The 129,815-nt window shown below is 48.6% G+C and overlaps 2 protein-coding genes and 1 non-coding gene across 10 annotated transcripts; all 3 read right to left on the reverse strand.

The window, feature by feature from the left end:
* Positions 1-18,059: 18,059 nt before the first annotated feature.
* Arhgap27 (Rho GTPase activating protein 27) lies at positions 18,060-47,785 on the reverse strand. Of its 5 annotated transcripts, XM_036196337.1 has the most exons (19): positions 47,058-47,785; positions 46,536-46,711; positions 45,986-46,116; positions 44,046-45,027; positions 26,127-26,546; positions 25,595-25,777; positions 25,327-25,407; positions 25,171-25,254; positions 24,834-24,901; positions 24,430-24,520; positions 23,935-24,039; positions 21,768-21,866; positions 20,801-20,903; positions 20,557-20,679; positions 20,386-20,484; positions 20,142-20,219; positions 19,900-20,034; positions 19,703-19,808; positions 18,060-19,592 (listed from the first exon to the last, which is right to left on the reverse strand). In XM_036196337.1, the coding sequence occupies exons 4-19, from the start codon at positions 44,697-44,699 to the stop codon at positions 19,415-19,417; spliced, it is 2,607 nt and encodes an 868-aa protein (XP_036052230.1). In that variant the 5' UTR covers positions 44,700-45,027; positions 45,986-46,116; positions 46,536-46,711; positions 47,058-47,785; the 3' UTR covers positions 18,060-19,414. The 5 variants fall into 5 exon arrangements, with proteins under 5 accessions (XP_036052230.1, XP_036052228.1, XP_036052231.1 ...); XM_036196335.1 differs by lacking the exon at positions 46,536-46,711; XM_036196338.1 differs by lacking the exons at positions 45,986-46,116; positions 46,536-46,711.
* A 279-nt stretch (positions 47,786-48,064) lies between these two features.
* Positions 48,065-94,717, reverse strand: Plekhm1 (pleckstrin homology and RUN domain containing M1). 4 transcript variants are annotated; one of them, XR_004945652.1, is made up of 13 exons: positions 94,611-94,717; positions 87,741-87,826; positions 82,318-82,565; positions 80,069-80,695; positions 72,716-73,088; positions 65,323-65,605; positions 61,449-62,369; positions 58,701-58,846; positions 55,715-55,908; positions 52,116-52,179; positions 51,549-51,706; positions 48,774-50,816; positions 48,065-48,187 (listed from the first exon to the last, which is right to left on the reverse strand). XR_004945652.1 is itself a non-coding variant. In XM_036196333.1 (12 exons), exons 2-12 carry the CDS (start codon positions 87,783-87,785, stop codon positions 50,705-50,707), a joined length of 3,066 nt encoding a protein of 1,021 aa, XP_036052226.1. In that variant the 5' UTR covers positions 87,786-87,826; positions 94,611-94,717; the 3' UTR covers positions 48,065-50,704. The 4 variants fall into 4 exon arrangements, 3 of the variants coding, with proteins under 3 accessions (XP_036052226.1, XP_036052225.1, XP_036052227.1); XM_036196333.1 differs by having other exon boundaries at positions 48,065-50,816; positions 72,716-72,983; XM_036196332.1 differs by having other exon boundaries at positions 48,065-50,816.
* A 6,098-nt stretch (positions 94,718-100,815) lies between these two features.
* Positions 100,816-100,918, reverse strand: LOC118590492. Its single transcript, XR_004945788.1, has one exon. It is a non-coding gene; the product is annotated as a U6 spliceosomal RNA (small nuclear RNA).
* Positions 100,919-129,815: the final 28,897 nt, after the last annotated feature.

The following is a 129,815-nucleotide window of genomic DNA, read 5'->3' on the forward strand; positions in this document are numbered from 1 at the left end:
TTTCTGGTCATGCACATGTAGCTCAAGAACCAGCACATTTTCTTTGAGGTGAGAGATGTATTTTGTGTTGCTGGTTGTAAGTTCATAGCTGGCCTGGGTGACTTAGTGAGACTCTTGTCTTAAAGCAATAGTAAACAGTGGAGAGATGGCTCAGTGGTTAAGAGCATTGACTGCTCTTCCAGAGGACCCGGGTTCAATTCCCAGCATCCACATGGCCGCTCACAACTGTCTGTAACTCCAGTTTCAGAGGATCCGATACCCATGGCAAAACACCAGTGCATATGAAATAAAAATAAATAAATTAAAAAAACAACAAACCAAAAAAGCAAAGGGCCGGAGCTCTGTGTTTTGGAGTACACCTGTTTCGGAGTACTTCCAATTGGGAAGGCTGAGGCAAGAGGATTAGGAGTTCAAGGTCATGCTCTGTCACACAGTGACTTTGAGGCCAGCCTGGGACACATGAGACCCTAAGTGAAACCAGACAAAACGTTTGAGAAAGCAGCTTGATGGCAGAACTCTTGCTAACCTAGCATTCACACGCCAATTCAGTTCAATTCCCAGTACACAGAAGGGACAAATAAAGTACACTTTTCACTGCCCAGGGCCTAGCCTTGGTTTAGGGACCTTTTAGCTATGTGACTTTGGGCAGGTTACTTTTCCCTTCTGTGCCCCTGAACCCTCATTTGTGAAGGGGAGGATAGTGATAAATTGTAATTCCTCTGTCCTAGGGTTGGTGTGAGTTAGAGATTGTGATTTGGACCAGGACTGCCAAATATAGCACCGGATTCCTAGTGCATGGTACATGGTTATATTAAAAACAAAACAAGGATTCTATGAGCAAGGGAATCAAGACCATGATGGGGAAACCTACAGAAACAATCAAACCAAGCTAGTGGGAACTCACGAAATTTAGACCGACAGCTGTGGAGCCTGCACAGGACTGGACTGGGCCCTCTGCATAGAGAGACTGTTGTGTAGCTTGATCTGCTTAAGGGGCCCCCTGGCAGTAGGATCAGGATCCATACCCTGGTGCATGAGCAGGCTTTTTGGAGCCCAGTGCCTATGATGGGACATCTTACACAGCCTTGAGGCAGGGAGAGGGGCTTGGACCTGCCTCTACTGATTGTACCAGGCTCCATGACTACCCATGGGAGGCCTTACCTTCTTGTAGGAGGGAATGAGGGGGGGTTGGGAGGGGGAGGCTGGAGGGGCAGGAGGAGAGAAGAGGGGGATCTTTTTTTTTTTTTTTTTTGGTTTTTCAAGACAGGGTTTCTTTGTAGTTTTGGAGCCTGTCCTGGACTAGCTCTGTAGACTAGGCTGGCCTCGAACTCACAGAGATCTACCTGCCTCTGCCTCCCTAGTGCTGGGATTACAGATGTGTGCCACCACCACCCGGTGAGGGGGATCTTTGATTGGCATGTAAAATTAATAAAAAAAATTTTCTAAAAAAAAAAAAAAAGCCAGGCACTAGTGGTACACACCTTTAATCCCAGCACTCAGGAGGCAGAGCCAGGTGGATCTCTGTGAGTTCGAGGCCAGCCTGGTCTACAGAGTGAGATCCATGCACCAAAACTACATAGATAAACCCTGTCTCGAAAAACCAAACCAAAACCAAAACAACAAAAAAACCCAAAACAACAACAACAGCAAACTAGTTCATTATTTAACTGAAATTCAAAATATTCTTGGTCAATAATCAGTGTTACCATATCAAGCTAAAAATGTCTATACTGTCTTAATAGTTGGGAATGTTTAATTGAGAATAGGATTTTTCTTTTTCTTTGATCTACACTAGTAGGTCAATAATAAATATGTGGAATCTTCTGGAAAAAAATAAAACAGCCGGGAGGTGGTGGTGCACACTTTTAATCCCAGCACTCGGGAGGCAGAGCCAGGTGGATCTCTATGAGTTTGAAGCCAGCCTGGGCTACAGAGTGAGTTCCAGGAAAGGCACAAAGCTACACAGAGAAACCCTGTCTTGAAAAAACCTAAATCAATCAATCAATCAATCAATCAATCAATCAAAACCAAATTTAACTGGGCATTCTGAATTTTTCTTTTGCTAAGCTTGGCAAATTTATCCTGCCATGGAATTAATCCCCAGTATGTATTAGCTGGTGTGCAAATAATAAATGTTGAGGGGCTGGGGGTCTAGCTCAGTAGGAGAGCCTGTACCTAATTAGCATTCAGGAAGCCCTGGCTCAGTCCTCAGCACTACTGATAATAATTATGTTGACTTCAAATGGTACTGGAAAGCTTCTTATCACAGCATTTGTATGTCTCTAGTCCGCCTCTCTGGTGCTTCAGGGTGTTTTCATTTATTCCTTTAACAGTTACGTATTGGCAAGTCACAGTTGCAAGCCTTGGGGACACAGCAGGGAACCATCCCTGATGCCCGTCTTCAGTGGTATTTCCAGCCTGGCAAGGAAGCAGAATATTAAATTCCCACAATGATTAGTAACTATTGTGACAAGCTCCGAGAAGTCCCAGCTGCAACGACAGTCTCTTGTGGGCCCCACACTGGTCTGGGGGCAGCGGCTCACTCTTTCCCATTTCCTCCCTCCCATGCAGTGGTACTGAGGGAGAGAGATATTGGGAAGGATGTTCACTGGCCCAGGGAAGGAGGGCGGGTGCCGGGGGGCGGGGCTCAGCAGTGGTACCGCCCACTCTCTGCCAGTCTCAGCAAGCTGGAAGTGACAGGTGGAGGTGAGGAGAGGTGACATGGAGGGGGTCTGTGGAACAGCAGGGCAAGGTGCGCCTCCAGCCTGCAGGCGCTGGCTGGGGGGCTGGGGGAAGGGGTTCTGAGTGACTGGTCTCTGGTGATGTCAGGGCAGGAGAGGACCATAAAGACCAACCAACCTGACATTTGACGGATGAGGAAACAGCACTGAAGAGGAAGTAACTTCTGTAGGTCACACTTTCCTGGTGGTGTTACCACCAAAACCCAGGCTGACGCTGTGCTCCGGCTCCCTCCGGTGCCAAGTCCCCAGAGGCGGGGCTAAAGGAGAAGGGCTTGTGAGTGCCTGGCCCTTTCTCTCTCCCTGGGAATCCCCCACGCAGGGTCACCAGAAAGCTCACGGCCCCCTCTCTCCCACATCCCCCAGGCCAGTTTCACCAGACCTTCCCTGCATCACAGTAGGGGAGTTACTGACAGCCAGCCTCAAATATCAAGCAAGGCCCTGGAGGAGTTTCATTTCCTTGGGGCTGAAGTGGCCGCTAGCCTGACATTCCTGATGCTCTCTAGCCAGCTCCTGGCAAAAAGCCCATCTGCCCAGGAGTGCTTCTCCCTTCTTGCTAACCCCTCCAACTGGGAGTTGGGACTCCCTGAGTATGTGGCCTTCACATCTCCAGAGTCTTTCATTCAACCCATCCCTCTGTATGCCCGTGATATATGTGTACTTAGCCTGGTGACCCCTGCCCTCCCCGGTGACTGCATCCACACCTCAGAGGAGACCTCTCCTTCCCTTTCTGGCTGCTGAGATCATGTGTGGTCTCAGGGCCCATGGTGTGGACTCTGTTGTGAGACATCCTGAGTCTATCTTCCAATGTAACCTCTCTTTGCTGCATTTGATAGCTCTGAGGCTCTCACCCCTGGGGACTGGGGGAGATGGCTCAGTCCATAAAGAGCTTGCTTGTGGCAAGCACGAGGACCTGAGTGTGAGCCTTGGAGTCCATGTAATATGCCTGGTCTGGTGCCATGTGCTTGTAATCCTAATTCTGAGGAGGCAACACCAGGTAGATTCCTTGTGCTTCCAGACAACTTAGCCACAGTGGTGAGCTCCAGGATGAGAGCCCCCTGTCTCAAAGGGGTGGACAGTGTTCCTGAAGAACACACCTATGGCCTCTACATGCACATGTGCACCCACATACATACACCCATACATGCATGCACACCAAGAAATAATAAAAAAGTTAATCTGGCCCACAAACACTTTGGGCCTTCTTCCAGGGAGATGTTATGACCATGTTTTCTCTCCTCAAAGCCAAGTGGACCATGTGGAAGACCCCAGGCCCCACATCCTTCTCAGCCCACTAGGGCCCTGACTGTTTTCCCACCTTAGCCAGGTGGGGGTAGTCTGTCTCAGCTTGGGTCTCTGCAGAAACAAGGCTAGGAGGGTGGGTCCTAAGGACAGTGTGGCTCCCTTCGGCTTCTTCAGGGACATCCACTGCTGGAGTCTGAGCTGCCTTGTGAACACAGTGAAGGCAGTTTACTTCAAGGAAAGCCCCTGCTTTGATTAACAGTCTGGCTAACAGTCAGAGCTAAGGGCCCTGCTGACAGCCACCATCAAATGCCAGGAGCCTGAGAAGGAGCTGGGCTTCTGGAGAAAGTGTGAGCAGCTGCTAGGGATGCTGGGAGTTCCCTGGTTCAAGCTCAAATCACTTTTAGAAAAATTGATTAGTTTATACCAAAGGCTTGTGACTTCTGACCCCCCTTGGTAGCCTCCATCCTCCACTGTGTCCCTGGACATCTTCAACCAGGACCTCTGTATCTTTTTCTGCCATCAGGGTCCCTGACTGGTCCTCTGTCTCAACCAGGGGCAGAATCTGCCAAGAACAGCCTCATCTTGGCCCAGCTTTATCTCTAGGGGTCCTTCTGGACTCCTCTGTGGTCCTTTCTGGGGGGGCCTTGTGTTTTTCGGGGTGCCTTTCCACCCACTGGCCCTGTAGAGGCTTCTCAGCAGGCCTCCTTCAGCAAACACCTCAGGGTTGGGACGCGGGGCGGGAGTCCTGCTCCTCTCTGCAGCTTCCAAGCCATCCCCCTTCCAAGCCATCTCCTAGCCTGTATTTATTTATTTTGTAGTGCTGGGACGGGAACCAGGGTGTGGCTTACACTAGGTGAGCGCTCTACACTAGCTGTACCTCAGTTAAAAATTCATTTTGAGACAGAGTTTCACCCCTGTGTCATTCAGCCTGGCCTCTAACTCATAATCCTCCTGTCTCAGCCTCCCAAGGGCTGGTTGGTGTTAGAGGTGTTTGCCACATCCGCCAGTCTCTAAACATACCCTTAGCTACTCATGCCCTGTGATGGTCTCCACTGCATCCTAGCTATTCGCACTCAGGATGGGGGCTGGGGCTTTGGCTGCCAGCTCACTGCCTGGCATTCACCCCAGCCTCATTCCAGATGATTCTGGCACACACGTTTCTGACCTTCTCACGTCTCCCGAGTGCTTTTCCCACGCTCACACCCTGGTCCTTGACGGAGCTGCCAGTAGTTCTGCCCTGGATTTCCAGTCTCACTTCCTTTGGAGCAGACTTCGAGGCCCCACTTGCCCACGGGACATCACCTCCACTCTCCTTTGTTCATTTCCCATGTGGGTTAGCTATGGTCTAGCGTTCTTAATCACCCTCTTGCTGAAACCCTGGCCATTGGTACCCACTTTACGGCCTCTTCGCTCACCTAAGCCAGCTGCCCATGGTCTCTCTACTTGTGCTGGGGAAATGGGTGGGACTGAGGCCGTGACAGCTAGTCTAGATACCTGGCCTCAAATGTGCAACGAGTCTCTCTCTGTCCTGCCGGCCAGCTCCCAAATAACGACACGGTGACTTCTTCATGAATTATGAAAGCTCAGCCTTAGCTTAGGCTTGTCCTCAACTAGCTCTTATAACTTAAATTGACCCATTTCTATTAACCTATGCTTTGCCTCATGGCTTTTTACCTCTCTTCCATCTTGCACCTCCTGTTCCTCTCCATGTCTCCTGGTGTCTCTGTCTCTCCTCTTCCCAGAGCTCTCTCTGTTCGGAAGTCCCGCCTATACCTCCTGTCCAGCTAGTGGCCCTTCGGCTTTTAATTAAACCAGCCACAGTGTCGGATCTTTACACAGTGTCATCATATGTGTCACAACACAAGTGAGCACTCCACACTGCGTGGGAGCTCTCTGGTTTCCTGGTGTGGATACCCACAGAGCAAGTCTCAGGGGAGCGAGACGAGAGGAAAGGATGCAGGTGGAGCACAGAAGTGCCAGGCTGGGGGTGTGCAGGTGCATCTTCCTGGACCAACGGAGAGTAGCCAAGGCTCCAGCCGGCAGTTGTTCCTCACACTTCTATCTCTGCATAGACTGAGGCTAGAGATGCTTGAGATGTTCGCTGTATCTTGCTCAGCCCTGTAGTCTTGCTGAGTATCAACCAGAGACAGCTGGATGTGTAGGCAGAGCACTCGCCCAGCATGCAAGAGGTCCTGGGTCCTGTCGACAGTTTCACAAAAACAAACCCACAAAGACCCAGAGTCAATCAGTAGGCATCAGCTCACTTCCACGTAACCGTTCAATGGGTTTACATCCCACCATACAATGAATCCAAAAAATCCACAAGCCTTTCCCCTTCTAGAGGCTTCCTCTTTCACCGACCACTTCTTACTTGGTCCCCACAGAACATTCCAGTTCTCCAGAGGTATCCAGTCACCTTCCTTCTGTTCCTCACGGGCCAGGACACTGTCCAGCTCCAGTTCGCACTTGCTGAGAGCTTTGCGCATAGGACTCCTTCTGGAGAGTCCGCTCTGCCGATTGCCCTCGTCACTCCCTACCATAGAACCAACGGTTCTTAGCTTGCCTCGATGGTTCATGTGGTTATCCTTCCCTCCCCACAGGGGGCTCTCTACCATTACACACATAGCTCCTGACATATGTTGAATACTCAGTATATATTGTTTTAAATAAATGAACACATGGCTTAGTAGACGGATGTAGGGAGAGGGTATGGCGCCTATCTGTTGCTATACTGGATAGATAGGAAGTCCTTCTGCAAGCAGGCAGTGTGCCTTCAGAGGTGTTTCTGCATCAACACCACACTTGGCCTGCCGTAGGTGTTCAGTGGGTGCTGGAAGCAGGATTTTTAGGGGTGAGGTACCAGGTGAGGTAGGTGGGATTTCCTAAGAGGAAGAGGGAGGGTGAGGCCTCCAATTGTGCTGCCTGCTTTTTGGCTAGCCTCGTGTCTCCAGGCTCTGCCTCTCCCCAGTGGTTGCCTGGCACACAAAAGCCCCGAGTTTGATCCTCAGCACCAAGCACATAAAAACACCCTTGAACGCTGGTCTCCAGGAAGTATTCCCTTGCACTGCTCCAATCGCCTCTGTCTCCGACAGACTGTTGACCCCTTGAACGCACACGTCACCTTGTGGGTGAGTTTCTGTCCATGTCTGCCTCTGTGTGGGAGGCTGGGATCCCTGCCTCTCCCATCTTACTGTCAGCGCCATGGCGGCTGATGCTCGCCACACCTGTGACTTACACTCCACAGTTCAAAGGTTGTGGCTGGGGACAATGTAGGAGGCAAAGACAATGAACAGCGACAGTGCTTGTGTATTTGGGGAGGACATCTCGGGGTACAGGGAGAAGGATGAAGGGATGCAGAGTGCCATGCTGATCTTGGAGGGCAGTGTGGGTTTTCTCTCTTCCTTCCTTCCTTCCTTCCTTCCTTCCTTCCTTCCTTCCTTTCTTCCCTCCCTCCCTCCTCCCTCCCCCCCCCCTCCTCCTCTCCCTCCCTCCCTCCCTCTCTCTCTTTCTTTCTTTCTTTCTTTCTTTCTTTCTTTCTTTCTTTCTTTCTTTCTTTCTTTCTTTCTTTCTGGTGTTTTTCCAGTCAGGGTTTCTCTTTGGCCCTGGCTGTCCTAGAACTCGCTTCGTGGACCAGGCTGACCTCTAACTCACAGCAATCCACCTGCCTCTGCTTCCTGAGTGCTGGGATTAAAGACACATACCAACATGCCCATTGAAAAAATAATTTTATGCCGGGCAGTGGTGGCACACGCCTTTAATCCCAGCACTCAGGAGGCAGAGGCAGGCGGATCTCTGTGAGTTTGAGGCCAGCCTGCTCTACAGAGCGAGATCCAGGACAGGCACCAAAACTATACAGAGAAAACAAACAAAAAATAATAATTTCACATTTCTTTATCCACTCATTCATAGTGTGCGTGCATAGGCATGCCACAATGTGTATACGGAGGACACCCTTGTGAGAGTTGGCTCTCGGTTCTCTCTTTCCACCTGTAGGGCCCAGGGACCAAACTCAAATCCTCAGGCAGTGGCATGCACCTATCTACTGAGCCCACAATACTTTTCTTGTTAAAAGAGCCTGACTCAATTTACCAAAGCAATCACTGGCTCAGCCACATATGAAATTACATGTGAACCAGTCCTTCCCTCCCCTCCTCCAGAGCCTGAAGCAAAGTGTCTGCTTTTCAGCAGTGAGCACCTGGCTTAGAGGGAAGCTGCTGGGCTACCAGGAGGTGAAGTAGAAGTTGGAGGCGCTCTTCTGGGTGACCTATCCATATAGGGCACTAAAGGGAACTGGGATGACTTGGGGGCATCCCTAACCTTTGAAGATGATGTCATCGAGACAGCTGCTCACCCACAGCACATCTCATGGTCCAGTTCTCCGTAGAGAGGCGAGGGCCCAACACAGGGCTACATGTCTCGTGGTCTCAGGAGCACGCAAGAGGAACCATGCCCAACCCCCCTCAAACAACAACAACAACAACAACAACAACAAAAACCTGCACAGATTTGCATCATTTGAAGACGAGCTCATTCTTTTCTTCTGTAATAGACGGGTCTCAAGGTTCTGCTCTTAGCTGAGTGTGAGAACACACGTCTGTAATCCCAGTGCTATGAGGTAGAAGAAGGAAGGTCATCTCAAGTTTGGGGCTAACCTGGTCTCTATATATAACCAGTGCCAGTCCAGCCAGGGCTATATGGTGAGACCCTGTCTTAAACAAAGCAAAACACACTCCCCAATACAAAAACAAATCTGAACTCAAACCACCAACCAAGTTGGACTTTCTCCACAGCATGAGGCAGGGTCCAGAAAGCCAGACAACTTGGATTTGATCCCAGGGAGCCAGGCTCCCCAAATGTCTGCCATGGACATTCTGCCAACAAGGCACTTAAGTGTCTCAAACCTTAATTTTCTTAATGTTTTCTTTAGTGATTTACTTTTTTTGGGGGGGAGGGGGGACAGGGTTTCTGTGTGTAGTTTTGGTGCCTATCTTGGATCTTGCTGTGTAGACCAGGCTGGCCTTGAACTCACAGAGATCTGTCTGGCTCTGCCTCTCAAGTGCTGGGATTAAAGGCATATGCCACTGCTACCTGGCTTAGTGATTTACTTTTTTAAAAACAAATGTAAGTGAATTTTTTCCTTTTAATTAAATGGTATCTCTCTCTCTCTCTCTCTCTCTCTCTCTCTCTCTCTCTCTCTCTCTGTGTGTGTGTGTGTGTGTGTGTGTGTGTGTGTGTGTGTGTGTGTGAAGGCTAGCCAACAGCCTCAGGCATCCCTCCTAGGGATGTCTTGCTGATTTAGGCTGGGCTGAGTGGTCTGGGAACCCCACAGACCCTCCTGTCCCTGACTCCTTGGTGCCCCCACACGTCATGTCTGTGCAGCAAGCAGTTTACTGACTTCTGTCTCCCAGCGCCCTAAGGTTTTCCCTTCTGAAGTTCACATAAATGGAAGCATGGAGACTGCTCCTCTCTGTTCATCTTGGTCCTGGCCTCTTTTGCTGGGTCACACTTTTGCACAGTCCTCCATCCTGTGAACATGCCACGTTGCACACTGCCATGCTGTCACTGATGGGTGCACAGACTGCTTTTGGCTTGCAGCTCTTACGAACCAAGACATCGTGAAAATTCTTGTTGGTGGCTTTTGGTGAGTGCTCTACACTCATTTCAGGAATTCCTGGCTTCCTCTGAGTGCTCAGCTTCAGTAAATGCAGCCAGTTTCTTTTTTTTTTTTTTAATTGAATGTTTATTTATTAAAATTTTTTCCATTTTACATACCAACCCCAGCTCCCCCTCCTTCCCCTTCTCCCGCCTCCTCACCTCCCTCCCACTCTGCCCCCATCCACTCCTCAGAGTGGGTAAGGCCTCCCATGGTAGTCAACAAAGTCTGGCCTACCAAGTTGAAGGAGAGCCTAGCTCCTCCCCATTGTATCAAGGCTGAGCAAGGTATCCCACCACAGGGGGATAAGTCCTGTTCCTGCTGCCAGGGACCCCACAAACAGATCAAGTCACACAACTGTCACCCACATTCAGCGGGTCTAGTTCGGTCCCATGCAGGTTCCAGAGCTGTCAGTCCAGAGTCAGTGAGCTCCAACTAGCACTGGTCAGCTGTCTCTGTGGGTTTCCCCATCATGATCTTGACCCCTCTTCTTCTTTTTTTTTTTTTTTTGAATGTCAAAAGTCGTTTATTGAAGGAGGGAGGAGGTCTTAAATACAGGCTTACAGCACAATGGGGGAACCCCGGATGGCAGAAGTTCGCTTCTGATTTTTTTTTTTTTTTTTTGAGTTGAGGATCGAACCCTGGGCCTTGCGCTTGCTAGGCAAGCGCTCTATCATTGAGCTAAATCCCCACCCCTGCTCCTGATGTTTTACAATCTGATGTAGCCAGTTTCTTGAAGTCGGTGTACATACACACACACACACACACACACACACACACACACACACACACACGCTCCTTGCTTCCAGCCTGTGGAATTCTAACTGACCGACATCCTTGCCAACACGTGACATCAAGTCTTTGATCCCAGCTCTGGTGGGCATACAATGAGACCATATGGTGCTTTTAATTTGCCTTTCTCCAATGCCTAAGGAAATGAACACGTTTATTAGCCTCTTACACATCCTCTTTTGTGAAGCATCGAGTTGTTCTCAGTGAACTCTACTTTATGGGACAATATTACTATAACTAGAACCCCTGTGGCATATGTCACAGGTTCTATAAAATAAATAGAATAAAACCAGAATATGTTATTTTTACATTCTAGTTTGCTAGCTTGCTAGTGGGCAGCTATGGAGACCATCCTGGTCCACACTAACAAGTGTTGCAAGTGAAGAGGGGGCTGAGGAGATGGCTCAGTGTCCTTGTCCTGAAAGTGTGAAGGCAGAGTGAGTCCCCAGGACCCATGCAAAAGCCAAGCAGGTGTGGTGGCCGCTATAATTCTAGCACTCGGAAGGCAGGGGCAAGCTGGCTAACCAGGCTAACTAAATCAGAAGATGCTGGGTTCACTTGCAAGACCCTGTCTCAGCAAGTCAAGTGGAGAAGTATGGAGGAAGACAGCCAACATGAAGTTCATTAACTTCAGGTCTTCACATATGCACACACACAGATACACACACACAAACATAAATACATACATGCACATATATACACATCAAAAAAGTAGTAAAAATAAATCTCAGAATAAAAAGAGGATGCGAAGGACCTCTGGGAACTTTCTCCTTGATGTAATGGGAAAGTTTCACAGAGTTAGAAAAGAAACAATTTCCCAGTCTTGCCACCCATGCTCATTGTCATCCTCCTGTGTCCTTGTCATGCTGAACTGGAAGTCCTGGCACCCCCTGTAGTCTCTCACACCGCCAAACCAGCACGTGAGCCATGGATGCAAAGAGGGTCTTCAGGAGAGGTTGGCAGAGCGAGATGGACAATTGAGAAAAAGTTGTTTGGTTGATATCAGGCAGGAAGGCACAGTGGTGATGTGGTATTGAGGTAGTGTGGTGGGCCGGGGCTCCTGAGCTAGGAGGGAGCTGAGGTTGGAATGGGGGCTGAACACACAGGAGGGTCTGTGAGATGTGCTGATTGGTTGATTCGAAGGAGGGCAGAGAACCAGTTGAGCTGGCTCCAGGGTTTCTAAGCTAGAAAGAAGACAGGAGTAGCATGCTGAGGTGAGGAAGATGGTGGAATGGACCTCAGAGGGAGTCATCATTCATTCATTCATGTGTAGGTGGCAGGGCGCAGCATCACACCAGACAAGCAAAGATTCTTGTTCTGATGGACTTTCAGGTTTATGGAGGAGACAGACTGGAAAAGGCAAAGACTTTTCCATCAAAGAGGAATCGGTGGGACCATTGTGTGATTTTTCCTGGGGAGATGTGAACATGTGTCTACTTACCTTGGACAGGGCACCAACAACGGACCAAAGAGATTGTACCGCCCAAGTCTAAGTCTTGTTTGTGGAGACAATGATTATTGGGGTTACTTTTCAGGTGCCTCAGGCGGCTGCATCATGAAAAAGCCCACTTCAGTCTGGGTCAGATGACTCATGCAAGGGACATTTTGAGTTCCCTGTGTTACTTGCAACTTTCTTGTGTGTGGTTATACTGCTCTTAAGAATTTCTGGAGCCTCCTTCTCTCCCTCTCCCCACGATCTGCAGCTGGCAGAGCCCACTGGGGACTAGTTGTACATGGATGCAGGGATCTGGGTTGCAGGGTTGGTTGAGACCCAGCAACTGAAGGGCTTCAGTTACAGTTCTGTGGGTGGTGAGCCTGCCCGGGGTTGGGCTGAGTGAGCCTAGGAGTGAGGGGCCTAGTGGCCAGCACTCAGGGAAGGAAGGGAGGAGACCCTAAAAGACAGCCACCTTCGGAGCTATGGGCTGTGGTGGACTCAGATGACTAGAGGGGAGTTTCTAAGATTTGATGACTGATATGTTCAATCAAACTTTAGCCCCTTGTGTTGACCAGGCTCCGGGCAACCAGAGATGCAAGGGACGTCTCTTAGGGAGACAGGTGTGTGGATTATAGTTAAGCAAAGTACATCAGCAAGATTCTATTACTATGATCTATGACTGACATACACACTGCACCCACTGTGAGGTTACAGAGGACAGGGACTCACATTTGTGTATGATATATGTGTGTGCATGTGTTTGTGTGCACCCTTGTATGTGTGCATAGGTGGGTGCTCTTGTGTGTGCCTATGGAGGCCAGGGGTTGATATTAGGTGCTTGTCACTCAGCACCACGCTGCTAGATGGATGGGGACCAGAGGCTCTGCATTCCAGGGCCCCGGGGATGTTGTGGACCGGGTTTTATCCTAGGGCTTCAGTGTCATCGGGTGCCAGCACACAGCAAAGCTCATTGAGATCCTTCGTCCAGGCCAGATGCACGCTTTGAGAGCATGTTAGAGAAAGCTTGGAGTGATGCGGCCTCTGGAGAAGAAGGCACTGGGGTGGTGTGAGAAGGAGAGATTTAGTACCAGGACAAAAAGAGGAGGACACAGCCGGGTGGTGGTGGCACACGCCTTTAATCCCAGCACTCGGGGAGGCAGAGGCAGGCGGATCTCTGTGAGTTCCAGGACAAGCACCAAACCTACAAAGAGAAACCCTCTCTCCAAAAAAAAGGGGGGGGAGGGACACAGGCCACTGGGGATTTGGGAGATCTGGGGTATGAGATTGAGTGGATAAGAAGAGGTGCTTAGGCAGCCTGAGCGGCACCCACCCTCTGCCTGAGGGACCCCTCCTCCCTTCTCCCTTTCCAAGCTTTGTCTCTTCTTGGGGCTAGTCCACAGTGGGCAAGACACTTGGGTTCTCTTGGCTCACACAAGTCCCAAAGCTCCCCTTCTAGTTCCGGATGTGTCTACATAATTACCTCGGTTAAAAGGCCTCATGCGCCCCCTGCTGGCAGGCATCTCTGCTCTGAGCCTCCCAGTCACTGGAGACAAGCTGGTGAACAGCTAGGCTAGTTTCAGGCTGTGGGATGGAGGTGGGAGAGCTGAGGGTGGGGGTGTGGAGTTGGTGCAGTGGCGGGGAGCATCGGCCTGCCAGGGTGGAGGTTTGTAGTATCCATCTGGACCCTGGAAGCTTCTCAACTGATTCACCTCTTTTTATCCTTTACTCCCTGCTGGGAGTGGCTCTTCGAAAACCTAACAGAGGCAGATCTGGGCGCCATAAACCTCTACATGGTTCTTTCGGGTCTGAAGGGCTTGTGCCTAGTGCAGAGCCAGTCTCCAAAGGTTACGTGCTGTGTGAGTCCCTTAACACAACAGTTAAGGGAAGAAATGAGAAACAGAAAAGGACCAGGTTAGAGGAGAGGCCTGGTGGGAAAGGAGGCAGAGAGGTGGGGATAAAGGGACAATGGGAAGAGTTGGCTCAGTGGTTAAGAGTACTTATTGTCCTTGCATAGGACCCTGGTTTGAGTCCCATGCAGCTCACAGCTGTCTGTAACTCTAGATCCAGATGCCCTCTTCTGGTATTGATGGGCACCAGTCGGGCAGATACATACACACAGGCAAAAATATTGATACACATGAAATGATAAAACTAAAATAAAAAGGAATTCCTTTCCTGCTTCCCCAGTTTTGATGCTGGAGATCCATCAAATGATTCTAAACAAATGTTCTTCTGGGAACTGTCTCCAAGAATAGGGCTTTAGTTTTGTTTTGTTTTTTGAGACAGGGTTTCTCTATGTAGCTTTGTGCCTTTCCTGGAACTCACTCTGTAGCCCAGGCTGGCCTCAAACTCACAGAGATCTGCCTGGTACTGCCTCCCGAGTGCTGGGGCTTTTTTTTTTTTTTTTTTTTTTTGACAGGGTCTCACCCTGGAGCTCTGGCTGGCCTAGAACTCACTATGTACCCAGGCTTGCCTCAAACTGAGGGAGATCCACCTGCCTCTGCCTCCCAAGTGCTGGGGTTAAAGGTGTGCGCCATCATGTCTGGTAGAAATGGGGTTTTGAAGTGATGGAACCATTCTGTTTTGATTATGATGGTGGCTGTGAGAATCTGTACCTGTGACAAATACAGAATTCTACATGAAGACACACAACAAAGAATATGCAAAGGCCAGTGGAGTAGGCAAGCCCCATAGCACAGCAGGGTGTAAGGAGCCATGCCTACCAGGATGGACGTGCCCAACAGTCCATGTAAGATGTAAGATGTCACGGTGGGGGCTGGGTGCTAACAATGACCTGAAACTTCAGCACCAAGAGATTCAGTGCTCTCTTCCAGTCTCAGCACATACCTGCACACACATGGAAAACACACACACACACACACACACACACACACACACACACACACACAGAAGCACGTAAATAAAAATAAATACATCTTGGAGGAAGAGGAGGGGGAGAAAGGAAAAGAAAGGTTCTTGGTGTGCTGTGATCCCAGCACTTGGAGTGTAGAAGCAGGAGGATCAGAAGTTCAAGGTTATCTTTGGCTATGCCAATCTGACTACATCTGACTCTGTCTCAACATAGACTTGGCTGCACAATCCTCCTGACCATCTCCACCTAGTGGTTGTATGTGAGTAGTGCAGGATGAAGTGTGTTCTGTTAGCTGGTCCCCACCTCCTCTCCTTCTTAGTAGTAGTAGAAACAATAATTAATAATAATCTACAGGCTTACTCGCCCCTCCAAGCACTCCTTGAAGGTCTGCTATTGAGGAACACCCAGGCTTGAAAGGCCCAGGAAAGCTGGCTCCCTCCCAGACCTCTTTCCAATCCCCTCCTCCTTAGGTCTGACGGCACTCTGCTACCTTGAATGCTCTTGTCTCAAAGCATAAAAAAGTCCCTTTCCTGAGTGAGGCATTGCTGGGCTGAGGTCTTGGGAAAAGACTGTTCCACAGCCTTGGGATCAAAAGACTTATGGGCCCAACAAGATAGTCTCGTGGCTGTTGCTCTCCAGGACACAGGCTAGCCTAGAAGCTGGGGAATAAGACAAATGTGACTTCACAAATGGCCCTGCACTAGGCTCAGGGCTGGGCAAGCCACACACATCTCACTGTGTATCCATGCATGCGGAGGTCAAAGGGCAAGTGTAGCACGGATCTCAAAAGGTCTTATTAATAAAATCAAACCTGGAGCCAGGTATTGGAGTGAACGCTGGAAGATCAGAGAAACAGAACAAGCCACAGCTTCCTCACCTCGCAATCCTCAGCTGATCCTGTTTTCTCAGACTGGACACTCCTCTGTGTCCTTATCCAAATGGATCTCAGCTGAACTGCTTCTTGAAAGCCTGAAAGCTTAACCAGCTCTAGTTCCTGGTTTCCATGCCTTAGGCAACTTTTGGGACTCAATTTCCTCCTCAAGTGGTCAGCCTGGGCAGTAGATGCCTTTACCTGCTAAGCCATCTCACTGGACTCAAGTCTGAGGTTTTAAATTGAGACAATTACCAGGACTGGAGGGGCAAAGTGGTAGTCCAGGCGGACGTTAGCTCCCAAGACCAGGTTGGTGGGGAGAGGAGAAGAGCTGGCAAGGTAGAGGCCAAGGATGCAGAGATGGGCTGGGGGGAGCCTGCCACCTTCCCGAGCTTGTCCAGCTAGGGGATGACAGAGACATTTTCTGGGATACAGAAACCCTAGAAGAGGACTCAGTTTGGCGAAAATAATGAATCCAGTCTTAAGCTAAGGTCTGTCACAGGGCAGACATCACTGATGCTGTGGGTGTCATTCTGGGAATGAGGACAGGGAGGAGGGTCTGGCCTGAGAATTCCTTCTTCATGTGCTTGGCCAGAGGTGGGAGGAATGTGAGGAGACCAAGCAAGAGATGTTTCCAGGAAGGCCTGCATGTCACGGGAAGCCAGTGACCCTGGAGACTCAAAGTGTCTATCAACATGGGTGTGTTGCTGAATGCACAGGCATTTCTGTGGTCTGTGCCATGTGGGGGTTGAGGGCAGTGGATGGGACAGCAAACACGGGCAACTTTGGAAGTCGAGCTGTACACAGAGGCACTTGACAGCAATCCTGACAACCCAGGTGTCCAAGTGGTGAAGGCAAGGACCATCTTTTGCAGGTTGTCCTTTGACCTCCACACACACATCATAGCATGCATGCAGCTTCAACACACATACACAGTATGTAAACAAATACATGCAATAATTAAAGAGGTCTGGCTGTGAGAGGGGGGAGAATGGCTGTGGTCACAGAGAAGTGTATGGTGTGGGGTTTCCTTGGGTGACAGTGACTGGAGCATGCTCCCATGGGGTCAGGTGGGGTGGTAGATACTGTGGGTACCACAACCTCCTCTCTTCTATGATGGAAGCACCAACTTCCCCTGGGGGTGGAGGCCCAGCTTGTTAGGAATGGTGACCAACAGCTCTCATCTGAGCCCCTCTGGGGTATGCCCAGGCCTAAAAGGAGATATTCTGCCCTGATCTGTGCAACTTGGGTGGCTAACAGGGCAGCCAGCAGGCCTGGCTTTTTTGCCACAGGAGGGACAATTCGTAAGCTCACCCAGAGCTTCTGGAAGCTTGGCTGAGTCTGGACATGGGCCCAGTCTTGTGGCCTTCATCCCTTCGCTGGTGCCGGTCCTGGGTACACCAAGCGGACCTCCTGCTTCTATGGTCCTGGTGATGTCAACCCAGCACAGCAGCTCGGTATGGGAGGAGCATGGAGAACCACCGTGGGTATGTTTAGGAAGGAAAGGCAAACTCATCACCCCTGGGGATGTGGAGAGCTAGGGAGAGGAGGGTCTGTTCTGGGGCTCACTGCATGGTTGCTGTGTTTCATCATTGCTGGGGCAGAGGCCAGCCATCTGTGAGAGAGAGGGAGGCAGACTGGGGCTGTGAGGAGAGCTAGTGAAAGCCAGCGGTGGGGCAAAGATCAGCACCCCTCCCCCTACAGTGGCTGCTGATGAAGATGGTAGGGGAGGTCCCCCAACAAGTAAAATGCAGGGACCACTGTGGGATCCAGCAACAGTCACATACCCAAGAGTATGGAAGCAGACAGGCTATGGAATGGAAGCTCGCAGCCTCCCCCAATTCACACTGAAGCGCGAGCCCTGGTGTGATGTGCTTGGAAACAGGGCCTTTGGGGGTGATTGATGTTGGGATCGGAGTCCTTGTGTGGAAGGACCTGGCCGTTAGCCTCACTGCCACTTGAGAACACAGCGAGGAAGTACCGACCAAAAGCTAAAGATGCTCTCACTCTCCCCACCCCACCCTGCTGTAGCCTCATCTTGAACATCCAGCCTCTAGCCTTGTGAGAAATACATTTCCATTGACTAAGCCACCAGTCTGCGGTGTTATGGTAGCACCAGCTCACTAAGCCAGTGTGCCACAGACACACATGTACAGTAGTGTCTGTCACAACAGCCTCAAGAGGATCTAACCCAAAGATCCCTCAGTTTGCAAATAATTAAGAAAAGGTGGCAGCTGGGCCTGGTAAGACATTGTCAGCACTTGGGAGGTGGAGCAGGATGGTCAGGAGTTCAAGGTCAGTGCTAGATGCACAGTAGGGTGGGGATGCAGACAGACTGAAGACCAGTGCAGCTCTTCACATACCACAGTGCTCAACTATGGACTTGGAAGGGTCCAACATGCTTAAGCTAGAAGCTAGCCTTCCAGGCCACTACCAAAGTACAGTCACCCAAATAGGAGAATAAACATATTTTATTTAACAGTTGTTAGGTTGCCTTAAGACTTTAAATATGTAGGTGTACGGCAAGAGGCCTCCATTTGTTCTCTTCTTGGCCCTGCGACCATCAGGGCTGGGCTTGTGTCAGCCTTAGTCACTGGGCCCTAAGCTCCAGAGAGCATGCGTAGACCCCTGCCCCAGAGCACAGTGCCTGGCACATGAGGGCCCACAATAAATACTGACTGCAAGAAACCAAGGGGGCAGTCGGAGTAAAAGGCTGGCATAGTATGAATGCTCAATAAATATTAGCTATTATTGTTTGTTGCGTTGGTGAGGGTGGGTGGAGCTAGGGGCTCAGATCCATGAACCGAGGTGGTCTGTACATAAGGAAGGAAGCAGACACACATCCAACTCTCTTTGCCTGAGGCTGTGACCTCTCCAACGGGCCTCTCCCAGCTCTGTACGGCAAGTGGGTACCAGGTAGGCCCCCAGCCAGGGTTCAGGTTCGGGCCGGGGGCTCCTCTTTATGCTGTTTTTCTTCCACCAGAACAGCTGTGACAAGTTCCCTGCTTCCTGAAGGGAACCCCACCTCTAGCCCATGCAGGGTACTCCAGCGTATTTACTCTGCTCTGTCCATAGGCTGTGCTGCCGTGGGGTTGGGGAGTCATCTCCTCCTCTAGAAGTGCAGAGTCTTTGCAGGGATTCAGATCACCCTTGGAACCTGAAGTCACTTGACTTCTGCAAGCCCCAGTTCCCTGGAATCATGGTAGTCGATGCAGGGTAAGCATGTGGTGGGCATGGATAAGCCTTGTAGAGAACAGGTGTGGCCCAGGGAGAGGGGAAAGCCTAGGAAAAACCCTCAGGTGGCCTGCAACCTGGTGGGACAGGAGCATCAGGCTGAAGAAAGCAGTCAGCGGCCTGGGCCGGCAGCCAGGGACAGTCCTCCCCTGGCAGCTGGGACAGTGTCGGTAGCTGCTTCATGATCAGAGCAGGACCTCCTGCATAGCACGGGTCCTACACGGTCTCCACCAAGGCCTGGCCAGGTGCAGGCCTGAGGAAGCCAGAATGCCTTCATCCAATCCCTCCTCCCAGCTGCGGCTAGAAAGCACTCACCCCCGCCCCCCCCCGCCCCCAGGCACATTCTCGCATTCACACAATAGGCGGCGCTGTAATCAAGAAAGGGCCCTAATGAACCCCTAATGGGGATACAACAGGGAGAAATCACATTTCATGAACTGGGGTCATGAAGGGGGGTGGTGGTCACCGTACCCTCTGAATCGAGGGGTGCAGAAGTCACAGTGCAGCGGGGTGGGAGGCGGAGAGCCCCAGAGGAGGTCCAGCCTCATGGCCTCAGCCACCCAAGGGTCCGCAGTCAGTGCGGTGGGAAGATGTCCGCACACTGCTGTAGGATGAGCTCCACCACCTGGTTCTGGAACACCATGGTCATGGGCATGCTGGCCTCCTCTATCTCAGGCCGCAGCAGTGTGGGCCCGAACACTATGGCCACATTCTGGACAGACATACGGTTCTGCTCGCCGTGCTGGATCACCCTGCAGTGGGAACCCGTGGGACCAAGAGCTCAGAGGGTGGGGGAGTCTCTCAACAGGGGCTCCAGCCACGACCAGCCCTTCCTTTCTGCCCTGGGGAGTGGCTTGCTCACCGGCACAGGTGCTGGATGAGCAGTCGGAGCGTGTCGTGGTTGGGGGTGGGCAGCGTGCGCACCAGGTCACGCACACAGCGGCTGCGCTGGGCCGGGTCCTGCAACTCTGGGTGAAGGAAGAAGGGACCAGAGACGGTCTGCTGGCTGTGGCCAAAGTGGCCCAACCTCCCCACCCGTCCTCTCCCTAAGCTGCTCACTGATGGCCGCTATGAACTGGTGGAAATGCGAGAAGGGAAAGAGGGGTTCTGGCAGCTCTCGGAAGAAGAGCTTCAGGGCACCCGTAATCACGTGGACGTCCTCCCAGCGCGCGTCGTCCAGGTCCAGGCGCTCATCTGCGGCGAGGAGAGGGCGGTATGGTGGTGGTGGGGGAGGGTTGAGAGGCAGTCAGCACCCGCTTGTGCTTTCAGCCCCCAGGGTAAGGCCTGGGGAAGAACCTCACCATGATCCACCTTATAGCGCAGCTTCTGGATGGTGGCCAGGTTCCCACTGATGCGGTAGAGCCCGTCCATGTCCAGCCCTGAGGGAAAGGGAATGGCTGACCCTGGAAGGGCTTGGGACCCTAGCAATTTCGACTCAGGATCTCCGCATCTCCTTCTCCTTGACCCTGTGCTCCCCCAGGGGTCTCCACCCTTTGCTCCTAGAAGCCGGCTAAGGAGCTCTGCCCTGTCTGCATGCTTGCATACCCCGGGCCTCGACGGTGCGGATGCATTGCTGCACGAAGCGTGGCACGGGGCTCCTCTCGCGCTCACACAGTTGGGCCAGCGCACATCCAAACACCTGGTCTGGGGGAGAGATTGGTCAGCGGCGGCCAGACCCGTGCCACCTGAACCCGGATCCCGGCGAGCTGCAGGTACCTTTGATGTAGCCCTTGTCCCGCAAAGACTGCAGAGTGGGTCGTCTCTGTAGGAATTTGCGGAGCTTGTGCCGGACCCTGCTCAAGTCGCTCTCCTGGCCTCCGGGGCTCAGTGAGGGTGAGGCTGCCGCAGACGGAACTCAGTCAGTAGGTGGCAGTGATAGCACCGGACCCTAGACCCCAGCCAGAGCATCCCCCCCCCCTCCCGGGGGGGGGGGCTCTTTGGTCCTGCCCCCATTGCACACCTGCATGCACGTCCTCCTCCCGCCAGCTTCCAAGGCGCTCACTGGACCCGAAATCAGCACTGCTGGGCTCGCCTTCCTCTCCCTGGAGCAGCAGGCCTGCTGACTGGAATCAGACAGCCTCAGAGAAGCAAGGCCTGGAGCCAGCTGGGGCCTCTCCCCAGCAGCTCTGGCCTGGAGACATCCCAGGAAGAGCCTGCTTTCTCTTGTGGCAGGTTACTGTCTAGGAATCAGCTTCCACTTTCCCTGGCTGCGGAGTCCTCCAGAAGCTACAGGATCACTCTACCCTCTCCCTTTCTTTCTTATCCAGGCCATCTTCAGCAGCCTCCCAGCTCCTGACCTCCTCACATAGCACTCAGCTCTCTACATCCCACTAGACTGGCTCCCGCTCCTGAACTTGCAGTTGAACTGATCACACCAACATTACCTTCTGCATCTGGATTCCTGCTTCTCTTAAAACAGTCAAAATCTGTACCCAGTGCTAACTCATATGGAATTCAGAATCAAATACTATCAGGCCGTTGCCATATAAATAGCTGTGGACTCTGCATGCTGGGCAAGTCTGTCCCTGAGCTGTGTATCCACAAGGCATGATTGACACTACCAGGGCTATGGGCTCTTGCCTAGCAGACCCAAGGCGCTTGGATTCAATCCGTTGACCTTTATCTCCTAGTTTTAGCTGTCACTCCTGCTGAGTCCCATTCCCACGGTCTTTATGTTCCCACCCGCCAGCCTTATAACGAGAAGCTTCTTCAGGTTGTGCTGTGCTCTCCCGTGTCACCCTGAGAGAGCAGCCCCAGAGCGGGAGTCACACGCTTCTGGAAAGCCCTTCTTAGCAGCAGATAGGCTGCTCTTGCAGGGTACGACACCATTCCATTGCTGTCCTGGGTTCTCTGTGTGTAGCTGAGGGTCCTACATAAAAGGCCCGCGTCCTTCTCTGCCAGCCCCAGAGGTCCCAGGCTCTGCCTACCAGCTCCTCGATGCCTTCGGCAATGGCCTTGTGCCAGGTGCTGATGATGGCTTCTGAGTCATGCTGGATCAGATACTCTGAGCCATCTCGACTTCGCAGCTGAAGGGACACAAGTCAGCCAGTTATCCCTGCTCCCTGGGTCTATCTTGGGAGTAGGCTTGGAGTGTGTATGTGTACTGAGAGGGAGGTGACATGTCCCCCCACCCCAAGAGACTCAGAGCCTGCAAGAGCAAAGGCCTCAAACCAGATCCAAGTCTTCCTCTTTGTTTAATGCTGTGGGTGACAGTGTTTGTGACAGGTAGACTAAGTGGGGTCCAGTACATTTGAGTCACTTTCCTCATGGGCACACAGCCAGTGGTGACAGATCAGAGCTCTGCTGGCCGGGCTCATAGCTACCCGACATAGAACACAGCAGGCCTCCCCCAGGGCATTGGCAAAGTGATAGAAAATTCCTGTGGGAGCCTGGCTGCTAGAACAGCAATGATTTAAAAAAAAAAATACAGAGAAGGGTAGAACTAGATCATGGCTGGCCTATGGCTGACTCTAGACACACAGAGTTGTTCCAGCTGTGATGTCTAGCTTTGGAAAGACATATCAGTCCAGCCCTTCGGTCCAGAGAGGGGCAGACAGCAGAACCTGGCTCAGACAGTGGGGAACAGCTTCTAGGGTCAGAGAAAACTGTCTTTTGGTTGTTCTTCTTTTAAAATTGTAACCAAGAGGCCAGAGAGATGGTTCAGTCAGATTTTAAGAGCCCTTGTTGCTCTTGCAGGGGACCTGGGTTCAGTTCTCAGCACCCACTGGTGGCTCACAAGCATCCAGTTCCAAGGAATCCAATGCTCTTTTCTGACTTCTGTGGGGTACTAGGCACACATGTGGTACACACACACACACACACACACACACACACACACACACACACAGATATATGGAGGCAGAACACATATAAAATAAATAAATCTAGAATTGAATAAAGCCTGGAGAATCATCAAAAAATGCAATATCCAAGCTCCCTGCAGAGTGTCTAGACTGTGTGTGTCTCTGACTTTCTTCATAATATGCTATCTAAAGCAGACCTAAGGTCCTGGCTCAGCTTCCATGGAGCTCTTTGGAAGGGCATATATCCCTCTAGACCTCAGGGTCATAGGACTACACATCAGAAAGTTCTTTAAGAACCAAGGGTTAGGAAACAGTTTAGATTCCCTGGAACCCAGAAAGGATCCCCTCCCTAGCAGTAAAGATCTTTGTAACTGACCACAGTCCTCCTTCTCTTTTGCTGCCTGAAGGAATAGATCTAAGTTTCTCTGGGTGACCACCAGAGCGCACCTCCTAGTCACTGTCTCCCCCTAGCCCCTCCCCATCCCGGAACATCCCGAATTTGCTTTCTCAGCTACTGGCTACTTTTTTTTTTTGGTGGTGGTTTTTACCAATTCATTGCCTGTGGGGTGTGTGCATGCGTGCATGGGTGTGTGCATGCAGGTGTGTGCAGAGTTCAACCTCAGGTGTTATTCCTTAAGTGCTGTCTACTTTGTTCCTGTTTTGGACTGGGTCTTTTGCTGACCCAACATTTAGGTCGGATTGGCTGACCAGCAAGCCCAGAGAATCCATGTCTGTTTTCCTGCCTTGGGACTGCAAGCATGTGCCACCATCAGACTTTTCCACTGACTAAACCAATTATTTCCTCAGCCCCTCACTGCCTGTGTTGTTCTAGTGTTCTGCCTCACAGCTCTTAGGGACTGTTAAAACCCCGAACAGTGAAGGGTGTGGTACTCTGAGGCCCTTGTGTGGCGAGCCACAAGAGTCTTCTTGCTCTACCTGCTGGGGGAACCTGACCAGCTTGTCACTGTTCTATTCACTGGGGACCCAATAAAAGCTGGAATCCGCTCTGGCCAGTGAAAGCAGGTCCCTGGCTCAGCCCATCACAGTGAGTCAGAGTCTCTGGACTTAGGCTGGTGGCTGAGAGAAGAAGGCCACTCAGGGGCTGGCAGTTTCATCTCCCAGAGACCTGCTTTTTACCCTTGGTGGCAAGGGGCATTAACTCTGTACCCAGAGTGGATACTTTGGACAGTATGACAGAAACACAGGACCCAAGATGGGGCAGCCTTGATTTTGGTTTCGAGAATTCTGGCCCTACTTTCTGTAGGTCCCCATTCCCGGGCCCATCACTCACCTCTAACACATTCTTCTTGCTGGATTTGTCTTTGGGGGCCCAAGAGAGAGAGGCTCCCTTCAGTTCGACCGTGTACTCAGGGGTGGAGAGCTTGGAAGGCTGCCTCTGTGAAGGGAGGAATGGAGGAAACAAGATTATAAGGGGCATCCACCCAGATTGGGCTCTAACATACCAGGCTCCTGGTGTATCTTTGACCTAGAACCTGCTGGACAGCAGGAAGGAAGAAAAGGAAGGAGCCCAACCCCATGTTGTGAGCAGGTATGCCAGGCCCTAGCCTCCCTCTCTCCAGACTGGAGCTGTCCACCCCCAAGGACTGTTCTCCAGGCCCCAAGTGACTGGAGCGGCTTGTACTGTAGCTAATCTGCCATCATTGCCCCTCTTTGCCAATATACAGCTCCTTGGTACTTGGGCACCCATCTTTCAGACCAGCCTTCCCCAAATCAGACCAGAAGAAAAAAGAGCAGAAAGTGTCCCTTGCTCAGGGACAGGTCTCACCAGGCCGCCTGCAGCTGAGGTCTTGGAGTCCTTGAAGAAGGTCAGGACACCGCCCTCCAGCACTGTCCAGGAGGCACTCCAGTGTTTCTTCCTGAGTATGGGGGGAAGTGGAGGTGGGCGGGGCTTAGATGTGCCCCTAATCTGGAGGACTCACCCCCACCACACTCCCCACAGGACACAGAGTTTTAAGAACACAGTTTGGGGCCCTGGCCTGAAAGAGCTGGATTCCCACCCTAAGAGCTGGTAGCCAAGGAACCTTAGGTGCCTCAGTCTCCTGACAGGACCCCAGATGAAGTTGCTAGGAGGATTAGTAAGAGTGTGGCTGGCATGTGGGAGCTTAGCATTTGGTGAACTCTGTCATCAAGGCCCACTCCGCCATGGCTGGCATCGGCACAGGCCCTCACCGAAGTCTCTTCCCCTTGTCCACTGTCTTGGTACGATGGAGCACTCCTGCCTTGTCCAATGTCTTGATCTAAGAGAATCGGGGGAATAGGGAATGGTTATGAGGGGGCATTCAGTAATCAACAAAGCTAGCATCTCCTCATCTGGACGTCCCCCCACAGGCTAGGCCTGAGGCTCACTGAACCCTGCCACCCTCCCACTGCTGTGAGGGAGGGTGATGTCCTTATAGAAGTAGGCACAGGGAGATTTCTCCAGGACTCCCCCTGCTCTGGGGCTTATAGGAAAGGGAGGAATATAGTCCACCAATCCCTGACCCCAGACTCCATGGTCTTTTCCCACCTTCTCCTCTGGGGGGCTAGCCTGGGCTGCAGTGTCACTGTCCTGGCTGGATTTGCGAACGCTTCGAGGGGCAGGGATCGGGACCTGGGGAGAGAGACACTGTGACCTATCATCCTCTCCACCCTCCTTGGCTCTCTCCCTTCTCCAGCTGTTTACCTGGGGCAGCTCCCACCGGACAGAGGAGTCCTCTGGGTTGTAGAAATATGGTTTCCCATGCTGGTCCTCCAACTTCACCCACTGTGGACACAGGGATGGTAAGGGCCCTCAGCCCAGAGTCCAGGACGGTACTAGGGGCTGGAGTACCCGACTTAGTAATGAATGGCGTGGGGTCTGCACTTTAGTCTTGAGGGAGGTCCTAGTTGAGGAAGTCTGGGGAGGGAGTAACTCCGAGACTGTCTAGGTCCCACAGCTAGTGAGGTCCTACCTGCTCTTGAGTAAACTGGTTGGTGTAGAGCATCTGCTTGTCTGGGGTAATGTGACAGGACCAGCCAGGGGGTACAGCCAAGGGAGATGCGGGGCCAGCGTCACTGAAGGAGCCCACAGGAGAATAGTCCTCCTCCGGGTAACTGGCCAGCAATTCCGGGTAGTCTGTTTCAGGAGTCGGGGGCTGCAGGGACCAGAAGATGGCGTCAGAGGTTCTCGTCTCCTGCCTCCTCCACTTAGTACCAGACTCACCTATCACCCTCTAGCCCTTGGGGCCAAGAAGCCAGAAAAGGAGTCAGAGGCCCTCAGGGACAGCTCTGTTCTTGCTCTCTGGTCCTTGAGATGCAAGAGGTGGGGTCAGAAACGCTCAGAGGGGGCCCCGCCCCCATTCTCTGGTTTCTGTTTGAGGGATCAAAGATGCTCAGAAATGCGTCCCCCCCTCCCCAGCCCCGCGTCCCCTGCCCCCCCCATCCTCTGATCCCTGAGAAGGAGGAGGTGGGATCAGATGCCCTTGGAATGGCCCCGCCCCTCACCCTCTGATGGCCCGGGCTTCGCGGGCTCAGGCTGGGTTGCATCTCCAGCTGCTCCTGGAGCTCCTCATCCAGGTCCTCAGTCTCGTCCTCCCAGGCCGTCTCACCCGTCAAGGGGTTGTAGAAGAACACCCTGCGACTCTCCTCATCCCAGTACTGGCCCCACACTGTCTCCAGGCTCTCCCCGCTGCCCACGGAGGCCCGGGAGGTGGCCGGGCTGGTGGCGCCTTCAGAGGCCTCAAAGGGTGACTCCCAGGTGGTCACGCCCGTGTCGGGGTTGTAGTAGTAGGGGCGCCCAGTGTCCGTGTCTGTGTGTGTCTCCCACACTGGGCTGAGCCGAGGAGGAGCTGGTGCAGAGCGCGGCGAAGTGGCCCGAGCTTGCCTCTCTACGTTTGCATACACTGGCTCCGGGGGGTCATCCACCTGGGGGAGCAGTAGGAGACGACTTTTGGGGCAACTCTAGAGTAGTCACACGGTGTGGCCTTGGACATTTGCAACCTGGGCAACCTTCAACAAGTTGCCCTGAGTGGAAAATGTGTACGTTTACCATCCCAGAAATTATGGTAAAAGTAAGGGAACGCTTTTGAAAGTGCTGCCCGAAGCAATGCGAGCCACCGATGGGGAGGTCAGTTTGTTAATCTTACAACAACAACTCAGCTCTCTGGGAGTCTGCACTCAGAGGAAGGGGACGCTCAGCAACAGACCAATGGCCTGGGGCCTGTTTCTTTGTGGGTATCATTTGGGGTCCTTTTGCAATCCACAGCCCCACTGAAGGCTCCCACCACCCTTGAAAGCTCCTGTGATGTAGTTTGTACCGCTAGGGGCAGGTTTAGGAATGAGAGAGAGAGAGAGAGAGAGAGAGAGAGAGAGAGAGAGAGAGAGAGAGAGAGAGAGAGAAGAAGAAGGAGGAGGAGGAGGAGGAGGAGGAAGGAGGAGGAGGAGGAAGGAGAAGGAGAAGAAGAAGAAGAAGAAGAAGAAGAAGAAGGAGAAGGAGAAGGAGAAGGAGAAGGAGAAGGAGAAGGAGAAGGAGAAGGAGAAGTAGTCTGATGGGTTGGAGAATAAAGGGTCAAAGAAAGGAGAGGTGCCTTCCCCCTACAAAGGAGTGGGACATCTGGCTAGTCACAGAGAAGAAGCTGGTGTGAGTCACACTTTCTGCCTCCCCGTGGGCAGAGGGGCAAAGTCTGAGGCCTGCAGAGGCCATCCATCACCTGCCTGGGCTTGGGTTCTATTTCCTGCCACTCCTTGCTTGCTCTTGGCCTTGAACTTCAAGCTCTGGTTACACGGCAGCCACAGGTCCCCACCCCCCTGCTGGAACTTCTGGGCCGAGTGCATTCAGCTCCTCTGCAGCCTGTCTGTGTCCAACTCCACCTGCTCACCCAGCTGATAGTGTGTTCTCCCGCCCGGTCTCAGCTCCAGAGAGTGTCAGGGTTCTGATCTCCCCCCACATCTCCCCAGATCCCACCAACATGCACCCAGCAACGCCAACCCCAGGAGAGACAGATGGCCTCGCCATCAAACCCGAGGCAGCAGGAAAGCACGGGGTTAATAGTTTTCTAAGAATAGACAATGCTTCCAGCCAGCAGCACACCCCAAAAGGCTGGGGAGAGTGCTCACATGGCATGCTCACATAGAACCCTGGATTCGATGCCTAGCACTGGACACAACCAGGCATGGTAGTACATGCCTGTAATTCTAGCACTCAGAGAGGCAGAACTTCAAAAGTTCAAGGTTATCCTTGTCTACATGTGGAGTTTGAAGCCAGGTTGGGGTACATGAGACCCTGCCCCCAAAAGACCAAAGTCAAACAAAATGCTGACAAATGGTCTCTCTGGGCAGTGTGGTTATAGGGGTTACATTTTTGGCGGTGGTGGTGGTGCTGCTGGGTAACTGAACCCTGGGCCTCAATTACAGAAGGCAAATAAGTACTCATCCACTGAGCTCCAGCTCTGAGCTCTTTTTTCTTTAAAATTTTTGGAGATTCCACTTTTTGTAACAGTATTTATTTATTTATTATTTATTTATAAGAAAACACAAAATGGGCTGACAAGATGGCTCAGTGGGTAAAGATGCTTGCTACCAAGAGTGGTGACCTGAGCTTGGTCCCTGGGACCCCCATGGTGAAGGGTGAGAACTAACTAGCACAGGGTGTTGTCTGTCCCCCACATGTGTGCTGTGACACACTCACACAAGACACAATCATCACAAACGTTCCTCCTCTGTTGGCTGAGACACCCATGTAAGGGGAAGCGTGTTGTACTCAACGTGGCTTCTCCCTGGGTTTTAGGAAGGAACATAAAAAGCACCCATTCAGGGCTGGAGAGATGGCTCAGGGGGTTAAGAACATTTGCTGCTCTTGCAGAGGACCTGAGTTCAGTTCCCAGCACCCACGTGGCAGCTCACGACTCTCTAACTCCAGTTCCAGGGGTTCTGATGACCTCTTCTGACCTCTTGGGCACCAGGCACACACATGATGCATGTACATACATGAGTGTTCACACACACGTGATGCATGTACATACAGCCAGGTGCTGGGGATGCAGCAGAGAACAAATGGAGGCAAGTCCCCGCTTGCTTGGCAGAACCGGCCTCAAGTGCACACACAGCAGGTGCGGGTGTGGTAAGTGCACCTTGTCAATGACAGTCTCTGCTGAGAAAGGGGCCAGCCAGAGGGCTCAGAGGTTAAAGGCACTTGCCGCCAGGCCTGACAACCTGAGTTGGAACGCCAAGACCCATAGGGTGGAGAGAGGGAGAGAGCTGAGTCTGCCCAACTGTCCTCTGACTTCCACATGTGTGCTGGGGCACACATGATTGTGTGTGCAAGAAACAAACAAATAAAATAGAATAAAAAGAAATTTAAAGGCACGCTGAGACACGGGAGGTGACAGTTTCCGACCAGGTGGCTAGCCCCAGGGTGCAGGTGCTGGGCTGGGCCCAATAGTTCTTCCTTTTACCTCTCCAGGCTCGTGTGGTGGAGACAGGACCTTCTGCACACTTCTCCTTCTCCCTGGCCCCAAACCTCATGTGGATTCCTGTATTTCAGCTGCACCAGGCTATCCCGCTGCAGTAGAAGAAGCATCTATCTGCTTCCTTGATGACCACTTCCTTGGACTTTCCCCGTGGCCCAACTGCCCTTCTCTCCTGTCCTCTCCACACTGACTTTGCTTCTTCTTCTTTTTTTTTTTTAATATATATATATATATATATATATGTATTAAGATTTATTTATTTATTATGTATGCAATGTTCTGCCTGCATGTATACCTGTAGACCAGAAGAGGGCGTCAGATCTCATTACAGATGATTGTGAGCCACCGTGTGGGTGCTGGGAATTGAACTCAGGACCTCTGGAAGAACAGTCAGTGCTCTTAACCGCTGAGCCATCTCTCCAACCCTGACTTTGCTTCTTAGGGAGCCTCGAGTCACAGCCTCTCAGGGCAGAGATCTAAGCTCTCACCACTTTGTTAGGGTCCAGCGGCATTCTGCCTTGGAGGCTGGGTAGCTGCCCACCTCCCTCCCTCCCTCCCTCCTCCCTCCCTCCCTTCCTTCCTTCCTTCCTTCCTTCCTTCCCTCCCTCCTCTCTTCCTTCCTTCCCTCCCTCCCTCCTCTCTTCCTTCCTTCCTTCCCTCCCTCCCTCCTCTCTTCCTTCCTTCCTTCCTTCCTTCCCTCCCTCCTCTCTTCCTTCCTTCCTTCCTTCCTTCCTTCCTTCCTTCCCTCCCTTCCTCCCTCCTTCCCTCCTTCCTTCCTTTCTTTTTCTCTCTTTCCTTGTGTATGGATGTGATGTGTGTGCATGAATGTGGGTGCACATGTGTGTACATATGTGTGGTCTCAGGTTGACAGTGGCTGTCTTTCTTGATCACTCTCCACCTTATATATTGAGGCGGGATCTCTCACTTGAAGCCAGAGAGCACTGATTTGACCTAGCCAGCTTGCTTTAGTGATCCCCGTCTCTGCCTCCCCAGCACTGGGATTACAGGCAGACTACTATGTCCACCTGGCTTCTACATGGGTGCCAGGGATTCAAACTCTGGGCCTCATGCTTACAAAAGTGCTCTACCCACTGAGCCATCTCTCCTTTCCCAAGGCATGCATCTCTTCTTGTGAGTGTGACATAGCATGATACCACTGCCCCCATCAGGTGAGACAATGCCCTGAAGCATATACCAGATCTATTCAAACGCTGCTCTGATATGCAAGTCAGTCCCGTGGCAAATGTCAGAAACACACAAACTCATACCCACTGAGCAGAATGTGAGAAAGGATTTGCTGGGGATGAAGGTCTGAGACACAGAGCCCAGGAGATTCACTGGGACAGGACAGACACCATAATGAGAGGGGGCAGAGAGGGCAGATAGGTCTCCTGCCCCACACCTAGATGCGCTGGGGCGGAGGCCTTGCCTATTCCAGGTCTGGGATGGGGCGCAGGGTGGTGGTGGTTGTAAGGGTCCATGGGTGGTAGGGAGATGCTGTGATGCTGCTGAGCTCCTTGGAGCAGGGATGATGCTTGACAGGTTACTGGAGCTAAGGGAGCTCCAATAGGGACACACCAGCAGGGATGGGGGACACTGAGGAGAGAGAGATTTAGGGCTATTGAAAGAAGAGACAACGCAGAACCATGTGGTGAGGGCAGGAAGCATTAGGAAGATGTGCTGCCTCAGAGATGCCAAATGCATGAGGTGGGAGAGAGCGACCCCCATAAAGGCAAGCAGGCACAGCCCACTCCTCTTTGAAGCTACAGCCATGGAACTGTAGCTCTCACTGGTCCCTCAAATTCTGTATCTCTCCATGGACTCCCCCCCCCCACTCCCTGCTCCGCCCCCAGGGATGAGCTGAAGGGGTTTTCCTTGGCTGGTAGGGTCCAGCTGGGCTCTCGTTGCTCTGGGGTCTGTGTGGACCCTTCACTGTGCTTTTTTTTTTGAGGTGGGGAGGGAATAGTGGGGCTTGCCGTGCTGGCTCCCACTCTGGAGACCCACATGCAGCCATAGCCTAAAAATAGCATCAAGGGCTCCTAAGCTGTCCCGTATAGACGGGCTGAGTGGGGAAGAGGAAGAGGCCTCTTCACCTCAGGTTAGAGGACGGAGCCAAGAGAGACCTTTCCTCTCACCACAGCCCCCCTTCACTTCCTTATGGTAATGTACCCCTCGCCTTCAGTCCCCCCTCTTGTCCACAGTGGTGGAAGCCCTGGCTCTCTTGCCCCAAGTTGGGGATCTCCGATCGCTCTGTGCACCCTTCCTTGGACAGGAAAGGCCTCTAAGTAGAAAAGTGCCTAGACCACCCGATGCATACTGTTCTGAGCTCTGCAGAGTGGAGTGCAGGCCCACTGCAGCTCCAAACCCAGAAGCCACCCCCCCAAGCCCCCACCCCGCCAGAGGCCGAGCCTACCCTTGAGTCCTTCTGTCCTTACCTGTGCCCTCAGGGCCCGGCTCTGCCTCTTGGCCAGTTTTGCAATCATGTCCACCATCCCGGCCCCTCTGAGTTGCTGGGATGGAGCCTGGGAAGATTTTTAGGGGGTGGAGCCCAGGACCACAACTCTGGGCTGGCACAGGGTAACTGGGAAACAAGAAGTTGCCTTGAGATGGCGGGAGGCTGAGGTTGTGACTGGTTTCCTGTCAGGGCTGCGGAAGTGCCGGAGACAGAGTGGCCTGATGGGTGAGGGGTGGCGAGGTTGGGGTGTTTTCATGTTTCCGGGACTCCTCTGTTAGTTGTTCCCCTGTCCTCAGTGCTCTGGTGACAGAGGAGATTTAAATCCCAGCCCCGGATGCAGCTCAGAGCAGCCTGTACCGACCGAGCGAGATGCTCATACCTAAGTCACAGGTGGGATGGAAGGTGAGGCTGGGGGGACAGGTGAAGGAAAGGCTGAGGAGAAGGCTTCAGCCTGGGCTAGCCTAGGGTACTTAGTAGCTCCCGTGGCAGACACAAGACAGTGAGTGGCTGTGAATCCCCCCGAGGCCCGGGAGAATGTGAAGAGAAAGGGGAAGGTGGAAGAATTTCAGATGAGGAAGGGGTTTGGACACATGTGGTATGGGGAAGCTGGTGTCTAGACTCTACCAGCCATGAGAACAGAAGGGACAGTGACCACACCACCGTCTTCCCACTGACCACTTGGCGCTGCCTCCTCCAGACTTGGTCACCAAGCCGCACCTGTCCTCTTCCGCCTGGCTGGCCGCACGCACCCATCCCCATAGGTGCCTCTACATCTGTGTGTGAACCTGTCCACCCTCCACAGAGCACTGAGAGAATGGAGGACACCAGCCAGCTGCTCCTCCTCCTGAGTTCCTTCCACAGCCTCCAACCCAGCCACACACAGTGACCCAGCACCCCCAGGTGAGCTGTTGTGCTCCACCAAGTCCCTGGCGACCACCTTGTCTATCCTGCCCTCCCCAAGGTGCCCTTCCTTCATGAGCCCTGTTCCCGTGAGTCCCCAGCTTGTTTCCAGGCCTGGTGTCACACCATGTCACAGAATGGAGATGTGATATAGAATCGAAACACTTGGTGAGAGCCCGGAAGATGGGGACTCTTCGGTCTCTGCCCTTTCGGCACCCTGCCATGGCTCCATCAGAAGCCCCCAGGACACTTACTCCACTGTACTGGGAAGCCAGTACTGCTCTGGATGCACAGGCTAGCTCTCAGGCTAAAGTGGCTTCCCTTGCCCCAGCAGGCGGGAAGTGATGACCACAGCTGGTGTCCACCGAGCACACCATGCCCATCGAGAGTGGGCCGGAGGGGCTGGAGCCACCAGCACAGACAGGGCTGCCTATATGCTTCTCCCAGCTGGGCCTCACCTTCAAAACCCTCCTAGGAAGGGCGGGCTGGTAGCAGACAGGACAAGAGGAAAACCTTCCCTCTGGGTTGAGAGGTAAAATAAATGTCCCCAAACAGGGCATGTAATGGCACATGCATGCCTGTAATTCCAGCACTCAGAAGACTGAGACAGTGCTGTAAATTCAAAGACAGCCTGGAATTGTCCATTGTAGCCTCTTGACTATTTAGTGAGAATCTGCATCTAAAGAGGAACACAAGAGAAAGAGATGGGAAGGAGGGAGAGGGAGGGAGAGAGGGAGAGGGAGAGGGAGAGAGAGAGGGAGAGAGGGGGAGAGGGAGAGGGGAGAGAGGGAGAGGGAGAGAGAGAGGGAGAGAGGGGGAGAGGGAGAGGGAGAGAGGGAGAGGGAGAGAGAGAGAGAGAGAGAGAGAGAGAGAGAGAGAGAGAGAGAGAGAGAGAGAGAGAGAGAGAGAGAGAGAGAGAGAGAGAGAGAGAGGACTCAGTTGGACTGGCAGGGACTGGCCTCCATCCACTCACTGAGCCTGCCACTCTTTGCCACCCCATTGGGTGGAGGGACAGTAGGAAGGAACTGTGCCTCTTGACTCAATGCTGTCACTCAGTGGGTCCCCCCTCACTACACCTCCCATGGCCAGAGACTTGAGTTTCCCTCTGTACCCACCCAGGCCCGGCTGAAGCTGCATGCTCACTACTGTACAGGGCCAATGGGGGGCATACAGGGGGTCTCACTGCAGAGTCCTAGACAAGCATTTCACTGCTACCTGGAGTGATTGTGCAGCCCAGGCCAGGGGCCCAGCCTCAACCGAATCCTAAACACAAGGGGTTTAGGGCTGAATTAGCTTGATAAACACAGACTGACCAGACATCCAGAGGTGTGGGGGCTGGAATTTCTGAAGCCCAGTCTCTTTAGCTGTAGCATGGGGCCCCCATCTTCCTCCCTGCCCCCAGGGCTGCTTTCTGTGAAGGCCCAGCTGGCCGCTGAGTTCCCACACCCACAGGGCCCTGGTGAGAAAGCAGGGTGTGCTTCTGTTTTTCTGGTTCTGGGTTTCAGATTGGGCACCCTCAGCACCGGACTCTGCCCCAGCCTCTGTATGACCTCATGGAGCTGCCTGCTGGGCCTGCTCCTCCTGGGTGGGCAAGATCTGGGTGAGGTCTCCCTGGTACATAACTAGAAGTAACGCTGGCAGAGAGCCTGCAGAGTCCATCAAGGAACTTCTGGGCTGGCCAGTAGGGCTGTGGCTTTGAGCCAAGCTGCAGAGGCAGGAAAGTGTGACCGGGCTGCTTTACCCCACCCACTCCTCAGGCTTCTCCCTCCTCTCCCTCGCTTCAGTGCAGGGCACAGGGCCTCCTGTTCCAGTGGGCTTCTCTAACCCAGATCCCTAATGCCTCACCTGGCTGTGGAGGCTTCACCTCCAACCTCTATCCACCCTTGTTTTTGATTACCCTGGTTCTGCTGGTGTTTTATAAACTTAGCACTCCCCTCCACCCTGTGTGTGTGTGTGTGTGTGTGTGTGTGTGTGTGTGTGTGTGTGTGAGAGAGAGAGAGAGAGAGAGAGAGAGAGACAGAGACAGAGACAGAGAGACAGAGAGACAGAGACAGAGAGACAGAGAGAGAGAGAGACAGAGAGAGAAAGACAGAGAGAGAGAGAGAGAGACAGAGAGACAGAGAGAGAGAGAGAGAGAGACAGACAGACAGACAGAGTCTCATACACCACCCCTTCCATGATGGTTTACATTCTTATGTCTTGTAATCTTGGCACTGAAGAGGCCGAGGCAAAATTTGATGCAAAATAAAAAGAAAAGTTCACAGTTTTTTTTTTTTTTTTGGTTGTTTTCAAGACAGAGTTCCTCTGTGTAGTTTTGGTGCCTGTCCTGGATTGGCCTCGAACTCACAGAGATCCTCCTGGATCTGCCTCCCAAGTGCTGGGATTAAAGGCATGTGCCACCACCACCTGGCTAGTTCACAAAGGTTTTTGTTTTTGTTTTTGTTTTTTTTCAAGACAGGGTTTTTCTGTGTAGCTTTGCCTGGAACTCACTCTGTAGACCAGGCTGGCCTCGAACTCACAGAGATCCGCCTGCCTCTGCCTCCCGAGTGCTGGGATTAAAGACGTGCAACACCACTGCCTCGTCTAGTTCACAAAGTTTTAATGCACACACACAGTTGTACATATGAACGCCTTGATTAACAACCACCAATGATAATAATCTGATGAGATTTTTCTGTGGAGCTGAGATTCATTTCTTGTTCTTTTCTTTCATTTTTCTTTTCTTTTTTTCTTCTTTTTTAAACTGAAACATCCTTATTTATTCCCTGAGTACCACTGGCACCTTTAGTAGGTGATAGCACAATGCATTAGTCACAGCTCCTGGTGATGCTAGGGTAAACAAATCTACGACATTGGCACTCTATAAACCCATACACAGCACATGCAGCTAGGGAGACGGTGCTCAGTGCCTGACAAACGAATGCATTTACTGGCCTAACCTTTCTATCATAAGTGCTGTCTCCCCTTCTACTTAGGACAGGAATTTTACTGTGGAGTGGCCAGGAGCCTCGCACATTTGGTTACTATGTCTCTTGATCACATCAGAAAGTCATGCCGAGTGACACACTTGTTTGCCATCTAGGTTTGGTCAACTACACCCTATGACACCCACAAGACAATGAAATTACCTAACAATGCATTTCCCGTGTCCTCACGGTGCATGACTGTGTGAACATAAAATCTTAGTACATTTGTAACAGTTTAACTAAGTCTATAGTAAAGCATCAACATTTAAAAGTTACAGAATAAGTGAAAGTACATCTGATATTTTATTTTATTTTTGCGGCACCTGGGATTGAACCCAAGGCTTCCTAGAAGCTAAGCAGGGGCTCTGCTGCTCAGCCACATTCTAGATTTTTCTGTTTTTTATTTTTATTTATTTATTTTTTGAGACGAGTCTTGATAAGTTGTCCCAGTTACCTTCCAATTTTCAATCCTCCTGCCTCAGTCCTCCAAAGTACCGAGACTATAAGTTCCAACCTGCTGGACTTATATAAATGTGATTTAAAAAAATATTTTTTTTCTTTTTAAATTGAGAAGCCAAGGCAGGGTCTTTTGTTTTGTTTTAGGACAGGGTCTTACTATGTAGCCTTAGCTCTGTAGACCAGGCTGGCCTTGAACTCACAGAGATCTACCTGCCTCTGCCTCCCGAGTGCTGGGATCAAAGGCGTACGCCACACCTGCCCAAGTCTTACTAAGGTTCAAATGACCTTCCTGCCTTAGTCTCCAGAGTGTAGCAGATACAAGCATATGGTACTGTGGCTGGTTTTTTTTTTTTTTTAAATCTTATAAGATGGGATTTGATCTCCAGCACTGAAAAAAAATTAAAGTTGAAAATTTATGAAACTAAAGGTAACAAGTGGCGCCTGGAGAGATGGCTCAGCAGTGAAGAGCTGTGTCGTTCTTCCAAGGATCCAGGTTTGGTTCCCAGCACCCATACGGAGCAACTCACACCTGCCTCTGATGCCCTCTTCTGGCCTCTGCTGGTATCTGCATGCACATGGTGCACATAAACACACAGGCACACACACATATACATACATTTTTAAATCTAGGTGAAAAAAGTAACAAATGCTAGTGAGATATGGGGAAAGCAGAATTCGCCTGCAGCATGGGTGAGATGTAACAGTACGTACAGTCAGTATGCAAATCAGTGTGAGTGTTTCCCCAAAAGCTATAAATAGAACTACATATGCTGCAGCCATCTCACCATGGACACGTATTCAAAGAAATTGAAGTCAGTATGTTAAGACATCTGCATTACCATGATCATTGTAGCTCTGTTCACAAGAGCCAACATACAGAAGCAACCTAGTTGTCCATCAATGGATGAATAAAGAAGACTAAACACAATGGAATGCTATGTGGCCATAATAGAGTGAAATTCTATACAAGTGCATGAATGTAACTGGAGGCCACTATGTTAAGTGAAATAAACCAGGCATGGGACAACTAATAGTGTGTGTTCCTACTTCAAGGTGGAACCTGAAGAGTTGGCTTTGAAGAAATAGAACACAAAATAGTGGTTACCAGAGCTTGGGAAGGGTGTATATGTGTGAGGGGTGACAGAGAGAAAATGGTTAGTGGGTCTAGAGGCTCAGTTAGATGGAGGAATAACTTTCTGCACTCTAGAATACCAAAGAGCACCTATGCTTGACATCGAGTAGTTATACATTTAAAAATAGATAGTAGAGAGGGTTTTGAATGTTCCCATCACAAAGAAATAATGAATGTCTGAATATCAATATGATTACACTAATTATAGTTTTTATACTTGTATGGGAATCTCACTGTGTGTGTGCTACAAATGTGTATGACTGCTATGCCAATTAAAAAAATAAAATTATAGGGGCTGGAGAGATGGCTTGGCTGTTAAGAGCATTGGCTGCTCTTCCAGAGGACCTGGGTTCAATTTCCAGCATCTACAAGGTGGCTCACAACTGTTTGTAACTCCAGTTCCAGGTGATCCAATGCCCTCACACAGACAAATATGTACATAAAATAAAATAAATATTATTTTAAAGTTGGTGGTAGTGGCACATGCCTTCAATACCAGCACTAGGGAAGCAGAGGCAGGGGGTTCTCAGGTTTGAGGCCAGCCTGACCTACATAGTAAGTTCCAGGACAATCAGGAGTACACAGAGAAACTGTGTTTTGGGGAAAATTATTTTTAAAAAAACAACCCTGCATACATATTTCCATTAAAAATTCAAGACTATTAACAGAAGGAAGGGCTGGTCAATGCAATTATAGCTTAAACAAAAATTGAGAACTCTTAAGGAGAGTCAGATCAAGTAAGGAGTTGTTAAAAGGACTTGAAAATATATTGCTGTACTCACCACCAGATTCAAACTTGTGGGCTCAAGTTCAAGCAGAAGAGATTCTGTCTAGTGTCATAGCAGGAGTACAGAGGGGTAGGAGCAGAGAGGGGAAGATAAACCAGTGGACCCACTCAGGAGAGCTAACTCTCATGTGAGAGGAAACAAGGGGGACGGAATGCACACACCAAGAGTGTCCTGTGCTGGTGGGGTCCAGTCTGCTGACCAGCAGGTTCAATAAGCGTCAAGACAGGATGTAGAGCTCTCATTTGCTTAGGGATACAAGGATGGAGGCAGAAGCCATTGATGAAATGGAAAATATGACAGAAAAAAGGGAAGCCAATTACAACCCCCTCAGAGGGGGAAGACACAGGCTAACCGGGAAGTACAGACCAGGGCAATAGAATCCAGACTCAGCAAAATCCAGCAGAGGGAATCAGAGGCTAAACAAAATCTGAGCAGAGTGACTGTCCCTGCTAAGAGCTGGCCTGGGTTTGTTTCTGTTTCTGAGATGAGTTCTTGGTCAGTTGTCCCGCCACCTTCACCTCATGATTCCCCATTTTAGCTCCCCAAATGCTGGCACGACAGGTGTGTGCCATCTCCCCCAGTTCACACTAAGTTTCAGAAGTGGAAATTTTACAAATCCAGGGCAAATGAATACTTTCCTAATAAAACGTCAAATAGCCAAAATTAACTAGGGAACTAGCAAAGAAACAAAAACCAAAAACTGAAATAGACTGATTACTGATAATGATGGGGGATGCTGCTATAGGAAAGTGCCCTGATCTGGAAGGTTCTATGGGAAGAAATTATAGAATCCTTTAGGACTACCTGCGACATCACTTTCTTCCTTTAGGGAGCATTCTGAGATGTTTCCTGCCAACCCCATCACTGGAGAGAGCCAGCTTCCATGGTGCCTTCTGTGGCACCTTGGGGACATGTTTGCCACCCATCTCCCAATGGTACAGCAAGCTACCTGCAACCAGGGCTTTACTTTCATTTCCCTCCTGATGTGCATGCAAAACAGTGCCCGCCATTTCTGACCGACAGAGTCACAGGAGCTGCCTTTCCCCAGTCAGCTACCGAACTGCCTTGCAGCAAACTCCCAACAGGGAAGCCAGGGGAAGCAGATGCAGGAAGAGGACCCCGAAGCTGGCAGAAATAGACTACAATTTCCCTGTTACCCTAACATTTAAAAGGAGGTCAAATAGTTTTACAGGGGAGGGCATAGTAATTCGTACATTCAAACAGGCCGGGGAATGTTCCTGCCTTGGGATGAGGAAGAGGGAGGCTGGGGTCCAAGATTAGACAGAGACCTATCTGTCTCATAGGAGACACCTCCAGCCAGGAACAAAAGATGCAGGATAGGGACCCCCAAGAGCCTGTAGATGAGCTGAGTGGAAGGGCGGCAGATCTGGGGATCCCCTCAACACACAGTCCTTCCTCAATTTAGAAACAGAGCTCCCCCAATTTAACTAAGCATTCTTATGCTCCAGAGCCACAGGCCTAGCTGTCCCAGCTCCCTCAGACACCAACCAATGGCCATTGTCCTCTTGCTCACCAGACTAGCCCCTCTTCTGGCATGGAGCCCGGCGCACATTCCCAACTACCAGCTACTATGACCATGGGCCTTCCCGTACCTCAAGATCTGGCACTGATCACCTGTCTAGCTGCCATTCAGCATCGAGGACTGTGACCTCCCACTCCTGAACAGAGGGTGTGGGGAAAAAAAGTCCAGGGTTCAGATGGGAGGGGGCAGGAATGGGCTGCTCCTGGAATCCAGTTTGAAGGCTAAGGGCTGAAGGGAACCAGAGACCAAGAGTGAGCAAGAATTCAGCCCCCTAGGATCTAGAGGACACAGGATAGCCACCCAGCTTGCAGGGGTGAGGGCAGTAAGGAGGAGCATTCCGAGCAGCCAGGTAGGTAAGGTAAGTAAGGCTGGGAGTGGGGAAGGAGGACCTGGTCTCTCTGTTCTCCCCCCAAGCCAGGGCCTAGGTCCTGGGACTCCTGGGTCAGCAGGGAGGGAAAGACCAGGGCAGGTATAAAGAAACCAGCTGAGGCACCCCGGGCAGTCTTCCAAGCTAGGGATCTGGAGAGCTGTTGGGAGAATGGGGTTGGGGGTGTGTGGGGGGATTTCTCACTGATCTCCTTAATTTGGCCTCCACTCCCTGCTTGTACTGATCACAAGCTTTTCAGAGCACATGGTTGGCTGGGTCTGTCCCTGAGACATTTGTCCCAGGAAGTGTACAGGACAGGGAAGGAAGGATCAGGTGGGGAATCCAGGAGGGAGGCGAGCGAGAAAACTGTCTGGTCCCTTTCTCCCTCACGACTCCCCATACCCAGGAGGGATCACTCACAGTTCCTGATGGCTGAGGTGGGGGAACGAGGGCCCAGGGGGCTCCTTTCAGTTCAGGCTGGGTCCGAGCTCAGGAGCAGTGCCTCCAGGGCTGTTTGCATAAGTTCCCAGCAAGGTCTGTAACCTGTCCTGCCAGTGGCCAATGCCCAGGCAACAGGGGCGGGCCCTAGTCCATCTGCACCCTGGGCCTTCCCATCTCCAAGGCTAGGGCAGGCATTTTGACCACACCCCGAAATCTATTAGCTAGGGAGGCCAGAGGCCACAGGGGGAGGGCAGTACTGGGGACTGAACACTGTGTCTTAAACATTCTAGGCATGAACTGTACACCCCAGCTCTCACTTTACCCTTATTTTGAGAGAGTTCAACTAAGTGCACCAGACTGGCTTTGTGTTCACTCTGTAGGCCAAGGACCCTTGAAAATGGGATTCTACTCTCTCAGCCTCCTGAGTAGCTGGGATTACAGACATGGCCCCAGAGGCCACTTTGTCCCTTGGCTTCCTGTGTGGCACTAACCCTGTTAGCAGCGCTGGCTGTGGCCTCCTGACTAACCCCCTGCTGTAACCCGGATGTCAGCAGTGACAGTTGGGAGGACTGCAGGGCTGTGGAATTATGCTCAGAACAAAGTGGATTTGCTTGTCTTCTGTTCCCACTGTTCTGGCCCAGAGGAACAAGGCTAGCCACCTCTGAAGGCCACCTCCCTGAGGCTAAACTTGGTGGGGTTTGGAGTCAGGAGACCTGGGTCTGATTTGAACACACTTCCTCTACGATCCTGTTTGTTTTGGAGGGCAAAAGCGTGTCCCATACTGCCTTCTGAGTTGCTAGGCACTGAGCTGTGTGTGCAGGCCCCTGAGTGAGAGGACATAGGCCTGTTAGCCGCTGGGGGCTGTGTCTTCCTACACCTTGGGTCCACGGTGTCCAGCTCTGTGATCAGCACACACCAAGTGTAGCATGTTGTACTTGCGTGAGCTTTGAACAGAAAACGCTGAGTGTGGTACAAGCTCCCCTCTTCTCTGGGTATGCCTGCTGAGTGGCCCGCCCTAAGGACGGAGCTGATAGATGACAGGCCCATCTGATGCCCTTTCACCTGCGACACCTCGACACCTCATGGTCCACACCTTTGCTCCTGTTTCTAGTCACTCCCTCCTTCCAGGGATCCCAACTAACCTCCCCCCTCCTGCTCCTCCCCCATCCCTCCTCCCAGCTCTGGCCTCATCCACTGACTCAGATTTTGGGATGACTTGATTTCACCCTCTCACTCTGACCACAGCATATCTCTCTCTTCTCTACCAAACTGTCACCAGCTGCCTACCCTCTCCATCTGCACCCTTCAGCCCCCGCCTTCTGGTGGCCATGTCGGATAATGTCCTATGGCCTCTGTCTAACTTGAACTTCTGCACATTCGCCTTGACTTCTAGGCTTCTTCTGCGTTTCCTCTTTGGTCCCTTTGTTTCCTCCTGAGTTCCTCTTTCCCCCTTTCGTCAGCTATATTCAGGTGCACCCCATGTTTTTCTCTACCCCATGCCTCTTCCAAGGCCTCGGTAAACAGTGCCGCTGTCTGCCCACCAGTGTGAATGGGAAGCTGGGACTGAGCCGCCCAGCCGCTCTTCCCTGGCCCCAGACTCCCTTATCACCATGTATTATAGCCCTGAGCACAGGGGTCCTTCTCAAATGCGTTCCCTTCCAAGAGCTGCAGGATAAAGTCCAAATCCCCACAAAGCCCTGCCTGATGGTGGATACCATAGCCACACAAGCTGTGGGTTAGGGCAGAACCACGAAACCTCCATGCAGGTCTGTCCACACCTCCCCTCTACCCTTGCTCCACAGCACCCTCAGCCCCGCTCTGTACAGCCTGAACAATGTGGGGCGCTCCCTGTTGTCTGCTAGCCGAGTCACATCCCAGACAGGTCATCTCCCAGGGCTGTTTTTGTTCTAGCGCCATCATCCCTAGGTTTGAAGGCTCCCTGGGGGCACTTGGGAGGCATCTAATCAATTCACGCTTAATGAACAAGCTAGAGTAGGCAAATGGACGTGGGGGATCATGGCTGAGGGCTCTGAGGAGGGCTCTGAGGAGGTATGAGTGAGGATGGAGAGTATGAGTGAGTTGGAGTCTGAGTAGGGTGTGTGTGTGTGTGTGTGTGTGTGTGTGTGTGTGTGTGTGTGTGTATCTATGTCCTCTGGAAAACTGCCAGGCTCACCTTTCAGGAAACTCTTTCCCATGCTGTTTGGGACAAGGAAGGGCAGGGGTGGGGTTTCCTTCCCAAGGGAGAACAAACTTGCCACCCCTGCAGTTTGCTGGGGACAGTGTGTCAGGGAGGGCCACAGCAGGGAATGTGCTATTGCTATACTTAGCACATAGGAGCAGACAGGGCCAGGGATGCTGTGTACTCTGTTGGAGTCACAGGGTTAATTAGAGCCCGCAGCAGCCGCTCTGACCAGCATCCAGGTCTTTGGCAGACTTCCTGGTTCCTTCTGTGTCAGTATCAGACCACCTTCAACTGTGTCCCCAAACTACTACTCACAATCAGGAACCTGCTGGGAGCTGGAGGAAGGATGGGGGAAAGGTCAGGGATCCTGGTAGCTGGGGAGATTCCTCAGGAGATTCTGGCATCTGGGAGATTCTCTTTCTCCTTGGTCCCAGAGAGCCTGGACAGCCACTCTTCCACAAACTTGCATAGTCCTGGTTCATGGGTGAAGAGGGATGAGCAATCCCAGGGCCAGAATTCAGCACACTGGGCCATTTCCCACAGCCAGGAACTCATGGAGGCAGTAGACATATTTCCAACATTAGTAGGACACATAATCTGGAAAGACCCGGGGAGTTTCCTAGAGGAAGGGAGCCTGCTAAAGGGCGCCAGAGAACCAACCACAGGCGTCTGGGTTGTCGGATAAGCAGGACGACCATTGATCTGCTGCAGACACTTAGTCGACTGAGTGTTGTTCTCCTCAGTGGCCACAAGGCGGAGGGAAGATCTGCGGAAACCTGAGCTCAGAGACTCAGAGCTGCGGCCAACGCCAAGCCCGCAGGACCCTAGCTGCTCTCCCTGCACCGGCTCGTGCCAAGCGCTTCCACGCCTCACTGCGTTTAAGGTTCACAACAACTTTATTCCTTGGGTATTGTTTACATTCGAGGACACTGAGCTCGTCAGCAGCTGGCAAGTGACCCAGCAGAGTCAAATTCGGGTTTCAGTAGCCTCAAAATTTGAACTCTGCTTCAAGGACAAGCTGCAAGGCCAGGTAGTTGGCCTATGGGGTCGCACCTCCTGGGTGAGGGCACCCGGGACTCAGTGCCGGAGAGAGGAAGTGAGTTGTGGATAATGCCACAGCGAATGGCAGATATCAACCCGTTGGGCGCATCCCTTCCTCCTCCCGCAGGCCATCCCTCCCAAAAGGGTTCTAACGTTTAAGATTACAGGGCCGAGCAAGAATTCTGAAGCTGTGTTTAAAAACGCGCTCTGTTTCCGCTGTTTGAGATCAACACAGTCGGATTCCGAAAGAGAGGAGACCTCACTGCAATTGAACTTGAAAAAAAAAAAAAAAAAGCCCATTAAGAGTTTTTGTTTTGTTTTAAAGGAACCGAAATATTGGAAGCGGTCCCCAAGAGAAGCAGATGCTCGACTTTCACATCCACCAACTAAAATCTCATCTGACCCGAAAGAAGAGTGAGAGTTCACAGCTCCAAACCGCTCTTTACAGAGCAGGTGGCAGTTTAGGAACGTTATTCGGTGCATGGACCTGTCACAGGTTAGTTAATGTCCCAGCAGGGTTTGGGGCAGCACTCTATAACCAAGTTCATTTGCATTTTTGCATGAAAACATGAATATTCACGATGAGTGAGAGGAAGGGACACACAACGACCTCAGTTAAGAAATCATTTGGGCTCTGCGCGACTGTGACCTCCCTCCCGGCCCCTCGCTCGCGGCGCCCTACCTGTTTGGGTCTCTCCTCCCGCGGAGGGCAGCGCACATCCGGAATGGCCTCGTAGACGTTCTCCGAGTCGCTGCGCGCCAGGGGCCGCGGGCAAACCCAGGAGCCCGCCACGCTGGAGGCCTTGAAGTGGCCGGTGCTGCCCAGGAGGCCGGCAGGGGGCGCGGTGCCGCCGCGCGCCAAGTCGTCCAGGGACTGCGCGGGTCGCACCGGCGCTGCGGGCCGCACGTACAGGCAGGCGGGCCCTCCCGGCGCCAGGCTGCTGCGCTGGCCTCCGGCGCGCTGTCGCGCGGGGCCACACAGGGAGCTGGCGCGGCCCCGGGGCTCGGTGGAGGAGCCATTGGCACCCACCGGGGTGCTCACGAAGCGGTAGTCGTAGGCCAGAGGTTCCGGGACTGCGGGGCGCGGCTGCGGCGCGGAGGGCTGCGGGGCCGGGGCCGGGTCGCCGAGTGCGGGCAGCTCGCGCACGTACTGCGCGGGGAGGTAGAAGGGGCGACCCGCAGGCTCGCGCCGCACGTGCCACCAGTGCTCGGTGCTGCGGCGCAGCAGTCGGTAACGCTCGTTGGGCTGGATGGCGATCCGGCGCCCGTCTTTGCCGGTGTACTCGAAGGGGTGCTCCACCAGCACGTACACATCCCCTTCGACGTCCGCCGCCATCGCGGCCACCGCGTTTTCCTGCGGGCAACAAGAAGAGGAGCCGCCGAACTGAGGGCCGCGCAGCCTGGAAGAGCACCGCGCCAGGAGCTTAAAGACAAGGGTTCGAGTCCCTCTCCTGCCCTTGCCCAGTGCATTCGGGCTTCAGTTTTTCCATCTCTGAAGTGGGGACTTGGATAAAATCATCTCTTAGGCTCCTATTCTTAAGTCTCCATTCTGTGCCGTTGATTGTGAGGTATGTGTCTCCTGCGATCCCGCGGTGAGGAAATTGAGGATGATTAGGAACTCGGCTTTACTCTCCGGGAAACCTTGGCTCAAAGACCTGCGGGGACTGCAAGGTAGATAGCACATTTGACTGAAGGTTGGCTGAGCCTCACTTTCCGGGTCGGCGAATTGGGAATTAAGGCCCCAGTCCCGCCGCTCCTCCGCCCCCGTCCCGCCCCACCCTGACGCCTCCAGCCTTCAGGGAATCCGTGGAAAGCCCTCACGTGCCCCCTCCTTTTAGGAGTATGCGCTCCGGGCAGGCGAGGTTAGCTTTGGGGCGCAGGCTCTGGGGCAGCCCCCAAGTTGTTCCTCCTTAGGGGTGTCCCTGCCTTTCTTAGTCCAGGGACTTTGACGTAGGGGCTTGGACAGCTAAGGCTGGAGAACCGGTTCTCTGGGTTTCTCTTTCCTTTCCCAGTGGCTTCGTCGCACACGTGAACTAGGAGTCCGGCCCGCCCAGCCCGGCCAGCCCCGCCCCCTGCACTCCAGCTCCCAAGGCGGCCTCCAGCAGAAGAGGCTGCTTCCTGTGTGCGCACCTGCGTAGGGATCCCCTACACTGCCTGCCTGCCCGCCCGGGAGAGTAGCTCCTAGAGAATGCATTGCGATAGTGTCACCAGGGTCCCCTAAAGTTCTTTGGAGTGATCATTATAACGCCCGGGGCCCAGGTGCCTGTTCAGTCTGGTGCATGGTGTAGTGGGGAGAGGGACGATCCCAACTGTGTGCCTTCAACAAAGTGAGGCCGAAGGCCTACTCCGGAAGTACTGGTCACTCCAAAACCCTACAGTGACCACTCCGTTTATTGCCCTACAAGGGGGTCTGGGGACCAGCAGTGGGGAGTCCACCCTCTTGCTGAGGCTGACTTCTTGTTTTCAAGAATTCCTTGATGGGGGAAGGGGTGTAAACTGAGTCACTCAGTACCCTGAGCTTGGGAGGCGGTATCACCGCAGATTAGAGCTGGGCGAGCAAATTCTGGGATTGTGGACACTCGGGTTACGCCCCCTTCCCCAGGATCCCAACTAAGCACTCACGTTAGCTGGGAGGGTCTCAGGCTGCCCATGGGCTGGATGGGCGGGGCTGGCGGAGGGTTGCAGGTGAGGACTCTACCATCTCTGAGGGCGGGACTTCCAAGGACTGAGACTCAAGGAACCACGCAGAACAGCTGACACAGAGAGGAGAGGCGGAGACCCACACTCAGTAGGGCTGTCCCCAGTCCCCAATAACAGCTTGTCTAGGAAGGTGAGGAGGAGCCATAATGCCTGTGCCAGGGGCCCTTGGGACATGTGAGAGACTGGGTTTTCGGGGGTGGGGGGAGGTATGAAGGAGGACTGCGTGGAAGGGGTGCTGACGGGTAGGTAGCGAGCGGAACTTAAGGGTCAATTGGTCCTGCTTCTCCCTCTCCATCCTGGAGGGATTTGCTCGAGGCCCTGCATTTCGCGGGCGTGATGCTCTGGGAATGCCCGGCGGGAGATGGTTGTCTCGTCTCGGCGTGCACATTCTGAGCGAGGCCATTTGTACCCTGAATCACGAACTGCGAGCCCTTTGCAGCCAGATTGAAAACACTACCCATTCCTGGCGCACCTCCGCCCTCTCAGGGCGCAGCCCGTCCGGGCCTGGAAAAACTAGAGTCCCCTTGCAGGGACGCTCACAGGAGCGCAGTGTCTCTGGTTGTGTGGCAAGGGGACCCGTGCCTCAGATCCTTCCTTTTTCCGGGGAGAGCGAAGAGGAGGGGAGGGATGCGAGAGCGGGGAGGATCCCTGGAAGCAAGAATGCACCCTTAACCGGTAGGTCTCCTACATCTTTTGCCCCGGTCGCCCCTCGCCATGGCGTCGCCAATGCCTAAATCAGCACTGGGAGACTTGGGCTGATTCCCATCTCGCCCCTAGACAGAAGGCAGCCCCACGCCTAACGCTCCTCCCCGGGGATCGGGGATCGGGCCTCCAGGTCCTCCTCCAGGCTCGCGCCGCTCTTGCCCTAGAGCAGCAAGAAGGGCAAGCGGTGCGCAGGGCTCCAGGGTGGGGACGGCCACCTGGGGCACCTTTCCCGCCCTCCCACCATCCTCCCCAACACCACCCCTCCCTCAGTCCAGCTGGACCCGGGCACCTCAGAACTTTCGCCTGCTGGCCTAGCTTCCACTTGTCCCGGCAGACGCGCGTGGGGTCCGCGTCCGGTGCTGTCTGCTCCACGGCCCTGCTCCCGCGGTGCCCTGTTTCCTGTTCAACAATATAACCGGCGGAGAGCGCTCGGCAGAACTTCCTCCCAGGCTGGGGCTGGGCTGTGCTTGCAAGAGACAATCCCCGGTGTCCTGGCTTCCTGTCCCCTCTGGGCCGGGCCAGCGCTCCAGGAGCAGAGACGCCACCCTTCCCCCTCCTTCCCCGGGATCCTGGGCCACACCTGGCTGTCTCCGGGGAGGAGGCAGTGGCAGGGCCTGGATGGAGATCTGCGGGGGAGGCAGTTTCTCTCAACTTCTGACCAGATTACACTCCCACTGACCCTCATCGTCGTAGAGGGGAAGAGTCATTGTCCAGTACTCTGCAGGCAGCTGGAGTATACTTCCAGGGTCCTTGCGTCTTGAGAACCACCTGCCTCTTGGGAAAGCAGCCTTACCAACTCAGCTGTGCCTGTGAACATTTCTGACAGGGGCAAGCCCCAGCACTTTAATTCTTATTCTCTGTGGTCTCCTGGAAAGTGTGGGGTCCAATTAGGACTCCACCCAGGAGCTGCTTAAGGCTCCTGAGCAAAGACACGGACACAGGAATCCTCACACCAGGCCTATGCCCCACCAAGGCTGAAGGTTTGGCTGGACACACCCACCCCCATATTTTCTTGAATTCCCATTCCGTATCTTTGACTTTGTTAGTCTTGTCCACTAATGAGCCCACGTCGTGCTGGGTATCTTAGGATTCACCAGAGAAGGCACATGGTACAAGAGGCTGAATGAGCTCTCTCCTTCCACCTACTAACTGCCCTAGTCACCCGGCCAGCCAGTGAGGACCTGATGCCCAACTCTGCCACAGGCTGGCCTCTAGATATGGAGTTCTGCTTTATTAGGTCTCAGTTCCTCCCCAAATCTCACAGGGAACGTTAAATGAGGTACACTAACACAATGATGGTGAGCACATGGACTTTACTGTTACTTTCATTATAGAAGGCACTTTCTGGGGATGAGAACTTCCTTCCCATCTCCCTCCAGTCAGAGGAGAGGAAGGGGAGATGGCCCCAGAGGCACTGTCCTGGAGGAGGAAAGACCGAGACAAAGATGGGGAGCATCAGCTCAAGTGTCAGGCTCCTCTCCTGGGCCTGCCTCCCCGACCCTCCAAATCCAGTTCCTCTTCTCTCTCTAGGTCCCTTGAGAAGCTGGCTTATAGACGGCCAAGGAGCACCCCGCTCACTGGCTGAAGGTCCTCAAGGTCAGGAAATACAGCCCTGGATGTTGTCTTTTTCTGTCCCATCTTCCTGCAACCTGGTTTCCCTAGGAATTAGTCTGTTTCCTTCTTTTGTTCTTATGGGCAGTGGGGGGCTTCTCCTGGAACCTCTGGGGAAAGGCAGCAGCAGACAGGTCTCTTGAGCCCTTACTCCATGAGTCCAGGAGCCAGGGCTTGCCCTTCTTGCCTGCCCTCTCTGAGCTCCTCTCCACACCCAGATTCCTGAGCTTTCACAGGTTGTGTGTGTGTGTGTGTGTGTGTGTGTGTGTGTGTGTGTGGTGTGATCTGTGTTCAGGCATTTAAGGGGGAAGAGAGCTTCAGCAGTTAGAGCCGAGCGGTGTCAATCTGAAAGGCTCCCCCCTCCACCCAAGGCAACCTAAATTCTGTAACTTACCTCTTTCCTCTGCTGCTTTGGCTGGCAAGTGTGCTCCATGGACCCTGAAATTCCCAGTGCCCAGGATTAAGGGGAGTGGGTCGGATGGCTGGTGTGTCCCCAGCAGCCGCAGGATGGAGATTCAGAAGCCAGACTTTGGTTAGAAAGACCAGCTCTTTACTGCAAAACCAGCCAAATATCACAGAAGCAGTTCCTTCTCTACACTGCCAAGGCCCACTTGTCAGAATATTGCATAAAATGACATCTCTTAAATAGTGTGGGCACCGCTGAGGTTCACGTGAGCTCTTCTGGTGGCGGGGTAAGTGACTCATTTGAGCACATCAGCAGCTTAGGAAAGGGCGAGGACCAGCTCTAACGTGTGCAGTCCAGGCAGTGGAAGGGATCCAGCTGCCTCAGGCAGGTTCTGGAATACTCTCATGTAACAAGCCCAAGGGGACAGACTCCTGCCCATTCAGGATCCAAAGCAAAGAGGCTCTGTCGTTTGGGGGAACTGTTAATGCTGGCGGTGGAGTGCAGATATGGACACACTGTGTGGTTCTGGAAGCTCTGGTTTCCCAACCTCTGGAGAGCGCCGTCTTCCATGATAGGGACTTAAGAACTGCGTGGCGGCCTCTGCTACCTGCCTACTGCCTCCTCTGTTCTATTGCACAATTCTTCAAGCTTCAGGAGGTGACTCAGCTCATTCACCTCAGGGAGGGTGGGGAAACCTCTGCTCTAGACATGACAGGCACATTTCCAGGGAGGCCCTCCATTCCACCTGCAGCCTCTGGCTTTAAGTCGAGTACTCTGAGATAGCCAGAAGGGCTGTGGGGTCCAGGAGAGGTGGGGATAGCACAGTACATACCTATTCCCCTAAATGCCTTAAGGCTATGAACATCACCTCGAGAACAATCCAGGATGCTATAGCAGCCCCAAGAGCCTCTTCGGGGCAGCCCTGCTCCTAGGAAACTCACTAGTGTCCTGCTGGGTGAAACTGAAGCTTTATGATCTCATGGCTTTCTGAGACTAGAGCTGATGAAGTCTCTACAGGGCAGCTTCTGGGCACATCCCTCTATCTCTCTGTAGCCAATACTGAGGCACCTATTCTCCACAGTTGGACCTCGGAGCCTCTCTGGTGTCTAGCCTAGTCTACCCTGGCAGGGATTAGCCCTACCACATTCAGGACTAAGGAGGGCATGGGGATGGGGTGGGCAAGATCATGGTCTTCCTGAACAAGGAAGGCTCAAAGTGCTGACAGTGCTGGTGTTGGTCATCCCCCTGCTCCTGCTGTGCTGTGCTCCCAGGCCAGAAAGGAGCCAGGGGCTCTGCCAGAGGACGGGATACTTTCCAGGTGAGAGCACGAAGAGGGGAGGGAAGTCGGTCACTGGAACTGACCAGCCCTGCAACAGTGGGCCATTGGCACATAACACTTGCACTCTCGGTAGTAAGTACCAGAAAGGGCAAAGGAAAGGCACAGAGGCCTGTCCACCCAGTCCAGAGGCCTGTCTCTGGGCTGAGGCTGCTATTGCCCATCTGCTTGGGTTGCATTTCTTAGGTGACTTGGGTAGGGTCAAGAATAAAAAAATATTTCTTGTTTAAATATGAAGGGGGGGGGACCCACCTTAAAAAACTAGACCTTTTAAACAGGAATGTGAGTTGGAAGTGCTCACCAAGCCTCATTTCCACAGTGTATGGACAACCCTAATGGAGGTGCCATGGCAGCTAGGTAAGCCAGGCCTGGTGACAGACCCTGTGCAGAGGCACCTAGTGGGTCCCCACCTCCTGGAGCAGAAGGGTACTGAGGGGCCATGGGGCATCACTGGGACTTCCTGGGCCTTCTCTGGAGGTGAGAGCTCTGGGCACACCTGAGAGTCTTCCTTCCAGGGAGACAGAGAAGCCTAGGTTGACAACAAAGCCAGGTGGGATGGCCTTGGGAGGTCCGGACAGCAGGGTTAGCTGACCATGTTCTGTTCCTGGTATCTGCGCCGGCGGGCACAGCGGGGACAGCCCTTCCTCACCACAGCCTGGCAGCTCTGATGGAAGACAGTTCTGCATTCAGCACACCTGAGAAGAGAGCATCAGATGCTGATACTGCAGTCATCTAGATGTGCCTGGGCCCAGAGAAGCTGTGTTTTGTCTGCAGCCCACACTCACCTGTGCTGCCCTCCAGTTCTCTTGGAAAGCACTCAGACACCGGACCCATAAGTGACCCCATGACCACTGATACTCTGTGACCTACTTCACTCTTTGCAAGTGCTGCTTGAGGGTTATGTGACTTCCTGGCTATCTTTGAAGCAGTTTAAACAGCCCAGGCCCATTCAGAGTTGACACTGGCTGCTTTATCCACTGAAGGTGAGTGGATGATCCCCTAGCTCAGCCTTCCACTCCTACCTGGGGTAAGGGAAGACTGGGGAATATACCCCCGTTCAGGGGCCTCTAATGATGTGCAGTAATGAATGGCAAGAATCACCACTGCAGCTGGGGCTATGGTAGGCCACAGCTACCAGGTGCCCACTTGGCTAAGCCTCATGCTAGTGCTCAAGGGCCAGGGATATACTGTCAATCCCTTGACCCTGAGCTCAAAGACATCCCACTTCATGGGGCAGCAGCCATCTATTCTCTAAGGTAATAGAGGGGGGTGGCTGTGAGCCCAGGTAGCTCTGGGCAGTCATAGTTTCCTGGCACTGGCAGAGCAGAGTGGATGTTCGGCACGTCCCTGTCTAAGAGGATGAAGGTTACCAGGGATGCCGGGTCAGACTGTGGTTGTAGGGGTAGCTGGCCGTGTAGTCCTCGTACCTGACTGTGGTGTCAAACTCAAAGGGAAAGATGATGTCGTGGTGGTGGCAGATCTGGCAGATGAAGCCTCGCTGGGTGCACAGGTCACAGTGGTAGACATGCTGGGAGGCGAACTCAATCAGGGCTCTGAGGAATCCTTCATACACCCCCTCTGCAATCTGCAGGAGCAAGTGGAGGCCAGTCTTAGGTGGTTCCACTGCCATAGCACCTGCCTCAGAACTTCCCGTTTCCACACGGGCAAGGAGAACTCCCTGCATCAGGGTGTTCGATGCAGGCATCAGCCTGCACCTGAGGCCACAGGGGTATGGGACCTAGAGATGGATCCCAGGTTACTCTGTCAACCTTGGAGGAAAGGCCTCCACTCACCCTTGGTTAGTCCAGGAGGAGGCCCAATGACTGCTCAGGAGGAGAGGACAAAGGGAGGCCCTTCTGAGGGTGACTGTTGAAGATTGCTGCCTGGCCTGAGTTAACTACAGGTGCCATTCTGCTGTTTCTCTGAGATTGCCTCAGGATCAAGAACCTTCTAGTGAGTCCAGGATTTAGGGGTGGGGAGCACGGCATGCTCACCTGCTGGAGGTCAGCAACACTGAATTTGTGAGGAGACTCCAAGAGATAATTCCTGTGGCTTAGCCTGCAAAGACAATACAAGCACTTCCTCAGAAGGGCGAGCTTCCAAGGTTAGGCCTTCACTTCCTTGTTTTCTTTCCCTTAGTCTTGCCTACAGCCAGCAACACAGGTCTGGGTTACCAGGCAGGCCAAGAGCACAAATCGGTCTGCCTGACTCCCACCTGTACGCATTAGTTAGTCCCCGGTACCTGGGGTAAGTTAAGTGACCTCTGAACCTCAGGCATCCTCTGGGAGACATGGGATTGTTTGGAGGATTAACTAGTTTACTGAACATATCTGGTACACTGTAAGCACGCGACTACCAAGCGATGAGGATGATGTATGCTGACACTCGGTACCCGGAACTGGGCTAAGCACCTAGTCTTTGTAGTAATCCTGGGAAGCCGGTCTGATTTTAACTCCCATTTTGAGAAGACAGGAAACCCAGGTTGAATGACTTGCCTGAGGTCACAGAGTTAAGAATCAGAGCCTGAGCTTGAACACAGGAGTCTGCCTGTATCTACCCCTTCCTTGAGTCTATGCCACCACTGAAACAGTTTTGAGGATCCCCTCGCCCCAGGTCATCACGTTCAAGTATCTTGTTTCCCTGTCTCTGAGAGGAACTGATTCATACTCCAGGCAAAGCCGATCCTCCTTCAGGCTGAGGTGCAAAAGATGAAGGCAGGGCAGCAGGTTCCTAACAGTGGTGGGGACCCCAGGTCACATCCCGAGGGAGGGAACATCTGCTGAAAAGCCTCTGGCCTCGAACCCGACTGACCATGTGTGTGGATACTGGAGTGGAAGGTATGCCAAGCTGGGGAAGCGCAGGGTCCTATCTGGATACTCCAGACATCTAGGACAGGACAGTGCCAGGCCCCTGGGAGATTGGCCACGCCCTAGCCAATGGCCTCAGTTCTGATCCACAGGGAGTCCAATCTGGGGCTAGGATGGTGAATCCTACACAGCCGAGCAGGCTACACTGAACCCTTGGGCTGAGGACTCCAATCTGCCCCCAGTGAGCCTCCAGCTCTGTGTGAACAGGAAGCTGTCATTTACAGCCAGGAAAACACAGAGGGGTACAAAGACTGGCCCTGAGCTGGCAGGAAGGGTGGGGCTGAGCTGATGGTGATTTATCCTGTCGTCTTCCCTTTGTCCAGTCCTAGGAGCCAGTAGGCCCAGGCCTTCCTTGGGAGTCACTGTACCCTTTGTCCGTCATTCCCAGTGTAGCCTTGCAACTGATTTTCCTGTAAGGTTTGGTCAAGGGCAGATACAGAGATGGACACAGCTGGTCCTGGGCCTCAGTTTCCCTCCCTAGGCCAGGTGATGGGGAGACTCACATGGGTGGCCAGGGATTTTGCCTGTTTCATGTAGGTCCCACTCTTCCTCCGGCCACTAACTTCCTGGGAGCTTCCTAGGCTCCTGGCCCTTCTAGCTCCCGCTCAGGCTGGCTTGGGTACCCTTCCTCAGGGCACATATAGTGCTGACCCAGCCATCTGCCTACCTGTCTATGGCTGGTTACGGCCCAGACACTGAGCCTCTCATGTAGTCCTACCCACAACTCAGGAAGGCCATGTAAGCAAGACCAATGTCCATCTTACGGATTGGTAAACAGGCTCAGAGCACCAAAGATACTTCCTGGAGCTACACAGTGGCTCCTAAATACTTCCTTGCTCTTTGCTTGCTCTAAAAGGGAACTTTCAGGGGGAAAGAATGCTTGCTGCACAGAAATGCGGACCTGAGTTAGGACTCCCCAGCACCTATGCAAAATTCTGGGGTGTGGCTGCAACCCCAGTGTTGTTGGGGGCAAAGAGAGGAGGACCACTGAGACTCATTGGCCAGCCAGTCTAACCAAAAAATGGCAAGCTCCAGGTTCAGTGAAGGACTGTCCCCAGTGAACAAGACAAAGAGCCACTGAGCAGGACAGTCCTTTGGCCTCTGAACTCACGTACACATATACCATATGTACACACATACAAATACATTTTTAAAATAAGACAGGACTTTCACAAGTGTGGCCTGCCCTCTAACAGCAGGGCTGAGCCAGGTGGGGACAGGGAGTCAAGAAGATGGAGACAGAGACAGGCTGCCTGAGCACCCGGCAGAGGCTGTTGGGAACAAGTCAGCAGGTAAGGTGAGTGCGCTGTGCCGCAGTCACCCATCCACCCAGCCCTTCAGAGAGGGCAGTGAGACTCTTCTCCTACCCAGAGATTTTGCCCCTGGGCAGGTGCACACATTCTTTGGAGCCCTAGTCCCTGAAATCCCTGAAAGCAGAAAATGGGTCAACTTCATGGGAAAAGGGAGACCCAGGTACTGGGCTGATATTAGGTGGCAGAGCCCCCAAAAGGCTGTCTGTTCTTCTAGGCCCTGTGGAAGGAGGTAAAGCTCTGGGGAGGCTCACTAGCTGTTCTGGCCAGAAAAGGGCCAGTGTTCCCCTCTACCCTACCCAATAGTCAGGAGATTATCACTGGACACACCTATCCCCAAGGCACAGTGCAGGTAGGCCTCTGGGAGAACTGAAGTATGCGTGGGCCTGAGGAGACATGCTCAGATAGTGCTCTCTGGCCGGCCCCTAGGGAAGCAAGGCTAGGGAAGGTCAACCTTTGGTCTCCAGACATCCAGCAAAGCAGACACACAGTCCATACTGGGCAGTGCACCTCGCTCTTCTCCAAGGCCTGTCCTCCTGAGGCCCAAAGAGAGTACAGCCCCTCAAAAGCCACATCTTCGGCCATGAGTTGGGGCCTGAGGTTTATAAGGCAGTCACAGAGAGACCTCAGAAGACTATCCTGAAGTCCTAGGGCACCTCCCACTCCTTGAGCACTAGAAGATCTAGCTCTGAGTAACAAGGGGCTTCTAGGGGGGGGTCTCCTGGGAGTGCTGCCAACTATGCATGCTGTGGATGATCCAGAGGAAAGCTGCCAAAGACAACAGCAAGCAGCCAGGGATGAGCCGGGCTAGCATCCTTCTCCATTCTGCCCTTTACTGCTCTGCCCACTTCCTGTCCTCCTTCAGCCAAAGCTCTCCCTGAGCTTTCCATGCATGGTGCTGTCCTCATGGCCCATGTGTGTCTCTCCTCAGCCAACCCTCTTCTTCTCCTCCTTCCCTCTGTAACTTCTATTTGCTTTTTAGGTCTATTTCAGAAGTCACTCCCTCCAGGAAGTCTTTCTGATGTATCTTCCTGACCTTCAGGTCAGATGTGTCTCCTCTGTACATCTGGAGCATCCTTCCTCTCTCCCTCCCTTTGGCCCTGGTTGGAGGTGCTGCTGGCTCACCTGCTTCCCGCCAGAGCAGTGGCTTCCTGAAGGGAGGCCCCGGGTCTGCTTTACTCAGCATAGTATTCACCTATTTCTCCAGGCACTTGGAACAGTTGTTCTCAATAAACATTTGTTAAACAAATGAATGAATGAACGTATGAACAAAACCACATACCACTCTCAAAGGATACAGTGATTTAGTCCAGTGGGAAGTTGCCAGCTCAGCTCTGGCATCTCCCAGGGACACTCTGCCCAGGCTTTGGCGGGTGTGTGTGCACACAGGTGCATGTGCACACGAAGAATGCTCACCTTTTGCTCAACTCCTTCAGGGCACCACTTCTGCACAGGCCCAGGTAGTCCCCCAGGAGCTTCAGCTGTTCCCGGCTCCTGCCAATGAGGTGCATGCGCTCCACGTGCTCATACAAAGAGGCGTTCACCAGCTGCAGGTTGATAAGGGGCTGGGCCCGGATCTGTGCCAGGAACTTCAGGGCCTGCCGGCAGACCTGGAAAAATCCAGGGGAGACCTTGCCTGCTTAGCCAAGGCTTCTGGCTGGATGCTGTGGTACCTAGTTCAAACATGCCTGTAGCCTGTCCCCACTGAATGGTACTTTCTTCAAGTTACAGACCAGGAAAGAAGGTCAGAGAATTGAGGCCACTTAACCAAGGTCACACGGCTCAGAAAACAGTCTAGTCAATATCTGAAACCAGTCTGATCTGACCATGCTGAGACAAGGGAGAGGTCCCCTCCCCACAGGCCTCACAGACTCTCCACACTTTCCTGTCCTCCCAGCCCCCCTTTCCTGCCTACAGGAAACATGCTGTCCTCTGGGCCCTAACTCAGGAACCAGGTGACTCCGCCGCCATCAAGCTCCAGCTACAGGAAGCTACAGAGCATACAGAGTTCCATGACATTCCTAAGTGCCTCAGCTCTTGCCAGTACTTCAGGATAGCCTCACTGGGTCTCAACTGCCTGTGCTCCACACTTGGAGATGAGTGACCCTTTATATTCTCATCTTCAGACCCATCCCTGGGGAGGGAGAGGTAGCAGTGCCTGCTTCACAGATGGTAAAGCAGCCTGGAGAAGCTAAGGTGGCTCATCCAACTTGCCGGTGGATGGCAGAGGCCAGCAGGCATGGTCTCTCAACGTGGGGCTGCCATAAACTGTTTTCTGTGGCCAAGAGCTAAGGTTTGCTAGAGGAAAATCAAAGCACACTTCATGACATTTTTTTGAATTTAGACTAAAAGACATAAGCTTTGGCACAGGGTCTGACATGCTGCATGCGTATCCTCAGTAGATGAAAGCTGCTGCCACTACAGTGCAGGAGCCTACCCTGGTCCCACTGGCCCCTGAGGGGCAGGGAATGCATAATGGGATCTTCAGGAGAGCTCCCACATACTTGGGGCTGGAGGGACCCCTGATCAGTAGCTATCATCTCCCCCCAAAATAGATAACTGTACTTCCCATGTGCCAGAGCTCCGCCTGAGGTAACAGCCCCTAGTCTAGGCAAAGCCCAATGGCAAACCCTGGTGACTGGGGTCAAATTGCTACCTTCCAGACTGAGCCCAGCTCTTCCCACAACTCAGTCTCTGGCTCTAGGCAAGGTTCAGCTGAAACAACATCCAGCAATATGTGCTAAACACTGCCCAGCCTGCACACGGGGCTTCATGCTCCCCATAGGCTTTTTGTATCCCATGGGCATGGAAGAGACAGGCCACAACAGAACCCTGGTTCTGGGCTGATGTTCCGCTAGATGCCAGCTGGATCTCAGCACAAGTGGGTCAGCCAGCGCAGCAGCAGCAGCAAACAATGAAGTCCCCAGTCCTTGGGCCAACTACTCTCTGTTTTGAATTGTCCTGTCTTCCCCAAGCCAGTGATTGCTGATGGAGAGCTGGCTGCTTCCTGGTGCCAGAAGCATCTGGAATAGGACTTCAATGTCCCAGTGAGGGAAAAGATGAGGTGTAGAGACTCCGGCAGTGAATGGGGTGCTCCACAGAAGTACCAGGCTGAGTGCTGGTTGACTGCTGAAGGGCTCCTGTGCATCTTTGAATTTTGAGGTTTACGTTCCTCTTTGTAGTTGAATAGTCAATACTGAGGGAAGGGTGGAGACAAGGTAAACAACAGAAGGCCAAAACAAAGCCAGTGTTGGGGTTTCCCCTCACCACAGGGGCGAAACTGACTCAGCGTCACCATCCCTGTATGGTGGGACACATCCAAAACCAAGACTGTGCAGCCCACAGGCTCTGACAGAAGCAAATAGCTCCTTCCTTGTGTTTCTAGGTCCATGGCCTTGGGAGAAAGCCAAGTCTGTTCTCCCGGAGAAAGACCCTGGATAAGTGTAATAGGTTGTGAGGAAAGAAAGGCACTGTTGACAGGCACTATGAGACTCTCACAAGCAAGCAATCTCCTCCAGAAGTATACATGATAAAGGTACCTAAGGGCCATCCAAGAGAGCTCAGTAGGTAAAGGGGTCTGTGGCCAAGCCTGATGAGCCAGTTCAATTCCTAGGACACACGTGGTGGAAAGAGAGAACAGACTAGTATTTGCACACACACACATAGTAATAAAAAAAAAAGTACCCAAGATATAATATTAAATAAACAAAATGTGGTAAAGCAAGGTGAGTCCAGATACTTATGTAAACAAATACACAGAAAAGGAGATCTCTCAAAATACTCTAAAAATCAGGATGGCCATTTTACGGCTGAAAACACTGGTGCTCAGAGGTTAAAAACTCTGAATAGTGGTTATCCTCAGCAATAACAGCTAATTTTGACTTGTCTTTTTGGGCTTCTCTAAGTTGTAGGTGTGAAGCTATAACCATCCTGCATGACCTACAAAAATGCTTTCTCTTCTCCGCAGTGACGTGCAGTGTGGCCTGGCCCCAGGGGAGCAGCATAAGCAGAGCTGGCTAAGGGGTGCAGCCTGCTGGCTAGCCCCTTAAGCTACTACCCACCCATCTGCATGTCAGTCCATCCATCCACCAGTGTAGGAAATCTACTCTTCTAACTTTCCCACTGACCAACTTTACTAGCAGTGTTTTAAACAACTCTGTTGCTAGCTTAGCTTCAGGGAACTGTCCTGAGGTGGCCACTGGGGACCAAGGCAGAGTTTTACAAAGCCCTGTTCATGGGCTGCAGACCGACACCAAGCTTTTAGTCCCGCATCTCAGGGCCTGAACCCGTGATTCTGGCTTTCCTATAACCACAGTCCTCCAAACAGGCAGCCTAGGGGAGAATGTTTCTCAGTCACAGAGCAGCTCTGTGTGACCAATGACAGCCTGGCCTGGGGACTTACCGGGCGCTTGGTGAGGTCCCAGTTGTGGATGATCCTAGCTGGAATCACTGAGGCATCGTCTTGGTGGCAGAAGTCACAGTAATACAGGCCAGAGAAGGCACAGAGCTTGGGTCGTACAAAGGAGAAGCCAATCTGACGTGAGCAGCCTAAGGGGAATGGACGGTGGGTGAGTGAGTAGTGGGCTCAGAGGCAGCTTCATGTAACATGGAATCTGCTATAGTGGGAAAGGCCTGCTAGTATAAAGATAAGAACAATCACAAAGCGCTGGCCAGATGGTTCAGTGGGAAAAGGCACTTGCCACCAAGCCTGATGACGACAAGACAAGGAACCCACATGGTAGAAGAAGAGAACGGAGTCCTTTGACTTCCTCTTTCTCCTAATAAATATACAATTTTTCTAAAAGCACTCATATTTCTACCACTTAAAATCAATTTTTTTTTTTTTTTGAGACAGGGTCTTACTATTTATGCAGAACAGGCTGGTCTTGAACTCAGAGAGACTTGCCTGCTCTCTGCCTCCCAAGTGCTGGGATTAAAGGCCTGCACCATGTGCACCATCACACCTGGCCGAACTGCTGATTATGACAGCATGCTATTAAAAATGATTGCTGGGTCTGGGAGGGAGGCTGAGGGAGGAGGACTCTGAGTTTGAGGTCAGCTTAGGGTTACACCATAAGAACCTGTCTCAAAACAAACTCACAGGAAGGCATCTGTCAGGTCATGCCAAGACAAGTGATAGGTGGCACTGACTTTGGGCTTGGTTGGCCACAAAGCCAGCATTCTCTGTAGCCACCTCTGTTCACGGGCTCCACTGCCTGCTCTCCAAGGCCAACCTGTACTCCTACCTCTCCACAGGGGCTCAGAAACAAGATCAACAAGGGAGAAGACTGACCAGCAGTGATGGATCTGTGGAGCGAGGTCCGGCCACAGAAGCAGCTGGGGAAGCCAGTAGGAACAGCATGACCCAGACATAACATGGAGTCCATTTGAGCCTCCAGTAGCATATCTCAGGACAGTGGGCAACGACAGCCTTAGCCACTTGGTCAGTAATCTCTCCATACCCCTTCACCTACCTTTCCTGAGATTCTGTTTCACTGTATAACTTAGCTAACGCCAGCTATTTTGTGAGGTCATGACAAAGTGTAAATAATGCAAGTGCCCTGTAAACTGTGAGTTCTAACACAAATACCACTGGCTGGCATCTTCCTGGCCACAGACAGTGCAGCAGTACAGAAAGCTCCCTAGGTTTACAGGTCTCAGATGGGAGGCTGGCAGGTGACAGTCACAGGGAAGAGTTCTCCTCCTAGTACTCACACCCAGACAGGAGCCTCCCCCGTAAGAGTGAGTGCTGGGGCAGGCAGAGGTTTGCAGGTGTTTTCTGCAGGAAGCTCTGCTCAGCCCCTTCACCCACCCTCCAGGGGCTTGCCACAGGCCACTTCCTTCCAGGCACTTGAAGCTGGCTTTCCTCTATGGTCCCATGGGCCCCACCCCAACAGGACAGCTCAGTTTTCTGCTCCATTCTTCTGCAACAGGGCAGCTGACATCTCCCCTGGACAGCAAGTCCAGGGGGTGGGTGGGAAGAGGTACCAATGGAAGGCAGACAGTGGAACATCTTGAAACTGGGGCCCTCTGGTGTCATGCCCATGAGCACAGGTTCTGGAACACAATCATCAAAGTCCAGTTCTGCCTCTTGCATATACTAAGAGCCTGAGACAAGATACTAGCTTTGGGCTCCAGTTTCCTCACCAATACTATAAGCAGAGAAAACAGTAGCCCTTAATTCTACAAGGATATACTGAGGAAAAAAAAAAAAAAAAAGAATGAGATAATCCAATCCAAACAAAGCATCTGGCTTTGTGCCCTGCACAGGATCAGATCCCTCCCATGATACTGACACAGCAGAATCCTTCACATAGAACAGTATGTATATGAGAAAAGGACAGAAAAGCCAACTAGGTATGATGACAGATGCCTGTAATCTCACTACTCAGGAGGCTGAGGCAGCAAGAATTCAAGACCAGCTTGGGCTACACAGTGAGACTGAATCTCAAAAAGAAAGACAGAAATTCATGTGTGTGTGTAGCACATGTCTATAATCCCAGCACTTAGGAAGGCAGGAGGACAAAGAGTTCAAGGTTCTCTTCAGTTATATAATAAGTTCAAGGCCAGCCTAGGCTATCTATATAAGACATGAGGGAAGGATGAGTGCCCAAACTGTGGAGCAATATACTGCCCAACACAGTGGTTCAAAGCCAGAGGTCATCTTTATAGTTAAGTAAATGGAAAACTCGGTTCTTAGTCACACTTTAAGCATGCAGTGACCACATGTAACCTGTAACTATGATTGGAAAGCACAGACCCAGACGCTTTCATCATTACAGAAGCCCTACTGGACAGCACTGAGTAGCATGTCTTACAAAAGAATGCAAGCGTACATGCTTTGGAAGAATCCTATACCCCTTGCAACAAAAGTATATTTAGTGTAGCAATAATATAAAGCAGGAAGGACAGAAGGGCTCAGGAAGCAGAACTGCCACCCCACAGGTCCACCCATCATTAGGAGGCGTCAAGTGACATAGCAGGGGACTGTCCACAGAGGGCGCTGTGGAGAGAAGCAGAGGCTGAGGGCAGGCGCTACCTGCTGTATCATATATGGGAAGGATGAAGGCCCTGGTGAGAAGCCCAAACTGAGGACCCCACAGGAAGAAGAGCATAGCCAGCTGGGGTTGGTGGGAGAGTCAGTCAGCACCTGCGCAGAAGCAGCCCTGGGAGTCAAGGCCCTTCTCAGTGGGGATGGCCACGAGGTACTGTAGCAGGAAGCCATTCTCCCTGGTGGCAAACTTCAGCACCTCCTGACAATTTTCATCCAGACTTCCCCCGAGTGTCACAGCCTCCTCAGCTGACTCCAAGTAAGATGCCAGCACCTTTCGGACCAGGTCTCTCCACAGGGCGGCCTCCTCAGTGTTCTTGGCCTGCAGTTTCAGGACGGCTTTGGCCGTGATGATTTTGAAGAAGGCTGGGCCCCCAAGGCTGGTGTCTGGCAAGATGTCTCGGATGGTCTCCACTCCATGACTGTCACTTAGCATCTTCTCATTGTTTCTCACACGGAAACATTTTAGAGACTCTAAGGACAGGGAGAAAATGTAGGGGACCCAGGTCCGGTCTGTATACAGGTACAAAAGGGACTCTTTGATAGCATCTGGCTCTGGAACCTGGGCAGATGTCCAGTCCAGCTGCAAGCCCTGGCCACCTGCAGGCTCTGGGAGCAGGGCTGAGTGAGGGGGGAGGCTGGCTGGTGGAGCCTCCAGGCCATCCTCAGGCTGGTCTGGGTACTGGATAGTCACCCACTCATCCTCTTGCTGAGGACGCACCTTCTGTAGAGCCTCCCGCACACGGTCAAGCCAGTCCTCAGCCTCATCCTGGGAGGAGGCACGCAGTGCCAGCTTCTTGCCAGAGAAGACCAACTCAAATCGTCCATCACTGTGGGCTGGCCCCACAGCCTCACATCGTAGCAAGGAGCAGCTCTCCACACAGGTGCGCTCCTCATCACTCAGGTAGAGGCGGAGTTCCAGCGGGGACAGCTCACAGAATAACTCCTTCCAGATGCCCATGGCCCCTCGCCGGGCTACTGTGCCCAGCTTCATGAGGCCCCGGAATGGGTTAGACAGGCCTAGTGGAAGAAAAGAAGCACTTTAGACTATGGGCCTGTCCCTTTAAGCCACAACTGGTGTCCAATGTCCTTCCATGGGAGAGTGACTGTCATTAGAAACTGGCCCCAAGCACTTTCAAACAGGACCCTGAAAGCCAGATGGAGTGTTTTTGCGAATCTCCACCGGTCATCCCCACAGCTGATGACCTCCCCTCCAACATTTCACTGAAAAGACGTAAGTGCTCAGACTCCCATGGGCCTCCTCGCTGCACAGCCTCTCAGCCTCTGTACCCACACTTGCTAAGTGCCTCTGTGGAGGCCAGTCCCTCCCCGACCCACTCAAGGACATCTCTCCAGCAGTTCTCCTCCTCTCCAATATTGCGAGTTCTCCTTTCTCTACTGGATCATTCCTTCAGCACCCATGCTGCTGTCTTCCGTCCATGCTTCAAAACTCCTTTTCTCTTGACTCACCTTTAACTACCACCCTGCTTCTCAGTCTCCTTCCCCAAACCCACGAGGAGCACCCAAGCATTTCTCTGGCTTCCCTGCTCCTATTCCTTCTTGAACCTGGTCCCATTAGGTTCTCATCTCCTCATGCCATTACAACTGAGCCTTCGAGGGTCACCAAAGCCTACCTTGTCAATTCAGAAAGGCCTCTCTAAAGCCCTCATTTCCAGCCTTCATCTCCTTGACCCCTAAGTCTGAAGCACTTGGGGCTCAGTACTTTCGCCTCAGCTCCATGGCCACCCTAGCTATTCTCACCTGCTTTCAGAGGTTTATGTGAACACATGCACACAAATAAATAATAACAAAATAGTATATGTTAATATTAGCCAGGTCATGAGATGCTCAGAACCAATGCCCAAGCACGTCCTGTGGCCCATGGGCCTCAGTCCCACACACCTCAGGCCTTCACACTACCATTCCCCGCTCTCATCTACCCTGGTTACCATGGTCCCCTGGACATGTCAAGTCTGAACAGAAGGGCACTATTAACCACCTTCTCCTGAATGAAATGCAGATCACTTCTTGTGCTCTCTTTCACCCTGAATGTCACCTCATCTGTGAGGAAGCCTCGGTCAAACTCTAACAAGACTTCTCCCCCTCTGAGCACCATGGATGGTTCCCCATCGTCACCATTTGACCACACAACGTTTACTGGTCAATTTTCCTATATTCTGATGGGGGAAGATTAGGAAGTTTCAGGAAGATAGGACACTGTTCTTAGTACCGGGGGCAGTGCTGGGCACATCACAGGTGGTACCTGGCACATTCAGAACTATCTACTGCATCAGTGTGTGGTTTGGCAGGTGAGTGAGTACCTGTGCACTTCATACTGCTCATTGTTCCTGACTCCCCGGGAACCACCCCACAAGCAGGAGTCTAAAAGACACATGATTCTCTCTTCTAGTCCAGACTAGAGTGACAGGGACTTAACAGTCTTAATCATGAAGCACTGATTCTCTGTGGTTAGAGATTACAGTCAACCATGAGAGACAAGCCCAAGAGAACCAACACAGAGACCAGGGCTTTGGCAAGTCCTCTGCTGACTGCTTACCATCAGAAAATGAGAGAGAGAGAGAGAGAGAGAGAGAGAGAGAGAGAGAGAGAGAGAGAGAGAGAGAGAGAGAGACACCAACCTCAATCGAAATCTGTGGGTATGGTGACTCATGCTTTTAATCTCAGTATTCAAGAAACTAAGGCCAGAGGATTGTGACGAATTTGAGGCCAATTTAGGTTGAGCAGTTGAGTTTCAGGCCAATCTGTGCTACAGTGTGAGATCTTGTCTCAAAAATAAAACAAACAAAAACAACAAAACAAAACAAACAAACAAACAAACAAAAACAAAAAAGGCAGCTGGGTGTGGCAGCAAAGGCCTATAATCCCAACACTCAGGAGACAAAGGCAGGTGAGTTTGAAGCCAGCCTGGTCTACACAGTGAGTCCCAGGGCAGCCAGAGCTATATAGTGAGACCCAATTTTGGGCTAACAAACAAAAACCAAACCAAAACACTCTGAGGGTTACTGAGAAATTAGTTGAGGATTATTTAATGCTCCCTGGAATTTACAGGGTGTGGAGGTGAAGCCACACTACAAACAGCATGTGGAGAGCTGACATTCACAGCAGGTCTGATAAAGCCTGATAGGCTGTTCCTTAAACCATCCAAGACAGAGGAGCCATTCGAACAGCGGGCCTTCAAGGACAGGTTCTCCTCTGAGTTATGGAAGGAATCATGGGCTCTCTGCAATCCTAAATGTCATGGTTTCGTCTTCCACAGAACTGGAGACTGAACCCAGGGCTTCACACTGTGTTTGACCAATGAGCTATATCCACAGTATCTCGTTTTACTTTTTCGAAATAAGTTTATGCTAAGTTCCCCAAGCTGGCCTTGAACTCACTCTGTGTCCTATGAATTGAGATCCTCCTGCCTCTACCTACTGAGCAGCTGAGATTATAGGTCTATGGTACCCAGCTGGGCTTTGCCGTCCTAAATTTCATCGACAATATTTCCATTTCAATACAGGATATAAGCTAGGGGTGGTGGCACACACCTGTAATCCTAGGACTTCAGGGGCTAATGCACAAAGGGCTGTGCGTCTGAGGCCATTCTCAGCCATAGTTTTATGAAAGCCAGGGCTACATAGAAAGAGCCTGTCTCGAAAGACCAAAAAGGCATTTTTAATTCTGTGATCATGTCTTTGTTGGTTCTTGTTTTTCTGAGGCACAGGTGGCCTGGCTGGCTGGTCCTGCTGAGCCTCCTGAGTGCGGCATCCTGTGGGCAGTTCTGACACTGCTCTAGTGGACTGTTTAAGCAAGCACAGCACCTTTCTGGAAGTGCTTTCCTGTCTGTCTATGAGTCCCCTTGCTTCTACACTCTGGAAGGACACACCACCTGTTTGCAATGGCAAAGAGGATGAGAGCTGCCTTTTGAAAGACACTGTCCCTGAGGATGGGACTCTACAGAGACACCTACCCATCTGCCTCCGATGCACCACACAGAAATTTTTATGATCTTGTGCCAGCATGGCTGTTGGGGCAGGTTTGGAATTCCTCCAGCCTGGTGAAGGAACACAGGCTTTGTCTAAAGCCCCCAGGGAACAGCTCTTTCTTGGTCCTTGGGAAAAACACCTATGAAGAGCAGGCCTTGACTCTGGAGTCCCTTGCAAAGGAGATGTGGAGAGATCAGAAGCACTCTTGGGAGCATCCTCCTGGGGAGGTCGGCAGAAGTCATCTTCAGAAATCCAGCTCTTGTTTTTCTATAAGAAAAAAAATAAAAAGGCAGTCTTTTAAGAGTTTAAAAACATTTTGTTACAGTTGACATATAATAAAATTAAAAATATGAGTGTATATGGGGCTGGAGAGATGGCTCAGAGGTTAAGAGTACTTGTTACTCTTGCAAATGACTAAAGTTTGGTTCCCAGCACCCACACTGGGTGACTCCCAACCCCCTGTAACTCCAGCTCCAGGGAATCTGATACCTTCTTCTGGCCTCCATGGACATACACATACACACTTACATAGGTAAAATACAACTTTAAAAAAATGGGAGCGCAACTCCATGTCTTTGTTATACTCACAGAGATGTATAACCATCTAAGTTTGGAATGGTTTCATCACCCACAAAACAAACAACCCTCCTACCCACTAAGAGATGTGTCTATCTCCTGTGGCCCCTTTCTTGGGCATACACCTAGGAGTAGAATGGGTATATTATGTTAACTCCCGGTTTAACTTGAGACTAACCCGCTGTTCTGCAAACTGGCTATGCCACTTTACATTCCCCTTAGCAATGTACGAGGCTGATATTACTAGGGAGGGAGGGTGTGCGCATGGAGGTCAGAGGACAGCTTTAGTCAGTTTCCTCCTCCCATCTTTATGTGGGCTCTGGGGACCACACTTAGGTTGCCAGGCTTGAGTGGGAAGCACCTTTATTACCTGCTGAGCATCTCACCAACCTTTCCAGTTTCCTTCCAAACTCTCCAACCTCTGTCATTGTATCTTCTTTCTGCCATGCTGACCTGTGAAATGCTGTCTTTCTGTGGTTTTGATTTGCTTCCTTACTGTCCAATGTCAAGAGAACATCTTTTCATGTGGTTATCTATCTTTTCTTTGCATTTTTATTTTTAATTGGGTTAATGGTTTTGTTGTTAGGGTTGACTTTTGTCCCTAGCCCCAGAAGACCTGCTTAAATCTTAATCCCTCAGAATGTGATCTTATTTAGACAGAGTCCTTGCAAATGTAATTAATTCAGATGCACCTGTAATAGAGCAGGATGAGCCCTTCATCCAACACGACTGAAGTTTGTCTGAGAAGAGGAGACATAGTGTCACATGCCTTTAACCCCAGGACTCTCGAGGCAAAGACAATCTCTATATGAGTCAGGGCAGCCCGATCTGCACAGTGAGTTTCGGGCTAGACCCCGGCTCAAAACCAAAGAGAAAAGGAGATGACACACACAGAAGAAAATGTCAACTGGAGGGAGAGCATGGGACCACGGAGGGAGGGAGCAGAGTGATGCTCCTACAAGGCCAAGAACGCCAAGAATACTAGGAACACGGGAAAGACAGGGAAGAAAGAGGCTCCTCCTCAGGATCATCTGCAGAAGGAAGCAACACCTCGGACACTGGCTCTGGCCTCGGCTTCTAGTACGACTGAGGAACACACAGCTGCTGTCTTCAGCCATCTAATTTATGGTACTTCTGTTACAGCTGTTTAGGAAACCAGTACAAATTACAAGAGTTCTGGGCAGATTCTGGACACCAGAACTGTATCAGGCTATCTGACTGACCAATAATTTCTCCTATTCTACATTGTCTTTTACTTTTTTTCTTTATCCCTCTCCCTCTTTCTCTCTTTTTGAGACACTATATATAGCCAAGGTTGGTCTAGAGCTCATTACATAGCCCAGGCTAGCTATGGATGAGCCTCCTGCCTCAGCCTCTCAAGTGCTGGGACTACAAGTCCCCATGCCCAGCTTCTGTTTTCCTTCTTCATGGTGCCTTCTGGAGAGCAGAGAGGTTTTAATTTCAAGCCCAATTTCGCCAGTTTTCCTGTCTGCACTCCTGCTGTTTTATCTCAGAAGCCACTGCTGAAACTAATGTCGCCAAGATTTACACTCCTACGTTTTGCAAAGAGCTTTTTTATTAGCGCTTACATCTCTGTGACCCATTTTGAGTCAACTTCTGTATAAGATGTAAGGAAGCAGCGCAACTTGATTCTCGTGCAGGGGAAATACAGGTGTCCCAGCCCTTCAGGCTCTTTGGTCTTGGAGGTTTGGGATGAGGGAGGTGTGGTACGTGGGGTTTAATCCTAAATTATTGCTTCTAATTCTGTTCCCCACACTCAGAAGGTTCTTGAAGTCCCTAGCAGGGAGATATTACCTCCTCCCCAATCTACAATGTGAGTCCGAGGCTGCTCACTGACAGGGAAGTTGGGCATATCTGGAGCTGGTCGGCCTGTGAGATTGTTGCTTAGTTCCTATTTTTCACTACTATAAGCCCTTCTGCCTCTCTGTGCTGGAAAATGGAAGAGCAGAGGCAAGGAAGCGGCTGGTTGCACTAAGTGGCTGTCTATACAAAGGAAATGAGTCACACAAGGGCAGGACCCGCCCCACTGCTCTGCTAAGTGCTACCAGTGTCACTCTGACATTGCTATTTCCAACCCCTAAATCAAGGCTGCCTGCCCTGCTGATGCAGACCGGGAGGAGGGTTCAGGCTAGGGCTGCGGCAGAGGGTTGGTTTGGACAGTTTAATACATTCAGCTGGGATAAGACTCCTGAGGCCAAGAGAGGCAAGTTCTGATTCGGGCACTTGGGGGAGCTCTCCAGAATGGGGCCCCAGGGCCTCTTCATGTGACTTTCAGAATTGGCAGGTGCTTCCTTCTACTAGGGACAAGATGATATGTCAGTCAGGGTGGCTGCTAGAGACCATGCAAAACTGGTCTAAATAAAGACTGTCTGGATCACCAAGACCCAGATAATTCCCTGAGGAAAATGGGTGTGAGGAATGGTTCCCAGGAGCCACCTGGCCATCCTGCCCTGTGCAAGCCCTAGGAGGAGAGAGCATTATCCCTTAGGATTCCATCAGGGTCCCTCTGCTCACATCCTCTCATCTCCCAGGCAGCACACTGCCCTATCTGGTGATTTCCTCTGCTCACCTCCATCCTATAAGGCTGTTCTGAACTATCACTTTTCTCGATAATGTCAAGCAAAAATGCACAGCATTGAGTCATAAAAGATAGGAGACTGTTTTCATTTGCACAAGTGTGTGAACAGCCCTGTGGAGTCAATTCTCTCTATCCACCTTCATTTGGGTTCCAGTGATCAAACTCAGGTTTCTAGGTTTGTGTGGCATTTATTTTGATTCACTTAGCCATCTTCCAACCCAAAGGACTAACTCCTGACTACCCAGATGTCTTCACTGTAAAACGACAGAGGTGGGTGGAAGGATCAGGAGGGCGGGAGACAACTGTGGATTTATAGGTGGGGGGCTTGCTTCTCTATCTACTGAGAAGAGGGGGACTACCAAGAAATGTTCAGAGTCCCCTGATCTCAAAGCAGCCACCGGGAGATGATTCTCTAGAGCAAGGCTCTGTTCTTCTTGAACCACAGTGAGAAACAGTGGGGGTAGGTTCCACTGAGAGCCCTGAGAGTGTGTCTGCCTCATGGGGAGGGATAGAGAAAGAGTACTAGAGCAGTAATGGATCACGGCACCCGTACGATCACCATCTCTTGCCCTTTTCTCTTGCCTTGTCTGCCACCATCCCATGTCTGCCTGCTCAGGGCCTCACATCCAGCCAGCTCTGTTCCTTCAAACTGTGAGGAGATCACCACTGGCCTGGGATCTGCATCAGAGCAGCACATGCCATTAGGGATCCAAGTCAGAGAAATGCTGCCTTGCATTATGAGGTGTCAGGAGGCTATGGTTAAGGAAGGCAACAGTCTCTGGACCATTTTCAAAGGGTCTGGACTTTCTTCTCAGGCTGTCCTCATTATGCCAGGCAAGGGGCCTGTATGTAAAACTGCAGGAGGGGATCCCATGGCACAAACAGATAGTGTGTGGGACAGTGATTAGACCAGGCTTAGTCACCGCCAGGAGCTCCCCCACTCCCTACACCCTTCCTCCTCAGCATTTAGCTCTGGTGTAATTATAATGTACATCATCAGTTGTCTAATCTAGTGACTGTCCCCAAAAGCCAGGGCTCTTGTCTGACCTGTTTCATCACTGTGTCCCTAGCATCTATCATGGTGCTTGGCTCATAGTCAATGCTTTATGTTGAATGACTTACAACAAAACATTTGAAAGGCTGAGTGGTTCTCAGGACTTTAAAAGCTTGATGGTGACTAGACTACTCCTGTCAATAACAAAAGACAACCAAAGAGGGAATGGTGAATTCCACCTTCTACACAGGTAGAACAGATAATGAAGACAGTCATGGGGACAGTGCTTTTTCAGACCTGGGGGTCAGAGAAGGCTGGGCCAGAGGCACAAGGGACAGTCAGGAAGGGTCCAGACACAGGGGACAGTCAGGAAGGATCTAGGCACAGGGGACAGTCAGGAAGGATGTACTATGTTTGAGCCTGCAAAGCAGAAGCCAGACCCTCAGGAAGGGTGAACTCAGCATGGTCAAGGACACACTTGGGAGCTCAGTTGGGACACAGATAGCCACTTCTTAAAGCATCCTTCTGTCTGCAGTTTGAGGCAGGAGCTTCAGACCTTCCAACCTTCAGCATACCTTCATGATTGCCTAGTTAAGGCCTCATAAAATGCATCTTCCAGAAGTAAATCTGGAACCATCTTCAGAATGGTAAATACAAAGAATCTGACTCAGTTATACAATTACATGGTTTTCATAGTCATATTCAATACCTGGAGCTTGATAAAGCAGATGTTCACATAGAAAACTATAAATTGGAGCCAGAGAGGTGGCTCAGTGGGTAAGGCATTTGCAGCCAAGCCTGGCGACTTGAGATTGATCCCCAGAAAACACAGGAAGGAAATAACTGACTCACAGAAGATGTCTTCTGACCTCCATTTGTGTGCTGTTGCACACTTAAGTGGCCACATATACACTTGCACATGCACACATACACTCAATAAGTAAACAAACAACAAATTGACTGCTACCTCACACCAAGCACAGGGAAGTGAAAGCAGGAGAATCAGAAATGCAAAGTCACTTTAGGCTTAGTACATGATCAGCATGAGGCCAGCAGAGTCTAAGAGATCCTGTCTCAAAAATCAGAAAACAAAACAAAACAAAAAAACAAACAAAGCACATGAATTCAAGTTAAGAATGGGCTGGAGGGATGGCTCAGTGGTTAAGAGCACTGGGTGCTCTTCCAGAGGACCCTGGTTTGATTCCCAGCACCTACATGGTGACTCACAACTGTCTGTAACTCCAATTCCAGGGGATCCAATATCCTTTTCTGGCCTCTGTGGACACCAGGAACAAATGTAGTGCACATACATACATGCATGCAAAACACCCATACACATAAAATAAAAATTAAAACAAAATAGAATGTGATGGTGCTTCACAAAAGACAAAATGGCCTTATATAAGCAAATGAAAGGGCATTCCTTAATCGCCAGAAACATACAGATTAAAAACACCATGAACTACCACTTCTTATCCACCAGGATGGCTATAATAATAGATTCATTTGAAACTAGATAATTACAACTGTTGGTAAGGATGCTGAGAAATGCATTGGTGGAAATGTAAACTAGGCCAGCTGCTTTGGAAAACAATTTGGTAGTTTCACAAAAGGTTAAAAATAGAGTTACTATATGATCCAAAAATTCTATTAGTAGAATTTTTGTATCTAAGAGAATTAAAAGCTTATGCCCATGTGAAATTTTGTACACCCATGTTTACAATATTATTTGTAATATCCAAAAAGCGTTAATAATCCAAGTGCCCATCAACACATAAATATCACATGACTTAGTCACACAAAGGAAAATATTTATTACTCAGCAGTAACAGGGATAAAGAATTGATATATGCTGTAACATGGGCAAACCTTTTTATTGGCTTATTTTTGAAATGGGGTCTTCTTATATAGAATAAGTTGGTTTTATGATCTTCCTGCCTCTGTCACCTGTGTGCTAGGATAACAGACATGAGCCACCACACTCAACTGAATTAATTCTTAAAATACCATGCTTAGGGGTATAGGGAGATGGCTCAGTCAGTAAAATGCTTATCACACAAACACGAGGACCTAACTCAGGAGCTTCAGCACCCATGTAAAAAGATGGATACAGCAGTCTACCTCTGGGCTCTACACATACATGTGCACATATACATAAATAGCTGAAGCCAATCACAAAAACATGTTATCCTATTTATATGAAATTTCCAGGACAGACAAATCTATTGAGACCAAACAGTGGTTATCTGAGCTTGAGGGAAATAACTGCTAATAAAGTTTCTTTAGATGAGTGATTTAAATGTTCTAAAACTACAGTGATAGCTCTATAATCCTAAATAAACGAAAAACCACTAAATATACCCCAATAAGTCAATTTAACAGTGCTTATTTTTACATACCACATCTAACATCTAACTGGCCACATTTTCTTTCTTTCTCTTTTTGAAACAGTATTTCATTACGTAGGCTTAAATTCAAGATCTTCCTGCTTCTGCCTCAGAGCACTGAGATTATAGGTATGCATGACCATGACCATCTGGGGACAGGATACATCTGAGTGCCCAATAGCCACTGTTGGTTTAGTGACTGCCACATTTGACCACAAAGTTCACGATCTGGTCCATGTGAAAAATGAGTATTTTCAGAGGATATTTCAGTATATTCAGTATATTTCAGGGTCTTATGAAACTTTAATCTTAAGTATTGAAAAGAAAATCAAGTCTCAGTCAGGTGAAATGGGTTTTCCAAGAGTGTAAGCTAGTGAATGGTGGTAGCTTCAGAACAGACACTGGACAGTGTTGTGCCTGTCTGTAATTCTAGCACTTGGGAGACTGAGGCAGCATTGAAAGATCACACATCAGAGGCCAACCCAGGCTACACAGTGAGACCCTGTTTTAAAAACAAAAACAATAAAAAACCAAACAACAAAAATCCAAGCAGAGTGTGGTATTAGATGGAAATCATTTTTTCCACGGAGTGGTTGTGAAGACAAGAAGAGTTATTTATGGGACTCGATCGGCATAATGCCTGGCACATCTCCACTACTGACACACCAAGACACATTCACTCATCATTACCATGCTGTTAATACTGTCCCAGTCAGGGACAGGGAAGCTAATGAGATGGCAGAACCACTCTGGCTCACCAGATGGGGAAACGTCAGTTCTGAGTCATTCCTGAGACTCCCCTGAACAGCCTTCACACTCACCGGACTGGTAGGAGAGGAAACCACAAGCTTCGGACCAACTCTGCCATACTCCAGGGCCTTCGGCTGACCACTCCCTTGGCCAGCTGTTCCACCCATGGGGCTAGAAGGCTGCTGGTCTGAAGCGCTCCCTGCAGGGGAAGCTTGGGCAGTGCCCAGCCGCTGCATGTCTGGGGTCTCCTGGGGAAGCAGTTGATGCTTGTGGCCATCACTTGGGGTCCCATAGGATGCGTGGGCAGGAAGGAGCTCGGCAGGTGTGCTGGTAGCTAGGCTGTGGAGGGAGAGAGGGGTCTGGAGCGTGGAGATCTCTGTCTCTTGGCTTGGTCCGCTGCTTGGCACAGAGTTTACCTGGGCTTTGCTGAATTCTGACAACACCCTAGAAGTTTTTAAACAAAGAAACCTGTGTGACAAGTTGATGGCTAGGATGTCCACGGCTACTGGAGCAGTGGACATAGGAAGCTGCTGATTATTTTAAGACCAAACCAAACAACACTGTCTAACCACTCACTCTGTTCCTCAGCTCCCACACAGGCCTCCTCTGATGCTCCTTACTACACCAGGACCTGGGGCACAGTGGGTGGGCAGGTGAGCTGCAGGGCCCCCATCTCAAGTGGCACATTCACATGGCAGAAAGGGAACTGACTCCAAACTGAACAGCTAATGTGGGCCTGGAGAGCTTGCCTGGTCAAACGTGGTTGTGTGGACAATGGCTCTCCCAGTGTCATCTGTGGCAGAGCTTCCCCAACAGGTGGTGCCCAGGGGGGCTGCTCAATAGCTAAGAGCTGAGGCACCAAGAGTCTGCTCTCTGAGATGGGGGGGTGAGGTGCGGATGTACTCTGACCACGGGACAGTCATGGGGTACCAGGGCTATAGTGAGGTACAAAGGCTCCTCAAAGGTTTACTGGACAGAGAAGCTTCATGTCCCCCAAAATCACTGCTGGAACTCAGTGATTTCCCATGTGGTGTGGAAGGGTGTGCACAAGCACACCGGATATAACTTACTAATGTCTCCTTGTGGGGTTACTGTCCCTCATCTCCTCAGAGGGGCCAGAGAGTCAACATTACTGCCTTTGTGTGTGTGTGTACGTATACTTCTGGGCCTTCTGGAATGTGCCCTGGCTAGTCACTGCTCCTCCCTCTCCTGGGCTTCTGGGAATCCAAGTTACCTTTTTAAAATAAACTATTTGTTATTTCCTCTTCCACTTATAAAACAAGTATGCTCTGGATAAATGCTGGTTCAGAATGCACCAAGGCTGCCTGGAGTCCAAAGACGGCACGAGTCCACCACACTGGCTTAGATGGAGTAAGGTCCCCTTAGTTTGGGTTGATGGAAGTGACCGTAGAATAGTTCTGCTCTTGCTTACACCATCCCAATCCCACTGACATTCCAAGACAACAGAGTCAGCAGGTGTCACTAAACCAAGCCATTATAAATTTTCACATGGATGCCACAACATTTCAGTTGGGTAAGGGAACAGTCTTTTTTAACAAATGGTGCTGTGAAAAGGAGCCAATCACATGGAAAAGATTAAAGTTGGATTACTACCTCACACCCTATACAAACTTAACTCAAATGCACTAAGGACCTAAATGTAAGAGCTAAAACTATAAAACTCTTAGAAGAAAATATAGATATAACTGCAGTTTTGAGTTAGGTAAAATAATGAGTTAGGTAATTCTCAGATGTGACATCTAAACCATAAGCAATCAGTCAAAATAATAAACTGGACTTCATCAAAACTAAAAACTTCTGTGTGTGAGACAGGGTCTTACCAGGTAACTCAGGCTAATCCTTCTGCTTCAGCTTCCTGAGTGACGGATTATAAGCATGTACTACCACATCTAGCAAAAAAAAAAAAAAAATCAAACTTTCATGATTTAAAAAATACTATAAAAAAAGTAGCTGGGCAGTGATGGTGCACGCCTTTGATCCCAGCACTCGGGAGGCAGAGGCAGGTGGATCTCTGTGAGTTCGAGGCCAGCCTGGTCTACAGAGTGAGTTCCAGGAAAGGTGCAAAGCTGCAGAGAAGCCCTTACAAATCGTAGTCCACTTGCCTATTTTATGCAAAGTCCTGGCTTTGATTGCCATCCTGAGGGGAGAAAGATAGAAATGACAACTCACAACACAGGGGAGATACTTGTGCCATCCAATTCCAGACTGTATTAAAATTCCTACAACCCAGCAACAAAATGATGAATACCTGAAGCTAAAATGGGCAAAGAGATCGAAAATATTTCTGTGAAGATAACTCTAATAAGTACATGGTAAGGCGGTCAGCATCGCTGGCCACCAGGGAAATGCAAAAAAGCCATAATGATACACTACTTTATACTTACTAGGATGGCCACAATAAAAAAGAGAATAATAACAAGTGTTGGCAATGATTTGGGGAAATTAACTTTTAAAAATCTATATGTGTAGACAGGGTCTCAACTTACTATTTAGCCAAGGTTGGCTTTGAACTTCTGAGTCTCTCATTCCCGGCTAAGGAATTAGCTCTTGTGTGTTAATAGTAAGAATGTAAAATGGTACCATTGCCATAGAAAGCAGTTTGGTAGCTCCTCAGAAAATTAAACAGAGTTCCATGTGACTCAGCAACTCTCTCCAGGTCCACACCTAAGAGAATCAAACATGTCCAGACTAACTTTGGACATGACTGTTCACTATCTGTTCAGCACCACCACCTTAAGAGTCAGAAGTGAAGCGCAGTCCATTAACAGGTGAATGAACAGATTGTGACAGGTGCATTCAGACATGATGCCTGCTATGGTGTGGATGAATCCTGAAAATATTATACTAAGTACAAGAAACTTGAGTTACACAGTTATGATCTTGCAACTGGGCATTTTGGCTTACGCCTGTAATTCCAGCACTTGGGAAGCAGAGGCAGGAGGACTGTGATGAGTTTGAGCTTAGTCTGGTCCACATAGTGAGTTCCATGCCAGGCTATATAACAAGATCCTGTCTCAAAAATCTGAAAGGGAAGAAAAGGGTATGTGAACTTGATATCTTCATAACAGGCAGGTGGGAGGGTAGAGAGACAGCTCAGCAGTTAAGAGCACTGGCTGCTCTTGCTGAAGTCCAGGGTTTGAGTCCCATCACTTACATGGTGGCTCACAATTGCCTATAACTCTTGACCTTGGGGATTTGGTGCCCTCTTCTGGCCTCCATAGGCACTGCACACATGTGGTGCACAGACATACATATAGGCAAAACACACATACCAAAAAAAAAAAAAAAATCACAGGGGTGCTGTATGGGAAAAGGAAGAAAACCAAGGAAAATGGCAAGGTAAGAGGGCATGATAGAAGAGGGATGTGGTCAACACATATGCATGTATGAAAATGCCAAAATGAAATTATTTTTTTTAATTTAATTATTTTTTATTATTATTGTGGGGGGCATGAGTAAGAGGACAACTTATCAAGCCAGGCATGGTGGCTCAAGGCCTGAGATTCCAACACTTGGGAGGCAGAGGCAAGTGGATCTCTGATCTCAAGGCCAGCCTGGTCTACAGAGTGGTTTCCAAGGACAACCTACAAAGTGAGATGCTATCTTAGAAACAGACAGGCAGACAGACAGACAGACAGAAATCAGTATGCACAGTATGGTGGCTCATACCTGTAATTCTAGCACTGCCCAAGCAAGAGGATCTAAGTTCAAGACCAGATAAACTTCACAGTGAATTCAAGGCCAGCCTTGGGAGACGCTGTTTCAAAAATGGTTGAGCAGAGTGATGCACTTTTTTAATCCCAACACTTGGGAGGCACAGGCAGGCGGATCTCTGTGAGTTCGAGGACAGCCTGGTCTACAGAGTGAGTTCCAGGAGAGCCAGTGCTGTATGCAATGAGAGCCAGGAAGGCTAGGGATGTAGTTCAATGGTCGTTAGCGTGAATGAGCTCTGCGTTTGACTCCCAGTACTGTCTTCCTCACCCCAAAAGAAAAACAATCAAGGAAAATCTAAGAGTGTGACTTCTAGGGAGTGGAAAATGCCAAGTTCTCTCCCTCCCCATTTTGGTGTGTGTGGGAGAGATAGATCATGTATGTGCAGGTACAAGTGTGTGCACAGGCTTGAGGACACCCTCAGGTGTCATTCCTCAAGCATCATCTATCGGCCTTGTGTTTTTGAGACAAGGTCTCTCGTGGGCCTGGAGCTAGCCTAGTAGATTATGCTGGCTGGCCAGTGAGCGCCAGGGATCCACCTGTCTCTGCCACCAGAGCACTGGGATTACAAACAGGCACCACTCCCAGATTTTTCAACATGGGTTCTGGGGGCCCAATTCAGGTAAGACTAGTACTTTACCAACCAAGCTTCTCCCCAGCCTCCTGTCTGTGCATCTGAACATGTGTGTTCATAAAAGTGTGCAAACAACACCTTGGAGAGGAGTTCTGTCAAGCCAGGCAGGGTTTGGACTCCCTGACCATGCAGACCCTCTTGCTGGTAGACTGTGGTTCTGCTTCGCTCTAAACTAAGGTTCACTGAAGAAAGCGCAGAGGTGAACTCCAATGCTGAGTCACTTCCCAAGGGAAGTGACAGCTGACAATTACTGACAAAGTTTTGCAGTGGAAAGACTGTAAGAGCCAGAGGGGATAGATGACACCAAGGGAACGGAAGGCTGGTAAATGGACAACCCAGGCAGTCAGCGCCTAAGTCCACAACCCTCCATAATCATAGCACAGACCCAAAGAACAGTCAGTCCTTGGCCCACAAGGCAAGCTACAATTTACTGTCTGCAAAACAGACCCCTTATAGTGAATGAAAAAGTTTCATTTTGAAGTCATGTTTTGTACATTGTTCAACCTGCAGACGTTTTAAGAGCTGAAACATTAAGGCCAGGCTATTTATGCCTAATTAATAACTTAAGTATTCAAGTATCATTAAAGAATAAGCTCAATGAAATGCTGCTGAGGATCTTTTATCTTTAAAACACACACTTAGAAATGCTAATTTCTGCAGCTTAACATCAAGCCAGGCTGGTGCTTTTCTGTCAACCCAGCTCTGGAAGATCAAGAGTTCAGGACCAGCCTAGGATACATGGTAAGACCCCATCTTTAAAATAAAAATGCTGGGCCAGGAAGACAGTTCAGCAAGCGAAGACACTTGATGTGAAGCCTGAGGACCTGACTTGGATCTGCTAGACTCACATGGTGGAAAGAGAGAATCAACTCCTAAAAGTGGTCCTCTGACCTCTACATGCGGGTGTAGCATGCCCTCTCCCCCAACCCCCCAAGGGGAACTTTGAGGCCCAGCTCTGAGAACGAAGACAGCACTGACCCTGCATTTGCATCTGTGTAGTCAATGTCCAGTTACTCACATCATTGTCTGGTGCTTATCTATACATCCTGACCCTTAGTTCCTTTTGCATTTCTCCATAAGAACCACGTCAATGATTTCCAGACAGGGTGGACAGTCACTGATTCAAAGACCTTATGCTGGAATTTTCCAGTCATGAGACTCACAAGAGATAAAGGTAAGGCACATGACAAAAAGAAGGCCTGAGAGAGGTAAGCTAGCATCACCCCCACCTTAGCATTTCTCAAGGCAGCGATGGCTCCTTGAGGTTTCTCCCCAGTGTGCTCCATCTAACCTCCTCATTTGACATCTGAAATTGCCATCTCATGGACTCAGTGCCTCTGGAGCCAACCATTCTCACATGAGCAACTCATTGTCAGGTCTAAAGGAAACTCCAGTTCCCCAAACTCCAAAAGGCTGTCCAGAAATGAGCTCAACCTGGACTATAAGAGGATTTCTGGTGGTTAGATAAAGGCCAGCATTCCTCAGGAACTTGTAAAACCAGTTTCCATCTACCAAAAAGGAGTCATTTCCCTTACCTCTGGGAGAAGGGACATACAGATCTAATGACATATACCTGTGTTGCATATCAAAGCACATACTGGCTTCCAGGCTCCCTCAATATCACAAGTACCTGTTATACATTCCAAAGTCCACACTAGCATCCCAGCCCTTCTCACCTCCTCAGGCTTTCCTCTTCCCAGATGTCCATTTGTTCGCTATAAGGGAAAGGGTTTCCCCCTTGCCCCTGCTATTCTTACTATGCTTTCTCTTCTCTCCTCTCCTCTCCTCTCCTCTCCTCTCCTCTCCTCTCCTCTCCTCTCCTCTCCTCTCCTCTCCTCTCCTCTCCTCCCCTCCCCTCTCCTCCCCCCTCCCATCCCCCCTCCCTAAGATTTACTTATTGAGAGAGCACCAGATCTCATTACAGATGGTTGTGAGCTGCCATGTGGTTGCTGGAATTGAACTCAGGACCTCTGGAAGAGCAGCTGGTGCTCTTAACCTCTGAGCCATCTCTCCAGCCCCAATGTCTCTATTTGACATTTCTGGTTATTCTCCCTTCTCTCACAGATAGCCCTGGCCATATCCAGTCTGCCATCCATGTTCAGTCTATTTTTCTCTCTCTCTGCTCTGAATTCTTCCAGATGTCTCTGGATATTTTCTCTCAGTTATTTACAATAAAGACCATCCCCTTAACCATAGCATGGAACAGTTATGTGGGCAGTTTCTTTACTGCACCTCCTTGCACACACTCACTGCACAGACAATGATTTGACTCTCAGACAGCTCGGTGAGAAATCTCCATCTTAAGGATGGAGAAACAGTTCACAAAGAGTCAGCAATGTGACTGACGTTACTTGACTTGCAAACTGTGGAGCAGGCCTAGAAACTAGGTCTTCTGTGAGCCCTGCCCACATATCACTGGTTCTAATTCTATCCTACAGCAGGTAGCAACCTGGAAGGCTTGAACAAAGGCTGTAGGGTGCACAGTAGTAGTGAAAAGGCCCTAGAATGAGTTGATGGAACAGAGGCTTTAATTCAACAAAAAGCCACTAAACGCCCACAACCTTGACAGCACTCTCCAGTGGTGAGACTGAGAAGAATGAGCTCTTCCTGGCCGTGTCAACAGACAGCACGTGTGGGAACTGTAAATCAGTGCTCCAAGGACTGACTGAATTCAATGTCCACTGAGTGGAAGAACAGTATTTTCTAGAATTATATATGCACTCTGAACTATTATCTTCTTCCCTCTAGATGAAAAAGACATACTTTATATGGACTTCAGAAAGGCCAAAGACTCAGTCCAACTCTGAGTACTAAGCCTATCCTCAGCTGGGAGTGGTGGCTCACACCTCTAATGTCAGCACTCAGGAGAACCAGGTACCGTAGCCTGGACTACAGAGGGGAGCCATTTCAGAAACCCAAAGTGATCATTCTTGCCACTGCACTATTTCCTCAGTTACAGTGAGAGCCCTGTCTCCTTTGACTTCTTTACACCCCACTAAAGTTCAGTGACAATCACATGTACAGGAAGGCAGGTCGAGGCTTGGAGGAGCTTACTCACTCTTGCAGAGACCTGTCAGAGTCATCAGCATTTGCTGGGCCCAGATCTGAGTCGTAGGACATGGGTTCCTCAGAATGGTCTGGACTCCTGGAGCCATTTTCCTGGAGCAGGCAGCTAACAGAGTTTAGGCTGCAGGATAGCTGGGATGAACTGGCTGTGTCCAGGCTGAGGGAAGAGGCAGTGAGCTTCCTGTTCCTACGGATCTTATGGCCAGAGTGTTGGACTTCGATGTCCTCAGAGCCTGAGGAATGGGAAATTGAATCCAGAGACTCCTTCCGCTGTAATTCCGCCCCAGAGGTAGTAAGAGAGTCAAGTTCAGAGAGGGGACAAAGCCCAGAGAGAGACAGTGGGGTGAGTGTCCATTCATTTAAGATGGCTGACTTGTAGGAGAGTTCAAACGACAAGGATGTCAGTCCTTGTAGGAAACTCAGTAGGAACTCGCCCTCTTCGGCATCTCGCAGCAGGGCCGTGGGCTGATAGTACTCACACAACCTTGTGGGTTCCTGCAGGAGCAATTTCAGATAGCATTCCATCAGACCATCATTGAGGGCCAGCCGCAGCCAGGCCCGGCAGCGGCCTACATCTGTATTGATGAAGACCAGGTGTTCCAACTCTGAGATGATGTGTCTGGAGGGGGACAGAGCAGATGTGTTTCAAGAAACTACCTCAAATCTCAGAGACATGGTTTTTAAGGCATTGCTTAGCAAGAACCAGTGATAAGTACTACAAACACAAACTTACTTAAGCACAACAAATTCTAGGGTAACGTCTCAGGAAATACAGAAAAGCTGAGCTGGGCCTTGGATATCACCTGACCAGGTTATATGGGACACAGGCTCCCACACCTGGCTGTTAGTCAAAAGCACTTGGGGAACTTAGCAGGATACACATTCAGGGCTTCAACTAGTGAACCATTTGGGAGCTAAGTGGTTCTGTATAGCGAAGTGAGCTGACCACAGTAGTACCATTAGAGTGGACCCTAGGTGTACCAAACTCAGTTCCCAAAGCTGCAGTGTGACATAAACCCCTTCTGCTACCACAGTGTCCTGTGCAGGAGTGCACCCACCGTCCTCTGAACTCAGTGGCCAAGTTCCAATTAACTTCAGCACAGTACACGTTGGTTGGTTGACTGGCTAACTGAACTAAGGAAACATTGAACAAGATACAGAGACAACTAGAAAACCACTGTCTGGGGTTGGAGGGATGGCTCAGTGGTTAAGAGCACTTGCTGTACTTGTAGAGAATCTGAGTTCAGTTCCCAGCACATATATTGAGTGGCTCATAAGCACTCATGACTCCAGCTCCAGGGGATCTGATCACCTCTTCGGGAATCCCTGGGTACCCACATGCATGTGGCATATATACAGACACACACTCATACACATAAATTAATAAAAATTTAAAAAAGAAAGAAAACCATTGTTACTCAGAAGAGAGCTAAAAACCCAAGATAGGGCAGTGGCAGCAGGTAGGGAAAAATGCAAATCAGAGACTGACAAGGCATCTTCAGGCTAAGGGTGGTATTTCATATGCCATGGAGGCAGTGCCAGCTACCAGCTTAGGGCCTAAGTAGCCAAGGGTAAGGGCAAAGACAGGGCCTTGGGGTGAATATTCAGACAGTATCTGGCTTCTTGGATAAATGCCAGACACAACTTGTTATTAGTATAAAGTTTAGAACCAGGAGCTAAAGAAATAGCTCACTGGTTAAAAGCACTGGTTGCTTTTGCAAGGACCCAGGTTTGATTCCATATGGTGGCTCGGTTATCTCTAGCTCCAGTTCCAGGGGATCTGGCACCCTCTTATGGCTTGTGTGCCCTGTACCAAGCACATACATGGTGCACAGACATGCATGTAGGGAAACACTCATACACATAAATTTTTTTAAAATTTAAGTTTAGAAGATAGAAACTCAAATATTCAAAGGCAAGGTCAGCAAATCTTTTCTGTTAAAAGGACCAGAGAATATTTCAGTCTTTTCAGGCCACACAACTCAGGAGTAACTACATGACTCAGCCCAGTGTAGTCAAAGGTCAACAGTGCTGGGGTGAGAAGCAGCCACAGGCTCTAGAAGAGAGTGGAATGTCTTAAGGTCTGGAGATAAGCCTTTCTATAAAGGCCGTCTCCAGCCCTACCTCACACAGTGGCTACGCTAGAACACTGTGTTTTTTGGCTTTGCCACCCTCAAGAGAGTCGAGAACCCTGTACTCTGAGGCTCTTCCCTGATGCCAACCCTCTGCAGTGTATCTCACTTGTGGGTGACAGCCTTCAGAAGGGGCCAGAAAACAGGCTGAGGCAGAGGCTTCTGATGAGTGTGCTTCTTCCTTTTCCCTCCGGCCTCAGCACGGATGTGCTTGGCATGCAAGCCATGGATAAACACAGCCTCCAGGGCACTGCACATGGTGTTGGCATCTCCATCTTCACTGGTGACCACTGTATCCAGAGATACATACTGTTTCTGCAGAGCCTTCACAGATCCCACCAGCCTCTTCTTAATGACCTAAGTGATATCAAACACAATGGCAGACTTTAGGGATAAATCCTACATGGAGCCCCTGGCCTGTTTTCAATGTGTGGAACCACATACACACTATGTACATAACCTGAGACTCCTTCTGCAAAGCTAGCTAGCTACTGTGGCAAGTGAAGATCCAGTACACAGAGAAATGGTTTTGCACATATGTTTTTATTACATTTATTAATTTCATTTTATGTATGAGTGTTTGGCCTAAATGTATATATGTGTGCATGCTTGGTGCCTGAGGTTAGAAGAGGGTATCAAATCCCCTGGAACTAGAGTTACAGATTGTTGTAAACTACCCTCCGTGTAGATGCTAGGAACTGAACCCAGGTCCTCTGCAAAAACAAGAGCTTTTAACCACTGAAGCATCTCTCCAGCCCCAATCTTTTGTTGTTGTTGTTTTTAATGAAACTTTAGTCTTGTATTTAAATACCAGATCCATGTAGTCACAACTATGGTAGCTTGGGGGCATTCTGCAGAGATAAGTTAAGGGAGCAGAGAATATTTCTTTAGAGCAAAAACCAAGAAAGAACTGGGGGTGTGGCTCAATACTAGAGAGTTGCTTAGCAGCCACAAGCCCTGGGTTAGATCCCCAACACAGTGGGGGGGGCGTGGGGGAGAAGGTCAAGACCGTAGAAGCCTAATCACATTAGCTAAGAGCCCAGGGGGAGAGCCAAAGGCTTAAGTCAGTACCACCTCTGAGCTTAACTTCTCTGAGCCTCAATTCCCTAAAGGTTAAATGGAAATGGTATTTCGTGATCTGTAACACTTGTGCTACTTCTTCTTTCACTTGTTTATTTATCATGGTTTCTTGAGAAAGGGTTTCTGCAGACCTGGCTGTCTTGGAACTCACTCTGTAAACCAGGCTAGCCTCAAATTCAGCGGGATTATCTGGACCATCATGCCCAGCAGGGGCCATTGCTTAGGGGTAGATATTGGGTTTCATTTCTCCTTGTGCCCCTAACAGTTGCCACTGTGCCTGGGACACATACAGAAGGCATGCATTACAAAATGTACATCAAGGGTTGTGGAAATTTAGCATAAAATGTATATAATCATAATTATGAGTGTATCAAAGTCATATTAGTGTTTGGCAAAGAACTAGACAGAACTACAAAACAACTGGTTTGCATCAAATGTTAAGTTATAAACATTTCACTTTTATTTTGATTTAGGCTGAACAGTAAGTATTCTTTGGAAAGTTGAATTTTAAAAAATTAATTAACAAGTTATAATTAACATTAAATTCTCTCATTTAAACTACAAACTTCTGGGTTTTTTGTTTGTTTGTTTGTTTTGGTCATCACCAGAAGTAACTATATTCCTGAATTTTGGAAACTTTTACTTTCACTAATATATATATTTAACTTATTGACACTGAGCATGGTGGCACATGCCTTTAATCTCAACACTCAGGAGGCAGAAGCAGGTAGATCTCTGTAAGCTTGAGGCTAATCTGGTCTATACAGGGAGTCTCATGTCAGCCAGGGCTAACATGTGAGACCCTGTCTCACATACAACAGAGGAAAAAGACTTATTGACAATGGCCGTGGAGAGGAGAATAAGTCTTCTACAGGGTTGAGCACTGACTGACAGGCTATCCAGTCCCATATGCAAAATGAGCTCAGTGGATTGTATACACAAAAGTAGAGAGTGAGGCCAGACATGGCGGCACATGACTGTAATCCCAGCACTCGGGAGGCAGAGGTAGGTGGATCTCTGTGAGTTCAAGGCCAGCCTGGTCCACATAGTGAGTTCCAGCATAGCCAGGCTACATAGAGAGACTGTTTCAAAAATAAAAAAAAAATAAAAAAAAGAAAGAGAGAAAAAAGAAGAGCAGCAACTGCTGAGCCAACTCTCCAGCATTATTTTTTTATTATCATTTTTAATCACAGATGTATTCCTAAACAAACAATACCAAAACCCAGTGGTTTTATTGTATTTGTTTTGTCTAGAGTTCATTGAATTTCTTTGATCTGAAGATTTAAAGTCAATAAAATGTAGAAAGTTTTGGAAAAGGAAGTAAAGTTCAGTGGTTTTTAGTATACTCAGAGAATTGTGCAACCTTTAGCATTAGCGAATTTCAGAGCACTTTAACGCCACTGAAGGAAAGTGTAGCAGTGGCGGGGGAGGTGGCATGCTGTAGGATAATCTCCTTTCTGCCTCTACGGATTTACCTATTTAGACATGGAAACACAACATGTGACCTTGAGTATGGCTTCTTTGACTTGGCATGTTTTCAAGTCGTGTGCCCCCCCCCCCCCCCAGACAGGGTTTCTCTGTGTAGCTTTGCACCTTCCCTGGATCTCGCCTGGTAGACCAGGCTGGCCTCGAACTCACAGAGATCCGCCTGCCTCTGCCTCCCGAGTGCTGGGATTGAAGGTGTGAGCCACCACCGCCTGGCCTTTAAGGTTTATCTATACTATAGCACATATCAGTACTTAATTCCTTTTTATAATCAAGTATATCCTACTGCATGGATATATACATATACATATACATACACACACACACACACACACACACACCATGCTTTATTTGGCCATTCATAAGAAAATAAACCGCTGCCTTGTTCCCACTTCTTGACTATAGTGCTGCTCTGAGTGTTTGTATCCACATTTTTATTCAGACCTGTTTCCAGGTCTAGAATTGATAAGCTGTAGAGCTCGCACAATGGCACAGGCTTGCAATCCTGACACTTAAAAGCTAAGGAATATCATGTGAGTTTGGAGGCCATCTTGACAGTAAGTTGGAGGCCAGTCTAAACTACACAATAAAATCTGCCTGAAAATCCAAAGAATTGTTCAATCACATAAAACCTATGCTCCTATGCAGGCTGGGGATGTGGCTCAGGGGTAGAGTACTACCTACATTTGTGGAATCCTGTATTTCATCCCCAACATTGGAAAGAGAAGGAATAAAAAACAACCCCAAAAGCTCTAATTAAGTTTTCTATGAAACACTGAGCTGTTTGCCAGAGTAACCACTACTTTACATTCCCAGAGACTAGAGGAGAGGCCCAACTTTCTCACGTTTTGTTAGCACTTGCTATTGTCTTTCTGATTACAGCGCCCTAATGACTTGACCAGCACTTTACCTCGGCTTGCCCTTCCATTTCCTGGGTCTAATGGTAATAAGCATTATTTTGTGTACTTACTGCTCATTGTATAACTTCTTTGGAGAAATCCTGTCCACTGTATAATTTGTTTTTATGTGTGGTGTGTGTGCACACACATGCAAGAGGCCAATGTTGAGTACCTCAGTCATTTTACACATTATTCTTATAGACAATGTGTATAAGACGAAGGTCTCTTACTGAACCTAAGCTCATCAATTCATGGGCCAATGAACTCTGGGGACTTGTCAGGCCCTCACCCTCCCAGCAACTGGGATTATAGACATAGGCAGCCAGGACTGGCTTTTATGTGGGTTGTGGAGAGCCAAACTCAGGGTTTCATGCCAGCACACACTACTGAACAGACATCTCCCAGCCCCCAGATCATCTTTTTACTGCTGAGTTGAAGTAGTTCTCTATCCACTTTGGATACTAGACCTTTATCAGAGATAATGCCTTCTCTTTTTCTGTGGACTATATCTTTTCATCTCTCTCTCAACACTTTATGAATACTGTCCTCCTTTGAAGCAAAGATTTTAATCTTGGAGTTGAATTTTATTTTTATTTATTTATTTTTTAAAAAGATTTATTTATTTATTATGTATACAGAAGAGGGCACCAGATCTCATTACAGATGGTTATGAGGCACCATGTGGTTGCTGGGAATTGAACTCAGGACCTCTGGAAGAGCAGTCAGTGCTCTCAACCTCTGAGCCATCTCTCCAGCCCTGGAGTTGAATTTTAAATGCTATTTTAAATATATTATTAGATTATATAAAAAGCATAAATTATTTCCAACTGAGTGTCACCCAGGTGCTGTGTCAGGGAATGCAGGGATAACCAGACATACACCTCAAGGGTGGGGTCTGTGCAGCCCTTGCTCGGAGGCCAGGGATAACTGCAAAGGCTCAGCTGGAAGCCAGCAGGGAGAAGGGCAGAGTTGTCCCTCTAGTGGCCAGGAGAAGGAAGGCAGCTCTCTGAGGGCTGCTGCTCCTTGTTGACAGAAGGTTCTGGTAACTGGGAGCAACACTGGGAGGAAAGGATTCTCCAAATAAACCACCACAGGGTTTCACTGAGCCCCAAAGCTATCTGACCTCTGGCCTTTCCAAGGACACAAGACAGCCAGTCTAGAGTGCCTAAGCAAGTCCGGGGCCAAGCACAGGGAAAAGAGGTTGTTAGAGAGGTTCTGGTAAATTGGCCACAAACATCTTTGCTTGAAAAATTCCTGAAAAATAGTTTATGTTCAAAGATATATATGAGCTGCCGATTTACCCCCATTACTGAAACAACTAGCGAGCGCAGCCGCTTCAGAAAAAACAAAGGGCTGGAGCAAACTGTAAAGTGTATGCTGCACAAGCCTGAGAACCTGAGTTGGAATCCCCAGCACCCACATAAAAAACTGGGCATGGTGACATCTGCGATCTCAGCACTGGGAAGGAAGAGACAGGAGAATTCCAAGGGCTTGCTGCTCAGCCAGTCTAATGAAATCAACAAGCTCCAGGTTCAGTGAGAGACCCTGTCTCAAAAAGAGGGTGTGGGGGACTGGCAAGAAGGCTCACAGGGTAAGGGTACCTGCTGCCAAGTCTGACCTGACAGAACCCACATGATGGAAAGAGAAAACAGACTCCATACATAGGTTTTCCTCTGACCACCGCACACATGCCATAGGGCACGAATACAGGCACATAGACACAGACACAGACACACACACACACAATCTAGAAAGGATCAGGTCAGGATCTCCTGGAAGCCTGCTTTTGTCGTAAATTCTTCTCCACCTAAAGCCTCTCTCTGGACATGTTCATTTATTTCAAAATAAGAAAAGTAGATGAAAGCTGGGTATGGTGATACATGCCAGAAATTCTAGCAACTTGGAGGTTGAGGCAGGAGAATCAGGAGTTTATCCTTTGCTATGAAGTAAGTTCGAGGTCATTCTAGGCTGTTACATGAGACCCTATCTAAAAAGAAAGAAAAATTTAAAGAGAAAAGCTGGTGGTCCTGCGCAGCTCTTCCCACCCTATCCTATTTCTCCCACATACCTGGATGGCAGCCCGAGGGTCCAGCCCATTCTCCACTTCGAGCATTTCCACTCAGGCAGCAGCGCTTAAGGAGACTCACATGACACCTGCAGGGACAGAAGAAGGCTAGATGAACTCGCTCCCAACTTACCTCCACAACCACAGTCCCCTCCCAGCAAGCAGCAGGCAGTCAGGCCAGGTCACTCAAATTGCAAATGAAAGGCCTTTGAGCAAAGGAAAAACTGAGACTGGGTTTTAAGGAAGGAAACAGGCCAGAGGCTCAGTCCTTGGGAGGGGTGGAACCCTTGCACCACAAATAGGAGACAAGGGCTCTTCACACCAAAATCTGTGCAGAAAGCCAGGGCCTATGAGATAGGAATTTGCAAAGCTTCTCCTACAGTGAGTTGACGCCCCCATAGAGTGGCACACTGAATGTGGCAGTCAATAAGTAAAAAACTTAGCAGAAAAAGGTTTCTAAATGCACAACAACTAAAAAGTCATTCAAAACCAGTGTCTAATGAAGCTGAAGTATTTCTGGCAGAACTCACGTGAACTGTATCACATGACTTAACTGCTGTTCTGAACATGCAACACGTGTTTTGCACTACACAGCAATTTACCATACATCATCATACATCAACAATGAGAACTGCCTGGACAACCTCAGCTCAGATTTGAGCCAATTTCTCTCTCTCTCTCTCTCTCTCTCTCTCTCCTGTTTAGATGGGGTCTCTCTATGTAGCTCCTGTTGTCTTAGAACTCTATGGCCTTGAATTTACAGAGATCCTGTCTCTGCCTTCTGGGCTCTGGGATTAAAGGTGTGCACCACTGCACCCAGTTCTCAGCTCAGATCCGAGACACCTTGCAGTGTTTACTGTACAAAATTTTCTGCCTTTATAGAAACATAATGGTTTAATTACAAAAACAAAGGCTTTGAATATTTCTTCAGTATATAAGTATCAAATTAGTATAGCCTTAATTGGATTGATAAACAAATACAGCCATCTTATCAGTATGCAAATTTGCCTTTGTCTTCAATAAACAGTACAATTGTGTGTATACCAAAGAACTTTTAAATAGATTTATTTATGGTTTATTGTTATTAAATGTTTGATTTGTCCTCCTTATACACCTGCCTATTGGGTCATGTAAAAATTCTCAGACAGAAGAGGTTGTGAATGTGAGAAATTCAGAAGGCCTGCCCGGGCATGAAGGAGGGGCTTTCACTGAAGATGTAAGAACTGGTGGGGACCAGGTGCTGGGCCTCACAATTCACAATTCAAGGCTGGTCTTGTACTCAACTCCTGATCCAGTCCAGGGTTTTAAGCACACCTGCCACAGCTTCAGGAGACAGCACTCTCTCCACACTTCTGCACTGGGCTGCAAATCTTTAGCTTGGGTGTCACAGATATATGTCTAAATGATCAACACGGGTTCTGACATCATGACATCATAATTTGCTACTAGCTAGGCAGGACCAAGAGAGCATAGCATTTTATCTCTCACGTGCAATGTACTGAACATGATGCGTTTGGGTATAAATGGTTTCTGTCATTCTGGTGGATGTAGCCACAAATCTATAAGCAAAGAATGCCACTGCCCACAATGTATGTATCTATAATGTATGTATCCACAGTTGAAGATTCCAAGGGCCAGGTGCCTTCTTCCCTTGGCCCAAGCATAAGCACTCAGGCTAGGCAGGCACATTCACATGCAAACAAGTCTCTATGGAACACTACAGAGTGAATGTTTATGCTGTCTCACTTAATTATGGCACAAAGAAGTTAGCACAAGCAAGGGACATTACACAGACTGCCTTGTTTACGAATGACATTTCATTATTTCTACCTGATAGAGGAAGGAGGACGAGGAAGCTGAAACAGGTCTAGGAACAAATTTACACAGCAGTGGCTTGGCTCCACTCCTCAGAGGACTGCCAACCCCCGCTCAGAGGAAACCCCAGACTCCTAAGTAAATGCCATCCTCTGAGCTTCAGCTGGGCTAGGGAGAGTGCCCTTCAGCTGCAGTCCCAAGAAACATTAACGCCAGACTGGCAGGAAAGGCTTAAAGACAGAAGTGGAGCCTGAGGCCCAAGAAGAAGAGCAACATGGTGGTCCTCCATGATGGGGCCAATCTCTGCCTTCCCTAGACGGCAGTAATAAAAAGGGCACAGGAGCCAGGGCCCAAGGACCTCTTCAGACAGGCCTTGTCAGGGACTAGGTGTGAGAAGCACGACCCTCATGGAGACAGACAGCCAGGAAGAGCTCTGGCTCCGAGTACAAAGGCTCTGACTAAAAACTCTGGATTTGTCCTTGTACATTCTACTCCACCTCCCCAGGGATTCTCAAGGCTTCAGGAGGCCAGTTCCATACTCTGGTTTCCAGGATGGTAGAAAAGGAGGTGTTTGCTGTGGACAACAAGCCACTCCTCACAATATGCCCAGAAGGCAAGATCTAGCTGCTGAGGCTCCAAGCCCTGGCTTCCAGGGCCCAAGCCTTTCTCAGTCTCAGGCCAGCTGTTCTAGACACAGCCCTCCTATGTCATAGCAAACTCCATTTGCTCTTCTCTCAGCCGTGGGGAAGAGGACCCTAGGGCTTAGACCTCAACAATGTAAATAACAGCCTATGTCAATTACAGCTCCAGAACTAATTAGCTGAAAGTAATAGGGTACTCATGGTGGGGGCACTATTAATAAGGACTGTGGCCCAGTAATAGCTTTTAAAAACAAACAAACAAAAGCCACCCCAGGCCATGTAATCTGGAAGCAGAGGTGGAAGAATCAGGATTTCAGTATCATCATGACTTAGTAGAAGCAGGTAAGAAGAAACAGAAATCTCAGGTCTCCTTAGTCCTTTTTGCAGCTCAAGCTGTCTCGGGTCAAAAGAACTCAAAAGCTCTTTTTACCAAATAAGAACTAAAGGCAGTAAGACAGACAGTGTCTTACTACAGCCCCAACCAGCCGAGCCCAGGTCTTTTCCACGATGCCCATGTTTCAGAACTGGCCTTTCTTAAATGATCAACATGGGAAGGATTTGTCCCAGTTCTAGCTAGGATAGTCCTCTTACTTCATGTACACTTTGAGGAAGAAAGGAGAAAAATGGCCTAGGTGAGACTTGAAAGAATGGATAACACAGCTCTACTGCTCTCAAAACACTGTATCAGTAAACAGCAAGGGCTTCTCTTTAGACACCTCAGCTACTCCAACAACCCTCTTTCTACTGCCTGGATCATATACCTGACATTCTGAACAGACCTGTGCTTGTGCCATCCAGCGGCTGGACCAGTTGATGAGTCATAGTATTTCAGTTGGAAAAGAATGACCAAGTTATCTTCTGATTCAGAAAGGCAGCTGACCGCTCAGGCATGTGAATGCTGAGTAAACAGCATGTTCTTCCTTCTGAGGAAGGCCCAGTCTCTAGACAAGTCCCCTAAGGGGTAGGATGGGGTAAAGAGAACAAGCCTTTGAAGCAACAGCTTCCAGTTAAATACTGCTGGAGGGTGAGAGACCAAACCCAGCACTAGTGTGGGTGAGGGCACCTGTCCCTGCTGGACACATTTTCCTTCCAACTTGCCTTTCATCCACCACCACCCATCTCTCCCATATTCCTGTTCCATACAGTATAGGATTCTTCCCTCTTTTTCTTCTTAAGACAGGTCCTCACTGTGTAGCTCAGGCTGGCTCCAACGTAAAGCAATCTCCCTGCTTTCTCCTTCCTCAATGCCGAGATTACAAGGCCTGGCCAACTATTCCTGGCTTTTATATTTTTCAAGGCTTTGTACTTCAGCAAGTGCTCTACTACTGAGCTATATCTCCAGAACTTAATTTTTTATTTTTGAGAAAAGGTCTTGCTATGAAGCATAAGCTGACCCTGCACTCAATACGTAGCCCAGGAAGGTCTTAAACTCATTGGGAAAGCTTTTGAACTCTCCATTCCCAGCCTCCTGAGTACTTAGGGTTACAGGTAGATATCACTGTACCTAGCTTTGCTATAGGATCCTAATGGCGTATATATTCTGAAAGAGTGAAAACAAGAACTTTGAGCAACTCATTCATCACTGTGTTTCCTTCTTCTTCTTTTTTTTTTTTTATTAAAAAAAAGTTTATTTATTTTATTGGTGTTTTGCCTATATGTATGTCTGTGTGAGGGTCCTGGATCCTGGAGTTACAGTTGTGAGCTGCTCTGCGGGAGCTGGGAATTGAACCTGGGTCCTCTGGAAGAGATGTCAGTGCTTAGCCACTGAGCCATCTCTCCAGCCCCGTTATCATCAGTGTTTCTAGGACCTAGGAGTATGCACACAGTGATACTCAAAAAATCAAAAAGGAAAAAAAAGCAAACAACAACAAATCCACCTCTTGAATGACTTAATAAATAAAGGTGAGGCATATAGAACAGGTGCATCTATTTGACAGACTGTGGGAAGTTGAGGCATACCGCTTTGACGTGGTAGGGCTACTGGGGAATTTCTGCCAGTATGCTACACTGTCAATAAGTCAGAAGCCGTTCTGAGGGTTGCATCATCATGAGAGGATATTAAAGACAGAATTGCATTCAGCCTTCAAAGAAAGAGACCACTGTGGCAACGATAGTCTCTCAGGTTCCTTACAATTGCTAACAGGGCTGGAAGTGTATCTCAGTGGTACAACACTTGCCTAACATGTACAAGATCCTGGATTCAATCTCCAGTACTGAGGGTGGGGGCTGGGGGAGGGGAACGGGCTGTCATCATAGACAGCTGACCCTCCTGAAGCAAGCCCATCAGAACTTGGAGGAAATATATACCAGAAAGTCCCCAGGGGGCCTATCAATGCTGAGCATAGGACCTTAAAGACACCCATCTGCCTCAACTACTGATAGGTAATTCACCTCTACTTGTTCCTACAAACTCCAGTGGCTAAGACTAAATGATCCAGGACCCACGAAAAGAGAAGTGATCTCACAGCCCCCTACCCACTTGTCCTTCAGCCTACCCAGGACTCACTCGTCTATACTCTTCATGACTCACAACAGCTTCTGAAGACCATCATGTCCCTGGGTTCAGTAATGGGAAAGGTCTGCATTCAGCTGCGCAGAAAGGAACACTTCGAGGATTCTTCCTCACAAGTACGAGGACACATGGACAGGGCTCTGTGATCACAACCAACTCCACAGTGCTCCCTGAGGCTCTCTCCTCCCACAACACCTGCCAAACAGAAGGGCTGGTTTCCATTGCTCCAGGATGAATGAGCTGGGTGAGTGGCCATCTCTCACCTTCCAGGTATTTGAATGACACTTAACCATTACAACAACAGGCACAGATGATTTAATATGAATGCCAGAAAAGTCATCTGTGGAGACATATCCAGGAGACCAGACAGCAGAAAAAACCTTACTTGAGAATTGAGGGAGTAAGCTCTATACTCATTTACCAACTGAATCCCTACAGATACCAGTTCAGCCGCTTAGTCTGCTGGGCTCTAGCAAGGAGCAGACAGGGCTGCTGAAGAATAGCAGGCGTGACAGGAAGGGAGCCGTGGCCAAGTTCTCAAAGTCAAAGAGAGCTGGATCAAGGAGGGGATGGACAAAGGCCCACTCGAGCTAGTTAACAGAAACTCCTGGAAGCCAGACATGGTGGCTCATGCCTATAATCCCAGCACTTGGGAAGTGGAGGCAGGGAGCACCAGGAGTCCAAGGCTAGCCTTGGCTATTTACAGTGACCTTGTCTCAAAACAAACAATAACAAAAACAAAAAACCAAACCGAACACCCATACCTAACCCCGACTGCACAAAACCAAAGGAACAAAAACCAAACTACATCCAGGAGTAGTGGCCCACACCTTTAATCCCAACACTTTTAATCCCAACAAAGCAGAGGCAGGTGGATTTCTGTGAGTTTGAGGCCAGCCTGATCTAAATATATAGTTGAGTTCCAGGGCAGCTAAGGCTAAACAGAGAGACACTGTCTCAAAAAAACCAAACTAACAGCGATGAATGGGTGTATGTGTGTGTGTGTTAATATGTTCAAAGTACACTACATGTATACATGAAATTCTCAACGAATTAATAAGTATATATTAAGTCTAAAGCAACAAAAGGACCGGGGAAAGACGGTAGGAACTGAGGCAGCAGAGTTGGGGACAGTTGAGAAACGATTTAGGCAGCATACTGTCGTCGGGATGCCAGAGAGAAATTACCTCTATGATCAGCTAGGAAATTAGGGTGAGAGTCGGTAAGGACCAGACATAAGGACTTGAGACAACGCAGTCACCAAGAAGAAAGGGGCAAGTTCAACAGGAGCCCACTTCAGTAGTGGGTCAACAGGAAAGTAGGGTGTTTGGGATGAGCGAGCAGACCTTGCGGGGCTGAGCCGGGGTATGCGAGGCTGCGGTAAGAAATGTGAGCCAGGCCGAGCGGTGGTGGCGCACGCCTTTAATCCCAGCACTCGGGAGGCAGAGCCAGGCCGATCACTGTGAGTTCGAGGCCAGCCTGGATCTACAGAGCGAGATCCAGAACAGGCGCAAAGCTACACAGAGAAACCCTGTCTCGAAAACCCCCCCAAAAAGAAAAGAAATGTGAGCCAGAATGGAGGGAGGTCGAGGGAAGAGAAGAGTTGAGGGATGAGCGTGACGTTGAGGTAAGAGGGGACGAAGGGATGTGACTCGGATCGGATTGCAACCGGGCTAAAGAGTAGTCACGAGTGAGGAGGCTACACTTAACGCAAGACCGGTGGTAAGGGGACCCGGCGCGGACGGAGGGGAGAGAGCGGAGGGGTGGCCGCTGGCTGAGGTGGGAGCGGGCCCGGACTGCGAAGGGCCGAGGTTCCCTCCCCAAGTCTCAGGGCACCCAGAGGCCGCGAGCGGCCGCCAGGCTGCAGGCGCACCGCCCCTCGCTTCCCTTCACGCCCAGACTCACCCGTAGGGAACAGGAGCAGGTGGCTGCGCTCCGGGCGAGGCGACCCCACGGCTTGCAGCAGAGGCTGCGGCTCTGGAGGCACTGACAACAGGAAGCGGCGCGCGGCGTCTGACGCCATCGCGTCGGCTCGCCGCTCCGGCCCCGCCTCCGGCCCCGCCTCCGGCCCGCGAAGCCAATCGCGAGGCCTGGAGAAGCCGAGGGGCGGGACCGATAGCTTTTCCCTGCCCAGGCTTGCGGGGGGCGGGGGAGGGGGTCTCGGTGCTGGGGAGCGGTCCTGCGGTTCAGGACCCCCGGGTTCTGCGTGGCGCGGAGAGGCTGGGCCGCTCGGAGCGTCCGGGCCGTCTGCCTCCAGCAGACCTGCCTCAGACCTGACCGTCTACCTCGTCCGTGCGACTTTAGGGCTGTCGTTTCGTCTCCTTAAGCTAAAGATGCGCATCACTAACCCCGGTGCCTCCCCAAGGGCATTGGTACTAGAGGAGGCAGATCCTGGACCCAAGTGGGACCCTACGGTCTGGTTTTCTGGAGACAGAAAACAGTTGTTTTGACTTGTCTTATACCACGCGATCTCCCTGAGCGCTCCCTTGGACGTGTTAATTTGCTTGCTGCGGTCAGCCCCTCGAGGCGTGAAGCCCGGCATCTTCTCACCGTTTAATTGCTTTTGTTCCGTTACAGAAAGTGACACCTGTCTTTCCGAATGGACTCCGAAGAAAACTGTCTAAAGTAGCCAGCGGCTACTAAAGGGCAGGGCAGGCGGTGTAGGTACTGTACCCTTGCAGACTTTGCCCAGAAGGGAACCTAGGACCTAAGTGCAGGCCAAAGAGGTGGGGGCTGTTAAAGAGAATCCTTAAGAGTGCATAGTAAATATGCTTCCGTTTCTGTGAGTTCATATGCGCTTTGCTCATGCTGATTTAGATGGCCTGGTTTTCTTCGTGTTCTCCTCTCCCGTGGTTTTTATGCTCCTTTCTGTGTCTTCCTTGGTGTTCCCTGAGCTCCAAGGGGAGGGATTTGATGGAGCCGTCCCATTTAGTGTTGAGTGTTCCAAGGCCTCTCACTCTCTGCGTAATGTCTGGCCGTGGGTCTCTATTTTTGTGCTCATCTGGTGCAAGAGGAAGTTTCTCTGATGATGTCTGAACAAGACACTGATGTGTGAGTATAGGAGAGTATCATTAGGAGTCATTTTATCACTACATTTTTTTAAAGACCAGTATTATTTGGTTTTACTCTAAGTCTCTGGGCTATCTAGTCTCTGGTCACCCCAAGCATGTCGGGTATGGATTCCATCTCCTGAAGTCAAAGTCCAATCAGTTTTTGGTTGGTCGCCCCCATAAGCTTTGTATCTTGCAGGCAGGACATCACTGTAGATCAAAGGGGTTGTGGCTGGCTCGGTGTTTGGTTTCACATTTGGTAATGTGCAAAGTGCCTTCCTGTTTGAAAGGTGCTAGAACATAGGCTCTGTGTAGGCACCAGATCGACAGCTCCAGGTTCAATGGGTTATGCAGGCGTTGTCTTCAGCAATGGGACCTGCTGTCTGTCTGGAGAGCAACATGTAGTCTTGGCAACATCCTGGGTTGTTTGAGGATTCCCATGGGGTCCTTTTGGCCAACAATTCAATTAGATGTCACCCACTCCCTGCACTGGAAGTTTCATTTGGTGACAAGAGATGGCCAGGTGGGGCTCTGTCTCCAGCATTATTTGGAGAGTCACTTAGGTTGCCTTCATATGTGTATCTATTTTAGGAAGTTTCTCCTGTATTAGGTTTCCATACTACCCCTCAAATGCTTCTTAATCTTAGCTATCTCTCCCCCATCCCCTTCCCACTTGATTCTTCCATTCCATCCCTCCATCCATCCATAACACTTTCCTAACAAGATCTGTCTTGGTCCCTTACTCTATACCTACCCTCTGTGGCTTTCTGAATTGTAGATTGGTTATCATTGACTTAACAGCTGATATCCACATATAACTGAACACATACCATATTTGTCTTTCTGGATCTGGAATACCTCACTCGGGATGATTTTTTTCTAGCTCTAACTATTTGCCTATAAATTTCATTTTGCCTTTTTTAAGTGGCTGAGTAATGCTCCATTGTGTAAATGTACCACATTATCTTTATCCATTCTTCTCCCGAGGGACATCTAGGTGGTTTCCAGTTTCTGGCTCTTTCGAATGGAGCAGCAATGAACATGCTTGAGCAGGTGTCTCTGTGGCAGGATAAAGCGTTCTTTGGATATATGCTCAAGAGTGGGATAGCTGGATTTTAAGGTAGATTCCCATCTTCCTGAGGAACTGTGGGTGTGGGTCTTCACCAGGTCCTCTATGGTTATAGTATGGCCTCCAGTTTGTTTGTATGGGATTTCTGAGTGTGCAAATGAGTGGGTTTCTGATTCTTGTGCCTTTTCTTGGATTCTTTTCCTTCTGTTCATCTCACTTTGATGTGGTAGTTTTTGTTTTTTAAGGAAGCCTGGGACATTTAAAAAATTTTATTTATTATGTATGCAGTGTTCTGCCTGCATGCCAGAAGAGGGCGCCAGATCTCATCATAGATGGTTGTGAGTCACCATGTGGGTGCTGAAATTGAACTCAGGACCTCTGGAAGAGCAGTCAGTGCTCTTCACTTTTGAGCCATCTCTCCAGCTAGTTTTTGTTTTATCTTATTATATTTTATTTTGTTATGTTTAAAAGATGAATGAGAGGCTGGAGAGATGGCTCTGCAGTTAAGAGCACTGACTACTTTTCCAGAAGACCCAGGTTCAATTCCCAGCAACCACATGATAGCTCACAACTGTCTGTAATTCCAGTTGCAGGAGATCGTCATATAGACATACATGCAGGCAAAACACCAATGCACATAAAATAAAAATAAATTTAAAAAATGAATGAAAACCTAGCCACTGGGGTTAAGGTTAACTAACAACTGAACTGTCATTTATACCAGCTGGGAAAAGGAAAATCAGTTTTCTCCAATGGAGTGACACTGGGTATGTCTACCACTGCAGGGCAGGCCTCATGGTCAGGAGGAGATGATCAATATATAATGGACTCCACAGTTTTTGGTTGCTTTTATTTGGTTACAGTTTTTTTTTCTTTTTGGGAGTTGTTTTATTTTATTGGTATTGTTATAGTATTAGGTGTTTGTTTGTTTGTTTTTTTTGAGAAACAACTTGAAGTTGGGAGGGGGAGAGGCTCTGGAATGACTTGGGGAAGGGGAAGAATATGATAAAATATATTTAAATGTAAAATTTATTTTTAAATAATTAAAAACATAATAAAAAAAGAGTACCCAGAGTAGCTGGATAATAAGCCTCTCCCTACCCCAATTTACTTATTTTGTGTGTGGAGGACTGTAGATGATTTTGTATAGTTTTCTCTCTCTTCCCACCTTATGTAGGGATGGAACTTAGGCCAGGCTTGCCCAGCAAATGCTTTTACTCTCAGCCATCCCCAACCCCAAGCTCTACCGGCCTGAGCTTTGGTCCAACTCACCTGGACTTTAGCCTCTAAAGGCCAAGGACACAAAGTGTGCTTCCAGAGTGCCCTCCTCCTATTTGGGGATTACCAGGTCAATAGTTCTCTCAGTAGAAGTGAACCCTCCTCCACAGCTGCAGATGGATTGGGTCTGAGTGTTTGGCAGCACAGTTAACGGCTCAGAAGGAGTATTACAAATTAAAGACACAGAAACTATTCTTTTGACCTGGGCAGTGGTATGGCATGCTTTTAATCCCAGCACTCAGGAGGCAGAGGCAGGCGGATCTCTGTGAGTTCAAGGCCAGCCTGGGCTACCAAGTGAGTTCCAGGAAAAAGGCACAAAGCTACACAGAGAAACCCTGTCTCCAAAACAAAAACAAAACAAACAAACAAAAAGCATGATGCTTGATCTCACCTGATACATACTCTGCTGATCTAGCCTTACTTCCCAACCCCTACATTACTTAGAAGTAGATTTTTTTTAGTCTCTCCCTCACTTTAAAAATCCACTACCAAGGGCCTGGAGGCCAGGGGCCATCAGTTTTTATAACAAGCTCTAAAATAATCCGCATACCTTATAATCAAGACACCTTATGACACTCTCACCATCCCGTCCCTCTATCAGCCTAACCCTGAATTAGCTCGACATTGAATGACCCTTTGTAGGGACTAGGGAGTAACTGTCATGAGTTATGGCCCTAGGGTGCCCTTTCTACCGGTGTGGCCTGAGCCTGGTATGGGTGGCGCCCTTCAGGCTCATCCTAGCCCCCTTCAGTGGTTTCCCTTTAAAATGTCTCCCAGGAAGGCAGCAGTTGCAGCAGAACATCTGGGAGGTACGAGCCTTGCTTTTGCCCAATAGGTGCCCCAAGGAGCCTTGAAAGGAGTGTTACCATGTTGATAGGCAAGCTCATACCTGGAGTTCTTCTTAACCAAGTGGGTCGCTGAGTACATTTGTGCCTTTAGACGGCCTTCTTGGGGCATTTCAGGTGATGAGAGAATAATTTTGGGGGCTCCCAAGAGAGATGAGACCCTGTCTCACTGTGTAGCCCAAACTATTCTTGAATCCACTATGCAGCCCAGACTGGTCTCTAACTCCCGATCTTCTTCCTCAGTCTTCTGAATGCTGCGTTTGGGAGGTGGAATGGAGGTGGAAATGTCATTAGCCTGTTTTCTTCTTTAGCCCTTCCTTCTGGAATTCCCCGTGGGAGGCAATAGATTCAGAGTTTGGTGTCAGACACTTCTGGACACAGACCTCAGCTCTAAAGGGCATAGTCTCTTTATAGTTTATGGAGGAATTATTTAACATGATAACCTTCAATAAGCTGGTCTGTGTTTCATGAGTCACATGGGGAAGCTGAAGGAACAGACTGAACTGTACTCAGGAATATTCCTAAGTCATTTGTGAGGCAGGGCTTGGTACTAAGCCCTGGGGGGAAGGGAAGAGACTTGAAGAGGAAGGAGATACGGTTCTTGCCCTGTCAGAGTTTCTGAACCCATAGAGAACTCAGGTCCAGAAGGCACTTCCTGTCACTATGGTGAACACTGGAGGAATGAGCCCAGGTTATGCAGTTTCCAAACCAGGGCTCTTCACACAGGTTCCCGGTTTCCAGCACTTCCCAGCATCCAGTCTCACTGTGGCTGGATTGTCTTTTCCTGTCCCCTGGCTTTGGGCTTCACCCAGTGGCTTGCTTTGGCCTATGCCAGGAAGAACAAAGTGAGCATGTGCAGAGGCTTCCTGACATTGTATTGGTCTCTGCTGTTACAGAAGAGCCTCTCTTGGGTACCTGCTGCCTCTCCAGCCTGGATGGTGGAGTCAACAAGGATGGAACTGGGCTGCAGGGAGTTGGAAACCAGCCAGCATTGTGGCGTCACTAACATAGCCAGCTAAAGACCAACAAAGATTCTTGTTCTAATCCCTACATTTCAGAATGGTTTGTTCCACCGCGTTATTGTGGCAATGGCTAACCTGTTCCTTTTATTAGGTTCTAAGTTCATGCCGAAAGAAAGAACCAGCACACAGTTGCTTAAGAAAGAAGCTTATTGAGTTCTCATGGAATAATGTGGTTAAGTCCAGGGCAGGGAACCAGATGGTTCTGTGGATAAAGGCACTTGCTGCTGCTGCGAGCCCAAGCCTGAGTTTGATATACAGAATCCACATAAAGGTTGGAGGATAGAATCCACACCACAGAGCTGTGTTCAGACCTCTGTATATACACTGCTCCCCCTCTGCCATAGTCTTATCCCACATATACAGTAATAAAAAGGAGTCTAGATACAGCTCATTTGGCAGTGATTGTCCAGCTCATGAACCCCTGGGTTCCATCCTAGCACTGAGGCATGAGTCCTGTAATCCCAGCACTCAGGAGGTTGAAACAGTAGGGTCATAATATCAAAGTCTTTCTTACATAGTAGCAGGGCAGCAGCCTGAGCTACATGAGACCCTCATAAACAAACAAACAAACAAACAAACAAACAAAAACAATTATTTTAGAGCTAATACCCATCATTACAGGGCTGAGGCAGGAGGATCAAAGTGAGTTCAAGGCTAGCCTGAGCTACAGTGTCGAGACCCTATCTCAATCCCTTATCCCAACAACAACAAAAATGCCAGAGCAAATTTGGTAGTCCATGTTTGAGGCTCCTGGCTTTCTTTTTTCAGAGCTAAATTATATATGTATTATACACACACACACACACACACACACACACACATACACACACACACACACACACACACACACATATAGGATGCTGCACATATGTGGGTGTCATCCTTAAACAGGGCCAAGTTAATCTCTGTATCACTCCAACTTTACTATATGTACTGTCAAAGGGAGCCCTTGAAATGAAATTTGGCCATGTGTGGTGGAAGGGAACATGCCACCATGTGCATGTGGAGGTCAAAGGACATTTGTAGGAATTTTTTCTTCTACCATGTAGATTCCTGGGACTGAACTCAGGGCTGAGCCTTGATGCACGGAGCCCTCTGGCTAGCTCCCAGGATCTGCTTTATTGCTGCATCTTCCTCGGGATGGATACTGCCTTCCTCTGAAGCTTCCATGGCATCCACACATCTAAATCTTAATTTCTTTCAGCCGCAGATGCCCAAACTCTTCACATTGTGCACCAAACTCTCCTTCAATGGCACCATTTAACAGAAAGCCTCTACTTTATCCTCTTTCCACTTCTGCTGTGGGCTTCAAGTCCCATGCCCACCCCCAGGGGTTGAGGACTAGGGTGTGTTCCCATCTCTCCTATCCACCAGGTCTCAAGATGGCAGATCTTCGTCCCACCAAGACATTAGGAGCTTGAGCTTGTGGGGCCTGGTAAGAGGTCTGAGCTACAAGTTGGGTGTCCATCTGGGCAATGTTATCTGTGTTGGGAAGCCCAAAGGTGAGAACCCAGCCTCCCTGTCAGACTTAACTAGAGACCAGTCTTCCTTACACTGCTCTGTCTTGCCCCTCACCAACTCTTCTCCCTGGTGACTTCCAGTTTGGAAGAAGCCAGAGAATTTTTGCTACCTGCCTACCCTGTGGTACCTTGGTTGTTTAAGTGAGTGTGCAAGGCTTGATAAAACACACCTCTCTGTCTTGGAAATTGATTTAGGAGGGGAGTTATGAGGATGGGAAGGAGAGGTGTCAAGGACCCACCGCTTAAATTTTTTTTAAATTTTTTTTAAATTTGATTTTTAAAAAAAGATTTATTTATTTATTATGTATACAGCATGTATGACTGCAGGCCAGAAGAGGGCACCAGATCTCATTACAGATGGTTGTGAGCCACCATATGGTTGCTGGGAATTGAACACAGGACCTCTGGAAGAGCAGTCAGTTATCTTAACATCTGAGCCATCTCTCCAGCCCCACCCCAACCCCCCCCCCCCAACCCCGCTTAAATTAGTAGCCCAGCGGTGTTCAAGGATAGAGCCATTGGCTCCTACCGTCTTGGTGGGATGAAGATCTGTCACCTTGAGACTTGGAGGGTAGGAGAGAGGAACACACCCATGCAAAACAGGAAAAGGGTGGTGCAGGAGGGGGAGTTCTTGCCTAGCATCCTAACATGCATGAGGTCCTGTGATGTAGAATATTATTCTAAGGTGTGTTACTTTTGTTCATGTTGCATTTGTTTAACTCTGTGAGGCTGTGTTACTGTGCCTGTCTAAAACACCTGATGGTCTAATAAAGAACTGTCCAATGAGAAGGCAGAAGGAGAGATAGGCGGGGTTGGCAGACGAGAGAATATATAGAAGGAGAAATCTGGGAGGACAGAAGAAGTAGCCAGAAGAGGAGAAGGACTTCAGGGATCAACCACCCCGCTACACAGCAAACCTCAGAGTAAGATTTACAGAAGTAAGAGAATGGGAAATGCCCAGAGGCAAAAGGTAGATGGGATAAGTTAAGGAAAGCTGGCAAGAAACAAGCCAAGCTAAGGTTGGACATTTATAATTAAGAATAAGCCTTCCATGTGATTTATTTGGGAGTGGGGTGGCAAGCCCCCCAAAAAAGCCTAAGAGCCAAAAGAGCAAAAACAAACAATAACAGTCCGGCACAGACAGTGTTTGAAGAAGTGGTACTTCTTTATAGGCACTCTCCTCGGCAGTGGTTTAAAAAAGGGTCTGCTGATCATCTGCCTTCATTACAGACAGAATACACTAAGGGTCAGTTTCTGGCATTTCAGCAGTCATCACCTTACTGGGTCTCTGACAGTCCCCACCACATAACTCCTTGTGGACCTCCCTACTCTTCAAGAGCCTTGAACATCCATTCATCTACCCATGGCATGGTAGGCATCTGAGTGCCTTCAAGTACAGGTGGTGTTTTCCCATCACACCTGGATGTGGAGGTGTAGAGTGATCACTCCAATGGAAATCGCCACTTTATTATGTGCAGGTTTAGGAAACCCGGGAACCACACTTCATAACTCCCTGGCCAGAGGTGCTGCTAGTGATATGTGCTTGTATGAGATCCATGAGGGAGAAGAGATGGCTGCCATCTGACTCTTCCTCTGCCGTAGTGATGTGCAGCTCCAGAGGCCACCCGGACACCCCCACACCAGTCAGCAGCCTGGGGAACAGTGAGACCGACCTCAGCAGTGTTTTCAGATGACCGATGTTTCCAGATGACCGACTCCCTGACTACCTGGAAAGCAGCTGTGACAAAGGAAACTAAAAGCTAGAGGTACAGTCCCTCACCCGTTGTCACCAACCCCAGCACCTTCAACAGAAAGCACTAATGACTTGGACAAAATTCCTTTGGAGACACAACAGTAGAAGACAGACTTTTGGGGAAGTGGAAGAAGAACTCTGGTAGGGAGAGGAGATGGCATGGTGACGAGGAGGTGAATATGACCAAAGTGTGTTATACACATAACAAGGGGCTGGGGAGATGGTTCAGGAACCAAAGGACGTGTACTGCTTATACAGAGAGCCTGGGTTCAGTTCCCAGCACCCACGCCAGGTGACTCACGACCAGCTTTAACTCCAGCTCCAGGGGGATGCGATGCCCTCCTGTGGCCTCTGTGGACACCTGCACCCACATGCACAAACCCATATACAACCGGTACACACTGTTAACAATTAAAATAAAGCAGAAAGTCATAATGAAACCCATTCTTTCATACAATTAATTTACTATAATAAACAAGGACACACTAATGTTATATTCAAGAAATTAGTCTTTTGGAGTAAAATGTTAAGAAAGGCTTCTAGTCTCTTGTCTGAGGGACTGTGCTATATCAGGAGATGCATATTTGGTACCTGCCACCCAGTGGCTGGCACAGAGCTTCTAAGTCACTTAGAAATTTTCATTGCCACCAGAGTACCATTTGTTTGAATGAGGTGACTTTTGGTGGGCTTCTGGATTAAGGTTAGCCATCAGCAAGACCAAGCCACACTTCCATGCTTTCAATCTTCAGCTCTAGTCCATGTGCCCTGGGGAGAGGTGAGGAGGTGGAGATGAACAGTTGGGCCAGGTATGGTGGCACACACTAGAAATCCCCACCCTTGGAATGCTGAGGATGCGGGATTACAAATTCTGGGCCAGCCTGGGCTAATAAGAAGATGTCTCAAAAATCAATCAGGCTTTGATGAAGGGTCCCATAAAAGTCCCCAAACACGGGATCAGAACGGATCTGGGTCGATGAGCACATACACATGGAAGGAATGTTCTGCCCCCAGCTCCATACTCCATGGGAGCCTTCCCAGCTCCCTCACCTACGCACCTCTTCCCCTGGCTGTTCACAGCGCCCCTGAATTCTTTGTGTAGCAGATCAGCAGTAGTAAGGAACTGTTTTCCTGGGCTCTGCAAGTCATCCTAGCAGGTGATCAACCCTGAGGTGGCCGTCCAGCTGGTGGGATGCACTGGTGACATCCTGGACTGTGACTGCCATCTGAACAGGGCCTCTGGTAGAGCCGAGCCCTCAGGGGCAGTCGGGCACGAACTCCAGTGAGAGCCCAGTTCAGCTGACTCTAGGACATGCAGCTGGTGTCCCCAGAGAACTGGGAAGTTGCTGGTGTGGGCCCTCCCTCTCCAGTTGTGCCAGAAGTGCTGAGAACAGTGAAGTAGCAGAGAAAAGGGTGCTTAGCCTGCACCCAGGGAGTTTAAAATGGACCCACAAATTCCGTGACTCTTTTTCAAAAGATGGCGTCTGGCATCCCCTTCCCTTGGATGTGGAAAGTTCAGAATTGAGGACAGCTGACTCAGGCATATGCTTACAAGCAGGTGATGCTTCTAACTTCATGTGCAAAGGAGGGAGAATGCTTTCCCTGACCTTTTTGGGGGGTAGAAAATTATATTGGTTACTGAAAACCTGCTTTGAAAAAAAACGAGCAACACAGAGTCTAAGTGGCTTTGTGGGAAGTTGTTCCCTAGATACCACACGTCAGCTGCTCTGAGAAGACTTGCACAAGCTCATGAAACTTCCTGTTGTGAAGCTGGAGAGGGGCCCACAAGGACTGCCCCATCCCTGAGGATTTACTGGCAGTTAACAGTTCCTAGGGAGAGGGACTCTTGAGTCCTTGCCCTTCCTTCCCTGTGGCTTTAGAGGCAGTTAACAGTTCCTAGGGGGTGGGGCTCGTGAGGCCCCGCCCACCCCCTGTAGCTGTAGGCAGCAGAAGCTGGCGTGGAAGGCCAGAACTGAGTGGAGTAGCAGAAAAAGGTTGCTCTCTCTGTCAGCAGTGTGTCAACCTTCGGATGTGGGCTGGATTTGTTGACTGGCATTTAACTGTTCACGTGCTGAGGCAGGAGTGATGCTGTGTGCTTTCTAGTGCGAGGCCATACAAAGTTTCTCTTTTCTTTTTCCTCCACCTCTCTTGAACTACCATGTTTTAATAACATCCAGTCAAGTAGCATGCGGATGGGGGGAGACCAGCGTAGGCAGGAACTGAGGGGTCCTCACAAAAACCAGCACTGCTTGCCAGCCATGTGGGGGCTGAAACACCTTGCAGATGGATCCTGCGGCCTCACTGAAGCCTTTGGATAGCCATAGCCCTGGCCCAATCAAACAGTGTCATCAAAGACTCATAGCTGGGGCTGCTAAAGCTGCTTCTGAACTCTAACTAAACACATTGTAAGGAGTGGGTGCTTATCATTTTAAGTCAGTTTTGGGGGTGATGTGAACATCAGTCTGGAGATCCTCTGAGCTTGTGGAATGGCTGGGGACTTTGGCCCCTGGTTTTGCCTTCCCTTCTGTCACACAATCTCCACTGATTGTCCTGAGCACGAATTCCCTGTCTCCTGTCACACGAAGGGGACAATACTAAAACATGCTGAAATTATAAAATAAGGGGACAATTGGGGGATGAGGTACTTACAGAATGATAGTGGAGCATGTTCCATCCCTTCTCCTGCAACACTACCACCAGTGAGGTTCCCCTAGAGCCGGGTAGTGTCTAGCTTACAGCCCTGACCCAACTGCTCTGGTTCAACTGTCTTCACAGGCTCTAGGCATCCTCGCTTTGCTGTCTACCAACCATACATCTCTTCTGTGCTGCTCACGGATTGCCTCGTTTCTCCATCTCGTGAGAACTGTCTGATGTCTTTGCTAGGTCTCAGTGGCATCAGAAGTGTCATGCCATGTGTTCAGACACTCCTCCTCTCTCTGGCTCCAGCCAGGTTGCGTGCCTGGGTCAAGGATAGACAGCTTACCCATGAGCTGGCTGGCCAGGCACCCACTTCGCACTCACAAGCTCTGCTCCATTTGTCCCCTTGTGGGTTGAACCTCTCCTATTTCCCTTCACATTCCCACTGACCCTTTGTTGTTCCAACTTTGTAAGCTCCCATCCATATCCCAGTTTAAGATCTGTGTAGGAGACAAGCCAAGTGCCTGGGGTGAATCCCCCACTTAAAGAGATGTCAGTCAAGCTGCTTGGATTGGGAGAGCTCTGTGTAGTTTACTGTATATATAACTTGGATGTAAGACTCCATAATCTAGCCAGGAGGTAGTGGCTCACACTCCCAGCACTCAGGAGGCAGAGGCAGGCAGATCTCTCTAAGTTCAAGGCCAGCCTGATCTACAGAGCAAGTTCCAGAACAGCCAGGGCTACACAGAGAAACTCTACCTCAAAACAACAATAAAAGGCTCCCTAATCTAGAGCCTACCAAATTCAGAAAAGAAAAATACCAGCAAAAGCAGACAACTAAGTGTGAGGAAAAAGCAGGCCCAGAGACTCAGGCCCCATAAAGCCAGTACCCTAACCTCCTGCTCAGCTAATCTGAACCACAGATGACTGGCTGCCTGCCCATGGGCAGCAGCTTGTTTAGCACAATGCAGTCTGTCATTGGGATCCAGAGTGGGGTCTGTGTCCCCATCTCTACCACCTCCCACTAGTCTTGGCCCTTGGACGGCTGCAGCCCCAGCCCCACACAAGCCTTCCAGGTCCAGCCATCTCAAAGCAGTCCTTCCCAGGGGGCAGCTGGCCAGTGTCGGAAGCACATGGCTGGGGAAAGCCTCAAGTTCTTTTTAGAACCTAGTGGTCAGCCGTGTAAAATAAGGCCTTAAAGTCCAAGAACCTCCTGAGTCTAATGTAGGAAATGCACTGACCTTATTAGATGGCGCTTGAGACACCCAGAAGACGTACATAATAGCAGCTACCCCTCTTGAAAAAAAGAACACCCAAGTTAGGTTGGCACAGATATAGCACACACAGTGAGGGTGAGAGAGAGGTAGAAAGCAAAGACAAGAATTCAACTGGGTGCTGTTTACCCAACAGCTGGCCTCAGAGACACAGGAAAGCCTCCGAAGAAAAACCACAAAGCCGCCTGGGTGGGAGGATGATGAAGACCCTCTTCCGCTTCCAGAGGCAGAGCCCACCCATCTCCCCAGGCTGCATCATCTTCCCAGCAATGACTCAAGGTAGGAGCCACCAGAATGAGCCTTCCTACCCTCCCGGAGTGTGGAAACCGGTTTTGTCCTCAGAGAAACTTTTTTGGGGTGTCTTTCATAGTTGCCATGTATAACTGGGAAGTTCTAGAGGGCCCTATTTGGAGCACCACATGTTACCAGGGAAATTGCCACTCTCTCTTTTGAGTTCTTAGCCCTGCTAATGAAAGAATTTAAGAACAAACCGAGACAAATACTTGAGGACAATTTTATAAGCATTTAAAAGAAAAACCAACCCCAGGGCAGAAAGCTACAAATCTTGGCAGCTGCCTGGAGGAGGAGAATGAAAAAGAAGAGAGAGAACCATGATGTTTGTGTTAACACCAACACGGAGATCAGCCACATGGTGGACAAGTAGCACCTGGTGGGGAGGAGGGCTCCAGAAAAGAAAAAGAAAAAGAAAGAAAGAAAGAAAAAGTCCAAAGTCTCCTCAGGCCAGCAGCCTCCACCCCGAGTTCTGGACCTACTGGCCTGTGTTCTTGCCCTGAGTTCTGGGACTCCTAGTCCGTATACCCTTGTCCCGGGTAGGCTCTGACTTCTTCCCTGGGTCAGCACTGTCCCAAGTTGTGAGACTCCAAGTTTGTGTGACTTTGGCCTGGGTAGGCTCTGACCTCTGACCTTCTCCCTGGGTTGGTAGCATGCAGATGTCAGAAGTTTCTAGAAAATGCACTCCTGAGTTTTTCTATTCCATTTGGATTCAGGGAGGATAGCTAATGTGTGTTCAGGGGCTAGATATGTCTTTTACAGGTCTTTTTTTTTTTTTTTTTTTTGTTTTAGAAAGGGTCTCACACCTCAAGCTGGTCTGGACTTCATTGTGTAGCAGAATGGTATAAACTGCTCTTAAACTCAAGACAAGCCTTTGGCCTCTGCATTCCCAATGCTGGGACTACAAGGCATCAGCCACCATGCCCAGTCAGTTGAGCCCTTTAAACATCTTACGATTCGCTCATCAGAGGCAGTCTGCAGGGTGAAATTCTGGGAGTCTGTGAGCTGTGCTGTGGACTTGGGCATTGCAATTGGAGGATAAAGCAGCTAGGCAAACAGGAGTGGCCCCTCCCTCACCTCAGCAAGTCTGCATGGGAGAGTTGGTCTGAAGGAGAGCAAAATGCTCCTGCCCAGGGTGGCTTCTTCAAAGGGATAAGTTTGTTGAAAAGGATAAGTGGGGTAAATATCATGCTGGTGCCTTGGCTGTGCTCCAGGACAAGCCACATCCAAAGATCTCCCCAGATGCACTGTGGGGCCCTTAGAACAGACTTGGAAAGTTCCTAAGAGTTTTGTTTTGCTTTCTGCGAAGTCTTTTTCTGTAAGGTGGCCACTGTGGCTTTTAGGGATATGTACAGACCCTGCATGTGTCACTTGGCTCAGTATCTACAGGGCAAGGACTCCTCTGATAAGGATGGGGTTTTCCATAAGGATGCAGGAAGTGACCGGGTGATTTGTTTTAATGCACCAATAGTGGGTTTATTATGACACCACTACCCTTCCCTCCTTTGCTGGTCCCTTCCTTTCATGTCACATGTGTGTATATATTTATTGTATGTAATATATGCTTATATATAATAGATACACTTAAATCTAGATACCACATATGAGAGGAAACATGTCATCTGCCCTTTCCCCATTATATATATATATATATATATATATATATATATATATATATATATATATATATATAGTATTTATCTTTCTGAGTCTAGCTTATTTCTTTCCAGTGAAGTTTTAATTGTCTATGTTAAAAGCAGCAAAGGGGGTTCTACAATTCAAACCATGAAGGACTTACATGCTTAAAAAAAAGGTCCAAATGTTCTTGGCATCTTATTGAAGAACACAATAGAGGTGTGGGCAGATCGCAAAGTAGCAACAATCCTCTAGTCAAAGCAAATCACAGACACAAAGAAATCTGCTCTCAAGAGTTACCTGGACTGTGTGAGTGAAGGCAGGCAGGGCCTCAGGTTACTGCCTGGGGGTGGTCTCTAGTTCGATAGACAGTGTATAAGCTCTGTAACCTCTTTTCTATACATTCCTTCTCGGGATATGTACATGTACCATGCATGGGCACAAGAAGGCTAATAGGGGCTTTTCCCTAGAAGTTCACTTAAGAGACTGTTTGCCTTATTGCACACGGACACTGTCTTAGGGTTCTATTGCTGGGAAGAGACACCATGACCACAGCAACTCTTATAAAGGAAAACATTTAATTTGGGCTGGCTTACAGTGCTGGGGGTTTAGTCCATTGTTGTCATGACAGGAAGTAAGGTGGCATGCAGGCAGACATAGTGCTGGAGAAGTAGCTGAGAGTTCTACATGCAGATCCAAAGGCAGCAGGAAGAGAGTGACACTGGGCCTGGCTTGAGCATCTGAAACCTCAAAGCCCGCCCCCAGTGGCACAGTTCCTCCAAGAAGGCCACACCTACTCCAACAAGGCCACACCTCCTAATAGTGCCACTCCCTATGAGTCTATGGGGGCCATTTTCTTTCAAACCACCACACATGAAAATGAGTTCATTCCAGAGGGCCTCTCCATCCCTGTAACTGGATGTAACCGGTGTATGACTGAATAGAACCTATGGCTTGATGGTCATTAAGGGGAGGAGAAGTTTATTCAATTGTTCAGAGGAGGTGCACATGCAGCTGGATTCAGGCAGGAGTCTTGGCTGACTCACACACACAGTATGTGAGCATGAGGATCTTGGAATGCTGGGTGGATTAATAGACGTGTATGTGCACAGCTCACAAACCAAGTTAGGTTTTCAGGTCACTAACACTTTCCCTATGTCTGTCTGCTTCAGTTTTGCCCCCCCAACCTCTCTGCCCCCACATTGTTAAAATACCTTTTTCTGTATGCTTCCTGGTGCCTTGAAGACGCTGTTCATTCCATGGAGCCTTTTCTCCCCATTTTCCAGCTCTGAAAGACCATTTTCCTCTGTCTAGGATGATTTGTTTCTTTTCAAAAAATTTAAATTGGGAATCTAAAAACCTAGACTGCTGACTAAGCACGGCAACTTCCTTCCTTAACTCATCAATACTTTCCTTCATTTTTTAAATTAATGAATTTCCCAGAAAATAGATTGAAGTAGGATAGAAAGATGGGGAAAATGACGGGGATACAGGAAGGAAAAAGGGCCCTAGTTGAAGCCTGTTGCCAGTTGAGAAGCAAGGATTCCAGTACAATGAACTTGTGCTGTGGTTGTTGACAAAGAGATAATATTCCTTTTATATAAATTTTTTTTGAGGGGGGAATGGTGGCTGAAGAGATGGATCAGTGGTTAAGCAGGTTTATATCAAGGAGACAGTGAAGGGGGCTCCATTCTGTCACCCACAGAAGCCTGATTTCCCAGAGAACAACCCAAGTTCTGTTCCCAGCACCCATGTCAGGTGGCTTCCAGCCATTGTGGCCCTAGCTCCAAGGGCCTTGAGATGAGATGCCTCTAACCTCCATGGGCACCTGCATTAAGGTGCACAATACCTGCCCCCCCATAGATATAAATAATTAGAAATAGTATTTAAAATAAAGAGCTTTTAAAATTTGAAATAGCCTTGAGCTGGGTTTAAAGCCTGAGCATATATGACCTTGAGTAGCACTAAGCTTATTCTTTCCTCCCAGAGATTTCCTGGGAATTCCATCCAAACAAGGCTTACCTTTGTTTACAGCAAAGCTATCCTAGTGGTTCATTCCTGAGAACTAGACTTTTACCTTATCAATTGGAATCCTCTCAGATGCCCAGCTTCTCCTCAGGAACCCCTTGGGATCTGATTTCTGTCCCTTAGCCACCTTTAAAGACACTCCAAACCCCACCACAATGATGGTCTATATAGTATATGTGCTACTGTAATGACAATGAAGTTCTCTCTCTCTCTCTCTCTCTCTCTCTCTCTCTCTCTCTCTCTCCCCTCTCCTCTCCTCTCCTCTCCCCTCCCCTCCCCTCCCTTCCTCTCCTCTCCTCTCCTCTCTTCTCCTTTCTCTGCCACACACACCTATGCTCTTGAAAGTGCCTTTTGTCTGAGAACCTCTATTTTTCTTTTTTCTTTGTTTTTTTTTTTGAGACAGGGTTTCTCTGTGTAGCTTTGGAGCCTGTTCTGGAACTTGCTCTGTAGAGCAGGCTGGCCTTGAACTCACAGAGATCTGCCTGCCTCTGCATCCCAACCTCTTTTAACCCTTATGCTTAAGCCTATTAGTAAAATATCTTCTATAAGACCACAACTTTACTCCGGACTGGCTCACTCTGATATTCTTTTCTGCATTGAAGCCACAAATCCTTATTTACTGAATCAGGTTTCTAACAAATTGGGAGACACCTCAGGCTCCTGTGGGCGACAGAGAGGAGCTTTTTTTTCTGTTCCCTCGACATAGACTTTCTTTCTTTAAAAAAAAAAAAAAAAAGATTTACTTATTTATTATGTGTACAGTGAGTGTTCAACTTGCAGGCCAGAAGAGGGCACCAGATCTCATTGTAGATGGCTGTGAGCCACCATGTGGTTGCTGGGAATTGAACTCAGGACCTCTGGAAGAACAGGCAGTGCTCTTAACCTCATAGCCATCTCTCCAGCCCAACATAGACTTTCTTATAGTATTATAACTCAAAGTTTGTATGAAAGTTTGAGAGGAGGGTCTCTTCGGATCATTTTGCAAAGAACCCAGGTTATCATCTGCATCTTGCACATTAGGGAAAAAGTAGCATTCAGGGAATGCTAACAATGTTCTCAGTCTTGTTGTTAAAAGAATTTTAAAAAAGATCTCAGAAGGAAGCTGGAGGGTCATTTTACTGTAGGATGAAAGACAAAAACAGGCCAGGCAAACTGTAAAATCATGAACTGTCGGAGGGAGGCAAGTAAGAAGTGGAAATCTGTAAGCAGCTGTTGAATGGGAATCTTCAGAGAAAACTAGAAATCTCAGAGTGTTAGGGCTAGCATGCTTATGATTTTGGTCACCATCTAAGAAAGGCATAGAAAGGGGAAAAGAAAGATAAGGTTTTGAATTACAAACGAGAAAAGAGGGTGGGCTTAGCAATGAAAGTCTGGAGGGCTTTCTGGGGCATGTATGTATATTATTTCACTAGGGGGATAATTATTCCTCCCATTTCCTAGCAAGCCTCCAGGTAAACCAGCTTTCCTAAGGGGTGGTTTCCTGACCAGGCAATTGACAGGACCATTTTGAGGGGACAATAGTATGTAGTCTCTAATCCTAGAGACTGATTAGATTGCCATATCTAGGGCCTGAGGGAGAAGTAAGATTCTATTCTTTCAACCAAGAGGAAGTAGCTGTCCCTTAGAGGGTTCTAAGGAAGCCCTGTTCCTCCACCCTTTCATATGGTAAATTGGAGCTGGGACCTAAAGCTGATGATGAGAGAGGAATCTATCTTCACTGGCCTCCAAGCCTGCTAATGCCTATCTAGCCACTCAACATTCCCCGTCAAGAGCCAAGGCCAGAGCTGCCTAGATGGCGTAGAGGATAAGTGCCCTTGCCAACAAGCCTGATGACCCAAGTTCAGTCCCACATGGTGGAAGGAGGGAACTGATCCTTGCATGTCCATTCCAAATCTTCTGTGGCATGCACATCTATACATGTGCACACACATATACAATGAAATAAGTGAAATTAAAAAAACAGAGTGGAGACCTTAAAATTGTGTGGGAGGTGAGCTACTATTTACTCTCCATCTGGCTACTTTCAGCTGAAATGAGTTGTAGAAACATTGCTGGAGATCGCTGCCTGGATTAATGTTTCTGGACTCCTGGGATCTCATTTAAAGAATTCAGGCACATACAGATTGCAAAGTGGCAAGGAGATCTTATTCAGAGACAATACAATCATACAGTGAGCTGTGGACTTTGTGACTCTCATGTTGTAAAATGGTCACTACTTGCAGCTTCCTTTCATGGGCTTGAGGAACAGCAGAGCTGGTTGTTAGTGGTGGGTTGTGGGGGGTCTTTCTGTTTTGACTAATAGGCCTGGATTATGTAAGTCTTTGCTTGGTTCAAACATTCCTTTCCATGGTGCATCTGACTGGAATCATGTGCATGCCAATTATGTATAGATATAAGACGGTAAAATGAGATTTTCCCTAAAACCTCCAAGGGCAGAGTTTGCCTTGCCGGGCATGGACCCAGAACCAGTTCAAGCTGGATTGGCCCCCTACTTCTCATAGCTAAGTATGTTCTAGAATGTATTTAAATGAAAAATTGGCCACAAAAGAGTTACTAAGGTGGAATGAGGAAAGAGTAGCACTCCATTGTTTGAAGTGTGCTGCGTATGCGGCTTGATGCAGGTGAGGGCCCCATGTCATTAGTCTCTTGTTAGTGAGCATGTCTCTCTAGTCCAAGCCCAGCGGAGGCCTAGGTTGCTAACCTATTCCTGCTCCTGTCTGCTCCTGAAGGAAGATATTCAGTCTTCTTGGAGCTACTAGATAGGAGCATAGAACTGAGTTGGGCAGATACAGTCTCTCCTATTCTTTCCTAAGGTTGTGAAGTCTCCATTGGGAACTGTCTATGAAATTCCTCTGGCAAAAAGGCATCATATTTGGAAACTATTACTGTAGTGTTCTTCTTTGATGAGTTTGGCAGCTGTGGTTGTCAGAAGCCATGTGTAACCAGGTTTGTTGGATTCCAGAAGAGAAAAACTGTGTATGCTTATTGAGAAAGGGGGAGGCAAGGATAAGTAATAGAAGCAGAGATAGGGCAGGCACCCCCAGAAAGGAGCACTGGTACTGTCAGTATCTAGGTTTCTGAGGTTAACAGGTTTTGGCCAGACTTTCAGTTGTCTACTTCGAGGACATTTTTGATATTGTGTTGGAACTTTTCCAGATTTTTCTTCTGTATTAGTCACTTTGCTGTTGCTGATCAAAGGCAACTTATAGAAGAATGATTTATTTTGATTCTAGAAGGTTAGTCAATGATGATGGGGGAGGCATGGTGGCAGGAACAGGAAACTGAGAGATCAAGTCTCAGCCACACACAGAAAGTAGAGAACGCAAGCAGGAAGTGGGGCAAGGCTACAAAGCCTTTAGTCCACACCCAGTGATGTACTTCCTCCAGCGAGGCTGCTCTCCCAAAGGCTCCATACCCCAGCCCACCCCTCCCAAGCAGCACCTCCAATTGGGGACCATGTGTTGAAATCCATTTTGGAGGACATTTCTCATCCAAAACACACATCAACATGAAAGGATGGTAGCAGTCACAAGAATGTCAGGTCACAGGCAGAGGTGGGCACTAAACTATTTAAAGGACCAAAGACAGTCCGAGGTAGTCTTTGGCTCCCACCTTGTAATGTCTTAGTATTTCACAGTCAGTCAACCAGCTGTGTAGCTGATTTAACACAGGTGCAGTTTTCCCCTGTGGAAACTTCGTTCTATCACCCCTGTTGGTCAAGCTTCACGTTTCGTGCATGAAGAGATCAAGTGTTGTCTAACATTCCACAGTGACCAAAAGGCTCATTCCTAGGATCTGGTATTAATGAGGTTGAGCAGGCAGGAGAGCAGGCTTCAAGAAAGAGTAATAGTTGGTAAGGTCTAAATCCCTGGATCATATCCGGTCTGCTAGTCATCTGACAGTTCTCTCTCTTGTCTTTTGTGTCTGATGCAACAGTTACATATGACATATAGGGATTTTGTTTTTAAATTTGAGTAATGAGGACCAGTCCTGGCAGGAACAAGCCTCCCTCAGGCCTCCTGGAAGTGGAGCACAAAGTGGGGTTGGGTGCCTGGAGTCGTCCTGTGCTGCCACGTGCATTCATGGTGCTGAAAAGTATGCAGTGCTAGCCGAATGCAGTCCAGAAATCTCTCTCCGGTGCATGTGGTAGGTCTGGTGCTCTGCCAGGACAGAAAGAGTGGCTTGATGACTTCTCCATCTCAGGGGGACGAAGCCCTGTCGATAAGCCAGCCTGGACGTGGGGGCTTTGGCAAGACTAGGAGGGCGGATCTGGACTCTCCTTTCTAGCTTCTCAACCCTCAGCATCTGGTCAGCCATTGGGTGGGTCACGGTCTGAGCAGGCAGCGGGCGTGCTTATGCTGGTGCAGATCTCCTTTGTCACCGCTGGCAGCACACCCTCGAGCGATGCCTTTCCATCCGCTTGCACAGTGGGGATCCCCAGCATCCCTCCAGTTGGGCTGCTGCCTCCTCTATCTGGATGGGGTCCAGGTCAGCCCCATCATCTTCCCAAGCCATTTGAATAACTTCCTCATACAGATCTTGCCAGTCAAGGTCCTGTAGTCAAATGTCTTGGCAGGTTTTACACACTTCCAGGATTTGTTCTTTCCTGGACTTGGAGGCTCTCTCGATTTTGCGCCTGTATGGAGCACTCATGGAGAGTCTCGGTCTAGGAGGCTGAATGGTGGACTTCCTGAGGGTCAGTGAGGATAGGTTGTCACCTGTTTTTTTGTTTTTGTTTTTGTTTTTTGTTTTCCTAAATCTATTGACACGGGGATTGAAGCGCATCTAAAAGCGTCTAACAGGATGTGAAGAATTCTGGCCTCTGAGGGAGCTGGTGCTGAAGAGACTTGTAAACCCTGCTCTGTGACTCCACAAAACCTCCTGAAACCTAGTTGCTTCTTATCCTGACATTCCTCATTTCTTTCTTTTTTCTTTTCTTCCTTAAGTCTTTGTCTAGAATGACTTTACTGAAGAGACAGTATGCTGGTGCTTCCTTTTACTCCAAACTGGTGTCAGAAATCAGCATAACCACTCAATTCCATGGATGTAGAAGGCTGTGCAGGTTCAGGATGTTTCTTTTAGGCTTTCAACAGAGCAGGCCAGAGTGCAGTTGTTAATTGTTGTTAGCCAAGTCTCTGTCAGTCTTTTATTTATCACCAAAGACTCAGGAGCCAGATGTTGGGGTGAAAACCTGTTAGCTCAGAGAGGCACAGAAAGCACCCAGCTGCTTCCTCCTCTGCCATGTCCCAGAAAGAGAGCTTTCTCCTACACTGTCTCAAAGACTCCTCCAACCAGATGTCTCTCCCTTCTCTACCTCTTGTGAGTCTCTCTCTCCATTCTTTTGACTTCCAGCCACTCTCTATGGCTCTTTCCTGTCAAATGGTTGCTTGCTTCGCTTCTTGACCTGTATGTAGTTGATTTTATTTAATCCTGTTTATAATATTCAAGCAGAAAGCTCTTGGATTAAAAGTATGTGCTAGGGCTGAGCCATACCACAACTAGAAACAAGTTTTTTCAGTAAATAACACAATCTTGGGGGTCATAGCATGATCAAATATCCTGCAACACTTACTTATTTTGTCAAATAAAGAGGAAAGGTTTCAATTCTAACATAGTAAAATTATTTACAATAATGAAGCTGTTTCTGCCAACCTTTCTACAATGTCCCTCTTGGCTGCACTTAGCAGTTTCAGGATTAAGTATTTCTGAGTTCAAAGTTCTGTAAAATGTCTGTGTCAGTCTCATATGAACTCAGCAATTGGAATGTCCTGAGCATTTTATAGCCCAAAGCTGATCTTTGGGTGGTGTTTGTCAGCTTAGTGGCAGTCCTGGCTAGAGGGAACACTGGAGGTGGCTGATACCACTTGACCAATCAATTTATTCTTTTTCTTGGGACATTTTCTCTTGATGATCTGTCCTTCCTCTTCCTCCTCCTCCTCCTCTTCCTCCTCCTCCTCCTCCTCCTCCTCCTCCTCCTTCTTTTTCTTCTCCTTCTTCTTCCTCTGCCTCACTTGTCCAGTGGTCTCCGGATTCCTTAGTTGGATGCTTGTAATCTCTTGGAGAGAGAGAAACAAAACCCTAACTCTGTGGGGTTCCTTTCTGGCAGGTTATATATTTTTCCTAGGGCAAAATTGGTTTTGGCAACAGAAAAAGTATCTTTCAATTAAAAAATTCTTTGGAAATTTTGAAACCAAATATATCTTAGTATGTGTGGGTAAATATACCTCTACTCCCCTTTCTCTTTTATATTTAAATTCAAGGTTTAAGTGTATTTATTTTTAGATCACAGAGGACATTCACTTTGCATTTTAGCCTGTCATTTGAAAAAGGCTTACAAATTTAAATCATTGTAATTTTAATGTGCCTGCCTCTGCCTCTCAAGTGCTGGGATTAAAGATGTGAACCACAACCTGGCTATGGATTTCTTATAATAGCTATTCTTATAGGGTTGTCCTGGTTTGATTTGGTTCTCCATTTCCCCTTATTTTTTAGTGTTATGGGTAAACTTGCAAGTTTTTCAAATGTGTAATCTACCATTCTTGCTGATTATTTGTCAAATTTTAATATTCTAGTCTTAATTAAACATGATGCCAATTTATCCACTATTTCATTATTTTCAGATATTTTGTCTGTCTTGCTTGTATGAGCTACATAAATTTGTCTTTGTTAGGTTTTGTCATTTCCATTCATGCCTCCCATGACCAGAGGTATCTTTGCCATTTGTCTGCCAGTTAGTGGTTTTCCATTTTGATGACCATATAGCTGTATAGCACACGCACCATGAATTGGAGAAGATAGAGATTTTCCTTGTTGTTTGTCTTATAGCCATAGTGCTGTACTAATTTTGGGGTTCCTTCCTCAGTATTGACCATTCTATCCCCTGGTCTATAGGCTGCTGTTTCCATTAGTTCTGGTTTCATCAGTGGTTGATGAGCCATCAATAAACCATGCATTAGCCAAATGTTGTGACCATTATGTTAGTCCTTGTAGTTCAATAGGTGCCTCTTTTGGGGGAGAGGGGAGTGGTTTAGGGATGGAGATTATGGGCAACTGAGCTATTTCCTCAGTGCAGGAAGGCACAGACCCCTTGGGTAATGAAGGAATTCAGACAGGTACCATTCCACTGTAATGCCTTCCTTTCATGGCTGAGCCTGCAAAGACTCTGCCTTTGTACATATCCAATCCATCATTGTAAGGGGCACCCTTATGACCCTAGGGTTGTTGGCAATGACTGAGTATAAGGTTCTCCATGCTGCTTAAAATGTCCAGATTTGTTTCTCAAAGAGGGAATATTCTCCATATATGGAAACTATTTGCAATAGAAGCCAACAGACAAATGTTGGTGGGCTCCCTTTTGCTTTATGAAGAGTCCCCAGTTGCCAATTCCCCATTTCATATGATATCTACAATTAGGGTATCATCTGGTTCAATATTGGTCAGGGTTGCCTGCTCAGAGAAGAGCTTACTGACAGTCACAAAAGCTGCTTTTTTTTTTTTTTTTTTTTTGTCCCTATTGGAAATTAGTTCCCTTTCTAGTAACCCTGTAGAGTAGAGAGTTTTTATAATAATCTGTAAATATGGTATGTGATTTCTCTAGTGTACAAACATACCAATTGGGAGCTGTATCTGAGTTTTGTCCCTGGGTGGTAGGATCAAAGGTGTGCACCACCGCCTTGTTCACTATAACTCGTAAACTTAGAAAATAACTAATTATAGAGGTCCCCCTGTCTCTGATAATTAAAGGCATGGGCTACCATTGCCCTGCTCAAGTATTTTATCTTAGTTCCAAATCATTCCAACTCTTAGAGATGTTGAAAACAAGTTTGAACTATAGTGTCCCTTTTAATTACTTAAAACATTTAAAATCTCTTAACTGTGTTTTTAATACCCAACACAACAAAAACATCCTTTTTATTTAAGAAGAAAATTCAAAAGCTGATATTCAAGATGGTGTAGGTCATGTGGCAATCTATAGTCTAACATTATAACATGGAAGAAAAATGTGGTTTGAGAGAACTCATTTTTCCCTGGGCGGTGGTGGTGCATGCCTATAATCCCAGCACTTGGGAGGCAGAGGCAGGTGGTTTGCTGTGAGTTCAAGGCCAGCCTGGTCTACAAAGCAAGTTCCAGGACAGCCTCCAAAGCTACAGAGAAACCCTGTCTCAAAAAAAAAAACAAAAAGAGAGAGAGAGAGGAGAGAGAGAGAAGAGAGAGAGAGAGAGAGTGAGAGAGAGAGAGAGAGAGAGAGAGAGAGAGAGAGAGAGAGAGAGAGAGAGAGAGAGAGAGAGAGAGAGAGAGAGAGAGAAGAGAGAGAGAGAGGGAGAGGGAACCCATTTTTCATTTCATGCCAGTAAGGCAAGTGTGCCTTTGGTAAATTATCATTCAAAAATATTTTTATTTTTTCATGCCTGATCAAAGGCACTTGTTAGTCTTTATAAATTAGTTTGAACTGACTGACCAAGCAGTCTGAACTATAGCCTCTCCTTATTCAGGAAGCCTTTCCTGTTTGAATCTGATCTTTATCAATCTTGATGGTATCCACAGCTTTTCTTCTTCTGTGGAAACAAAGGCAAAATCTCTTTCCCAACATAACACATTTCCTGGTTTTCATTCTGAGGTAAATGGAATATTAAAAAATTATTGGAATGGAATAAAAAAATTAAAGACCTCAATGAGGTCTTTAAAATGTATAGGCTGATTTAATTCAGCAGTTTTTTTTCCCTACTATCCAATGTCTCTCCACAGCAGTTGTTCCTATCTCATTAGCATTTAAAAAATTTAAATAAAGTACTGTGTAATCTATCTCTTGGGGTATTTATTACCCCTTTCTGTTTATTAAGCTTATCTTTTAAAGTGAAATTAGATCTTTCTATAACAGCTTGTCCTAAGGAATTGTGTAGTATACCTGTAATATGCTTTATGTTGTAATATGCAAGAAACTGTTTCATTTTACTTGAGACATATGCTGGAGCATTATCAGACTTATTTTGTACAAGTATCCCCATAATAGCCATAACTTCCAATAAATGTGTAATTATAGAATCAGCTTTTCAATAACTTAAAGCAGTTGCCCATTGAAATCCTGAATTTGTATCTATGGTATGGTGCACATACTTCAATTTTCTAAACTCTGCAAAATGAAACACATCCATTACCAAATTTCATTTCTTTGGGTACCTTTTGGGTTACTTCTTGCAGGTACTAGAGTTTGATTATACGAAGAACAAGTAGGACATTTCCTTATAATTTCCTTGGCTTGTTGGCAAGTGGTAGAAAAAACTTTCTTCAAACTTTTGCTGTTAACATGGTGTTTCTTATAAAATTCTGAGTCTTCTAGCACATTTCCAATTTCACCATTACCTTATACTAGAGGGCCCGGTAGACCCATATGGGATCTGATTTGCATTATATTCAATGGATGATTTCTATTTCTGATGACTTGTAGTTGAATAGATAGCAAACTTAATTCTGAATCATCCAGAATCAGTTCAGTGGTTTCAATATGTAAAATAGTTCTTTCTTCACATTGAGAGTTAGTAAATATATTAAGAGAGTCAAGAAAATCTAATAATACAATAAGAATGGCATTTAGCTCTGATTTTTTTAACTGAATCATAAAGGCTTTGAGCTACTTTATTTATTTTTCTTGACTTATAACTTGCCTTCCCTGATTGATTTGCATCAGTATAGAATGTAAGGGCTCCAGAACTTGGTGTCCCTTTTATTATATGAGGGAGAATCCAAGTAGTTCTTTTTATAAATTGAAGTGTCTAGCTTTTGGGTTATTTGTTAATCTCTCCCAAAAAATTACTGCAAGCTCTTTGACACTGTTTGTTTTCTGCCAATAATGACATAATCTCAGCATTAGTAAGAGGCACTACTATTTCTGCTGGGTCTGTTCCTACTCATTGACAAAGTCTCATTTTTCCTTTCAAAATCAATTCAGAAAACTTTTCTACATAGGTCTTTAATTTTTTACACTGTTTGTGTGCTAAAAATATCCATTCTAAGATATTATCTTCTTTCTGCATCAGAATTCCTGTGGGAGAATGAGTAAAAGGCAAAATGACTAAAATACAGTCAAGCTTTGGACCCAAGTGATCCACATGTGCATCCTGTAATTTATTTTCTACCAGAGCCAATTCTCTCTCAGCCTCAGCTGATAATTTTCTTGGACTATTTAAGTCCTTATCACCCTATAAAGTTTAAAATAAATTACTTAGCTCTTGAGTAGTTAATTCAATTATGGGTCATAGCTAGGTAATATCTCCTAGCAATTTTTGAAAATCATTGTTTGTAATTAATCTCTCCTGATTTGTTCTTTTTGTGGTTAAATTTTCTGTAAACCTATCTTATATCCTAGATAATTGATAGAATCCCCTCTTTATATATTTTTTTCAGGAGCACTTTGTAATCCTCAGCAAGGCAAAGTTCTCTTTATTTTATCAAACATTTTTTCTCAGGTATCAGCATTTGAATCAGCCAGTAAGATCTCTCTCTCTCTCTCTCTCTCTCTCTCTCTCTCTCTCACACACACACACACACACACACACACACACACACACACACACATTTGGTTTGTTTTGAGACAGGGTTTCTCTGTGTAGTTTTGGTGTCTGTCCTAGATTTTACTCTGTAGACCAGGCTGGCCTGGAACTCACAGTGATCTGCCTGGCTCTGCCTCCTGAGTGCTGGGATTAAAGGTGTGTACCACCACTGCCCAGCCTAACATCATCCATATAGATTTTAGATTAAGGAAATTGTTCATGAATTATTTCTAACAGCTGTTGTACAAAATATTGACATAAGGTGGGGCTGTTTAACATTCCTTGTGGAAAAATTTTCCAGTGGTACAATGATATCTTTTAACAGGCTGGGAATAATTATAAGAAGGCATTGTGAAGGCAAACTTTTCTCTATCATGTTCTTGTAAAGGTATAGTAAAAAAGCAGTCCCTTAAATCAATCACTATAATAGACTGTCCTTTAGGTAATAGAGAAGGCAAGGGGACTTCAAGCTATTAAAGAGTCCATTGGATAAATCACCTTATTTATAGTTCTCAGATCTGTTATCATTATCTATTTTCCAGATTTCTTTTTAAATAACAAATATAGGAGAATTCCAAGGACTGGTTGATTCTTTGTATGTTGAACATCTAGCTGCTCCTGTACCAGCTGTTCTAGTACCTGTGATTTTCCTGATGTCAAAGGCCATTGTTCCATCCACACAGGTTTTTGATCGGTGAACTACTTTGATGGTAAGAAAGTTGGTACCTTTAAAAGACCAAACATTGTTGTGTCCTGCTTATGTACAACCTGAAGAGTCCATGACTGTTCTTGGTAATACCTTTTAATATTTTTCTCAAAAGCATTCTTTATTTTATGATTTGTTTCTGAGATCTGAGGAATGTTAATCTGTTTTCCATTGCTGTAACAGATCATGTCCCCATAAATTCATGTCTATATTAGGCACATATGGCTTTAATTTTCCCATTTGTCTTCTGGCCCTATACACTCTAACAACCCACTTTGTACTTAGTTTTACCTGAGATAAAATTCCAGTTCCTAGAAGCTGAATACTTACCTCCCAAAGAGGCTATTATGGGCGACATGATTTTGGTGAAATTATTGTTACATCTGTTCCAATGTCTAATAAATCTTCAATTTAAATGTCATTTATTTGTAGTTTTAGCTTTGGTCTCTGATCATTTATAGCAGTTTGCCAAAATACTTGTTTTCTAGTATCGTCTGATTTTTTTTGCTTTATTTACTGAAGCTATTCTATTCTTTATTACATCCAGAGCAGTGTTGCTTTTAACAACAGGCATTAAGCCTTTTAATTGCTCTGTAGATGAGTTTCTTCAACAATGACAGGGAATGATTGCATTGAATTTGATATCAGGGTCTGTGGGAAGCCCCTTATGGCATTTCCTATGGCAAAGGGTTATCTTGCCTATCCCTTGTTGATCTGCATTTATTAGTCCAATGCTGGTCTTGGTTACACCTTTGCAAACTCCTAGGGCTTTCTTTTTAGATTATTTCTAGAAAAAAAAACCCAAAACATTGTTTCTAGGAACATCTTGCCTACGATCTCTTTTCAAATAACCTTGCTTACCACAATTAGAAAATTTGATATTTTAATTTTTCTTAAAATTCTTAGAAATTACTTCTATCAGAGTAGCATGATATATGTGAGACCCAATATCAGCAGTATTTTTAATCCATTCATCTGTTGGTGCTGATCTTGCCTTTAAAGGCATAATCACCCTTTTGCATTCTGAATTAGCATTTTCAAAAGCCAAGATTCAAATAAAATTTGTCTGACTTCTGGATATGATACTATTCTATTTACAGATGAATCAATCTTTGCAAAAAAAAATTAATGAAGGCTTCTTTTGGAACTTGTATAATTTTAGTAAATGACTCAGACCTCTTTCCTGATTCTTCAGCCTTGTACCAAGCATTTAAAGTGCTAAACAACTTAGCACCAAGGTGTGATCATCAAAATCCAAGCTGCCTTTGCAACTCCACATATTGGCCTTCACCTAGAAACTGATCTTGGGAAATATTAATACCTCTAGCTCTATTTCATTTTTCTATGGCTTTAGCTTCCTCTTTTCACCATGTTCGCCACTGTAACTGAGGATCAGTTTTCAATATTGCTGTTACCAAGTCCTTCCCATCTTGGGGGACAATTCTGTTCTGAGTTTAATACAACTTTATCATCTGCTTTACATAGGATGAATGTACACCATATGAAATGACCATCTCCTTAAATCTCCTAAAATCTAGTATTTCTATAGAATTCCATTTACCTTCTTGATAACCTTGAGGGTGCCTATAGTCTCCTTGTAGTTCTTGTGTGATGACTGGATAAACTAAGGTTGGTTTCTTAACAACCTTGGGCTATTCTCTTCAGTTTCATCATGTGGTGGCATGGTAGGTTCTTGTCTAAATTCCTCTGTCTGTGTCTGAGTATTTTTGTCATTTTCATTAAATGGCTTTCTAAGGATTATATCTTACCAATCCACTTTTCATATTTGGCACAAAAAAACCCCACTATGGCTATTAAGGATAAAATATGTTACCAGACTGATAGTAATTATAATTGATATTATGTCAATCTCAGTTAAGTCATTTACCTTTTTATTTTCTGCTTCTATTTTCAAGCCATTTAAAGTAGCACTCTACAGGGTCCTAATGCCCTGTATTATGATATTTCTCATCCTTAATGTGGGAAAGATTTTTACTTTTAATATTACTTAACTCCTTGAGGACTTCCCAGGTATCTTACCAAATTTGTTGTCTTCTCTGTTTGTCTGCAGCTGGTGTGATTCTCTATGTAGTTGTGTCACATGTTGGAGCACCAAATGTTTTTGACCAAATTTCAATCATTTGATTTTACCAGAATTGGGAGCCAGATGTTCAGGCAAAAACATACAAGTTCAGAGAGGTGGAGAAAGCACCCATCTGACCTTCCTCCTCAGCTGACATACCACCAAGAGAGCTTTCTTCTATGCTGTCTCAAACAAAACTCTTCCAGATGTCCCTCCTGTCTATGTCCTGTGACTCTCTCCATCCTCTAATCTCCTTTCACTCTCTATGGCTTTTTCCTGTCAACAGGTTGCTTGCTCTGCCTCTTGACCTGTGATTGACTTTATTTAATCCTGTTTACAATATTCAAGCAGAAAGCTCTTGGATTAAAGGTGTGTTCTGGGGTTGAGCCACAGCACAGCTCAGGGTTTTCCAGTAAATAATGCAATCTCCAAGTTCACAGTGTGATCAAATATCCTGCAACATTTGGTCAATCTTTAACTGAGGAGTTTGGGATCAATTCTCTCCACACAGAAGCATGGATCAAGTTGGCTTGTAGGGATTTTCATTTGGTCAGAACTGAGGCACTTCTCAGCATCTGGAGTTGTCTTTGCCTGACTTCTTTTGTTACCCCTGAACAAGCTGTTTCAACAGTCTTTGAGCTACCAGGCTCAGCTCTACTGAACTCAGCTGATCCAGCTCCAGCCCTACATCTTTGGAGGTCACCCTTCTCACCTCTTCTCATTGTTCCCGCCCCACATCACTCACTGGTGTCTGATGGTCTTTGCTGTTTTTTTGGTCATGTGCCTTCTCACCTTTTCCTTGCAAGCAGGTTCTCCATACTTGCTCAGTTGCTTCTGTGGACTCATTGTTTGGCCAGACCTTAACTGGCAGGAGGCTCATTCCTTCCTGGCTTTGGTGGTCGCTGCTGAAGAGCATCTTCTACCTCTAGCTGACAATGTCAAAAGATTCTTTGTTCAACTTGTAATCCCTGAGTGTCTCATCAATCTTTTATTTCCGCATATTTGTAACCTTATGTAGATTAAGAAATTTTCCTGGTTGCTATTTCTTCATGCCCTTCAAGCTGTGGAGCCTTGAGGTAAGGGAAATTAGCACTGTGTTTTCCTCATGACCCTTTAATCTGTTTAATCTGTTGGAATGAAGCTGCTTCTGTTCCAGCTCCCAGAAGCATAGTAGCATGAAACAGGACAGCTCATTGGCTATAAAGATCTGTATTGCAATATAAGGTTTCATCTCAGCATATGTCACAACTAGCCTCAGTTGACTTATAAATGCTCTTTCAGTGGGGCTGATGGTCATATCTCCTTCTGCAGCCAGTAATGTGGACAAAATTTGTATATCTAGCCCATGATGAGATAGTCACTGAGCAGAGTGGCAGACCCTTCTGTAAAAATGGGATCTCAATCATCATGCAAGGTTGAGTTCCTGGCTTTACAGTAGCATAGCATGTTTTGAACCTTCTGATACTTGATCTTAGAGCCATCTTGATGATGGAGTTCCTGTGTCTAGGTGTCAATTGAATTGTCTTCGAGGCCCAGGGAGCTGGTTTCTCCATTGTTTGAACCACAACATCACAATCTGGAGATATTAATAGCTCAAACACATCTTTTTGTTCTTTCTTTGTACAATTTAAGAAATGTGGGGTTGGGGATTTAGCTCAGTGGTAGAGCGCTTGCCTAGCAAGCACAAGGCCCTGGGTTCAGTCCTCAGCTCCGCAAAAAAAAAAAAAAAAAAAAAAAAAAAAAAGTTACCATCAGAGATATAATTAGCAGAGAGATTCTACCACCTTTAGTCACAGGTATCACTTTTGCTGGGTGATTTAGAGCCGCCAAACACAAGCTTTGTATCTTTTTAAACTATATTGTGTATGTGTTTGTGTGGGCACACTTGTTCCTTCATATGTGTGTGGATATTAGAGGACAACTTGCAGGAGTCAGTTGTCTCCTTCCACCATGTGGGCCCTGGGGATTGTTCAGTTTGGTGGCAAGTGTTTTTGCCCACTGAGCCATACCACCAGCCCAGCCAAATTATATATAAAGTTACAATGATAGCATGATAGTATGGCCTAAAGAAGTTCGTGGGAACAGTCCTCATGGTGGGAGGTGATGATAGGAGAAACGTGCGGCAGCTGGTTGCACTGCATCCACACTCAGGGAGCAGAGGGAGAGGAAAGCTAGGGCCTCACTTTCCCCATTGAACTACCCAGATTACACTATGGAAGCCAACGTAATTCCCTTTCAATATATATATCAAGTCCATCAGTTCTGCTCCTCTAGAAAACCCTGACAAATACAGGTGCTTAGAAACTGCTTTTGTTAAAAAGAATGAACTTCTCTTTTGGGTCTGTAAGATAATGAAAAAGTATGGTGAAATTTTGGCATTTTGTCTCTATCCTCTGTCTTAATTCTAGGAATAGCTGGGTCTAGTAGGAATTTCTCCCTCGATGAGGAAAATTTCTCATGGGGGTGGTTTAATCTGATTAAGCCCAAAGTTCTGATGTAACTTCAAACTAGGCATTTTCCCTTTGTCTCTGGAAGGTGGGACTGTGGCTAACCACAGTGCTTCTGTCTAGTCTCTACCATCTTAGCAGGGAGAGGAGATGCAGGTGGAGGGGGGCATGGTAATAATGGGCATGGTGGAAGTGCATGATGGATGGTCTGCCCATCCTCTCTTGCTAGATAGGATGGCTATAAAAAGACAGCACGATCAGCTCGTGTGTGTGTGTGTGTGTGTGTGTGTGTGTGTGTGTGTGTGTGTAAATACCAGCCCAGGTCATACCTATGCCTGCTGCCACCTGGATGCCTATGGCTGCCTTCTAAGCACTTATTCTGTGTGGGAACATAGGCTTGAATACGTGCCTGTGTCCCTTCCCATTCCTGTAGGCTAGGGAAGGGGGTGCAGTCAGATGAGCTTGGGAGATTATGTGAGTGAGCTAGAAGAGGATTCATTCACTCTCTAACCTTCTGAGAGGGACGAGACAGAGAGCAGCGCTGATGTCCCTGTCCTTATCTGTGCATGGCCTTCTCTGCTCCCATGAATCCTAGCTCATAGAACAGAGAATACTTACAGGAAGAAAAGAAATAAATTATTTCTTGGTGTGTTTGTTTTCCTGAAATTTGGGCAAAGATTTGGGTTATAGACTGAGGCATTTTAAACTTCCCTGCTTTTATAATTGTCCTCACAGAGATGAAGATATTGTCCCCCTCATGAGGGATACCAGACTAGTTGTGTTGGCTAGTTTTATGTCAACCTGAAGCAAGCTCGAGTCAGCAGAGAGGAAGGAGCCTCGACTGGGAAAATGCCTCCATCAAACTGGGTTATAGGCAAACCTGTAGGCCATTTTCTTAGTGATTGACAGGAGAGGGCCCAACTCATTGTGGGTGGTGCTATCCCAGGGTTGGTGGGCCTGGGTTTTATAAGAAAGCAGGCTGAGCAAGCTATGGGGAGTAAGCCAATAAGCACACCCCTCCGTGGCCTCTGCATCAGCTTTTGCTTCCAGATTCTTGCCCTGCTTGAGTTCCTGTCCTGACTTTCTTCAGTGATGAACACTGATGTGGAAGCATAAGCCAAATAAACACCTTTTCCCCCAACTTACTTTTGGTCATGGTATTTTATCACAGCAATAGTAACACTAACTAGGACATTATTGACATAGTGATTTCCAAGAAATTGAAATTTCCCCAGAATCTAGTGATGGGAAAAGGACAAAGCTGAAGCCTGGTGTCAGCCAGAGAAATGGAACAGCGATAAGACGGTGGGCGGAGCCACACTGTGAACAGGGCTGCTTAGGAATGCATACTTCTTACCCTCTATTTGAACCTGAACTTTATGCCAGGACCAAAAAGATGGACTCAAGGAGGATCACTGGGCCTGGAGTTCTACTTCCCAATGTGGCCACATTGAATAAATCTTTCTCTTTTTTTCATGACTGTTTCCTCTCTCAGCCTTCTGAGCCTAGCTTGGATTGAGTTTCTAGGACATAGGCTTAGACCCTAACAACTCTAGCAATACTCTTTATCTGAACGATAGCAATTTCTAGATAACTATAAATTCTCACATGCAGAAGGCCAGAGCTCCTCTTGTCTGAGGGCTGCTCTGTTCTCCCTGCTTTTCATTATTCCCACTTCACTTGGGGGCTTCTGATCAATGCTTCTGATGGCCAGGAGGGTCAGGTGCATTGACATTTCCTTCCCAGGAGAACTGACAATGTGAGGGACAGAGGAGGAGGGAGGGATGATCAGAGGGGTGTGGACACCTAAGAAGTGGGGATAGATGATCCAAGCAAGAGACTGCAGCTCTTGACTTCCAACACCGTTTCCCTCATCTGCTAAAGGATATGGAAGCCTGGCACAGTCACACACGCCTTTAATCCCAGCACTCAGGAGACAGAGACAGGCGGATCTCTGTGAGTCTGAGGCCAGCCTGGTCTACAGAGTGAGTTCCAGATCAGTAAGAGCTACATAGTAAGACCCTGTCTCTAAAAACCAAAATAACTAATAATAAAAAATAAAAGGATATGGAAGGTGCTTGCTCTGCCAGTTCTGGAGTGGAGAATAATATATCTCAGATCTTGTTTTGAGAAACGAGCAATGTGCTGTTGAGCAGCCATGTGGAGAAACCGGTCCAGGCTTCGGGAAGTCCGGCAGCAGAGGCCCTGCAGCCCTGCTTCCCTGTTAGCTGCTCTCTGTTGCTAACACTGTTATCAAGGTCAATACCTCTGCCCCTCATGTACAACACTGGAGTTGGCTTAGGGGTTTCTGTCCCTGCGATAACATTGTGACTAAAGTGCCCAGTATTGTGCCTGCCCACCACCGGTCCTCGGGAGGAGTGGACATCACCTTCCATATGGATGCTGGCTTTTGTCCACAGCAAGGTTTGTGTGTCTCCATATCTCCATTCTCTGTAGCAGGGCAAGGTGTTGAGAGGCTTTAGTCTGTGAAGGTCTCATAGGTTATTATGATGTGTGGTCTAGGGTGTTGGAGCAGGCTGCATTCTGCTTACATTCCAAGTCCTGTGTTGTTTTTTTTAATCAGGGTGTCACTATGTAGTGCAAAGAGGCTCGGACCTTACTATGTAGCCCAGACTGACCTTGAAGTTGCAGGAATCATCTTGCCTGGATCTCCTAAGTTCTGAGAGTACAGGCCTGTCCAACCACACCTAGCAGAAGACATTTAAAACAATGCTGCCATGGTAGACTGTTGGGTTAAATGGCCAGCCTTGGCACCGAGTGTACATACCGTTCCTAAGGGGCAGCGGTGGGCGTGACCGCCACCGCTTCCCGCATCCTCACGTTTGTATTCTTGTGCTAAGTTCCTGATAACACACAGAGAAACACCCGATATCTGTGCTCAGGAAGCAGCTTTCGGGAGGCGCCTCC

Source organism: Onychomys torridus, chromosome 8 (genome assembly GCF_903995425.1).
Source record: "Onychomys torridus chromosome 8, mOncTor1.1, whole genome shotgun sequence".
Classification (NCBI taxonomy): Eukaryota; Metazoa; Chordata; class Mammalia; order Rodentia; family Cricetidae; genus Onychomys; species Onychomys torridus.

What these genes read in the sequence shown, in the direction of transcription:
- Arhgap27 (XM_036196338.1), bottom strand. Translation starts at nt 44,699, where the DNA reads ATGGCGGCGGACGTCGAAGGGGATGTGTACGTGCTGGTGGAGCACCCC. An exon ending in CCTCAGCTGCAGGCGGCCTG is followed by an intron (nt 24,040 to 24,429) that starts GTGAGACCTGTC and finishes CTCCCTTCACAG; the next exon opens with AGGCAGCCTTCCAAGCTCTC. An exon ending in GCGCTATAAGGTGGATCATG is followed by an intron (nt 20,035 to 20,141) that starts GTGAGGTTCTTC and finishes TCCTCGCCGCAG; the next exon opens with ATGAGCGCCTGGACCTGGAC.
- Plekhm1 (XM_036196332.1), bottom strand. Translation starts at nt 87,785, where the DNA reads ATGCTCGAAGTGGAGAATGGGCTGGACCCTCGGGCTGCCATCCAG. An exon ending in GGTGCATCGGAGGCAGATGG is followed by an intron (nt 62,370 to 65,322) that starts GTAGGTGTCTCT and finishes TTCTTCCACTAG; the next exon opens with GCCTGTCTAACCCATTCCGG. An exon ending in GGGACCTCACCAAGCGCCCG is followed by an intron (nt 55,909 to 58,700) that starts GTAAGTCCCCAG and finishes GGATTTTTCCAG; the next exon opens with GTCTGCCGGCAGGCCCTGAA.